Here is a 144,179-nt window from a genome sequence, read left to right as displayed (position 1 = left end):
TCATAGCGCAGCCCAGCTCAGTTTCCAACAATGGCGGCAGCTAGTTAGTTTTAATATTACTCTTATTATTCTTTCTGGGTCACAAAATAAACGTTTAACATATTTTCAGGTGAGAATGTAGCTGTGTAAACCTCAAATATCTGCTCAGTTTACCAGGACACCACATATTTTCAAAAGCGCTCCGACGTTTTCGGAAACGTCTGTTAACCACTAGCTCGTTAGCGAGCCGGGGGCTAGGCTCACTAGCGCCGTGAGAACACCGGACTCCCCGCAAATCGTTTTCAAACCCACCGCCGTCTTTCGCTACTCAGGTTAAATATATATGAGTCACTTAGATAACTTAAAATGTTATTGTTTGGCTTTTTTTTTTAGTATTTTATTTGTTCCTGAGTAAATCAGTTTGTCTGAGATTAAAGTGATAGTTTTTACACAGCTGAATAAACGTCAAGCAGACAGCTGATTATCAGAAGTGTGAGATGCTCCAGAATATACTCCAGTGTCCTGTTATATTTTAGATAGCAAGGAGTTTATTAAACTTCACCGAAACAATCTGCAAATTTCATTAAAATTTAATAAACTATCATCTTGTCTTTATTTTTAGTTAGCACAGACCTTACACACTTAAAGCTGTAAGCTAATGATAGTTATATAAAAGCAGATGCTGCTGGTGCAATAAGCTGTAGTTTTACGTCTAATGGATGATGATCTGATTAGTCGACTAATCGCAAAAATAATCGGTGACTAGTCGACTATCAAAATAATCGTTTGTGGCAGCCCTACTTGCTGAATACAGGACAGACTTGACTGGAGGAAAGAAGGGGAGAAATAAAGAGGGAATGAGAAACAGCTGAGTAGAGGGACGGGGGAGAAGGGCAAAAAACAAAAACCAACAGAATGGGCAGAAAAAAAAAGAGAAAAAAAAAAGCATATATTGATCACCTGGATCACCTGCTGAGAAAGAAAAAAGAAAACAAGCAGAAGAGAACAAGAGTAATAGAATAAACAACATCACAATGATATATGGGAATATGACAATAAATACTAAATATTAAACATTATTGTGCAGCACATAAGATCAACAGAACACAGCGTGCTTTGAGGTAGGAGCCAAAAAGGGTGTAGTTTGTGGGTGTGATCACCCGTGTGTACACCTGTGAGCATGGACGCGCTTGTTTTTTTGTTTTTTTTAAAGGTTCCTTCATGTAATGATCTGCTAGAGGGTGTGGTGGGGCCACAGCCCCGTCCTCCAGGGCATGAAGCAGGTATGGAGGAGATCAAAACTCCAGACATCCAGAGGCCCCCAGAACACAAGAGACCAAGGAAGACTAACAGAGGGGCAGCCGCGCCACTGTCCCAGAAAGAGCTGAGGAGAGTCCCAGATGAGGGTTCACTCAGCAGCCGCGGAGCAGAAGCCAGGGGGGGGGTTGCAGTGACGCGCCCGTGAGCTCCGCCGACAGCCAGCTGTGCCTGAGTGACCGAGCCCCAGGCCGAGAGGCCGGGGGCACCCCACCTCCGAAGTGGCCCGAGCGAGCCCCAGGCTCCAGGCCCCGATAAGCGGCCGCCAAGGAGTGAGCCCGGTGTGTACCTGGACGCCCATCCCCAGACACAAAGAACCACCAACGCACCGATGTCTGAGGGAGTCCGCCACTGGCAGGGGAAGTGGTGGTGGGGGGAGATAGATCTCCAAACCCTGGAGGGCCTGAGATGTCCCCAGAGAGGTGGCGTCTGATACCCAACCTGACATATAGACACAGACATACAGGCACACACAGATACAAACATCCATTCCCACCCTCATGCTCTCATATGCACTTACTCCACACTCAACCAACGTGGAGACAGACATGAAGAGACGCTGTACACACGATCACACTCCCCAAGCGTACTCTACGAACCGGGTCTAGGTACCCTTGCCCCTGGAGGGGGGAACTGCACCCAGACCCAGGTGGTGTTACCCTTTTCCCTGCGGTGGGGAGAGGCAGACCGCCTCGACTCCGCAGCAGCAGGGAGGCCCCACACCCCAGTCGGACGGCCAACTCCTCCTCCTAGCCCCCCCGTTCCAGCAGGTCGCAGAGAATGGGGGTGAGAGAAGACTCCAAACCTCCCTCCACCCGCTCATTGTAGTGTTGATGCATGTGTGTTCTAAGGTGCATTTAAAACCCAGAAGGGCATGGATCTACCTGCCAGAGAGCAGCAGGTAAGCGCATAGTCCTTCCTGCTAGCCCTCAATGTCTACGTGTATTTAAAATTGAGGGATGGGCAACGACGCCAGGGGTGAGGTGTACACCCTGATGGTCTTTTGGAGTCCGTGTAGCTGTAGCGTGCCCACCCACAGAAGGGGACAGGGGGGGGGGGGGGGGTAGCCTCCTCTGCACCCTGGTGACACACCCCTACTCCAAAGCCCTGCATGTGTGGGTGGTTGTGGTGGAGCGGGAAGAGGGAGGCAGCTGGAGATGGGGAGGGAAGGAAGGGAGGGGCAAGTGACCCCGCTGACCCCAGTAGGCACCCCCATACTCCGCGACCCGCCAGGGAAAGGGGGCCCAGGCCCATCCAGACCGGGCCCAGTGCAGCAGCGCCTCCCGGCCCCACAGAGCCCGGGACAGTCCACCCAACCCCACCACAGAGAAAACTGCACCCACCCCACCATCCACTCATCTTCCAGACTACATAAGACAATAGACACCCAGGCTGAGATCTTCCTCCACCTCTCCTGTATCTCCCTCTCCTGCAGAGAGAGTTCCTGAAGAGAGGAAAGCTCCTGCAAGATGTGACAATCTCCCCCACCAGTTGAAGAGCCCCCCAGGTGGCTCTACGCACCGGCGGCACCCTGCGCCAGGGATGGGCCCCCATGCACCCACCCGCCCACAACCCCGGCAACACACCAACCAGGACCCACGCCCCCGAGGCCCGGCCAGGGCCCCAGCCCAGAGACGGAGCGCCCCCAGAACCTCACGCCCATCCCAGACCCACCCAGGGGCAGCCAGGCTACCAGGTCAGTAACCCACGTCCGTCAGCACAGACCCTCCCCTAGCCCCGCTGCACGCAGCCACGAGGAAACAGTCACCTGAGAGCCAACAGAGCCCCTAACCGGACATGACCGCTACCCCGGGTTGAGCCCCCCAAGGAAGATGCCTCCGGGGAACCCCCCGACGCCCTAGGCCTGTCCCTACCCCCACACCAATCACAACAGTGAAGGTGGGACCAAACTAAGACCCCCCCACCCCCATTAGGTGATGGAGCTGATCAAAGGAGCCCAGAGCAATTGATCTGATGTGGTGGCAGAGGCTGTATCAAGACTAATGTAATCTAACAGATAATTTCTATATTGGTTAGAATTAAGATTATTTTTATTTTTCCAGTTCATGAGGACTGTATTCTTGGCTATGCATAGGGCAGTGAAAACCATATGGGCTATATTCTTTTCTGAAGTGACATTATCTAAGCTGCCCAACAAACACACTAAGGGGGAAGTTGGAATGTTACATTTCAGACACTTCGATAAGTCTTCACATATCTCGCGCCAAACCTTCTGAACTGGTGGACAGAACCAAAGAGCGTGGATATAATTGTCCGGTGAATTGGCTTGGCAGTGTGAGCAGTTGTTGGTAGACGTAAAGCCCATCTTGAACATCCGATGACCTGTATAGTGCACTCTATGTAATATTTTGTATTGAATTAATTGAAGACTGGGATTTCTAATTAGATGAAAGGTTTTTAAGCAAATCTGAGACCAGAAGTTTAGGTCTAAGTTAACTGATAAATCCGCTTCCCATTTTGCAATAGGAAGTGATATTGATTCATCTGTTTTAGAAAGCATTCTGTATATTTTGGATAGTAATTTGGGGGTTTTAAGAGTAAGAAATTGACTTGGTGGTGTTTGCAGTTCAACTTGACCCGGTTTAAATTTCTTTTTTACTATGGATTTAATTTGTTGATATTCTAAAAATCTTTTCTTGTTGATCCCATATTGTGTAACTAGTCCGTCAAATGAAATAAATTCTGTTCCTTCTAGTATATGTTCTAAATATTTGATTCCTTTACCACTCCAATCTGAAAAGTTTATCATATTATTGTTTTGTAATATGTCAGGGTTGTTCCAGATAGGTGTACGTTTGCATGGGATTAATGAAGACGCCGTCAATTTTAGAAACTCCCACCATGCTGTCAGAGAAGAGCTGATGTTGATGATTTTAAAGCATTCATGTCGTTGGATGTTTGAGCTGATAAATGGTAGGTCTGAGATCTCTAGATTATTGCAGAGTGCTTGTTCTACATCTAGCCAAGGTTCATCTAAGAGGGTATGTTTTAGCCATCCTGAGATAAACTGAAGCCTGTTGGCTAAGAAGTAGTGCTGAAAGTTAGGTAGTTCTAATCCTCCTCTATCCTTGGTCTTTTGTAGTGTTTTTAAGCTTATACGTGGGGGTTTATTTTTCCAAAGGAATTTGGACATACATGAATCTAAAGATCTGAACCAATGTTGTGGCGGTTTAGTTGGGATCATTGAGAATAAATAATTTATTTTTGGTAAGACCATCATTTTTATTGCGGCAACCCTTCCCATGAGTGATATGGGTAGACATTTCCACCTAGCCAGATCATCTTCTACCTTCTTTAAAAGTGGGATATGGTTTAATTTAGTTAGATCTGCAAGCTTGGGAGAAACATTAATACCTAAATATTTTATATTTCCCGATTGCAGTGGTGTAGAAGAGGAATTATGGAGGGAGCAATTAATCGGTAGGACTGTAGATTTTGACCAGTTAATTGAGTAATCTGATATTCTTGCAAAAGAGTTTATCAATTCAATCACCCCAGAGATATTCGTTTGTGAATTCTGTATATTGTAATAACGTGATATTATATTGTTCAAACGTGAAAAGTATATTGTTAGAACAATATACTTTTCACTTTTCTATTTTTCTTTTGCCTGGGTGGCAGCTCTACGCTTCCGTATTACGCTTCCATATCCAAGGCTTTTCAATGTGGCCTCACAAAATTATCATGACTACAACAACCATGAAAAGAGTTGGATGGACATTGCTGCTCAATCACAGCTGCCTGGTCAATGTTTTCCATTAGTAATTTAGCAAAGTTGATGGTGGTGGTGTGTGTGCCTGTGTGAGTGAGTGAAAGACAGAGAGAGGGAGAGCGAGAGACAGATTTTGTATGATAAGCTTCATGTTATGAATGCACAGTTTGAGCACTCAGGTCGCATCAGAGCATCAGGCCGTATTGTGTGAGACCCTGCACCGTGGCCTATGAACTTCTAACCCCTGAGATTCACTTGTACAGTTTGAGCAGGAGCTGAATAACGCGACTGAAAAAAATCGCAGTGTTTGCCCAGCTTAATGCAGACTGTTTAAACTAAACAAGCTGCTGTTTCACATAACAAACCCTGTCAGCCGCAGTATTGCCTTGTGTTTTAACAGTTAAAGCAGTAGAGACCAGTGGCATGTCTAGAAAATTTTTGTTGGGGGGGCCAGGTAGGGGCACAGATTTGGAGAAGGGTGGCAGGTGTAATTGGCAGATAATGTTTAAAAAAAATTCTACCAACCGTTAATTCAATAATCCTGTAAACCTAATAACTGAATGCGCTTTTAACTCTTATTAGAATGAGATTTTAACCACTACAGTGCAAAGTTTTTAGATACTGCGTTGATAAAGTACAAACGATACAATCAGTGCTTTGTCAGTGTTTACTCAGCATTCAAGGACAGCAATATTTGCATAGTATTTTTACTGACATATAGTGCACATATGTTTTGGGCAAAAACATTTTTGAATATTAAAATACGAACATTTATAACAAACAATTGACAAATTAGCCAATTCCAATGTAAAACTTTGTCTGCCTATTAAAAAAAGAAGATAATCTTCTCACAAACTGGTGTTTGATTTTGAAAAAGGAAAAAAGTGTGGAAACAAATGAAAAAACTAGCATTTGAATAAAACCTGAAAGCAAGTAAATACTTTCTATGCTGCCTTATGGTAAACTTTGGTAATATTGATAAAGAACAACACTGGCTGATGATGAAATACAGTCAGCTGGCATGGTGACACTGCCAGTATTCACCTGCAGGGCCGGACTGGGACAGAAAATCTGGCATTTTGACTAGAGACCGGCCCACCAGGTATTAAAGCCATAAAGACTTTGAATGAAAACAAATGCTGTTGTGACAGTCCCATATGGAAAAGGAATAGTAAAAACTTATATGACTTAACTCATGAAAGTGGCCACTTTCTCATTACTTTCATATATTGTTTTAGTAAGTATCCAAAACATACAAGATTCATTATATAATCTTTCAAGGGATCTTATATCTGTTTTTACTATTGTATGCTTTTCATACAAGTTTCACACAAGACAGATACAAACTTTATAAAATTTATATATATCTTTTCCATATGTACACTGTCTTGTTGGTATATGTATGATTTCTATACATTTTACATCAGATAAAAACTTTGGTTGTAAGATTTAGATAATTATTTAATCAAAGCTAGATATTTTAAATGAGAATAAGAAAGAAAAGTATTTCTTTGTGCCCCACCTTTCCCTGTTAATGCCCTACCTGCCCCCTGGCAAAACTTTCCTAGACCCGCCCCTGCACAGTTACCAGCTGTCAGCTACATAGAAAAGGATCCTGGTGTTATTTGTCTCTCAGAAACAGTTCATAACTTCCCTTCAACTCATTCATGTGACCTGAAAGGTAAACCTGTTTCTCCATCAACTGTTCAGCTCTGATGATTCAGTAAGGACATCTCCTGGTTTCATCTTCATGTTTCCCTCTCACCAGATATACAAACCGACATCATGACCAGCAGCTTTACAGCTGTGGCTCCAGCAAACATCAGCTGATACTAGAAATTAATATTAAATACATTCTAACAACAGCTGATCAAGCTTAAACGTGCTGCTGTTGTTTAGCGCGACATCTGCTGGTTTCCTCTTTCTGGCGCAAAGTGGGCGATAAATAAGCAAGAGAGAAAAGCCGATCAGCTGATCATTGATGAGTTTCATGATTGAAGTAGCAACAGGAGAGGGAGGGGGGGAGAATGAGAGGAGAAGAGGCAGCTGTGCAGCGTAAACACAGAATAACTCCAGCTTTGTGTCTTTTTCCATTCTAACTAAAATCCAGGACAAACTGCGTCTCTTCTCAGCTCAATACGAAACGTGTAATATTTTCTCTGAATGAGGGACCATTCCATTTTTTTAAGGAGCCGTTGGCAACTCTACTAGCTAAACATATGAATAAAATAAAGTTCACTATCAGTAACATCATAGCACCCACCCAACTGTATAAAAACTCCTTCAAGCTGGCTAGAACGCAGTACGAGTTATTGCAACTGACGGTAAAAAGTCAGCATAACGAAAATAAACTCCACCTAAACTTGGTTTATATCTGACCCAGATAGACTGCAGGTCATAACTTCTTACCTGAAGTTCAGTTCACCTGACACTCGGACCGGCGGCTGCCTCGGGGCTCTCCTCCTGCCTCCTCTTCCCTCATCCACCTGCTGGCCTCTGTGGAAGCCCCGCCATAGCCACCACCAAACAACTGAGTTATTTTTACACATCGACCTGCATCTGGCCAACTCACCACCTCTCATTGTTCATGCCCTTACAAAAAAAAATAAAAAATAAGTCACCGGGCATATGCCCGGTATGCCCGATGGCCAGTCCAGCTATGTTAACCTGCAACCAAATCTGCAGCTCCATACAGCAATGTTACGACTTAGATTATATCTTATAACGCATAACTCTTATGTTAGCTCCCCTCAGTAGCATACTGTCTGAAATATTCGACGGCTGCAATAATTCTTTAAGTGTTATTTTTTCCTTGGTATTCTAATTTCACCGAAGTTTACTAAACTCAACAAACTTAATATTACTTACCGGGACATTTATTCTGTCCTCATTTTCTTTCACCGAAAAATTGTTTCCTGCAGTGCCGTCTTTCGTGCTTGGCTCTCCTACCTTTGCTAACGTGATGCGCATAGCGCAGAAGCTGATGCTACATTCACTTACACTCGGATATCTGAGCTTCACCGTGAAAACATAATCGGACATTTGATATTTGATTGAATTTTATTGTTTTGCCTTTGGGGTGGCACCTGGGGTGGCCAGTCTGGTTGGTGGGGTGGCCTGTGGGGTGTGGGGTGGCCACCCTGCTGGACACGCCACTGGTAGAGACGAGCTGTTTACATGTGCGTGGAACTCTAGCATCATTAACCATGCTAGCTGTTAGCTTATAGCTCACGCTAGCTAACCAGCGAGCAGTTAAAAAGACAGCCGAAGCTGCACAAAACACGCACAAACTTATCTCACTACTAGAGCAGGGCGATATGGCCAAAAATATTTATCACGATATATATTTGAAAATTTGCGATAACGATATAACCGACGATATAATTGATGCGAGACAAAATACAACTCCACAACATTACTAGTGCAAAAAGACAACCTTCCATTTATTTTCACTTAAACAAGAAGCTGGTTTTTATGTACATTAAAGCTTTATAAAAATGTAACAGTGCAAATGCAAATTCCTTGCTGAAAGTTTAACCAAAAGGCATTTCCAGTAGAAATGGGCTGACATATCCTGAGCATAACATGTATAATATCCACTGAAGTTAAAAAGAGGTGCTTTGCAACATTAAACTGCAGTGTGCAGTACGTATTTTTCGGACCATAAGGTGCACAGGATTATAAGGCACATTAAGCGAAACAAAGCAGTCAGATAAATCAAACTTTATTAAACTCATTCTTCTTGCTTCCTCCACTTCTGTACCATTGATTCATTAATGTTGAATTCTCTGGCAGCTGCTCTATTCCCATGTTGTTGCAGTATATTAATAACTAACCTCGTATTGTGGATGGATTATCTCAGTTGTTCTCCTGACTGAAGTTTGGTCCATTTACAGCATCCTGCCATGCGATTGCATTTGTCTCTAACCATGAAGAACCTTCACATTAACTTTTATAAGTGGAAAAGTGTTAGTGTTCGTCCTCCAGCTTCACTGCTTATGTTATGCTAACATAGCTGTGTCGCTAGCGATCACGTAGCACATCATTATATACCAGCTAGCCCAACTTCAGTAACCCTACAAATGTCACTGCTGTTTAGTTTCCTGTCTTCATTTATGCTGGAAGTGATAGCAGAGCTGTACGTTTGATTTTTTTTCAGAAATCTCTCAGTCAGAACATGCAATATCATGCTTAGGTAACTAGCGAAACTAGCGAGCTAACTTCCGCTAGCTTCCTGCTAACTTCTAACTCCGTTAAATGTAATAACTTTTGTTTTCATGGATGCCTGGAAGTTAAACTTTATAGTTACACCTGGTAAAGCAGCAATGCTGATCGTTTTATTAAAGATGAAAGAATTTAGACAGTTTTTAACTCTAAGTGATGCTGCAGTGTTGTTTGACCTGAAGTTAACGGAGTTTAGGACCCAGATTACTCCCAGATTTAAGAGCATCTTAGTCCGACAAATACGACAATAACGATGGCCGCTTGCATGTTCTGCAAAAAAAAATGTGCTTTGTTGTGTATCTGACGGACAAACACCGAACCAGTTCCACATCGCTGAAGTTGCACCATTTTTACAAACCAATTCTGGTTCATCTGTTTCACTCAACGACCGGCCATGTGCGTATGAAAACAAAGGCACTGCGCATGCGCGTTTTACTCCCATTCTATCGCGATATTTCATTTTCCTATCGTTGCCTAACATTATACCGGTATTATCGTGAACGGTATAATATGGCCCAGCCCTACTCACTACAACGTAGCACCGAAAATATGACTCGCAGCTCGAGCTCGACACCGCTGCTGTAACATAAGACTGACATCCAGCTAACCACAGCTAAAAAGATATTTAGAGAAAAATTACCGTTTCCTCAGGTTACACGAGCTGAGTTTTTTCACGCTGAAAATTTGTTGTTTTGGCTCTCACTGAAGACACCGACGCTGAAGACATAGCTGTTCTTTTGTACTGCTTTCAAGCAAAACATTCTTTGTATGTATTGTTATATTCAAAAAAGGCAAACAAACAAAGGTATTCAATCAGAGGTGAGAAATTAATTGGGAATATCAATTATAGGTGAACTATTCTTTACCTACTAGCAATCAAGCTTCTTTAACCAAGAAGCTTGAAATATTTTAATGTAAAACAAAATAAATAAATAAATAAATAAATAATAAAAATAACATGATGTAATTAAAATGCACAACTTACATTAAGGAAATCTGCATTTGTATCCACAGGCTAAAAGTAAAACAGTAAATGTGTTAGTAATAGCACAGGTATTTATAAAAAAAAAAAAAAAGAGGCAGTAACTGTGACTCTTCTAGTGGGATGCTAAATGCAGAGATTTATATTTACAGTATAATACTGCATGTACAGGTAGCTGCTTGTGAACTGTAACTGAATATTAGAGAATCTCAGAGAAATTAAATGTATTTATTTTTTGAATTTATCAATCATAAAACCATCTGTTTTGAAGGCCTGTTACGATAACGACTTTTTGTTGGTCAGTATATTGCCCCATAAACAATTGCGACAAGTTATGTCATTGTAATTTTAAGACCATTTTATGTCTTTGAATGTATAATCATAATATAACACCATAATAATGCAAGATCTACACACTTTCAATTGACAAACCAACATCTAATTCTTAAAGTATTTAGATCATTGAAATTAGGAATCAAAATATTAGATACCTTAAAATCCTGAATAAATAGTCTGCTGCCCTCAGGTGAATGTATGGCTATTCACCCTATGCAGCGGGCTTAACATAAGAGGAGATGGTTCCAGGAACGACAGGACACGTCGCTTTGTCTTTGTGTTTTTAACTGAAGACTGGTTTTTTTCCTCTTTTAATTTGTAAGACTGTGAACATACAGTAAAATAATACGTAAGCATCAGTATCAACATATTTTGTAAACAAAACAGAAGTTAGCAACATAGCTTTCCTTATGCTTTACATTCATCATTAACATCTTTCCTTATACGTTCAAATAACCTTTTAAGTAACATGAAAGTAACAAATCTTACAGAAAATGAAGTTAGACATTGCTTACTTACAGATTATGGCTCAACAAACTCCCCAACGATGTAAACTGGGCTTAAAGTTGTGCAGCTTGTTTTCTGCTCCATGCATTTTCTCACACTGCCTGCGTGAACTTTGCCTGCTGCTTACAACACATCACCAAAGGGGGCAGTGTAGTGCACACCAAATAACCAAAGAAGAAGCCACAAACTGAAGGGATAATACTGCCCACTATTGGGAAACCTGAGAAATGCGCCAGCCAAAGAAACCCAACAAAGTAACAACCGAGGGGCAGAATACTCCCCGCCTGACATCCATGGAATGTCACCCTCAACTAACATGTAAAAGGCAAGTGACATACAATGAAACAAAGTTTCTGCTTCTAAGTACAATCCTTAGACACCAATAGCACAACCTCACTTATAGGCCTTATGTAGCACTTGTTTTCACCCTTGCGGAAAATCCTCACCTCTATCTTCCTTACAAGCCCATCCTCACTGGGAAAGGTTTTGGTGATAAGTCCAAGTGGTCAGTTGTTCCTATGTTCGAGTGTCTCTCTTAAAAGAACAACATCTCCTGTTTGTAGGTTAGGCTTTACTATTTTCCATTTGCGGCGGTCCTGAAGTCCTGAGATGTATTCTTTTTTCCATCGTCTCCAGAAGACATCAGCGAGGTATTGTACGCACCTCCATTGATCTTTGAACAGATCACTGTTTCCAAACTGACCTGGTGGGATTGGTGGGGTCGTAATCTCTTGCGTGAGCACCATGGCTGGGGTAAGGATGACTGGGTTATCTGGATCTGCAGAAACTGCTGTTAACGGACGAGCATTCACTATTGCAGTGACTTCAGCCATTAAGGTCACTAGTATTTCATGGGTAAGCTTTGCATTCATGTGTTCTAGGAGCATTGCATCAAGGATTTTGCGCGTGACCCCAATCATTCGCTCCCAGGAGCCAGCCATATGCGACGCATGTGGGGGGTTGAATAGCCATTTGCAGCCAGAGTCTTCAAGAAAGCTGTTTAGTTTGCTGTTGTAGCAGCCCTGTTTGTCTATTTGCAGCTCTTTGCAGGCACCCACAAAATTTGTCCCACAATCGGACCTAAGAAGTTTGACTGCACCTCTGATGGCAAAAAAACGACGCAGGGCATTGATGAATGATGACGTGTCCATTGATTCTATAACTTCAATGTGAATGGCCCGTGTACTCATGCACGTAAATATGAGTGCCCATCGCTTTGCATCCGCTTGCCCACCACGCGTTTTTCTGACAGTGACAGACCAGGGCCCGAACACATCAAGCCCTACATGTGTGAACGGAGGGTCAGTGGACAGCCTATCCTCTGCTAGCTCAGCCATAATCTGTTCCTGCTGTCTGCCTCTTAGTTTTCGACATGTCACGCAGCTGAATATCATTTTGCTTATTGCTCTTTTTCCTCCCACAATCCAAAAGCCTGCAGCTCTGACTGCTCCTTCAGTAAAATGTCTGCCCTGATGGCATACTTTCACATGGAAGTGTCTTATAATGAGCTGGGCAAGGTGGTGTTTGGCAGGGATGAGGATAGGATTTGTTACATCCGAAGTCAACTGTACTCGTCTTAGTCTCCCACCCACTCTGAAGATTCCATTTGTGTCAAGAAATGGGTTCAGTTTGCATAGTGGGCTTGAACTTTTGAGGGGCATACTCTTTTCAAGCTGTCTTATGTCTTCTGCATAGATTTCTCTTTGGACAGTGCGAATGATAATGATCTTAGCTTGATCGAGCTGCTTTTTGGTTAAATGCTCGCTACAGCTGTGCCAGCCCTGACAGGTGCCTTCTATGTTCTGCTTAAAGGACTTAACAATGTGTCGGAGTCTAGATATAGCCTTCAGTAGCACATTCCAACTAGAAAACCTTTCGAATCTGGCACTACTGAGAACATCCTTTGCAAGAGTGGTAACACAAGTAGTTACCTCATGACGCAGTTCGTTGTCAGTCTCTGGGTCTACAAGATCAAACGACTCTGCCTGAGATTGACCTATTTCTGACTTGGTAAGAAAAGCAGGTCCACTGAGCCATGTGGAGGTAGAAAGCTGCTCAGCAGGTAATGCGCGCGTGGCATGATCAGCAGGATTTAAGTGAGTGGGCACATAATGCCACTGGTGAGCTTGTGTGGATCGCCTGATGCGTTCCACTCTGTTGTGCACATAGATGTAAAAACGCCTCTTTGTGTTGAAGATGTACTTTGGTGTCTGAATAGAAGCTCACCTGATCAACTGAGATGTCCAGCTCGTCCACAACTAACTCTGCCACCTCGACAGCCAGGACCGCTGCACAGAGCTCAAGTCTGGGTATGGTGATGTCTGGTCTTGGGGCAAGCCGTGCCTTGCCGAGAAGGAAGCCCACTTCATTATGACCATCTCTGTCTGTGAGTTTAAGGTAGGCAACAGCGGCCACTGCCTTGGTAGAGGCATCGCAGAAAACATGGATTTCCTTAGTTGCTGCTGCAGAGAGTGGTATTGAGGTGAACATTCTGGGAATCTCAAGTTGTTGTAGATGTTTGAGGGAGTGTTTCCACTGTTGCCACTGTTGTAATTTGTCTTTAGGGAGTTCTGTGTCCCATTCACAAATGTCAGTGGAAATGTCTCTGAGTATGACCCTGCCCTCTACAATGACAGGGACAGCAAAGCCGAGTGGGTCATACACACTATTAACGACTGACAATACTCCACGCTTGGTAAAGGGCTTCTCATTCACGGTTATTTGGAACCTGAACAAGTCTGTAGACAGGTCCCAGCCCAAGCCCAAGCTTCTCTGCATGGGTGTCTGCCGAAGGTCAAGGCCCTGCATGTCAGCTGCAAGGTCCTCACTTGGAAAAGCGTTTGTGATGGTAGGACAGTTGGATGAGATTTTATGCAGGCATATGTTACATTTAGCCAGCATCTTCTGAGCCCCTCAGAGAATGTTGATGGCCTCATCAGTGGAAGGAAATGATTTCAAGCTGTCTTATGTCTTCTGCATAGATTTCTCTTTGGACAGTGCGAATGATAATGATCTTAGCTTGATCGAGCTGCTTTTTGGTTAAATGCTCGCTACAGCTGTGCCAGCCCTGACAGGTGCCTTCTATGTTCTGCTTAAAGGACTTAACAATGTGTCGGAGTCTAGATATAGCCTTCAGTAGCACATTCCAACTAGAAAACCTTTCGAATCTGGCACTACTGAGAACATCCTTTGCAAGAGTGGTAACACAAGTAGTTACCTCATGACGCAGTTCGTTGTCAGTCTCTGGGTCTACAAGATCAAACGACTCTGCCTGAGATTGACCTATTTCTGACTTGGTAAGAAAAGCAGGTCCACTGAGCCATGTGGAGGTAGAAAGCTGCTCAGCAGGTAATGCGCGCGTGGCATGATCAGCAGGATTTAAGTGAGTGGGCACATAATGCCACTGGTGAGCTTGTGTGGATCGCCTGATGCGTTCCACTCTGTTGTGCACATAGATGTAAAAACGCCTCTTTGTGTTGAAGATGTACTTTGGTGTCTGAATAGAAGCTCACCTGATCAACTGAGATGTCCAGCTCGTCCACAACTAACTCTGCCACCTCGACAGCCAGGACCGCTGCACAGAGCTCAAGTCTGGGTATGGTGATGTCTGGTCTTGGGGCAAGCCGTGCCTTGCCGAGAAGGAAGCCCACTTCATTATGACCATCTCTGTCTGTGAGTTTAAGGTAGGCAACAGCGGCCACTGCCTTGGTAGAGGCATCGCAGAAAACATGGATTTCCTTAGTTGCTGCTGCAGAGAGTGGTATTGAGGTGAACATTCTGGGAATCTCAAGTTGTTGTAGATGTTTGAGGGAGTGTTTCCACTGTTGCCACTGTTGTAATTTGTCTTTAGGGAGTTCTGTGTCCCATTCACAAATGTCAGTGGAAATGTCTCTGAGTATGACCCTGCCCTCTACAATGACAGGGACAGCAAAGCCGAGTGGGTCATACACACTATTAACGACTGACAATACTCCACGCTTGGTAAAGGGCTTCTCATTCACGGTTATTTGGAACCTGAACAAGTCTGTAGACAGGTCCCAGCCCAAGCCCAAGCTTCTCTGCATGGGTGTCTGCCGAAGGTCAAGGCCCTGCATGTCAGCTGCAAGGTCCTCACTTGGAAAAGCGTTTGTGATGGTAGGACAGTTGGATGAGATTTTATGCAGGCATATGTTACATTTAGCCAGCATCTTCTGAGCCCCTCAGAGAATGTTGATGGCCTCATCAGTGGAAGGAAATGATTTTAGTCCATCATCCACATAAAAGTGGCGTTCAATGAACTCTCTTACATCATTGCCGTGTTCTTTTTCTCCCTCCATCGCTGTTCGTTTCAGTCCATAAATGGCCACTGATGGGGAGGGGCAGTTCCCGAACACGTGGACTCTCATCCTGAATTCCTGTACTTCTCCATCCAGATCATGGTTTTTGAACCACAAGAAGCGAAGGTAGTTGCGGTGGTCTTCTCTGACAACAAAATTGTAAAACATTTGCTCCACGTCGGCCATGACTGCTTATGGGTCGGACCTGAGATGCATCAGAACTCCCACAAGAGTATTATTGAGATCTGGCCCTTTTAGTAGCACATCATTGAGAGAAACATTGTTGTATTGCGCACTTGAATCAAAAACCACCCTAATTTTTCCTGGCTTCTGAGGGTGATAAATGCCAAAACTAGGGAGATACCAGCATTCTTGTTCTGGAGCTAAAGCTGGAGCTGGTTCAGCGTGGCCCTTACTGAAAGTTTTGTCTAAAAACTCAACGTAATGTTCTTTCATTTCAGGTTTCTTTTTCAGTGTTTTGCGGAGCGTCATTAAGCGACTGAGGGCTTGGTCCCTATTGTTGGGTAAACGCTGTCTGGGGGAGCGGAATGGGAGTGGAGCTACCCAATTGTTCGCCTCATCTTTAATAAAGTCTCTGTGCATAATTTCCAGGAATAATGCATCTTCTACTGAAAGAGCCATTTTGTCATCATCTGCTGTTTGCTGGAAAATGTGTCTGCCTACTTCTGCTTGTGTCTTCTCGAATTTAGGACAGCTTTCTGTGTATTTGTCTTTTATATAGATTTTGCTTGCACAGGGGCTAAGGAAGGTAGGGCGCCCGTTATTCAGAATGTCTGTCTTGAAAGAGTTTACCGTGGGTTTGTGGGCACCTGAGAGGCAGACATCGCCTACAACCACCCATCCCAGATCGAGGCGTTGGGCAAAAGGTGCACTGTTTGGACCATTTACCTGACTGCGAACCTTGTGAGCTTGGATGATGTCCCGGCCCAAGAGGAGGAGAATGTCCAGAGGGTCCAGAGGAGGGATCTGTGAAGCGAGTGCGTGTAGATGAGGGTGAGCCGACACAGCCTCCTTGGTGGGTATCTCATCTCTATTATCTGGAATGTGATCACATTCTGTTAGTGTGGGCAGGACCGTGGACACTTCCCCATTTATATCCTGAATAACGAAATTAGTTGCTCTGCGTCCTCCAGCCTCTGACAAACCTGCACATGTTTTCATGGTGTATGGGAGCATAGCGCCTTTTACATTAAACATGTCGAAGAAAGCAGACCTGTGTTGTTGTTGTGGTCCGTATGAAAAATGGCGGAACGAATAAAGCGCTGTGAATGAGAGTACGACGTCGTGTCTTTTGAGTTAACATTGGTAGCAGAGGATGGTTTCCAATTACAAAGTACCACCAAAGCTTGATGAAGCCAGGCCATACGAATGCTGGAAGAATGAAGTCAATATCTGGAGACGAGTTACGGAGCTGGATAAAAAGAAACAGGCACTCGCGGTGGCGCTGGGGCTCGAGGGAAGAGCCAGAGAAACAGCCATGGAGATACCCGCGGAAGATTTGGACAAAGATGACGGTATGGAAATACTACTTGCAAAACTTGACGCGGTGTTTCAGAGAGAAGAGAAAGACCGCGCTTATGAAGCCTACTCGTGTTTTGACTCCATTACAAAGAACCACAGCGTGTCCATGGCAGACTACATTATAGACTTTGAACAGCGTTATAACCGGATGAAAAAGTACAACATGACGCTGCCTGACGCTGTGCTAGCATTTAAGCTTCTAGATACAGCTTGTCTTGATGAGAAAAGTCGACAGCTTGCACTGACAGCGTGCACGGACTTAACGTTTGCGTCTATGAAGTCTGCACTGAAACGGATTTTCGGAGGGAAAGTAACCGGAGTTTTCAGCGGAATTCAACTGAACCAAGAAGCAGTTTTCCTTACGGAACAAAAAGGTCCCAAATACAAACGAAACAACGGTACTTCGTCGCGGAGTGGACAGCGACAACCACTACAAGGTACCAACCCACTTAACAAGTTTGGCAAGCGAACAAGATGTGCTATTTATCAGAGCACTTACCACTGGGCGAAAGACTGTCCTCGTCGTAATGGTGACCAAGTAAAGCTAACTGAAGATGGGAAAGTGGAGGAGTGTAACATTACTTTGTACACTAAAGCCTCAATGACAGACTCTGAAATCTTCCTGACTGAGGCACTGGGGTCAGCCATTATTGATACTGCATGTACACGTACAGTTTGTGGTCAGAAGTGGCTAGATAGTTACATGCGTGACCTCAGCCAAGGCCAAGTAAACAAGCTGTTGCAATCAGAAACCCCCAGCTCCAGACCATTTCGCTTTGGGGATGGTATTGTAGTGTATTCCAGCAGAAAAGTGAAACTTCCAGCCAAAATTGGACAAACAAAATGTGACATTGAAAGTGAAGTAGTTCCTGTTGACATTCCACTACTACTGAGCAAAACGTCTCTCAAGAAAGCAGGGCCTGTTCTAGACATGGAGAATGACAGTGTTGTCATGTTCAAGCAGCCTGTTCCCCTAGAGCTCACTAGTTTGGGACACTATTGTGTGGACATTAGAGATGAAAATACTACAGAAAACTGCAATGAAAATGAAGTTCTCATGGTAACTGCTGAAATGTCTACAAAAGAGAAACAGAAAGTCCTTGTGAAACTTCATAAGCAGTTTGGTCATGCATCTGCAGAGAGGATATTGAGGCTCATCCAAAGCTCTGGCAATACAGATAAACAATGCGCAGTTATTCTACAAGAGATAGTTCGTGACTGTGACATTTGTCAGAAATATTGCAAAACCAAGCCGAGACCTGCTGTTGGTCTACCCCTGGCTTCTGAGTATAATGAGACAGTAGCAATGGATCTACATGAGCTGGAGCCCAATGTATGGTACCTTCACATCATCGACCACTTCACACGCTTCAGTGCCGGCAGCATCGTAAAGACAAAGAAAGCTGCAGAGATCGTCAACTCCTTCATTCACACCTGGATAAGCATTCACGGTGCCCCCAGACGGCTCTACACAGACAACGGCGGAGAGTTCAACAACACAGACATTCGGGACATGGCTGAAAACTTCAACATTGAGGTAAAAACAACGGCGGGGTATAGTCCCTGGAGCAACGGACTACTGGAGAGACATAACATGACACTTACAGAAATCCACCTGAAGGTAAAAAAGGAACAAGGATGTGACTGGCACACTGCGCTAGACTGGGCCCTTATGGCCAAAAACAGTACGCTTAATGTACATGGTTATAGTCCACATCAACTTGTGTTTGGCCAAAACCCCAACCTTCCTTCTGTGTTGATGGATAAGCCACCTGCCTTAGAGGGCACAACTGTAAGTGCAAGAGTAGCTGAACATATCTCAGCATTACATGCTTCCAGGAAAGCATTTACTGAGGCAGAGTGTTCAGAAAGGATCAGGAGAGCACTATGCAAACAACTTAGGCCTACAGATGACAAATATGAGGCAGGAGATAAAGTATACTACAAACGAGTCAACTGTACAGAGTGGAAGGGTCCTGGTGTAGTTATTGGGCAGGATGGAACTGTTGTATTTGTAAGACATGGGGGGACTCTTGTAAGAGTACACCAGTCAAGATTGACTAAAGTGGATTCACAGACTGGAGATAAACAAATACCACACAGTACTACTGATGATGACAACAAAGACGCAGTTGAAAATGATGACACTGACACACCCGATGGTGAACAGAGTATTAGTGAGGAAGAAGACATCACTATTGACAGAGAAACTAACACTACAGAACACATGTCTGTCACACACACTACAGAAAACATGTCTGTCACACAAACTGCAAATGAGCCCTCTACACCCACTGATCATGTCTCTGCAAATGTAAAGTTAAGATCAGGACAGCTGATTGCTTTTACCAACAGAGACAACGGTGTTCAACACACAGCCAGAGTGCTAGGCAGAGCGGGAAAAGCAAAAGGGCAATACAAAAACTGGTACAATGTGCAATATCTTGAGCATGATGGTAGTGAAGGTGAAAAGAAAGCTGTAGACATGTCACTTGTTGATGGTCTTTGCACTGAAGCTGAAAACAGAGATGCAGATGTACTCATAACAAAAGATATTTCCTTTGATTCTGCTAAGCAGCAGGAGATTGAGAGCTGGCAAAGTAATGGTGTGTTTGATGAAGTGAAAGACCTGGGTCAAAAATGTGTGTCTACTAGATGGGCCTGTACACTCAAAGAAACTACTAATGGTGTTGTCCCAAAGGCTCGACTTGTGGCACGGGGGTTTGAAGAGGTAAATACTAAAGAACTACAGAAAGACTCTCCAACATGTGCGTCTGAGTCCCTCAGACTGGTGCTAGCTGTGATATGTCAAAACAAGTGGAGAGTAAATTCAATGGACATTAAATCTGCCTTCTTGCAGGGAGTGGAACTGTCAAGAGACATCTATCTTCGTCCCCCACCTGAAGCTGGCAAGGACAATGTTCTATGGAAACTGAAAAAGTGTGTTTATGGACTTGCAGATGCTTCACTTTATTGGTACAATAAGGTCAAAGACATTATGCTCAAAACTGGTGGTAAAATATCACAGGTTGATCCTGCAGTGTTCTAGTGGCAGAATGAACAATCTGAGGTTACAGGAGTGCTTGCATGTCACGTTGATGATTTCCTTTGGGCTGGTTCAAGTCACTTTGCAACTCATATCATTCCTGTACTGAAATCTACCTTCCTTGTGGGCCATGAAGAACATGACAACTTTTCTTATGTTGGTATGGACATTTGTACAGTTAATGATGTAATAGAGGTGCATCAACAACTTTACATTGACAACCTACAACCGGTTCAGTTACAAGCAGCACGGGCTGTACAGAGGGAGGCTTCCTTAAGTGAAACAGAACGTGAGCAACTCAGGTCAAAAATAGGACAGATTTTGTGGGTTGCCAAACAAACAAGGCCTGATGTTATGTTTGACACATGTAGCCTTGGATCTAATATCAAAGATGCAACTGTACAGTCTATTCATGAAGTGAACAAAATTATCCGTAAACTTAAAGCAGAGAAAGTGACTCTTAAGTTTCAGCACTTGGGTAACAGTGAGGATCTGGCATTGGTTGTTTTCAGTGATGCTTCATTTGGCAACCTTCCTGATGGCAGTACTCAAGGAGGGGCATTAATCGTCCTTATGGGTAAAGGTGGAAAGTTTTGTCCTCTCTTCTGGCAGTCTAAAAAAATCAGGCGCGTGGTCAGAAGTACACTGGCAGGAGAAACTCTTGCCATGTCAGATGGAATAGACAGTGCTGTCTTCCTGGCAACACTTTTTTCTGAGCTTACAACTGGTAACACTGGTCTAAACGCTCTTCCTTTGATCTGTGTAACTGATAATCATTCCTTGTTTGATGCACTCAAGTCTACTAAGCAGGTTACAGAGAAGAGACTGAGGCTAGAAATGAGCAGCATTAAAGAGCTCATACAAGCCAAGAAAATCAGACAGGTTTGTTGGTCAGATTCAAAATCTCAACTTGCTGATTGTCTGACAAAAAAGGGAGTTTCACCCTTAACCCTTCTAAAGGCGCTAGATGAAGGACTCTGGATACTGTAATCCTTTGTCTACAAAGTTGTCTTTGCATTCAAATGTACCATTGTTTATTGTGTGCAATGATAGTATGCTTTAAGTAAAGCAAAGCACTTTTGAAATGTTTTTCACCATTGTATATTGTGTGCAATGATAGTATGCTTTAAGTAAAGCAAAGCACTTTTGAAATGTTTTTTTGTTTATATAAATATATATATACACAAATGTTTACAGAGGTGTGTTTATACTTTTATTTTATTTTTCAAGAAAGAGGGAGATTGTTAACTTGTTATTTTCTGTTTTATCGCGAGAGTACTGTTGCCCGCGAAGTGTTGTTGTTGTGGTCCGTATGAAAAATGGCGGAACAAATAAAGCGCTGTGAATGAGAGTACGACGTTGTGTCTTTTGAGTTAACAACACGTCGACTAAACAAATCTTAGAGCAGGATTTGCCTTTTAGAGCTGGGCCACACACCTCTGTGCAAGCAGTTGTGGTTACAGGGCTTGAAGGATCAGACTCCCCGCCGTGGCTTTGAGGCAGGAGGTTAGAGTCCTTGGTTGCCCACAGAGGTGGACCAGCATGCATGGCAGACACATGAGCGTCACTATTACATTCCGAGCATTGGATAATGGCTTTGCAATCGTTAGCTCGGTGACCTGTGGAAGAACAACACTTATAACAAATAGCATGTTCTTTGAGGATGCTTTACCTTTCATCTAGCGTTTTTGACCTAAAACCCCTGCATTTGGCAAGTGAATGGGGCTTGTGGTGAATAGGACATTGTCTGTCTGGGTTGAGAACTGACGTTCGAGCTGTGACATTTGTTTGACTAATATCTGTTCTGTTCACTGCAACCGCACCTCTGTATTTAGTTGGTTTCAACAATGGCTTATCAGGTTTTGGAGCTACTATGTTTGAACTTTGTAACATAAAGCTAAGATCTGTTTTCATTTCTGCATAATCATTTATAAACTGAACAAAATATGAGAAAGGTGGGTAAACTGCACCGTTGTCCCTTTTGTATTTTGTCCCCTGTTTCACCCAGGACTCCTGGAGTCCGTAGGGGAGCTTTTCCACTATCGGGTTGATCCCCCTTGGGGTGTCCAGAAAGCTAAGGCCGGGTAGATAATTTTCACTTTGTGCATACTCTAACTCCAACAGGTGATCTGCAAGCTCCTGCAATAAGTGAGTGTCCTTATTAGATATTTTTGGAAAAGACTGTAAGCATTGGAAAAGTGACGCTTCGACTACCTCTGGAGAACCAAAACTTTTGTCAAGACGTTGCCACAAACGTTGAAGACCTGCGTGTGGGTTGTTCACATGGACCGCCCTGATCCTCAGCGCATGTTGTAGTGACTCTCCGCTGGGCCACTTGGTGAGGAGGTCAAGCTCTTTGCTGAACTTGAGGTTGAGGCCTTCTATGGCGTTGCGGAAAATGGACTTCCAGGACAAGTAAGACTCAGGACGGTTGTCAAAAACCTTGAATCCCGCTGTCAGCAGATCACGGCATGCTAGATAGGCTGTGAAATCTGAGAGTTCAGTCTGTGGAGGCAATGAAGGTTTAGGCTGGGTTGAAATGTCAGTTTTTCTGTTTATAGGAGGGGACTTTGGTTGCTTCTGATTTACAAAATCAGTGAGATGTTCACCTGGAGAGGAGGCAACTGGTGGTTGACTCTGTCGTAGATGCTGAGCGTCGTTATTACCAACCAGTTGTCCTGTATCAGGCTTTCCGTCTTCATTAACTACCAAGCTGCGGTTAGTGAAGTGAGCGTTCACATAAACTTGAGCGCATCTGATGGAAGGAGGTGTCTTAGAGGAGACTCCTTGTTCTGTGAGGTCAACGGCGTCATGCTCCTCATCGGCTGCCGCTTCCAGGACATGAGCTGCGGCGAGCGCTGCTTCAGCCTCACCCTCCTTCTTTAGAGCGTTTAGTGTTGCCTCGATGCGTGCCTTCTCAACCTCCATGTCGATCTGGCGTTTGGCATACTGTGCTCTGGTGCGGGCGGCTTCTGCTTCTGCTCTGGCTCGGGCTGCAGCTTGACTGGTGGATGAACGACGTGAAGAGCGTGAAGAGCGTGAGTGGCACTCTGACCGGACCACAATCTGGGAGAGAGGCGGTGACGCTTCACGCTGAGACATCTTGGGTGCTTGATAGGTAGATAATCTTCTTACTCTGCTGCCCTCAGGTGAATGTATGGCTATTCACCCTATGCAGCGAGCTTAACATAAGAGGAGATGGTTCCAGGAACGACAGGACACGTCGCTTTGTCTTTGTGTTTTTAACTGAAGACTGGTTTTTTTCCTCTTTTAATTTGTAAGACTGTGAACATACAGTAAAATAATACGTAAGCATCAGTATCAACATATTTTGTAAACAAAACAGAAGTTAGCAACATAGCTTTCCTTATGCTTTACATTCATCATTAACATCTTTCCTTATACGTTCAAATAACCTTTTAAGTAACATGAAAGTAACAAATCTTACAGAAAATGAAGTTAGACATTGCTTACTTACAGATTATGGCTCAACAAACTCCCCAACGATGTAAACTGGGCTTAAAGTTGTGCAGCTTGTTTTCTGCTCCATGCATTTTCTCACACTGCCTGCGTGAACTTTGCCTGCTGCTTACAACACATCACCAAAGGGGGCAGTGTAGTGCACACCAAATAACCAAAGAAGAAGCCACAAACTGAAGGGATAATACTGCCCACTATTGGGAAACCTGAGAAATGCGCCAGCCAAAGAAACCCAACAAAGTAACAACCGAGGGGCAGAATAAATAGTAAATTTTCTAACAAATAGAAAACAATGTTATTTAATGTTATTGTTTTGTTATCATTATATTTTATTTTTGTAAATATAATGGCAGATAAATTACATCATCAACAATTATTGAGGTCATGTACATGTATTGTGTGTTAAGTCGATATATCGATTATTGTGATAGGCCTACTGTTTTGGTATCATAACGAGCTTGTCAAACATGCATGACCACTAAGCAATGTCTAAGCAGTAGTATTGGTCTGAATGACAACAAACATAACTAGTGTTTTGGAAAATCTGTTAGAAAACAGTTATTTCAATAATTATGATTAGCATGTGACACAGACACTGCAACAACAAATACTTACTTTAGGAGGATGGGGGAGGGCAGCATGAGGTTGAGACTTTGACATCTGTAAGAAACAAATTCATGTATTACAAACAAGACACTTAAAAATACATTAATGTGGCAGACTGTTCCCTGTTCAGATGCAGTGTATAAGTACAATCAGGGCTGTCACAACAATGGGGTGGGGCCAAGTGGCTGCAACCCTAGGTACAATGTGCAGGTATATACAGGGAGTGCAGAATTATTAGGCAAATCAGTATTTTGTCCACATCATCCTCTTCATGCATGTTGTCTTACTCCAAGCTGTATAGGCTCGAAAGCCTACTACCAATTAAGCATATTAGGTGATGTGCATCTCTGTAATGAGAAGGGGTGTGATCTAATGACATCAACACCCTATATCAGGTGTGCATAATTATTAGGCAACGTCCTTTCCTTTGGCAAAATGGGTCAAAAGAAGGACTTGACAGGCTCAGAAAAGTCAAAAATAGTGAGATATCTTGCAGAGGGATGCAGCAGTCTCAAAATTGCAAAGCTTCTGAAGCGTGATCATCGAACAATCAAGCGTTTCATTCAAAATAGTCAACAGGGTCGCAAGAAGCGTGTGGAAAAACCAAGGCGCAAAATAACTGCCCATGAACTGAGAAAAGTCAAGCGTGCAGCTGCCAAGATGCCACTTGCCACCAGTTTGGCCATATTTCAGAGCTGCAACATCACTGGAGTGCTCAAAAGCACAAGGTGTGCAATACTCAGAGACATGGCCAAGGTAAGAAAGGCTGAAAGACGACCACCACTGAACAAGACACACAAGCTGAAACGTCAAGACTGGGCCAAGAAATATCTCAAGACTGGTTTTTCTAAGGTTTTATGGACTGATGAAATGAGAGTGAGTCTTGATGGGCCAGATGGATGGGCCCGTGGCTGGATTGGTAAAGGGCAGAGAGCTCCAGTCCGACTCAGACGCCAGCAAGGTACAGGAAGAAGTCTGCATCCTTCAAGGAAAAACATGATTTTCATGCAGGACAATGCTCCATCACACGCGTCCAAGTACTCCACAGCGTGGCTGGCAAGAAAGGGTATAAAAGAAGAAAAACTAATGACATGGCCACCTTGTTCACCTGATCTGAACCCCATTGAGAACCTGTGGTCCATCATCAAATGTGAGATTTACAAGGAGGGAAAACAGTACACCTCTCTGAACAGTGTCTGGGAGGCTGTGGTTGCTGCTGCAAGCAATGTTGATGGTGAACAGATCAAAGCACTGACAGAATCCATGGATGGCAGGCTTTTGAGTGTCCTTGCAAAGAAAGGTGGCTATATTGGTCGCTGATATGTTTTTGTTTTGTTTTTGAATGTCAGAAATGTATATTTGTGAATGTGGAGATGTTATATTGGTTTCACTGGTAAAAATAAATAATTGAAATGGGTATATATTTGTTTTTGTTAAGTTGCCTAATAATTATGCACAGTAATAGTCACCTGCACACACAGATATCCCCCTAAAATAGCTAAAACTAAAAACAAACTAAAAACTACTTCCAAAAACATTCAGCTTTGATATTAATGAGTTTTTTGGGTTCATTGAGAACATGGTTGTTGTTCAATAATACAATTATTCCTCAAAAATACAACTTGCCTAATAATTCTGCACTCCCTGTATATACAGTGTTGGCAAGGTTACTCTGCTGTTGGACACATGAACAATAACCATATGACTGTTCCCGCCACTAACACATGACCCTACGCTGTGTTCACTGCATCATTCCATGTTTGGCACTGATCACCACCTGCACTCATGTATATATCTTTCTACGTAGCACTCTTAATTCTTATTCTCATGTATATATCTCATGTATATCTCATGCATATATCTTTCTACGTAGCACTTTTAATTCTTATTCTTACTTTTATTTTTTTATGTCTATTTAAGCGCAATTTATGACAGCATGTTTGCACTGAAGCACCGCAGCAATTTCCTAATGTTGTAAACCTGCTCAACATTTGGCAATAAACCCCTTTCTGATTCTGATTCTGATTCTAAAATGTATTCCATTACAGATTACAGAATATATGCCCCATATTCTGTTCTGTAACGTATTCCGTTACATTACTCAATGACAGTAACGTATTCTGAATACTTTGGATTGATTAATATATTATCATGGTTTTTAGAACTACGTGAATGTACTATTGCTGTGTGATTTATTACTATTACTGAAGGTCTGCAGCTCCGAACCGTAGTAAAGGGACCTCTGACTAATACGGCGGGTTCCGTGTCAGTGTTGGTTTTGTTTTTGCTCCCAGGCAGAGAGTGCTTTCGTTTTTACCGTTTCTTCCCGCAGTAAATATAAACAACGATAGTATTCAGGAAGAAAATCAAACATTGCATATATTTTTATCATGACTCTGGTTTTACGTGGCCTATCGAAAACAAAATCAAAACTGGTATAAAGTCCACACACGTCAATTGTTCCGTCTGTTATGTTCACGTCTCCAATGGTTGTACACCAGTGGCGGAGCGGGGGGGTGGCTTACTGGGCTTAAGCCCGGGTTGTTTTTTCAGAAGCCCGGGGTCTTTTGGAGTGTAATTTTTTCATAGTTAGATGCCTGGCTGACAACTGTATAAAACAAAAACTACACACAATATATACGCACCTAAACGCGTAGTGAGGGTGTGCTGGGAACGTCTAGCAGAGGCCCCAGTCCGCAAGATCTTCAACGCACACCTCCGGCAGAGCTTCAACAGCATTCCGAGGGAGACTGGGGACATTGAGTCCGAATGGACCATGTTCAGCGTCTCCATTGCCGAAGCTGCTGCATTGAGCTGCGGCCGCAAGGTGGTTGGTGCCTGCCGTGGTGGTAATCCCCGAACCAAATGGTGGACACCAGAGGTGAAGGGAGCCACCAGGCTGAAGAAGGAGTCCTATCGGGCTTGGTTAGCCTGTGGGACTCCGGAGGCAGCCGACAGGTATCGACAGGCCAAGCGGAATGCGGCTCAGACAGTGGCTGAAGCAAAAACTTGGGTGTGGGAGGAGTTCTGAGAGGCCATGGAAAAAGACTTTCGGACTGCCTCGAAGAGATTCTGGTAAACCGTCAGGCGGCTCAGGAGGGGAAAGCGGTGCTCTACCTGCACTGTGTATAGTGCTGGCGGAGTGCTGCTGACGTCGACTGAGAAAATTGTCAGGCGGTGGAAGGAATACTTCAAGGACCTCCTTAATCCCACTGACACGTATTCCGAGGAGGAAGCAGAGTATGGGGATGAGGGGAATGACCCGCCAATTTCCGGGGGCGAGGTCACTGAGGCAGTTAAACAACTCCTTGGTGGCAGAGCCCCTGGTGTTGATGAGGTCCGCCCCGAGTTCCTGAAGGCTCTGGACGTTGTAGGGCTGTCCTGGTTGATACGCCTCTGCAATGTTGCGTGGAGATCAGGGGCATAACACGTGGACTGGCAGACCGGGGTGGTGGTCCCCATCTTTAAGAAGGGGGACCGGCGGGTGTGTTCCAACTACAGGGGGATCACACTCCTCAGCCTCCCTGGGAAAGTCTATGCCAGGGTGCTGGAAAGGAGAGTTCGTCCGCTAGTCGAACCTCGGATACAGGAGGAACAATGCGGTTTTTGTCCTGGTCGCGGAACACTGGACCAGCTCTTTATCCTCTCCAGGATACTTGAGGGTGCATGGGAGTTTTCCCAACCAGTCTACATGTGTTTTGTGGACTTGGAGAAGGCATTCGACCGTGTCCCTCAGGGTGTCCTGTGGGAGGTGTTGTGGGAGTATGGGGTGTCTGGCCCATTGCTACGGGCCATTCTATCCCTATATAACCGTTGCAAGAGCTTGGTTCGCATTGCCAGCAATAAGTCGGACTCGTTCCCGGTGGGTGATGGGCTCCGCCAGGGCTGCCCTTTGTCTCCGGTTCTGTTCATAATTTTTATGGACAGCATTTCTAGGCGCAGCCAACAGGGCTCTAGACTAACTTTTTGCCATGGGCGTACCGGTACGCCTAACTTTTTAAAGTTAGGCGTACTGGCACAAATGTTAGGCGTACACAAATTTTATAATAATTTATATAATATAATGTGTTTTTCTGGATACACTGTGCTTTTTCAGCATTCAAAGATTGATGACACCGTGTCAGAGCACTGGCTATGAATTTCAGAAGGATCAGGCCTTAACTTAACAGAAAAGTTGTAAGTTTTAATCTGAGAATCTGGCATTTCTGGCAAAACACAGTTATATTTAAAAGTCGATTCAGGATTTAATGAATTGATATCGCTTTATTCAAGCTACTCACCTCCCACTTCCACCTGCACTTTCAACTGGACCACGGCCAATCAGAGAGGTCCCGCCCCTGACTATCTCTGATTGGTTTAGTCCACGATAGGGGCAAAATGTGTGTCTGTTGTTGAGCACAGGGAAGGTTGCAGATTCTTTTTTTTTTTTTTTTTTGCTACCCGAACAGTTGGTCGCACAGGTGCAACCAAATATTTTTTTTTAGTCGCACCACTGAAAAATTTGGTCGCATTTGCGACCAAATTGGCCACACTCTAGAGCCCTGGCCAAGTGGCAGAGGGCTTTCGCTTTGGTGGCCTTGGTGGAATCTCATATCTGATTTTTACGGATGATGTGGTTCTGTTGGTTCTAGTATCTCGGGGTCTTGTTCGCGAGTGATGGGAGAAGGGAGCCGGAGATCGACAGACGGATTGGGGCTGCAGCTGCAGTAATGCAGACGCTGCACCGGTTTGTCGTGGTGAAGAGGGAGCTGAGTGTAAAAGCGAAGCTCTCAATTTAAATGGACTGACGGACTGATTCTTATATAGCACTTTTCTACTCTCCCGGAGTACTCAAAGCGCTCAATTTACCGGTCGATATACGTCCCTACGCTCAGCTATGGCCACGAGCTGTGGGTAGTGACCGAAAGAACGAGATCGCGGATACAAGTGGCAGAAATGAGCTTCCTCCGAAGGGTGACTGGCCTCTCCCTTAGAGATAGGGTGAGAAGTTCGGCCATCCGGGAGGGGCTCAGAGTAGAGCAGCTGCTGCTCCACATCGAAAGGAGCCAGCTGGGGTGGTTCGGGCATCTGACAAGGATGCCCCCTGGGCGCCTCCTGGGTGAGGTGTTCCAGGCATGTCCCACCGGGAGGAGGCCCCGGGGCAGACCCAGGACACGCTGGAGAGATTATATCTCTCGGCTGGCCTGGGAACGCCTTGGTGTTCCCCCGGATAAGCTGGAGGAGGTGGCTGGGGAGAGGGAGGTCTGGGCCTCTTTGCTTAGGCTGCTGCCCCCGCGAACCGGCCTCGGATAAAGCGGATGAAGATGGATGGATGGAAGGATGGATGGATGGACACACAATATTCGAAGCACATAGTGCACACTGGGAATTTACGACTGTGCGTAAATCCCCCCTAATATTGGTATGATCCGAGCTCAGACGCTAAGTGACTGAGCGAGGGGAGCTGCTGCCTGTGAGTTTGCTGTTGGAGAAGTGGAGGCAGGCAGACAGAGGAGAACTGAAGTTTGACCAGGTACCAAAGCAAATCATTCATACTGTACAAATAATGTAAATATGACGGTGTATCATGAAAGATTGATATCAAACTGATTACCCATATTACGTTACTTGTTCTTCAAGTTAATCAACAAATGGCGAAATGAAAAGCCGAACAACAATGCTGTTTCTTTAGAGAGTCTTAGCTTACATGTCTGTTTATTTCATATTTTCAGTTGTTACCCTCCACAGCTAAATAAATCGGTTTCAGTAATGTACTGATATACAAGAATGACATAAGGGGCTTCTTTCAAAGAAAACACTCAGGTAGATGTTATTTTATACATTATGCTTTGTATGTTGTTCACTATATTTCTATGCAAAACGAGGAATTTCAATACACAGCAGTATATTTACAGTTTAAACCAGATATTTATATACACTTTATGGAAAACACAAGAGCATTTTTTTTACTGTACAACATCAATTTAGAGTAAACTTGTTTTGTTTTGGATAAATAAATATTGAAATATCTTTTGAATTAGTTAAATGTCAGAATAAAGAGAGACAGCTGTCTATTTTTTATCACTTTCATCAAATTTAGGAGTACATATACATATACTAAGTTTATTGTTAATTAATAAGAACACTCCAGACGATTCCTTTCCGTCAAGAGATTTATTCTAAAAGACACTTCTTCAGCTGAGTCTAAGAGTGAAGACACACACACGCTGCAGATTTTACTTGCAAGGGCGGTCACAGAGCGCTCACACGTGAGTGGGGGCCCTGTAATCAGCGCTCTGTTCTTGCACTTGTCTTTATTTATACACAAGAAAAGTAATACAATAATGAATACATTTGTACAGTGGAATGTTGGTACGTGCGCATGTGATTTTTGTGTGTGTGTGTGTGTGTGTGTGTGTGTGGTGGAATGTGGGCAGCAGCTCTTTTTCCTGGTAAGAGGTCAGAACTGCTTGTTCAGCTTCTTACTATCACTGTGGGAAGATTCAGATAAAAATATCAGAACAAGTTTTATAAAGAACAATCAGTTCTAAGTAATAAAGAGGTCATCATGCAGTATTCTATCACATGTAAACTTATATCATTAAAAGCTTATACTGACTACTAAGTACAATTTTCCATTGACACGTTCTGAGCTGAAGAAGCTTCTGATAGGTTAGTAGAGTCCATGTGAGTAAATTGGTGGCACACCTGTGGATGCATATAAGGCAAAACACTGAGCCTGTTTCTTTGACATGGGAAAATCAAGAGATATTAACCAAAACACCAGGAAAAGAATTGTGGAGCTCCATAAGTGTGGCTAAATTTTGAATACAATTTGGTGCCATGTACAATTAATAAATTGTAATGGAGACCAGGGGTTCCATTACCTGGTTGGTATTGTTAATAATAAATTGTTGGATTGGGAATTTAAAATGCGGTAATAAAGAAAACACATTAGTTTTTATGGAGTCTTTTATTAGGTTATTTGACATATGATAGGTTTGTAGCTTGAACCCATCTGCTGGAACGTTGAAGACAATATAATTACACTGCTAAGCAAGACACAAATAGGCAAAGTTCTTCATGTTACTCGTGCACGGGAGAGAACCGGACAACCGCTTGACTCCAGTTGGTCTCGTCCGTCCTCCCGTAACACTGTCCTTTTATTGAGGTTACATGAATATGCATAGGTTCATTAACATACGACGTCTACATACAAACAAAGAGTACCTTGCCTGTGTGTGTGTGTGTGTGTGTGTGTGTGTGTGTGTGTGTGTGTTGCTGATCAAAGGGTCAAACATCCTTGGTCAGGAAGAGGGTACACTAGACCCCCCCCGGTGAGGAAGTCCAGCAGTTCATCTAAACAGAAAAGCACTTAGACTAGAACAGACGTAGCTACGTTAATCCTACCATAAAACAATTAAAACAAGATGCGACCTCTTCCCGTGCTCCCAGGATGTAGGTGTGCATTCTAGTGTGGAATGCACACCAAGCCTCTGTAGCCTGTTAAAGATCACACAACTTATCACTACACAATTGATTATACACCTCTAAGCATCTATGGTTAAATATTTCTAAGCATAAATGACAAACAATACAAACTCTAACATTCCCCCGTTTTTGACCTTTATGCTAGAAAGTTCCCAGTTATGCATACCTCATGTCTGACAGTTTCAATGTAAACATTTTTTTTACTCAGCATATGTCAAATCACCCTAAATTACTGTAAAAGGTACACAGTTTAATAAATGTATTAGCAGTTACCCCATTCATTGAGCTCATCTCATGGCAAACTGCATCTTACGAGCAACCAAAGAAATTGTTAATTTAATAGTGAAACTAAGAAAGTAACATTTTCAAAAACATCTCAGCTTGGTGGTGCTTCCTCCGGGTGTGCAAATCACATGTCTCTCTGCAGAGTGGTTTGAGTTCTGCAGGGCGTCATGAATGTCTCTTCTAGTTGTTTCGTTGTCCATAGGACCAGAGTCCAAATGTATGTAGAATAAACATTCAAACATACCAGTTAGTTTTGTTGTTTGTCAACATGGGTCTCAGCTATTTCCAAAGCTGCAGACCTCTCAGCACTCTAGTTTTATGGCCTCTTACCAGCCCCCATCACCTGACTTCAGACCTTCGTCTTGTGAGGGGGATATTTATGACTCCTTAATTGTCCACGCTCTGCAGAGAAACACCTCTGTGGAAAGGATGCTGGGTTCAGTTGTCTTACTGCTGTTATGATCCCAGCAGCCTTCAGAGTGTCATCGTATGCACAGTATAGTGGCACAGCATTAGGTGATGTTCATAGGAAACTGCTGTCATCACCACCATAGCTTCTGGTTCCTGTGCTTTCACAGAATCATGATGTCATCCTCGAACTCCTTCTGCGCTGTCGATGGAGCTTGGCACGCTCCCCTCATCCCATGAGTTTTCATGTTCCAACGCTGCTGAAGGTTTAAGGCAGAGCACGTCGTACACCTTAGTTGTCTTCCTCAGCGTCAATATTGAATCTTTCATTTTATTTAAAATCTCCTGGAAGCTCAGTAGCACAGCTCTCTGTGTGATGTCTGCTGTGCTGAAGATGATCTCTGATCCTCCTGAAGCCTCTCTCCTGGCCTCAGCTCCCATCTTGTGGACGATCCTCTCCTCTATTTTGCAGGCAGTTTCATGGTCCTTGCTGTGGCTCCAAGGTCTGATCTCATGATGGGCCCCAACCAGCTTGACCTTTGACCTCAACCACTGCCTGGCTGTCGGCTATGCCTGGAATGGTTCACGCTTCTCACTGGGCCTCTGAAGATTTCTCAGGAGATTACTGCTGCACCTGTATTTCCTTGCTAAGAAGAAAAACTTCTATTTGGAGAGCATGTCAACAATCATCAAACCACATTCTTTAGTTCAGTGAACTTCACTTATAGGCCATCAAAGCCTCATCTGAACATGGGTGCACCACTTGCATAGGTTTAATACTTGTAAATAAACGGCTAATCACACAAATCACTGCAACAATAATAGTAAACATTGTTTAATGTTAATCCTTGCACTCCACCTCTTGACGCATGGACATTCCCATGCGTCAACTCACCAAACCTGGATCCCTGTCTTAAAGAAAAAGATTAGCTAGATCATGTCCCAGGCAACATCAGGGCATCTCCTCTGGAGTAGCTCCGTAACCCTGCAATAAAAGATGTTAGCGTGTGTTGCATATTAAGTTTGCTTAACACCTGGCTCTCCCAGGAGCCTGCATACACACCATCATGGCCTGGAAAGCAAAATCTGGAAGTGAAATCAAACTTCATACCTGTAAACAATTGTATCATAAGAGTAATAAGCATTCAACATCAGCAAGACAAGTGTCATGTGCAGGTTTTCTCAAATCAGTAACTACAACTATTACCCTAATTCACCTCAGACATGGATTATCCCATGTACTCTGTTAACATTAATGTAATCAGTGACTTCTCTTAAGCAAAGTCACTCCACTCATATATTATTATTATGGGTTCAAAAGTGGCCAGCAAATGAGCCCATAATAAACTATTCCATAATTACCGCAATCTCTTATTTGTTTTACTCATGTCACTTGTCCGCTTCAGCTGATTCTTCTAAATGCAGTCTCAGAAAAACAAACATTAGCAATACACATTGACCATCCTGGTGGGCAGGCGTCGGCCATCCACATTCCAGAGGTGCCATAAAACACCATAAAGTTAACACTCGCTGTGGAAAAAGTAACACTGGTCTCATCACAGTATGTCTCAAACTATATTAATTTCTCCATCAACATATAGCCTGTAACTACAGTTTTCTTCACACATAAACCCAGAAATCTTGTAGTAGAGAAACATTAGCCAGTATTCCTATAAATCACATGATCAAACACATGAAGAACCGTAATGCTATAAAAACGAAAATGCAAATGTTAGCGCTTGCGCAGGCGTATGCATACTTTGTCATAGTTATCTCTGTGAACACACAAGCTAGTGAATGACACACACATAGTAAATTCACAGACACAGAAAATGGCATTTAAAATGTTAAATCATCACGCAACCTCGAGTGTTGCTGTCATCTTTCTGCTCCTGTAAAGGGAAGCACACACAGACTCATCTGCACCCCTGCCAGGCGGGGGTCAACTTCACACAGTCGTGTTACATCAGTAAAGTCTTGTCAACTTTTGTCAGCTTTTACCAGTCAGTCAGTTTGTTTTCCTTTCACTCACTCATTCATGCATTCATTCTTTCTTTCTTTGCTGATAGTGGAACCTATCGTCGCATTTAGTTTCCACTCTCAGCAAAATGACGTCATTTCAAAAAGAAAAAGAAGAACTTTAGTTTGGATTACATCGCTGAATCCTTTTGGACTGGGACTGTCATTTAATAATTGTCCCAAATAAGTGGCTTTCTCCAGAGTCCATTTAAATGTGGAGAACTCACTTGGCACAATTTTCTCGACGACGTGTAGCGCTTTTAATTCCCGACTTGCAGATCTGCTTAAAGAACAGAGATTATCAAACAAAACTTTCAGTGCACTGTGAAAGTATCAAAATAAAAAGGCCTTGTTAAGTCATGACACAAACTCCTCATCTCAGGTAAATCATACCATTAGCATGGTTTATCATACCATCATACTAATCGGCAGGCTCGACTTCACAACAGAAGAAGAAAAATCATCAGCTAGATTCACTCCAAATCAACCATCAGCTGCACAACACACAACATAATCCTAATGTCTTATTAGCTATGAGTTTAATTACCAGGTCTGTGCTCTTCACTCATTTAGGCCACAGATCTATTTTATTCAATTTACCTTTTTCCTTCATCATAAAACATGTGACATGCTGTCATGCACTTCACAAAAAACGTTCGTTCTGATGTATTCAGAGTTGTGTATCTAAATACAGGAATCACTCGCACATCAAAGCAGGAAACTCAGTGTTTTAGAGTCTCCACTCAACACACAACAACTCCAACACATCTCATTCACTCATACTAAAATTCAGTCACCTTTCATTAATCTAAAACCAATCAACTAATTTGCATATCAGCTATTAACCCACTAAGTTGACAGGACGACAGAAAAGCATGTTCAAAATAGTATCACAAAAGACAATTTCCCTCATACAGTAAATTACTTATGCTGCCTCAATCAAGCAGGAAGCTTCTCCCAATTTACCATTTTAACACTAAATTTATTGTCTGATCACTGATTTATCAAACCAGGATTTTTTTTTTTTTCCCCACAAAAGTTAAATTGTTGTCCTGCAACTTGGAGAGTCAATTTTTTTTCTTTAGGATAAATTCAGCATTTGATAACAAGTGTCTGCTAAATTGACACTATTGTAACACTGATGAAAGATAACAAGCTAATTTTCATTACATGTGTTTGTGTTATTAGGCAGGTCTAATGCATGTCTGTGGAGCTGCATCTCCAGCAGAGCATGTTCTTAAAGCTGCCTTTCCTACACACTTCTCTGCTATTATTTAATCATTTCTTAACTAATGTGCTATGAGTCTTCATGAGTCATTTTGTGTTTGGAATTGTTAGTAGGGTTAATGCATGTTCTGCTTGTGTGTGTGTGATTTTGTATATGTTTCTATTTTCGCAATGTTTCAGACTCCGTCTCAATTTTCCAACTTAAGCAGTCAGTTTTCTTTTCCCCAGGTTTGCTAACCCAAATTTTGATTTCCCACATTAAATAATTCCTATGTGTTCTCACCTAGTCTTCTCACTCTGTTGTCCTCTCACTCTTTTGTCCTCTCCCACTTCAACAGTCCCGGCAGTTCTCCTTCAGCTTTGTCCTGTCTAGTAGCTGAAGTGCTGCTGCTGCCTTCTTGGGCGACTTCTTAGCAGCTGCTGCCGGTTTCTTGGCTTTGGCCGCAGCGGGCTTCTTGGCTTTGCTCTCAGTAGCCTTGTTCATCTTGAAGGATCCGGAGGCCCCGGTGCCCTTGGTCTGCACCAGAGTGCCCTTCGCCACCAGACTCTTGATGGCGGTCTTGACACGGGCCTTGTTCTTGTCCACATCGTAGCCTCCGGTAGCCAGAGCCTTCTTGAGAGCGGCCACGGCTTTCACAATCAGCTCACCCACGCTGAGGCCGACCTTCTTGGGCTTGGAAGTCATCGTCTTCTTCTTCTTGGCCTGAACCTCGGCGCAGGGCGCAGGGCGTGTTTATGATGGAGCCTTTCCCACCACAGCACTGGCACGTTGAACGCATCATGAAGGGTCCATTTCTTTCATGTCGCTAGCCAGCATGCTAGCTGCATGTGGCTTGCCCGAGTCACTCAGTCCTTTTTGAGCATTTCAACATGCTGCCACCGCCATCTTGCTCGCCCCTCCGTGGAATTCATCCAATCAGACAGGAAGATGGGTTTGCTTTCTTCTGCTGCTGTTTGTCCACATTGCTGCTGCTTTGCTGGGACTTTTTGTGCTCAGGACTTGCTGCTGTCTCTTTATCATGTTATTGCTTTGGAGCTGCATTCCTTATCTTCAGGGAGGAGTGAGCTCGCTTGTGAGGTTGAGAAACACATGGCACTGTAAATAAGTCAGCCAGAAACTTGGCCTGCATGTTTCCAATGATGTTAAACTATAACTTTCTTCCGACCGCTGCATGTGGGAAATTGATTCAGGTCTGCTTTTCACCTGAAAGTGACAAACTAAGACATTTCATTATTATCATCACTGCTTAATCAACACACATCTCTCTCTCTCTCTCTCTCTCTGTGTTTGTGTGAACAATCCTTTCTTAAAAGCAGAAAATGACATTGTAGTTGTTTTTCGGCTGATCAACACAAAACCTTTTTCCTATGATTATTTCTCTTCGTCTACAATGTAATTTGTCTCTTTTTCACTCTTTTTTTTTTTTCTTCACAATAGCTGGTGGTCTGCAAAATCACCGCTCTCACTCACAATCAGAGGCAATCACTTTTGCACAGTGCACAAAAACACTGTGATGTCAGACACATTCACACTCACTTTTTCATCTGCATAAATAAACCATATGGCTGGAGATATGTGCCATGGTGATCCATAAGCATGATCACCAGTTTATTTAATTATTTTTAATCCAACAAAACAAATAAACAAAAACATGATGCTGATGCTATGAACACTCCACACACAAGAGTCAAGATTCAGGAAAACTGCTCATGGAAACGCTGCACACTCCAGTTATCACAGTTAACATAGTGCTGTTTCCCTCTCTTAGAGTAGTTCTCAGACAGCTCTCGATCTGATAATGTGTAGCCTGCTCATCAGCTCAGAAGAAAAAAAAAAAAAAACTGCAACGCAACATCACACAGTAGTTGCTCTGCCCACAGTGGCAAAGTCTTACACTTTCATATTCAACTCAGCTTCTCCATCATGTACTTTTAGATGTTTCATACAGGGTTCAGCATATTAGTTGTTTTCACAGATGTGCTCTATATCTCAACAATGGCTCATAATAAGACGACAGTCTTCCACACAGGTCAAGTGCCTCTATACACTTCATTAGTTTAAATATTTATCTATATCACTTCACCTCACATGTCATCGTACTGAATTTAAGCAACCACAAGCGTAATGTAGATGACTTTTAACAACTATCCACCTCAATTACGTCTATGGTCTGGCACACAGGCTGAAGAGTTAACGTTTTGTGTCAGCAAGGGGTGGGGGGACAGCCACCCACCAGAGCATAGCTGCTGATGTGGGCTGGCCTTCTCCACACGCTCTTCAAGGCTGGTGTGTTTCCTGAAAACTTCTAACATTTTAATCTCTTCCATTTTTAAGCCTGCGATTAACCGCACGGCTCAGGTCCGCGCGAAACCCGCGTGACCGCGCTCGCGTGAACCCGCGCAGCTGTGGAGCCATCGCTCCCTCTCTTTTTTACATAAATACTTTGTGCTGCCAGGAGCAAAGTCCAGCACAAACGTCTGTCTCCCTCCGACTCACTCTTGGTTGCTTAGAAACCCATGATAACAACAACAGTCGGTGTCACAGACCACATGTTCTGCTCCGCACACACCCACACAACAACAACAACGACGACGACGACAATGACAACAACACAAAATAGGCCTACCGTCCAGCACAATCTGGACCCCGCGGAACTTCTCAACGCCCCACAAAGTGGCGGAGAACTCACCTCTAGCCACACAAAGTAGCGAGGAACCTCTTGCTCCACAAAGTAGCAAGGAACCCGGGTATCGCTCCACAAAGTAGCGAACTTCTCAACGCCTCACACAGTGGCGGAGACTGCACAACGACACAGTTATAGAGTCGGCCTCTTCTCAACGCCTCACACAGTGGCGGAGACTGCACAACGACACGGTTATAGAGTCGGCCTCTTCTCAACGCCTCACACAGTGGCGGAGACTGCACAACGACACGGTTATAGAGTCGGCCTCTTCTCAACGCCTCACACAGTGGCGGAGACTGCACAACGACACGGTTATAGAGTCGGCCTCTTTAAACTTACTTGGCGTTGCTTAGAGTGTAATATCAGCCCGAATCCCGCCGACCGTCATTCATCGAGGAGAAAAGACAGACCGCGAATCCACAGGAACTTCCTGGCTGACGTCAGTCTTTCAGCGTGCCTCTCCTCCCCTCGGTGAATGCGATTCCAGGGCTCCGGCATCGAAGGACCAATTAATGATAGGTTTGTAGCTTGAACCCATCTGCTGGAACGTTGAAGACAATATAATTACACTGCTAAGCAAGACACAAATAGGCAAAGTTCTTCATGTTACTCGTGCACGGGAGAGAACCGGACAACCGCTTGACTCCAGTTGGTCTCGTCCGTCCTCCCGTAACACTGTCCTTTTATTGAGGTTACATGAATATGCATAGGTTCATTAACATACGACGTCTACATACAAACAAAGAGTACCTTGCCTGTGTGTGTGTGTGTGTGTGTGTGTGTGTGTGTGTGTGTGTGTGTGTGTGTGTTGCTGATCAAAGGGTCAAACATCCTTGGTCAGGAAGAGGGTAGACTAGACCCCCCCCCCCCCCCGGTGAGGAAGTCCAGCAGTTCATCTAAACAGAAAAGCACTTAGACTAGAACAGACGTAGCTACGTTAATCCTACCATAAAACAATTAAAACAAGATGCGACCTCTTCCCGTGCTCCCAGGATGTAGGTGTGCATTCTAGTGTGGAATGCACACCAAGCCTCTGTAGCCTGTTAAAGATCACACAACTTATCACTACACAATTGATTATACACCTCTAAGCATCTATGGTTAAATATTTCTAAGCATAAATGACAATCAACAATACAAACTCTAACAACATACGATTAAATTGACAGCTTGTAACAGAAAAGAGACAGTGGGACTGGCCGTCCTACCTGTGTCGAAGAAGAGCCAAAGTTAGAGCTGCTTGCAGTTAATCATTTATCAATAACCTAAACATATGTGAAATGAGAACTTGTAAAGGTACTCACCTGTCCTGGTTGCTTCTTGCAGGATGTGGAGCAAAAGAGTGAAAGCGGCTCAATCACCTGTTTAAGAGCTCTTAGAGCAGACCAGTGTGCCAGGTTAGGGAGTGTGGTTAAAGAGGGTTTTAATTTAGATAGAAATGAGTGAAGCTTATGTTATTGGTTTGTTTATAGTATGTGTTGGAAATATGTATATGTTTGTGATGTGCTTTAATGTTATGGTATGTTTGTTTGGGTGGAGGGTTATGTTTCATGTTGATTAGTTAACCCCCATACTTGGGCTATTCCGGATACTCACCTGAAAAGGTAGAGTATAAAAGGAAGCCATTTTGTTTAGTTGTGGTTAGTGTTTTGTGCTGTTATCATGCTCCTTCTTTAATAAAGTGCCAATCCATGGATGTCTTTTACTCCAGTCTCGCGTCATATTATTGGACAGAACCTATGACCGCCGGCCAAAACTGACATAAATATAGATAGTTTCTCTCTTTACTCTTAAAGTTAACAAATATGTTTTTTTATATTTATCAACCTAAAAAAATAAATAAACATTTAGTCTGATTTGATGTTACAATTAAAAAGTGTTTGTGTATCTGGTTTCAACTGTATATTTGATGATGTTGTTGTTTGGCTAGATTGTCAGCACTAAGAGGGAGAGAGACGAACAGAGAGGGAGAGAGAGGAGAATGAGGACAGAACAGAGAGGGAACAAAAGCAGGTGACACACACGTTAGTCAAATGGTCGTTTACCAAAAGTATCACCGTATCATAGGTATTCATGTATCTCGTACCTAGTGTTTCTTTTTAGGTTTGTTATTTTTCAAATTCTATATTTATTAAGTTATGCAGGCTTGTTTGCACAACAAGGCTAAATAATTATATAAACTTTTCTCAATCTAAATAGTGTACTTTGGTAGAATTAAAAAATAAGTGTAGTGCAGGTCTATGATGATTTTTAGTGCTACTGTCATCTAGTTCTGATTCTGGTTCTGTTTTGGTTAAGTCCTGAGTAGTCCTGATTTTGAACTGTTGTAGTTCTGTTTTAACTCCGGATCAGTTCTGGGTCTGGTTGAATTGGGGTTTAGTCCTTGTGTCTTGATACAGCCCCGACTTTGTTCTGCCTTGCTGCTTAATTAAAAAACTAGTTTAAGTTGTCCTGCATACTTGATATATATTTTTCCCTACATGAAGTCATTCTTTTTTGAACAAAACTCAAAACAGAGCCTATTACTCTTTCAGTCATTTCTACCCCCATCCCACATGCATACTATCCTTTAGGGCTAAGCCCCGGGTGTAACAAATGTCTGCCTCCGCCTCTGCTAATGCTCTTAACTTATAAGGAATCTTAAATCCAAGTAAACCTGCAGCAAACTGTTTGTGCTCTACAGATGCTGAAACTATTGATTGCTAAATAGCAGGTAAAAACACTGAAAGTACCATGAAGAAATAACTTTTGTTATTTGTAAATTGTGTCATCAAACATAAAAAAGTTCTTATTTTGTGGTAGAATATTTTCTCCACTAAAACATCTTGAAACGCCACACATTGCTTATTTAGTTTGAGTTACAGTAAGAATATTGCTGTATACAGTTAACTGATACAGAAAATTCTCTTGGAGATTTAACATAATACCTGTCAGTTTAATTTATACTACTGGAGTTAGTAGATTTTTCACTCTTGAGTTCCTGTAATTCAAAATATAAAGCATAACACATTTATGTTCATGATCAAAAAACAGGTTAAAAAAAAGGTTTAAATTCTGCAGATTAAATTTATAACAATGATGCAAAAAATGGAGAATAAATCAAGTTCCGGACTTTAATATTTAATAAAACTATTTTTAAAATAGCTTAAGAATCTTAACAATTTAGAATCAATGCATCAAATTTTTGGGGATGGAGAAAACAACCTGTTGGGTCTGTGTTTCCACAAGTCCCACTAATTCTAGAGACCCGCTAATGACCCCAAATCTGACCTCCTCTTGCTGCCTTTTATTAAGAGGCAGTTCACATAAAACACATCACAGCAAAGCCACGCCCACATGGTTCTAAGACAAGGCATTGTATGTATATGTATGAACTTCCTTTCGGTAGAGAAACCGTCCTTACCCTCCTATTCGGTGGAGAAACTGACTTAACCCTCCTTAAAAAAATCAAAAAGAATAAAACAAAAACACTGGCGGAGAAACCAGGCAGCTTGCGTCTACACGCACAGCTTGCGCACTCACGTACCTGCTTTAACGCATGGGCACGTAGCCGCTCTCTAAGGCCTTCTGATCCCGTCAATCGCCATCCACCCCGAGGGGAGTTCAGGCGCAAACTTTCCGGCCTGGTAACAAAGCAAAGTACCAGGGCTTTGGTCAATCGTCCCAGACGATGGCTGCTAGCAGACTGCGGTGGCGTACTCTCCCTCTCCTCGGTGGATGCTGTCGAGATGAAATATTATTTTACTTTCATAATCTATGTTACATCCATAATCCTTATTATTACTGTTGCATCATTTATGATTTATCATTATTATCATTTCATTGACACATTTATTGAAACTGATGATGTTATATTAAAGTCTGTATTTCAGGTGTTAGCATAAGCACATAATAATCTTTTATTACAGGTGCAAATGTAATCATGTTATACGCATATTGCATAATTAAAGGGTTGAAGCTCGGTTAAGTTAATTAATGGTTTGAAGCTACGGGCAGCGCGATGTCTGGCCAATCAATGGAGCAAAGTTCAGCTATTGAAAGGTTGCCTACATGTTTACAGTATAAATTTACTACATGTTGCCTGTGTGCATTCAGCAGGCTGCTATGGATGTTTGCCTGGTAACAGATGATGTAGAGGGGGGTCATGCACTTAGATTAACGACACAGACACATAGCCTGTCTGGGTAAACTGATGGCAAGGGTTGTCTAAGTCTAGAAAAGTGTAATAACAGGATGCATCTGGGAGGCGGTGGAGGAACTGAAAGAGGAACTGTTCTGTTTTAGTGACGTGAGTTACTGGTCATCATAAGAATAAATATTACACCCACCTATTGTAAGGGGGGAGATGGAGCTTGATGTTTTGCAGAGCCTATCTTCGCCACATATATGTGTTTTAATAAAATAACTTGTGTTGACCCACTATGGACTTTCAGTCGTATGTCTCTTCCTCAAAATTCGAACCGCGACAGTTCAATGTGTTAGGCTCCGGCTCGGAGGACCAAATAAATGTTGGGTCTGTGTTTCCACAAGCCCCGCTAATTCTAGAGACTTATTCATCATGAAGAAAACAAGACAGTCGATCGATCCATTATTTGCGCAAGGGAGGCCTCGTCTGTGTCCACCACGGAAATGACCCCAAATCTGACCTCCTCTTGCTGCCTTTTATTGAGAGACAGTTCACACAAAACACATCACAGCAAAGCCACGCCCACTTGGTTCTAAGACAAGGCATTGTATGTATATGTGTGAACTTCTGTAAGAATGTGTATGTGCGTGTTATGTGAGAATGTGTATGTGTGTGTGTGTAAGAATGTGTGTGTGTGTTACCTCCTGCTGACCAAAGGGTCATAAAAGCAGGAGCAACATCACAAGAAACAGATCTTCCAGATAGAATGTATCTGCAATAAAACATTACAGCCCCCATCCAGAACCTCAAGAATTTGGGGAGAAGGACAGTGGAATTCCTTTCATCAGAGTTGGCAAGCATAAAATGACAACATTTAACAATTCACTCTAACACAACCTTTTCAGGTGTTTAAAAAATTATTCATTTTAAGCCCATATACAAATGGATTAAACAAAGGATGATACAAAGCTAGTTGTAATGTCATTATTAAGCGTGCAGTTTTTGGAAAATCTGATTCCACTCGGGCTATAACGACATCATAGCAACTTAAACAGGAAAAGCTAATTAAAACTGTAAGGTGGGGTAAAGAGGTCTCTGCAGCTTTCTTCCTAATTTCTTTACAACTTCGATAAGACATGAAGAACATTTTTGTGTATGTGTAAAGTATGAATACTTCAGTAGATTAAAAAGTAGGCATGCTGTTTAATGGGCTGATGGTCACCAACATGTATGTCATGCTTGAGAACTGTGGATTTGTCACCAAAAAGCAAGCACGACTAGCTTATCTAAATAGGATAAATGAGTCTCGGGGTCTTACAATATGTATATATATATATATATATATATATATATATATATATATATATATATATATATATATATATATATATATATATATATATATATATGTCATACTCACACAGACACCACTGTCACATGGAGCCTGAGTCACAGGTGTATTGATTTGACTCTTTCCATAATCAACATATTTCTTCAACATTGATATGCCAATCACATTCTAAATTTTCTTCCTATTAGCTGTTTTATTCAGGTAATAGGTGTCACTGAATTGGCTCTTTACCTCGTTAAGAATCACACAAACAACGACTGAAACCAACCATGGGGAGGAGAACTAGTACACATTCTCCTGCCTGAAAAACTTATAAGTTTCCTTCATTTTAGACTGTGCATCAGAGAGGAAACTATGTGCTAGCTCACATGCAGTGTACAGCCTTTCCCTAAATTAATTTATACAGTCTAACACATTATGTTCTACAAGCAACGCTCCAGCAGCATCTTCAGTAGCCCACACACAGTGTGTCCAAAACCAACCTCAGCTGGGCTAAAACCCAACAATGACAGACCCTTATCTCACTCTGCTTTAGACTCGACACTATATTTGCGATGTATAGATTTCAAAGTCTTGTGGAATCTCTTTATCACATCCTAACCTTGTGGGTGATACGCACTGAACACTCACTGCTTAATAGCCAGCTCTGACATGACTTGTGTAAATTAAAAATAGTAGAGCACTCTCTCATAAGTTTACCTAATTCCTAAATAGCCAGGCAGATGGTGATCACAGGCAAAACCTGAAGACGGTAATCTTTTAGCACCACCACCTGAGTGTCCACATCACACTCTATTCCAGATTCTGAGGAATCTTTTCTTTGTATTTCAGTAAAATTCCATCACCGAATATGTATGACACGGCTGGGTCACATGGATTTTTTTCTGGACAGCAGACAAACAGGTAATCATAGTTGCATTGGAGAGCTTTAATAAGCTGCACTCTATAGCCAAACACAAACGATTGGTATCAGTGGCACTATTTTATTTCCCACACCAACAAATCTGAACCATAGGAAATCTGGTCAGAAAAGGCACTGCACCACATTGTGTCATAGGTATCTCTTAAAATAGTGATGGGAACTTGGTCCACCACAGTGCCAGTCAGTGAGATAATACCTTCAGAAAGTGAAAGACTTGAATACTTTAAAAAAAAAAAAAAAAAAAAAAGCACTCTCATGAGTCAGGACAGCAGCTTTTGCGAAAGACTCAACCTCAAACCATAACACACTCAAGTTGTTTTTGCTGGCCTTTCTTTAAAAGTCATCACATGCCACTGCTATACACTGTTACGGCCACTTGGTAGTGTATCTCAGTCAGTGGTGATACATTTTCTCATTTTGAGAAAGAAATCAAGCTAAAAAGTATGTAAAGAAATCAGACCCTACTGCTTGATAAATGGTTATTCAGATGTACTGTCTCTTGCCTGCAGATATCATTTTTCAAGCATTTAGATGAGAATGTATAAACCTCTTAATATATTTTTCTTCACTACTTATTTAGTCTCCATTCACAACACACATGCAAAACAAACCTATAAACTGCAACCAAGTTAACTCCTTTCTGCATTTCCCTGTTCTACAAGTGTAGTACTGGTGTATTGTAAACACTGTCATAGCATCAAGGTTCTGATTTCAAACATGCTTGTGGCCTCTGTTGACTGTCAGTCAAAAATAATACAAGTTTATCTAAATTAACTGTTGATCCTAACTGTCTGAAGTGTTGGGTGTGAGTGTTAAATGCCAAATTTGTAACTTGTACAATTTGTAGTCAAATAAAAAATGCTTTTCCTCATTTTGCCTACTTAGGGTTATAAGTCTAAAATGAATCTGGAAAGCCTTTTTTTCACGAGAACGGAGAGCTGAAAACTCCAAACATTTTACTCATTTACTTTGAATTATATATAACAATTAACAATATATACGATTAACTAATGAAGAAAATTTTCTTGAACATCTAACATAGTACCTGCCAGCATGGATATAATTTTTAGTAAAGTTTCCACTCTAGCGTTTATGTAAGTATATAAAAAAAAATTATAAAAAAATAAGTAGTATGATCGTAAAACAGACTATGGCATATTTACAATAAACATGCACCCAGAAAAATGTTATCAGCTATTAACAGGTTTAAATTCTACAAATTAAATTGATAACAGTGGTGGACAAAACAAGCTTTTTAGATGTTTAGAAATTTCCTTCATTTTAAGCCCATATATGAATGGATTAAATAAAGGTTGATACAAAGCTAGTTGTAATGTCATTATTAAGCGTGCAGTTTTTGGAAAATCTGTTTCCATTCGAGCCATGATTACATCATAGATACCTAAACAGGAAAAAGTAATTAAAACTAACATGTGGGGTAAACAGGTCTCTGCAGCTTTTTTCTTAATTTCTTTACAGCTGCGATAAGTGACTATAAATATTTTTGTATATGTGAAAACTATAAAAAGTATAGGAAATACTACGAGATCTAAATAACTAACAATTCCAAATACAGTAACTAACCTTGATTTTACACACTGAAGAGTGTAAATTGTATTGTTACAAAATATTGATTTTAAATGAAAGGAACACAGTTTACTTTTAGCCATTCCTATTGCTTGGACGGCAATATTAGAAGCAGGTACAAGCCAAGCTATGACCAGGAAAATACTCACAGTGCTTTTTCTCATGATGGTTGGATATTGTAGAGGTTTACATATAGCCACATATCTGTCATAGGCCATGGCTGCCAAGAGAAAAAACTCAGAACAACCTAGAGAATAAATTATGAAAAACTGAAAGACACATGCTGAATATGATATGATTTGTTTTTCAGATAAAAAGTCAATCAGGAGTTTTGGGTAAACAGTTGTGCTGTAAATAACAACATTCAGTAGCAATGCTGCAATAAAAGTGTACATAGGTTTGTGGAGATTTTTGTGGATCAAAATGAGGTATATAATAATAGAGTTACTGCAAGTTATTAGAATATATAATGTGAACATAATAAAAAAATAAACATATCTGTATTTGTTAATTTCCACATGTCCATCAAAAGTTATATAGGTAACATTTAATTCTTCATCCATTGATGTTTTTTTAAAACTACAAAATGTTTCATTAAACAAATTGCACAAGGTGGATAAATGGAAAATACTGAAAAATGCACCATCACGCAAACAGTGAGCAGTTACAGTGTGTGGAAGGTTTTTATCAGACAAATTAAGCCTCCAAGGAGCTGAACATTGGAGGTTCATCTCACCCTTTTCACTCTCTTTTGCTTAGCACTGCAGGACTTCAACACAAATTCTTTTTAGCTGAGATCTTAAATCTTACACAGTGGAGTAGAATAAACTAGTTCAACTTGAGAAATGTGGAATTTAGGATGGAGGCAAAGAGTGGCAGTTAACATTAAAAGGTGTAAAAAAAAAAAAAAAGGTACAAGATATTGAAAATAAGCAGACCTCAGTGCAACAAAGTGTATTTCCAACACTGAAAGGCACAGAGGCCAACTTTAACATTGCAAGGTGTAAAAACAAGTACAAGACTTTTTACTTTTACTTGAGTACATTTGTGAAGAACTGTACTTTTACTCCGCTATATTTGCAAAATTTGACTCATTACTTTTAAAAAAAAATAATTAGTTTAACACATTAGATAGCATGCCGCCAGTGGAGTTTCCCGTAACTTTTTTACCAATCAGATGAGGCCATGCAGTCACATGACCAGTTTGAAACTGTGGCGGGCAGAGCGGCCCAAGCGTTTCAAAGTAGCGGACACACGGAAAGATGACTCATTGTCACGGTTTGCTTGAGGACTCACATGCAGGACTCAGAGGCACAGTCAGTATTTATTACAGTTCCACCAGGTGTATATACAAACAGTGCAGGGGATAGTGCTATATACAAAGCGGTGACAGGGAAAGGGCTCCGGGGAAATCCAGGTAGGGAAAAGACACTTGCTCCTCTTCTGGCTCTCTTTCCAAACACTCACACAAAAGGGAATCCACTCGGGGAATGCAGGGTCGGGTCCAGGGGATGCGAGTCACACACAACGATCCAGCGATGAGTAGAAGCCACACCCTGGCTTAAATGCTGGCTGCGCTGATGAGGCCCAGGTGTTTCCTCTTCAGAGGGGCGTGGGCCAAGGACGTGAACCCACCATGAGTTCCGCCCTGGCGAGAGAGAGAACACTACTAGTCAGCGGCCTGCTGATCCTCTGGCCGTGACACCCATGAAATAACTCCAAATAACTTTTTGTGAAAGAAATAGACAGAAAATATTGTGAAAATTGGTTTATTTTATATCTCCTAGTTTTAACTGAAGAGATAAAAACATGTATGAAATATCACAAACTGCAGTATTGCATAAATGCTTACATCCTGCTGATACAATGGAGACATCTTCTAGTGACAGTGTACATCCGTGTGTGTGTGAGGAGGTTCCTAAACTCACTGACACAGAAATGGATGTCCACAACTCCCTCTGTGCAGGTGGGGTCAGGACCCTCCTCATGTTGGGTGAAGAGGGGTGGTGCTGGGGCCGGTCAGATATAAAGTGCTGAGAGTGGATCTTTGGTCCTCTGTGCAGCTCTGTCCACTCTCAGCTGTTCCAGGATTGCTAAAGACACTGCCCTGCAAAGCAATAACACAAGAAAGTTGTCATTTTAACACAAAACAGATTTTCATTGTTGGTTGTTGCAACAATTTAAATGTTGTTAAATGGTAAATGGCCTGCATTTATATAGCGCCTTACTAGTCCCTAAGGACCCCAAAGCGCTTTACATATCCAGTCATCCACCCATTCACGCACACATTCACACACTGGTGATGGCAAGCTACATTGTAGCCACAGCCACCCTGGGGCGCACTGACAGAGGCGAGGCTGCCGGACACTGGCGCCACCGGGCCCTCTGACCAGTTAAACACAATTTAAATCCAACATACACACATGAAAACTAAATAAACTTAAACCTACAGTGCTGCTGACATCAAACCATGATTTATACCAACTACTGGAAGAATTTAGTCTTCCAAGACTAAATGTATGATAACTTACATAGTTGGAAAACAGCACCACTCTCCGGTTTGTCCTTTGGTCATCCATCTTTCTCATCAGGTCATGGTAAGGCTGTCGTCTGGGTGGGGTGTTGAGTGTCTGAAGTGCTGAATGCTGGGAGATGAAAAGTGTAAAGCAGCTTTATTGAATTTAAAGACAAAAAATAAAAATATGAATTCACAGATCACTGATTTGTTAAATTTACTTTTCTTCTCATGTGTTTTTATCTTACCTCTGATCCCTTAGCCACAGGCTATACCTTATGTAAAAAGAGACTACTGTCAGTTCACTACATCATTTTTAAACCTTTTCTACTTATTTGTGTTGACATTAAGTATGGGCTGTCATGGCTAACCGATGGACACACCTGCAGCCGGAGTTCTGGCAAGCAAAAGGTGACAGTTTATTTACAAAACGGGAATCCACACACGCGCTCTCCTCTTCAGCACAATAACCGCCGCTACTCATGCTGCCACACTCAGGGATCACAGGGAAGGGTACTTCACCAGCTCCGGGGAAATGTGTACACAGAGAGCACGATTAGATCCAACAGGCAAAATACACAGAGAGAGTTTGCTCAAGCTGTGATTCAATGTTCCAGCGAAGACTGCTTCGTGCCGAACACTCATACGGAGCTCCAGCAGATCAGCAACAGATGGAGGCAATCACCGCAGGTGCATGGGTCAAGAGGGAGAGCCCACAATGAGCTGCGCCCAGGCAAGCAGGAGAGATTGATTTTCAAAAACACATTTATTCACTTAATAGTGAATCATACAAAAATTCTGCTCAAACCAACACATTGCTAAATAAAAGTTCAGAGTTATTTAAAGTAAAGAGACTACCTTTATAGTCCTCTTGCTTTTTAATCTAATGACTGCACTGACTTCTTTTTCATTAAATGCTTTTCTTTGTAATCTGATGTATGTCATGCATGTATTATTTTAAGACAGGTGGGGATTATGTGTCCTCACTCTGTCTTCACCATTAATGACCTATTTACTTGGGTGTGACTTAACCAATGAACCAGTACAAACCTGTTATATGTCAGCTGGTTTATCCATGAAGATGTGATTGGTTAATTGGAATTTTTTTCTGTTTACTGTTTTTAATTTAAGCACACTTCTACTATGTAGCACAGATTAACTAATTTGTCTGGACCTGTGGCTGCAGAATGTGTGAGGTGGTGAGAAGACCCAAACACAGGAGAAAAGGAACTACTTAGCAAAAAGCGAGCTGTTTATTTAGGCTGAACATTAAGGTACAAAGAAAATCCCCCAACCAACCAAACAAACAAATAAACTAAACTGGGAAAATACTAGGGACATGGACCCCGAGAGACACAAAAACTGATGAGAAGAGAATCGGACAAGGGTCAAGAGGCTACTGAGAAAATTTATACACAAGGGGAAGAATAGACGAGTGGAGACAGCTGGGAAACACAGCAGAAACAAATAAGATATAATGAGAGACAAGGAGTATCGAAAACATATGAACGTCACACTAGGACAGGGATTAGGGAACACTGCAACATGACAGACTAGAGAGACAAGGACGAATCACAAAAAGAGAGGAACATGGGAACAGGTAAGAGAGACAAAACACAGAGATATGAGTAAGACCTAGAGCGAGAGAAATAGAGAGAGACCGCTAGAGAGGGAGAGCGATAGACAGAGAGAGAGAGAGAGAGAGAGAGAAAGAGAGAGAGAGAGGGTCACACAGAGAGGCAAAGTGAGCAAGACAGAGCGAGAGAGCGAGAGAGTGACACAAGGAGGTACACTAAAATGGAGACAAGACACTGAGGACAAGACAGAATGAGAAAAGCTAAAGTAAACTAAATACCCTAAAATAAACCTGAATCAACAGGGATAAACTGCATAATCAGAAGAATATAAGAACAAGAAAGATTAAAGATTAAATTACCAATAATCATCCCACAGATGTAATATTATCTACAGCTACTCTTAGTACCATTGATGTTAGGTTAGACTCTTTTTCTCCAATTGATCTTTCTGAGTTAAGTCATAATTACTTCCTCCAAACCATCAACGTGTCTTTTAGACCCCATTCCTACAAAACTGCTCAAAGAAGTCCTGTCATTAATTAATTCTTTGATCTTAAATATGATCAACCTATCTCTAATAATCAGCTATGTACCACAGGCCTTCAAGCTGGCTGTAGTTAAACCTTTACTTAAAAAGCATCTCTAGACCCAGCAGTCTTAGCTAATTATAGGCCAATCTCCAACCTTTCTTTCATATCAAAAATCATTGCAAGAGTAGTTGTCAAACAGCTAACAGATCATCTGCAGAGGAATGGTTTATTTGAAGAGTTTCAGTCAGGTTTCAGAGTTCATCACAGCACAGAAACAGCTTTAGTGAAGGTTACAATCTTCTTTTGGCCTCTGACAGTGGACTCATCTCTGTGCTTGTCCTGCTAGACCTTAGTGCAGCATTCGATACTGTTGACCATAATATCCTATTAGAGCGATTAGAACATGCTGTAGGTATTACAGGTACTACACTGCAGTGGTTTGTATCATATCTATCTAATAGACTCCAATTTGTACATGTAAATGGAGAGTCCTCTTCACACACTGAGGTTAATCATGGAGTTCCACAGGGTTCAGTGCTAGGACCAATTCTGTTTACACTATACATGCTTCCCCTAGGCAGCATCATTAGAAGACATGGCATAAATTTTCACTGCTATGCAGATGACACCCAGCTCTATCTGTCCATGTAGCCAGATAACACACACCAATTAGTTAAACTGCAGGAATGTCTTAAAGACATAAAGACCTGGATGGCCGCTAACTTTCTGCTTCTTAATTCAGATAAAACTGAGGTTATTGTACTCGGCCCTGAAAATCTTAGAAATATGGTATCTAACCAGATTCTTACTCTGGATGGCATTACCTTGGCCTAACGCTGTGAGGAACCTTGGAGTCATTTTTGACCAGGACATGTCCTTCAACGCACATATTAAACAAATATGTAAGACTGCTTTCTTCCATTTGCGCAACATCTCTAAAGTTAGAAATATCCTGTCTCAGAGTGACGCTGAAAAACTAGTTCATGCATTTATTACTTCCAGGCTGGACTACTGCAATTGATTATTATCAGGATGTCCAAAAAACTCCCTGAAAAGCCTTCAGCTAATCCAAAATGCTGCAGAAAGAGTCCTGACAGGGACTAGAAAGAGAGAGCATATTCCTCCTGTTTTGGCTTCCCTTCATTGACTTCCTGTTAAATCCAGAATTGAATTCAAAATCCTGCTCCTCACATACAAGGTCTTAAATAATCAGGCCCCATCTTATCTTAATGACCTTGTAGTACCATATCACCCTATTAGAGAACTTCGCTCTCGCTCTGCAGACCTACTTGTTGTTCCTAGAGTATTTAAAAGTAGAATGGGAGGGAGAGCCTTCAGTTTTCAGGCCCCTCTTCTGTGGAACCAGCTTCCAGTTTGAATTCAGGAGACAGACACTATCTCTACTTTTAAGATTAGGCTTAAAACTTTCCTTTTTGCTAAAGCATATAGTTAGGGCTGGACCAGGTGACCCTGAATCCTCCCTTAGTTATGCTGCAATAGATGTAGGCTGCCGGGGATTCCCATGATGCATTGAGTTTTTCCTTTCCAGTCACCTTTCTCACTCACTATGAGTTAATAGACCTCTCTGCATTGAATCATATCTGTTATTAACCTCTGTCTCTCTTCCACAGCATGTCTTTATGCTGTTTTCCTTCTCCCACCCCAACCGGTCGCAGCAGATGGCCGACCCTCCCTGAGCCTGGTTCTGCCGGAGGTTTCTTCCTGTTAAAAGGGAGTTTTTCCTTCCCACTGTCGCCAAAACGCTTGCTCATAGGGGGTCATATGACTGTTGGGTTTTTCTCTGTATTTATGAAGCGCCTTGAGGCGACTTTTCTTGTGATTTGGCACTATATAAATAAAATTGAATTGAATTGAAGCAGCTAAACTAAGAAACTGTTGAGGGAGAGAGAAGACAATATGCTCCAATTTTAAGTTTTCAAAATTTATCATCGAAATATTTAGAATTTTTAATTGTTTTACATGGCGCCATGGATCTCCTTTCTCTCGCTCAGAAACAAAGGTACTGTGCCAGGGCGGTATACACTTTTATGAATCAAAGAAACTGAATGTTAACATGATTGGTCAAATGAGTTGAGAGTGGCCTTAGGTCTCATACCAGCACATGTTTCTTCTTCTGCAGCTCTCTGGGCATCTCGTTATATGGAGACGCCCTTTTGCAGGCAACACCCTCGTTACCATGACAACCACCTCTTACGCTCTGGTCAGGCCTGTAGAGTTAAAGAAGGGGTGTAGAGTGCATGCCATAACAACAGATTTATGATCAATGCCACATTCCTGTGAGGGTTTGTGAGGAAGTGCTGTATCTGATAGCATCAGAGTAACACTCTACTTCCAAAACCTACCTACAATACACTCTATACAGTATGGAAAAAAACAGAAATTTGCAATGCCAATCATGAGGTATTAGCCCTAAAGCAAACAAACATTTGATATGTTTCTCATGTTCTATTGTGAGTAAAATATGGGTTTATGAGAATGGCAAATTATTAAATTCTGTTTTGTTTTTTTGTTTTTTACATTTTACACAGTGTCCCCAGTTTTTGTAACTGGGATTGTACTTTTCAAGATTGTTTTTCTACATACATCTGTTTGGTTTATAACCCACAGAGAACAATAATATGTGACAAGAGATGAAGATGCAGGGCCTTAAGCAACAGTTATAAAGTGTTACTACCTATTCCATCTATGTTGCACTTGTAGCATATTGCAAATAAGAATCAGTAATAAAGTAAAAATGAAAAAATATAAAAAAGTTGAAAAACATTTATCTGAAAATGGATCAGAACTGATACATTTATTAAAGATAATTCCATGTTGATTGATGAAAATATATAATTAACACCTCCATTTTTGAGAGCATTCTTTATTTACAGCATTTTTTTCTCACCTGCCTGAAACTTTTGCACAGTACTGTATGTGTATATTTATATATATATATATATATAAGCAGCTGGATAGCGTAGTGGTTAGACTACACGCCTTTGGAACAGAGGATCGCAAGTTCGATTCCTGCCTGGGGCGTCTGTATCCAGTAAGGGTCCTAAGGCTAGACCCCCTATGCTAAGCAAGCCTACCGCAGACATGAGCGAGACAGATAAATATGAAGGCATGCCGGCTCGGACGTCGCCCGGATCAACAAGGTCCGCGTCAGGTGTTGAGGAACCAGGGCACCCTGACGAAAAGTGGGCTACTGGAACTGGAACAAGAAGGCATCGGTGGGCAAGAGACGAAAACAGGGCGTTGTTGGAATGCTACTACGCAAGTAACCCCGGCGGAAGGGGCTACATGAATAGGATGAGGGACCTATGGATTCTTCGATACCCAACATCCACAATGATGGCGAAACAACTAGTAGCTCAGTGTTCCAACATTCGAAAGAAGGGACTGCTCTCACAGCTAGAGATTGACGGGGTACAACACAAATGCTACGGCAAGGAGGAGTCAGGACGCCAGGTCAGGGGGGCGATATCATCACCCCCACCCGAGATTGGGTACATAGCCCCAAGTGCAATAGGAGAAGGATCGTTGAGTGCGAGAGGAACTGACCTGAAAAATAGGATCATGGCCAAGCTTGAAACCTGGATCCCCCGTAGCCGGTTACCAAGATTACGTGAAGTACCCTCAGAAGGTCTGCTAGATGATGTTAATGCAGCACTACGGGCAATACCTACAACCACGATTACCGACACTAACAAGCTGATCTACAATACGGCAGCAGTGATCAGATGTGATGCTTGGCTACAAGTTGAACAGCGACAAGGGGCAGTACCCTCCATGGAGAAGGAGGCTAGAGGGCAAGATCAAAGTAGCACGGAGGGAGGTTAGCCAACTAACGGAGTTGCAGAAAGGTGCGACAAATAAGGTGCCTAAGAAATACAGCAAGCTGTCCATACCTGAGGCCTTGGAAACTGCCAAGCAAAGACTCACAGCCTTGGCCAGCCGCTTGAGGAGGTACACCAGAGAGATAGAAGGTTCTATCTCTCTGGTGTACCTCCTCAAGCAGGAGAATAAACCAGCTGTTCTCCACAGAACCAGCAAAGGTGTACTCTCAGTGGCAAGGGAACAATAAGAGAACAGCACCACCAAGGCTGGAGATGGAGCAATACTGGAAGAGCATATGGGAGAAGGATGCAACCCATAACGGCAATGCTCAGTGGCTAGAGGATCTGAGGGCAGACCACAGCGACCTCCCTGAACAGGGTCCAGTAACCATCACAGTGGCAGATATCCAAGAAAGGGTCTCTAGTATGAAGAGTTGGACAGCACCAGGGCCCGACATGGTTCACGCCTACTGGCTGAAGAAGCTGACTGCACTCCACGAGCGTCTGGCAGCACAAATGAACCAGCTGCTAGTTAACGAGAGACACCCGGAATGGCTAACTGAAGGCCGGACGGTCCTGATCCCCAAGGACCCCAAGAAGGGACCGGTCCCCTCCAACTACCGACCAATAACCTGCCTCAGTACTACATGGAAGCTCCTGTCAGGCATCATATCGGCTAAGATGAACAGGCACATGGTTCAATACATGAGCGGGACACAGAAAGGAATTGGCAAGAATACCAGAGGCGCAAAACACCAGCTACTGGTAGACAGAACAATCAGCCGAGACTGCAAGACCAGACTGACCACCCTGTGCACTGCCTGGATTGATTACAAGAAGGCCTATGACTCAATGCCCCACAGCTGGATACTGGAATGCCTAGAATTGTACAAGATCAACGGGACCCTAAGAGCCTTCATCAGGAACTCAATGGGGATGTGGCGTACAACACTAGAGGCCAACTCCAAGCCCATAGCACAAGTCACCATCAAGTGCGGGATCTACCAAGGAGATGCTCTGTCCCCACTGCTGTTCTGCATAGGCCTGAACCCCCTCAGTGAGATCATTAACAAGACTGGCTACGGATACCGACTACGGAACGGAGCAGTTGTCAGCCACCTCCTGTACATGGATGACATCAAGCTGTATGCCAAGAGTGAACGAGACATCGATTCACTGATCCACACTACCAGGCTATACAGCAATGACATTGGAATGTCGTTCGGACTGGAGAAATGTAGCCGGATGGTAACAAAGAGAGGGAAGGTAGTCAGAACTGAGGGGATTGAACTACCAGAAGGCAACATTGCAGACATAGAGGACAGTTACAAGTACTTGGGGATCCCGCAGGCGAATGGGAACCATGAAGAGGCCGCTAGAAAAGCTGCAACCACCAAGTACCTGCAGAGGGTCAGGCAAGTCCTGAGGAGTCAGCTGAATGGTAAGAACAAGATCCGGGCCATCAACACGTACGCCCTACCCGTGATCAGGTACCCTGCTGGGGTAATAGGCTGGCCAAAGGAGGAGATAGAAGCCACTGACATAAAGACAAGAAAGCTCCTTACCATGCATGGAGGGTTTCACCCCAAGTCCAGCACCCTGAGGCTGTACGCTAAGCGGAAGGAAGGGGGCCGGGGACTGGTGAGTGTCAGCACCACAGTCCAGGATGAGACAACGAACATCTCAGAATACATTGGGAAGATGGCCCCAACTGACCGAGTGCTCAGTGAATACCTCAGGCAGCAGAAACCCAAGAAAGAGGAGGGAGACGAGGAACCATCATGGAAGGACAGGCCCCTGCACGGTATGTACCACCGGCAGATAGAGGAGGTGGCTGATATCCAGAAATCCTACCAGTGGCTGGACAAAGCTGGACTGAAAGACAGCACAGAGGCACTAATCATGGCAGCACAAGAACAAGCTCTGAGCACAAGATCCATAGAGGCTGGGGTCTATCACACCAGGCAAGACCCCAGGTGCAGGCTGTGTAAAGATGCCCCAGAGACAATCCAGCACATAACAGCAGGGTGCAAGATGCTAGCAGGCAAGGCATACATGGAACGCCATAACCAAGTGGCCGGCATAGTGTACAGCAACATCTGTGCCGAGTATAACCTGGAAGTCCCGAGGTCAAAATGGGAGATGCCCCCAAGGGTGGTGGAGAATGACCGAGCTAAGATCCTGTGGGACTTCCAGATACAGACGGACAAAATGGTGGTGGCTAACCAACCGGACATAGTGGTGGTAGACAAACAGAAGAAGACGGCCGTAGTGATCGATGTAGCGGTTCCGAATGACAGCAATATCAGGAAGAAGGAACACGAGAAACACGAGAAGCTGGAGAAATACCAAGGGCTCAGAGAAGAGCTCGAGAGGATGTGGAGGGTGAAGGTAACGGTGGTCCCCGTGGTAATCGGAGCACTAGGTGCGGTGACTCCCAAGCTAGGCGAGTGGCTCCAGCAGATCCCGGGAACAACATCGGAGATCTCTGTCCAGAAGAGCGCAGTCCTGGGAACAGCTAAGATACTGCGCAGGACCCTCAAGCTCCCAGGCCTCTGGTAGAGGACCCGAGCTTGAAGGATAAACCGCCCGCAGGGGCGTGCTGGGTGTTTTTATATATATATATATATATATATATATATATATATATATATATATATATATACATACAGTGGGGCAAAAAAGTATTTAGTCAGCCACCGATTGTGCAAGTTCCCCCACTTAAAATGATGACAGAGGTCAGTAATTTGCACCAGAGGTACACTTCAACTGTGAGAGACAGAATGTGAAAAAAAAATCCATGAATTCACATGGTAGGATTTGTAAAGAATTTATTCGTAAATCAGGGTGGAAAATAAGTATTTGGTCACCTCAAACAAGGAAAATCTCTGGCTCTCACAGACCTGTAACGTCTTCTGTAAGAAGCTTTTCTGTCCCCCACTCGTTACCTGTATGAATGGCACCTGTTTGAACTCATCATCTGTATAAAAGACACCTGTCCACAGCCTCAAACAGTCAGACTCCAAACTCCGCCATGGCAAGATCTCATCCCGTGGGGTCAAAATGATCATGAGAACGGTGAGCAAAGATCCCAGAACCACACGGGGGGACCTGGTGAATGACCTGCAGAGAGCTGGGACCAAAGTAACAAAGGTCACCATCAGTAACACACTACAACGGCAGGGAATCAAATCCCGCAGTGCCAGACGTGTTCCGCTGCTGAAGCCAGTGCATGTCCAGGCCCGTCTGAAGTTTGCCAGAGAGCACATGGATGATACAGCAGAGGATTGGGAGAATGTCATGTGGTCAGATGAAACCAAAGTAGAACTTTTTGGTATAAACTCAACTCGTCGTGTTTGAAGGAAGAAGAATACTGAGTTGCATCCCAAGAACACCATACCTACTGTGAAGCATGGGGGTGGAAACATCATGCTATGGGGCTGTTTTTCTGCCAAGGGGACAGGACGACTGATCCGTGTTAAGGACAGAATGAATGGGGCCATGTATCGTGAGATTTTGAGCCAAAACCTCCTTCCATCAGTGAGAACTTTGAAGATGAAACGAGGCTGGGTCTTCCAACATGACAATGATCCAAAACACACCGCCCGGGCAACAAAGGAGTGGCTCCGTAAGAAGCATTTGAAAGTCCTGGAGTGGCCTAGCCAGTCTCCAGACCTCAACCCCATAGAAAATCTGTGGCGGGAGTTGAAAGTCCGTGTTGCTCGGCGACAGCCCCAAAACATCACTGCTCTCGAGAAGATCTGCATGGAGGAATGGGCCAAAATACCAGCTACTGTGTGTGCAAACCTGGTAAAGACCTATAGTAAATGTTTGACCTCTGTTATTGCCAACAAAGGTTATGTTACAAAGTATTGAGTTGTGTTTTTGTTATTGACCAAATACTTATTTTCCACCCTGATTTACGAATAAATTCTTTACAAATCCTACCATGTGGATTCATGGATTTTTTTTTTCACATTCTGTCTCTCACAGTTGAAGTGTACCTCTGGTGCAACTTACTGACCTCTGTCATCATTTTAGGTGGGGGAACTTGCACAATCGGTGGCTGACTAAATACTTTTTTGCCCCACTGTATATATATATATATATATATATATATAGAGAGAGAGAGAGAGAGAGAGAGAGAGAGAGGTAGCAATTGATTAACTAAATTAACTAAATTATTTTTTGCGCTTACAACCCACAATAGTAAAAGATAACCTGTGACAAAAAAGGAGGAAAAATGTGAAACGCAGGCATATGAACTGCTTAGACTTCAAACATTACCAGCAACAGTTTAACAAATTGTTTATCTTTGTTTTATGACCATTATGTTTTTCGTCTTGTTGTCAGTAGAAGGACAGAGATCAACGTTTATATAAATGTTGATCTCTGTCCTTCTATCTTGCATGTCAAATCAGAGATAAGAAACTCTTTTATCTAACTCACATTACAATGAAATCCCATACATTTGATAATGGTGCAGTAATACCAGTGTTGTTAAACCTGACACAACAACATCTTGATGTGTTTAAAAATTTCATTCACTTTGAGTCCATATATGATTGGATTTAAAAGAGGATGGAATAAAATTGACTGAAACGTCAATGTCAAGCGTACAGTGTTTGATAGATCAGATTCCAGTCTAACTATAATTATATCAAAGAAAAAAAAACAGGAAAAGTTGATTAACACCAGCAAGTGGGGTAAACATGTCTTTAGAGCTTTTCTCCTTGTTTCTCTGCAACAACTGTAAGATATTCTTAGAATTCTGATATATGAAAAAAGTATGAAAAGCATTGGTAGAAAGGCAACATTTATCAGCATGACCACACCATATACAGATATTACAACCGAGGGCACACACTGAAGCCTGTAAAATGAATTGTTACAAAAAATTCCTGTTAGAGTAAAACTACAGAGTTTTACATTCGAATACAGCACAAATGACACTGCAATCTCAAAAGCAGGTATAAGCCAAGCTAAAATCACACATACATAAATAGTTATTCTATTCATAATAACTGGATATTGCAGGGGTTTGCATATAGACACATACCTGTCATATGCCATTGCTGCCAACAGTAAAAACTCTGACCCAGCTGAGGTGTAATATGAGAATCCTTGGAAGAGACAGAGTGGATACGATATAGTCTGTTTTTCAAACAAAACATCAGATAAGAGCTTTGGATAGATAATCATGCTGTAAAGAACAGAGTTGATTAACAAAGCTGCAATAAAAATATACATTGGCTCATGAAGGTTTTTGCAAGTCCAAATAAGGTACACTATAGTGGAATTAAAGCAGAGTATCAGAATATATAATGTGAATATAATCACAAAATAAAGATATCTGTATTTGTGCAATTCTGCAAACCCACCAAGAGTTAACAATGTTACATTTAATTCAACATCCATTAAATAAACAATGCTTTAAAGTACTGTAGTAATATATTTCCTGCACTGAACTAAGAAGGTAAGTAATTGTCTCTGTTTTGTGGCTTTGTTTTATCAGAAAACCTCCCATCCTCTATGGGACTCATTAAGTTCTCTACTAACATGTAAACAACTTCAGGGAATCAGACGAATTGATGTTTATAGCCCTATGCACTTCATTGTGTTTGCCCATCAATTTTTTTTAAACCCCTGGAACTAGTATAGGCTTAGTATAAAAGCAAAAAAGCCACGGAAACCACGGAAACCACTACTGCCTTCACACTACATTTTCTCAAGTCTCAAGGTTATCACGTTCATTCATCCTCATGTTGTTAACACTTGATATAGCTATATCTATCACTACAGTCATCTCCCTCTGCTTGTCCACCACTATTGCGTCTGGTTGGATAGATATCACCAGTTTGTCTGTCTATATCAGGAAGCCCCAGACTTAGCTTGGTCATTTTCAGCTACCTTGGGTGATGACCTCTGGACTTCAAGGACATATGCTGCACAAATGTTAATTGATATACTTCTGGCCACCTGGTTATGGTGTTCTACTGTATGTGTGTTCTGCTTGCTAGCATCTTGCACTGTACTCTTATGTGCTAGAGTGTTTCAGAGGCATCTTTGCACAGTCTGCACCAGGGGTTTTACCCGTTGTGGTAGAACTAAGTGTTTATGGATCTTATGCTTAGAGCTTGTTCCTGTGCTGCCATGATTCATACCTCAGTGTTTTGTCTTTCAGCCCAGCCACTGATAGGAGTTCTGGACGTCAGCCATGTCTTCTATCTGCCGGTGGTACATACTGTGCAGGGATCTGTCCTCCCATGATTGTTCGTCTCCTTGCTCCTCTTCTCTCTCAGGTTTCTGCAGGTGTTGATTGCCCAGGTATTGTTCTTCTCATTCAGCTCCTTACAACTTGCCTTAATCTTTGCAAATATTTGGTTGTTGCAGATTTCCTCATGGCCTCTTTAACCCTCTCAGGCTCAAATTAAGTTTTAGTTACAGGAAAAATCTGATATTTGGAGAAAATTATCATATGGGGTAGTACAATAGAATCCTGACTTTTTTTTAAGTGAGACCTTCACATGCAAGGAGTTCTGGGATGTTGCGGATTTACAACATTGGCCCGGTGTGGTAAATTGACACTGAAGACTGAATATGATATGAACATTAACTTTATTTGTATACAACTTTTCAAAACAATGTAACAAAGTGCTTTTCAGTAACAGAACAACAACAAAAACAATATGGGATCCAAATCCAAAATCTCAAATCCTCATTGAGTAGGCCATGTTGGCATGTCACTTTGTGGTGTGGTACTCCAAGAAACAGTTTTTGTCTTTCGTAAAGCATAGAAGTACTTTGCACTTCAGGCAGGCCATTTGCATGTAGCCATTCTTGCACAGTCTGCAACGTCCACGTTTCTCAGCATGAATGGGAAAATGATTGCATCGGTCGAGTCTGACGTCAACCGTTGGTGCAACGATCCGCTGAAGTGGAGGTGGAGGTGGGGCAGCTTGATGAGATGTTGGATCATCTTCCAATGACGGTCGTCCTCTTTTCCTGCTGTTCAAGTCACAAACATGTCTGCTAAGTCTACTCCTCCCATGTTGTGGTTGTACACCTTGACAATGTGGGGTATTCCTTGTTCTCTTTCGACCACCTTCTGCATCTCTCAACAGCTTCAGGGCCAATGAAGGATGATGCCAGTAAAACTGCCTTGTTATCATACCACTTCACAATGGACATCCCACTTGTCTTTTCATATTCCACTTCATACGCACCACGCCCATCCTTTGAGAGTTCCTTGTCACTTTTGGGGTACATCCACAGAGACGGTTACGATTGATGGTAGCAACTGTTAGAATTACCATTTTCTTCAGTTCCACAATGAGTTCAGGGGACGTGAACCAGTTGTCGAAGAAGCACTTGTAGTTTAGACCTTTTGGAACTTCTGACACGAGACGAAGCACAACTTCTCCGGCAACACCAAGTCCACGCTCATTGGTCACAGTGCCTTTTCCAGTGTATACTTCAACGTCATAGACTAGTCCAGTGACACCTGCACGAGTGAAGACCTTGATTCCCCATTTTTGCGGCTTGTTCTTGATATAGTGTTTCATTCCAATCTTTCCTTTGAAGGGGATCATCTGCTCATCAATGGAGTGGTTCTCTTCTGGTTCAACCTTGAAATAGTTGGCACGGACTTTCTCGAGTACTGGTCGTACCCAGTGTTGGGGAGTAACGGAATACATGTACCGCCGTTACACATTTAAAATACAAAATATGAGTAACTGTATTCCGTTACAGTTACCGTTTAAAAGTGGTATTTAGAATACGGTTACTGTGTTGAAATAAATGGATTACACAGCGGTATTTTCCTGCTTCATATTGTCACGGGTCAGGACTGTTTGGGTTTTGTTTGACAGCTATGTTCTGTTTTTCCAGGCGGCAGCGTTACGGTTGCCGTGGTTACAGGGTGACGCGCGCTCTCTCTGCGACTGTGTGTTTCCTGGGTGAGAGAGCGCTTTTTTGTTGTTGTTGTTGTGCTAAGCTAAAAGGTAGAGTGTTACAGGCATAGCCCTAAAGAATGTAGCCTCATGGGCAGTGTAGTCCGTGCTGCAGGGAGAATGGACTGCCATACCCGTTATGTGTCTGTGAGCGCGAGGAGGGAGAAAAAGGAGAGTGGAAAAGTACGAGTTGTCTTTGAGCAGAAACGGGAGCTGGAAGCATGTAAATATAATAATAACCACTGCAGCCAAGAAGAGTGCCTGACGAGCCCAGTTGTAAGTAAGCTATTAAGACTCGACTGTACACTGTGTTCGTGTTTTCCTACAAAACAATAAGTTCCGTTGGAGCAGCCTTTCAACGCCTCTCTCTGTCTCTCGCCAGCAAACTTGACCCAGACAACAAAGTAAATCTATTTTTCGGCTACGAGCCCGACACGGAACCCGAAGTATTAGCCAGAAGTCCCTTTACTATGGTTCGGAGCCGCGGACCTTCAGTAATAGTAATAAATCACATTCATGTAGTTGTAAAAAGCATGATAATATATTAATCCTTTACAGCCGATCAGAGCGGGCACGCTCTGTTTTGCGTAACTATTTTTAAATCCCAGTAGCACTGCAACCACGTAAGCTAGCGCAAAAAATTTTTTTGCATATGAAACCAGAGGAGTTGTACTTACATCTTATGCCATCAGCTTGTCCTAGGTCACACGGTTTCCTTCCACATAAAGCTTTGCAAAAACTGCATAAAAAGCGCTTGCAGGAACAAAAACATAATATTCCAGAAACACGCCGATCAGCTGTTCATAACACTTCCTACATTGGAATAGACATCAGCGCGAACTTTTGCATTTCTGCCATTACCTGGCAGAAATAAAAATAAAACTATGAAGACACTCAAAATAAATTTCCTGTGGTGGGAAACTATTTTGTGCAACTTTTTTGTATTTACAGTTTTGAGGGATAAGCCTCTTAAATTTCTCTACCTACAAATATATGTTAAAAAAGCAAAAACGATTTTCAATTTTTTTGTAGTTTATTGCACTTTTTGCAATTTATGTAATTACTATGCACTTAATGAATACATATTATTAAAATCTGGGCTATAATGGTTGTATTGATGTATAGCAACTTGAAATGCTCCCAAAAATGGCTCCACAGCAGGTAAAAATATAATATAAGCTCTGGTGGACTTGGTTCTATGGTAGGTCTTAAAGGGTTAAGTAATCCAAAGTATTCAGAATACGTTACTCTCATTGAGTAACGTAACGGAATACATTACAAAATACATTTTGGGGCATGTATTCTGTAGTGGAATACATTTTTTTTCCTCAGATATTTTTATTAAATTTTCTGCATCCATTTTTACAAAAGACAAATTGAACAATATGCGTTTTCTTTTTGAAGAACATAAAACAATATGAAACATACACTCCCACCTCATAATTATAGGAGTACCAGTAGGTGTACAAAAAGAAAAAAGAAAGGATCCAATCTAATAATACGAATAGTAAACCCTGGAGTACAAGATAGCAGTTCCTGAGTGTACAAGAGAGATGTGGAGAGTTTCAGAACCCACACCCCACACAGACACAGAAAAAACAAACAAACCAAAAAACAAAAAACAAAAAAAAACATAATGAGTGGTCAGCTTAATTGTAGAGATAAGTCAAATCTGTAAGAGAAAAGAAATATGTATAAAGTAGGTAAATAAATGCCATCATAAAGCGCAGGCACAATAGAGTCCGTATAGTTAAACGTAAGATAAAATAAAATAGAATAAAGCCTGAGCTGGCTAATTGGGAGCGTTGTGGGACCGCAAAGTCTGAACATGGTCAAAAAAGGGTTGCCAGATCTTAAGAAATTTGGCCATAGACCCACGCAGGGTGAATTTAATCTTTTCGAATTTGCTAAAATGCAAAGCATCTCTGATCCAGATTTCCCAGGATGGGGGAGAAGGGGACTTCCAACATAACAATATTCTGCGTCTTGCCAATAAGGTGAGAAATGCTACCAGATCCGCTTGGGGTGTCGGCAAAACAACTGAATCAGGAAGAACCCCAAACAAAGCAGTTAAGGGCACAGGTTGGAGGGTTAGCTGGATGATCTTTGATAAAGTCAGAAAAATATTAATCAAGTATTGTTTGAGGGATGGGCATGACCAAAACATATGTATTAGAGAGGCAGGTGTTTGATGACAACGGTCGCAATCAGGGCTAAGGTTGAGGTATATTTGAGCTAGTCTGGCTTTAGTCCAGTGTATGCGGTGCAAAATCTTACATTGAATCAATCCGTGTTTGGCACATAATGAGGAGCCATGGACCCGGTAAAGAATTTTATCCCAAAAGTCATTCTGAATCACACATCCCAAATCCTGCTCCCATGCCATTTTAATAGCCAAGGTTGAGGAGTTGCCAAAGGAACATATTCTCCCATACAGACAAGAGATCAGGCCCTGTGATGAAGGGGGAGGTGATAGAAGGTTATCAAAGTCATGACAAGGAAGTCTAAATGGGAACTGGGAAGATTTCTCCTTAACAAAACTCCGGATTTGTAAGTAGCGAAAAAAGTGACTTTTTGGAAGGCCAAATTTCAATGAGAGCTGTTCAAAGGAGGCAAATGTATTCTGAATATACAGATCAGAAAAAGACCTGATACCCAAGGAGGCCCACAAATAAAAAGCACCATCAACTAACGAAGGCTGAAAAGAGGGATTTTTCAAAATGAGTGACTCAAGGGAAAAAAAGGTAAACTTAAAATAACGACAAACTTGATACCATATTTTCAAGGTAACTTTGACAATAGAGTTATTATAAAAACCTGCACTCGAAGGCTGCTTTTGGGCATAAATCAGGGCCGGTAAAGAAGATAAGGCACAAGAAGAAATCTCCAAGCTCAGCCACGCCGGGGCATTATTCATGTCCCCCTCACCCCTGAAGCCAGTACCTGAGAATACGAATATTACATGCCCAATAATAGAACATAAGGTTTGGTAAAGGCATTCCCCCCATCTTTTTCGGTCTTTGAAGATATGTCTTGCGTATTCTAGGGGGTTTTTTTGTTCCAAATGAACCCAGAGAGAATCTTGTCTAATTTAACAAAAAAGGAAATTGGGATAAATACAGGGACACACTGAAAAATAAAATAAAATCTTGGGAGGATGTTCATTTTAATTGTATTTATGCATCCTGCTACAGACAGATGGAGTAGAGACCATCTGTCCAAATCCTGCCTAACTTTCTCCACAAGTGGAGAAAATTAAGGTTGTGTTTTTACAAGAAACACACCGAAATTAAGCTTGAAAAGAGTATGAAATTGACTTGTAATTTTAACCCCTAAATATGTAAAGTTGTCCGATACAACTCGAAAAGGCAGTGCTGTACACTGATATTTCTGTGCAGCAGCATTCAGAGGGAACAGTTCTTGGCGAGATTCAGCTTATAGCCAGAAATAAGGCTAAACTGTTCAAGTATTGAGAGCACCAAAGGAAATGAGGATGCTGGTTTTGAGATATAAAGAAGCAAATCATCTGCGTATAAGGAGACTCTTTGTTCCATAACATTTCTCGTAACCCCGGTGATACCTGGGTTTGATCTCAGCGATATGGCCAGGGGCTCAATTGCAATTGCAAAGAGCAACGGCGACATGGGACAGCCCTGCCTAGTCCCCCTAAACAGAGGAAAAAAGTCAGAACATGTGCCATTTGTTTTGACGGCGCCAAGTGGGGAAGTATAAAGAAGTTTCCAGAGGTGTGGACTCGAGTCACATGACTTGGACTCGAGTCAGACTCGAGTCATTAATTTTATGACTTTAGACTTGACTTGAAAAAATGTTCTAAGACTTGTGACTTGACTTGGACTTTTACACCAATGACCTGGGACTTGAATTGGACTTGAACCGGTTCACTTGAAAAGACTTGATATTTCACCCCAAATATAAAATTTAACATGCATATTATATAGAGATTGAACCGCAAAGGATTCTGGGAACTCGTGGCAAGAGGTACTGGCGCACGCAGGCTTTCAATTGAAATCAGTTATACAGCGATAAAAAGAAACACAAAAATGGCAAGAAGCTGTTGTATTATTAAATGCAATAGCCGGTCGCATGACAGCCACGGGAAGCCGACGGGTAAAGAGATCGGTTGTTATCGGATTACGTCGTTGAAGAGAAATTGTTCGAGCCATGTTTCCGAAGTAACAAAGAGGCGACGGGTGGCCTGGATTGCAGCCATTCAAAGATCAAATATAACGTCCCAGAACACTCCAGCTCACAGGTTAGTCTGCTCCAAGCATTTCCACAAAGGTCAGTCTGCTGTAGTAGTTAATACGTCATTTTCATAATATAATTGGTGATATAGGTTACAAGCAAGTCTGGCGCTGAACAGAAATTGTCGCGCTATGCTCCTTTGTTTATTGTGCATAAATAGTAAATTGTCCTGACACAATATTGTGTTTCGCTTCTGTTATTATGGTACATTGACAAAAACATATACTTTTATTCACAGGGTAAAACAGTTGTTTTGTATCACTAATTGCCCAGTACGATTACAGCATACAATATTATTGTCACTGCTACATTTCTGTGATGGGTACCAGAAATTATTTCCACTGCTAATTAATTACCCTTGAGCTCAAAGGTCCTATTAATAAACGGTTAACGAATGTGTATTTATGAAGACAATTTGTGAGACTGGTAAACTTATGATAGGTACGATGGTCTTTCGTTCTACACGGTGCATTTCAAGGTCCTGCACCCATCCGGCGGTAAACTGTACCTGGGCTTGTTGCAGTGGCCTGAAGTTACTAAACTTCACGAGTGTGTGCACTCACTCCAAGAACCGTATAATTATAAATATGCATATAAATATGCTACGATGAGATAGCTGACTTCATCTAACTAGCAAATGTTGTCCAGGCTACGTTGGTGATGCAGTTTTTTTTTTAATGTGTATGATATTTTTGTCATGCGATTTTAAAGCCGGTCCTACAAGCGCATCCAAGAATAACATGCAGCTTATCTCAGAACTGTCGGTGAAAATTATTCTTGGAGCTAGGTTTAATTGAGCTGCATTTTAAAGAGGTGCAATTTCACAATTTGTGTATATTTTCTAAGTTCACTATTTTGTCATGTGTTGAGAAAAACACAGATTTAAAAATTACATGGTCTAATATTTACATTTAGCATATAACTGCAACATGCTTTTTTTTCGTTTTTTTTTTAATGACTCGAAAGGACTTGAAATTCAAAATTTCAGACTTGTGACTTTACTTGGACCTTTACACCAGTGACTTGAGACTCGACTCTGACTTGCCTGACATTACTTGAGACTTGACTTGAGACTTGAGGATAAAGACTTGAGACTTACTTGAGACTTGCAAAACAATGACTTGGTCCCACCTCTGGAAGTTTCAACCAGGAGATGATTATTTTACCAAAGCCAAATTTCTCCAAAACATAAAAAAGGTATCCCCACTCGACCCTGTCAAAAGCCTTCTCAGCATCTAAACTGATCACAAACTCAGGGCTGTTGGAGTCTGAGGGATTGTAAAGAACATTAAACAAACGTCTAAGGTTAGAGAAGGCATATCTCCCTTTAATAAATCCTGTTTGATCCGGGTTAATTACAGATGGCAAGACTGCTTCCACATGCATCGCTAAAAGTTTAGCATGGATTTTATAGTCCACATTTAACAAAGAAATGGGACGGTATGAGCCACATTGTAATGGATCCTTATCCTTTTTTAAGATCAAGGATATAGATGCCTGCAGTAGAGAGGGTGGGAGGGATCCAATTTCCAGTGAATGCTTATACATATTTATCATGAGCGGGGCCAGTTTAGGCATAAATTTACGATAGAACGCAGGAAACCCATCCTGTCCGGGAGACTTAGAACACTGCAATTTGCTGATAGCTTGCAGGATCTCTTCTACAGTTATTGGTCCCTCCAGCCGAAGACTGTGTGTTTGATCAATTGATGGGAGCTTAAGATGATTGAAAAAGGAGTCCAAAGCCTCAGTGCTAAATGCACACTCAGACGCATAAAGAGATGAATAAAAGTCCAGAAATTGGTCATTAATTATTTTAGGATCCGTAGAAACACTGCTTGATGTCTGAATCCGAGGAATGGAATACAAAGCTGATGGGAAAGCAGTTTACTGGCCTTATCCCCATACTCATACTGGGAGTACTGACACTTCAGCAGCATCTCTTCAGCCCGAGCAGAGGACAGATGATCAAACTCAGACTGCAAAGACAGCCTGTCATAATAGACCTCTGGTGCCGGGCAGACAGCATACAACTCATCTAATTGTGATATGCGTGTTATGAGCTCGGGCAACTTTGCTTTCCTTTGATTTGCCTCAAAACCAGCATAAGATATAATATGTCCCCTGATAAAAGCCTTAAACGTTTCCCACAAAATGGAGGGTGATATTCCTGGTGTAATGTTTGTCTCTATAAATAAGTCTATCTTGGAAGTCACAAATGTGATAAACTTATCGTGTGACAGCAAGCGTGTGTTCAAACGCCATGGAGCTGGTGGAGAACTTTGGCCCACTGCCAAATCTAGAGTCAACGGAGCATGATCTGAAATGACAATGGCACTATGAGAGCAAGAGCGAATCTGTGAAGTAAGTCGACTGTCCAATAGAAAGTAATCAATACGAGTGTACGTATGATGAACAGGGGAGAAAAAGGTGTACTCTTTACGCGTGGGGTTGAGAAAACGCCAGGCATTAATAACAGAAAATTCTTCAAGGAACATATTAATAATTTTGGAAGAGTTGGATTGCCTACCAGGCCTATTTGAGGATCAATCCAGCGGCCCGAGCCAACAATTAAAATCGCCACTAAGAACTAAATAGTGGGAAGACAAGTCAGGAATTTTAGTGAAAAAAGTGCAAAAAAAATTTTGATCGTCCCAATTGGGAGCATAGACGTTGGCAAAAATGAATTTAGTGTTCAAAATACGACAAATATGATTTGTGTATTAAAATAGCAGCTCCACGAGCTTTGGATTTAAATGTAGAGTAGAGCTGGGCGATATAAGATTTTTTCATATCACGATGTTTTTTTAATTTCAGGCGATAACGATATCTATCACGATATAAGCCAAATAACTATATTTGTAAGATTTAAATGTGCCGTTGCTCACAAGTAAAATGTGAAATAATCAGCAGCTTGTTTTTATTTAAATATTTATTTCCCATAATAAGTTCATCCATTAAGCATTTACAAATGGATGGAATGGATGAATGATGCGAATGGATGGATGAAGTTCAACAGGGTAGATGTACTTAAGGAACATGAGACTTTTTCAGATAAATAAAGGCAAATATTGCAAACTACACAAAAGGCAGCCGCTAAAGCGTTTAAGTTTCAAAATAGAACAAACGAAACAGACTACTAAATTGTCAATTCCACTTAGAAACAAAATATTAATTCTAAAAATAAATCTTAGTTTGTTTTACAGAAGAACAGACAAAACTAACTTTTGTCAATATCAAATAAACTGAGAACTAAAAGGAAATTCTCAATCTCTCCTTGTTGTATAGCTTAGCTTTTCAAACAGTTTTAACAGTTACTTTAGTCTGACAAAAGCCGAATGACGAATTAGCGCTTCCAGTCAGAGACTGAGGCTACGTCCACACGTACACGGGTATTTTTGAAAACGGAGATTTTCCGTTTTCGTTTTAAAAAATAATCCCGTCCACACATAAAGGCAGAAATGAAGGAAAACGCTGCTATGAACATGCCAAAGCAGCAGGTGGCGCTAGATTCCTAACCGTGCAGAAATGTTGGCCAATCAGAAGTCTAGAAGCCTCGGTGGGAAAAAGTAAACAAAGCTGGGGCATAGAAGCAGAACCGAGTCGTATGTGTGGAGGGACAGTAACTGTGTGTAAGCATTTAAACACTGCAGAGAGGAGAATTAACAGTAACAGTATTGTAGAAATTCATTTCACCGAAACAATAACATGGCGCACAGTGTGACGCATGCACCAGTTTATTGTATTTCCAGACTTGCTTTCGGCACAATTTACAGTGCACGCTACTCTGTTTTTTGTCAGACTTGAAATAGCCGAAATACCTTCACACTACGGAACTTCTCTGGCTCTTCCGCTCGACAATCTCTCCGGCATTGGAACCATCATCTGATTTCTCTTCGGTAACCTTCGGTCACGCTCGGTTGATTTTTCTAGTCGGCACACTCATTTCCTCCATTACCCGGGCGGTACGGTGGCTGGCTGCTTCCCAAACAAATACACATGTGCGCCTTGGCACTTGTGCTGTACGTAACAAGTCACGCGACGTGACGCTGCGGCTGTGATTGGTTCGGCTCTGCGCTACTTAATTTGGATTGGCTGACCTTTTTTTTTTTTTTTTTTTTTTTTTAAGAGGACAAGAGCGGCGAGGTCTATCGCGATAGTTTAATTTCTCTATCGAGTAAAAGTTATATCGCGATACATATCGTTATCATTCTATCGCCCAGCTCTAATGTAGAGTGATAGAGTTGGCCCACCCACCCCTTACGAAGTCTAAAATGATCTGAAAGTTTTAGGTGTGTTTCTTGTAAAAACACAACCTGGGCGCCCAAGAATTGCGAATGATGGAGGACCTTACTCCTTTTAATAGGTTGGTTCAGACCTTTATAATTCCAGCTACAGAACTTAAACGAGTGACCTGCTTGTTGATTATTAATATTTAATTGCGATACCATATTAGAACATAGATTGAAAAAAACAAAAGCTGACCAATGAAAAACACAGGAAAAACAAAGTCAGCGTACAGAACAGTACAACATAAAAAACAAAGAACACCCAAACTTCCCCCTAAATGCTGAAGCATCTTCCCAAACAAGATGCACACACCCCCCCACCAAACACACCCCTGAGCACTTCCTCCCAACTATTCGAAGTCCCAGTTGAGTTCAAGCTCCATGCAATACAAGACAGAGACAAATCAACGATTGAATTAAAACATATTAGAACAAGACACATCCTATAAATCAAGCTCACCTCAAATAAGCATAAGTATGTTACTTAAAAAAACTACAATAAGATACAATAAAAAATAAAAAACAGTGAAGAAAGAGAAAAACAAATAGAATAAAATATTTCACAGAAATGAACCAAGATGGACATATCAGCCCAATGGGCTAAGACACTTATGTGCCCTGAGAGGCAGGACCCCCAGGATCTTATTGGCAAAGTCCGTGGCAGATGCAGGATCAGTAAACTTACGTACAATCTGGAATCTGGAAATGTCACCCTCAGTTCCGCAGGATAGAACAGGCCGAACTTGATCCCAGGACAAGAGTGCAGAAGGCGCTTGACACCAGTAAACTGTGAACCTTTTTTAGCCACTGCAGGTGTGAAGTCTGGAAAGATGGAGATCCTTCTGCCCTGGTAAAGTGGAGGAGAGTTTGCCCCTGCAAGACGTAGCAGCTGTTCCTTGACATGGAAGTAGTGGACTCTAATGAGCAGTGGGCGAGGAGGCGCTCCCTCTCCGGGCTTTGGTCCAAGGGATCTGTGAACCCGATCCAACAGAGGTGCTTCATTCAGTTTCAGAAGATCTTGCAGGAGATGGGAAATAAACTCCCTAGGGTTAGAAGTCTCCAAACCTTCGGGGATGCCAATAAGGTGAATATTATTGCGCCTTGACCTTCCTTCTAGATCCTCACATTTATCTTGCAGTTGTCTGACCTCCTCCGTTAGGACACTTACAGCAGATTGAAGAGAAGTCAGGTCGTCACTGCAGGTTGTAGCTGAAAGCTCCAAATCTTTAATGGTGGTCCCTTGAGCATTAACGGTGGCCTGTAGGGTGGTTATTGCAGCTTTAAACTCAGCCTTCACAGATGATATTTCTGACCACAGTGTATGGGTAACTGTATCAATCTTGCAGTCAAGCTTGTTGCAGATGTCCCGTTTCAGAACCTCCAATGCTCTGGTAAATGTGACTTCGCCGAGCGGTGCGCCTGCACCCTGCTCGTAGATGCGCTCCGTGATAGCCGCGTCACGTTGAGAGTCATGACCCAGCTCCAGGCTCTGTGAACCACCCGCACCGGCCTGGCCCCGTTTTCGACGTTGCTCCCTCTTATCTGCCATCATGCAAGAAAAGAAGAAAGGGCAAATGGTGGGACTTTTAGTGAAAGAACTTGATTGTCCGGACGCAACCGCTAAGGTCACCACAGCCAACCAGGAAGGAAACTCCGAGGCCTCAGATGCGGCCTTTCTCAGAAGTTGTCAAAAGCAGGTTTCCCGACCTCAAAGAGTGAAAAAGTGTTTCCCAACCATAGCTGGTGCACCATCAGTTGTCACAGCAAAAATCTTTGTAATGTTAATGCCTCGCTCATCAAAACACTCCTTAAAAACTTTGGCAATATCCTCACCTCGCGTTGTTTCAGGCATTGGGGTTAAATAGAAGAGTTCCTCTTGTACTGCCACATCACAGTATCTTACCATAACAGCCAAATGTGGACCGTCATTGATATCAACGCTTTCGTCCAAAGCTATACTAAACACCTGGGCTTCTTTCAAACCAGCTGTTTGTTGGGCTCTGACATTGTCACCCATTTCCTGGATGCGTCGTTCCACAGTTCTGGCTGATGCAGGTATGTCTTGTATCCTTGCTTTAATTGCATCTTTCTTTGGAAGCCCATTAAATAACACTTCTGAGCTTGAGAGAAAAGCCTCCTTAACAAATTTTCTGTCTGTAAACGGCTTTCCATGTTTAGCAATACAGTGTGCAATACGATAACTTGCTTCAGTTCCATGATGTTTTGCAGCTGCAAAAAAAAAAAAAAAGAGTACTTGCTTGCTTCTCATATCTTGACACAGATGTGTAATTGATTCAACTTTCTCTGCCTCATCCTTGAAGGTTTTTTGATGTTTCGTCTCAAAATGTCGTTTAACACTGGAAGTCGGGCAAACAACACTCTCAAGGCAAAGGGCACATACAGCACGATCTTTCTGTTGCACAAAACCCCAGTCTTCTGTCCAAATTGGCATAAAAGACCGGGGATCATCTTTTTTTGCTCGCTTCGAGGCCATAATTCACAGGACTGGCTAGCTAGCTACATCCCTCTTGTCTGTGTAATTTTTAGCCAGTTACAAGTAAAACAAGGAGGTGAGGCTATTAGCTAAGATACTGTCATTAAGGCGCGCTGTCATTAGCTGTATTGTCATTAGCTCTGTGTGAGATAATTTGTGATGTGTATTGGTGGCCCAGCCGTAGATATTAATTTTAAATACACCTTTTCAGATTATTTCACTACATGCCGCGCCATCACTTAACCCTTCGCGTGCCAGCTGTGGCACGCGTGCCCAGGGTTGCTGGCCCCTGGTGTAGCTGAAGGAAGTCATCTAGCAATTGGTCATGTGGTCAGCTGTAGACTAGTACATGTAAACAAGCCACAATGTGAGTGTGTGTTACTGATCCACTACAAATACTACAACCACATTTCATGCTGAGAGACAGCAAATGGGTGGATAAATGAAAGGCTTTGAAATGCGCTTTACAATTCCACTATTCATTCATTCACACACTGGTGGAGGCAAGCTACAGTTGTAGCCACAGCTGCCCTGGGGCAGACTGACAGAAGCAAGGCTGCCATATCGCGCCATCGGCCCCTCTGGCCAACAGGTGAAGTCTTGCCCAAGGACACAACAACCAAGACAGACAGAGCTGGGGATTGAACCGGCAACCTTCCAGTTACAAAATGAGCTTCCCAACCCCCTGAACCATGGTCGCCCATAACTCACCCAAGTGACAAGAAGTCACTTGGATGAGTGTCAAAACGTTTCTCCCACTGAAAACGCTACCTCGAGATTAATGGAATCAACTTTTGGAGATGTACTTACCTGAATGATTGAGAATGCAACAAGATGCTTTCCATTTGACGTGTATTCAGCTGTAATCTCAGCCAAACCAATTTACTCACGAGCAAATAAAACACTGAAACAAGCCAAAGAATAACATTTTTAAGTTATGTAAGTGACATATATCATGTATAACCTGACCAGTGAAAGACCGCGGGGGGTTTGAAAACGATGTGCCAGGAGTTCGCTATTCTCGCCCCGACTAACTATCGAGCTGGTGGGTAACAGAGGTCTCAGAAAACTTCAGAGCACTTTTCAAGCATGTGATGTCATGATAAACCGAGCAGATATTTGAAGTTTACACACCTACATTCTCACCTGAAAATATCTTAAAAGTTTATTTTGTGACCCACAAAGATTAATAAGAGTAATATTAAAGTAGCTGCTGACATTGTTGGAAACTGGAATTGGCTGGGCCACGCTATGAATTCTGAGATATGGTGGTCCACGAAGGATACACCTGACCCATCCTTCAGATCCCAGGAAAAGGAAACGCATTTATTGGCTGCATTTGGAGAAGTCTACAATTTTGGACAGCCTTTGGTGCGTCGCTGTGATGTAATCGGCCTTCAAATGTGGCGTCGGGAGAATGCAGCCTATGAATTTAGACACCCCATTGTAAGGTTTGCAGAAGCCTACAACAATAAAGAGAAACGCGAACAATCAAATGATACCCTTTGAGCAAGCGTTTGGCGATGCTCCCTGAAAGAAATCTCCGTCCCGGGTTTCTCCGTGGATCGGGTTTCCTCCGAGGCGTGGGCACCTATAAGCAGAGTTTTGTCTTTACCCTATAAGATTCAAAATCATTCAAAGTAACACTCAGGTATGCCGTTCAGCAGGTTAGTTACAGCGCCGGGAGTAGCTTGGGAGAACAAGGAAACACAGACTGCTTCAGGTTGCTTTCCCAAAATCAACTCCAAGGTTTATTCATCAGACAACAGTTTATATAGAGGAAAAAGGTTCGTGTGTCAACAGATTCTCAGTTCAAACCGGTACAGACCAAATAAGGAAGCGTCTTCCTGCCCTCTGAGCAGTTTATGATTATCCCAGCAAAATACACTCCTAGACATAGAATACAGAGTTCTTTCATTAGTGAATTCTGAAACAAACCACCTGGCCTTTAACAAGCTCTTTTCTAGGAGATAAAGAAGGGAGGATGGGAATAAGGAAGTGATCTCTGTGGTATTTTCGACCTTGGTACCAGCCTGTGATTCTTACACATTAATTCTTGGGTCACAGAGAAAGAGAAAAACAACTAGTAAATGGGCCTTATTGAGTAACAGTTTTCCTGTATAATATCACTATAAAACAATATCCTGTAAATGCTACCATGGTATCAAAATATCACAACACTCCCTTTTATCAGGAAGAAACCTCTGGCAGAACTAGGTTCTGCTGTGACTGGTTGTGGGTGAATTTTGGATTGAAAATCAAGCAAAAAGTTGAAATTGTTGAGTATATGTTTTACTTCATAAACTGTATTTAAAACACCATTCAAATAAAAAATCTATTTATTTTCTAGTGGGGTTTTTTTGTATTTACCTTTCTATAAAAATCCCCACTCGCCCCTGCAGAACCCTCTTCAAGCTCGAGTCCTCTACCAGAGGCCTGGGAGCTTGAAAGTCCTGTGCAGTATCTTAGCTGTCCATAGGACTGTGCTCTTCTGGACAGAGATCTCGGATGTTGTTCCTGGGATCTGCTGGAGCCACACGCCCTACTTAGGGGTCACTGCACCTAGTGCTCCAAATACCATTGGGACCACTGTTACCTTCACCCTCCACATCTTCTCCAGCTTATCTCTGAGCCCTTGGTGCTTCTTGTGTTCCTTCTTCCTGATGTTGCTGTCATTTGGTATCGCTACGTCTATCACAATGGCCATCTTCTTCTACTTGTCTACCACTACTATGTCCAGCTGGTTAGCCACCATCATTTTGTCCATCTGTTTCTGGAAGTCCCACAGGATCTTAGTTTGCTCATTCACTACCACCCTAGGGGGCGTTTCCCATTTTGAACTTGGCACTTCCAGGTTGTAATTGGCACAGATGTACACAGCAAAATCTCCAGTGTTAAATTAACACTAGAGAGTGTCTATATGGGTCCACACCTCTGAGTGTTAAATACAACACTGTTGAGTGTTAAATTAACACTTTTGACAGTGTTATATGTTTAAAAGTAACCTAGTCAGTTTTGAAGATTAACCCTTTAAGACCTACCATAGGACAAGTTCGCCAGACCTTATGTTTACATTTTTACATACTGTAGGCCCATTTTTTGAGTATTTTAACTTACTATATATACATCAATACAACCCTTAAAGCCCACATTTTAATAATACGTGTGTAACAAATCCATACTAACTATAGAAATTGCTAAAAAAGTGCAATAAACCACAAAAAAATTGCAAAACGTTTTTTGTTTTTCACATATTTTTGTTGATACAAATATATCAAAGCTATATAGCTCAAAATTGTAAATGAAAAAAAGTTGCACAAAGTCCTTTCAAACTACACAAAATTTATTTGGAGTTTTTTCATCAATTCATTTTTGAGATATAATCATTTTTATAAACAGTAGTAAAAAACGAAAATCAATAAAATGCGTATTGGGCACAATTTAACAACATGACAATAAAAATACAACATCAAAATGAACTATTTATAATAGTACAATACAATAATAGTACTTATAAGTGTCACAGGAATTTATATACAGAAAGGCACAGTCAAATATTGCTGTTCAGTAGTCCCGGTGGAGCATAACCAAAACATAAATTAATTAATATTTTGCACAATTTGGCAACATGACAATAATTTAAAAAAAAGTTTACAATAGTGCAGTAAAAGTTCTAAGTGTCACATTACTTTTAGAGAGAGAAAAAAGTCAAATATCATTCTTCAGCAGCAGTAGTGGAGGTGTGATAGGCCCTGTGACAGTTCCTGTCCACAATGACGCACAGAGCCACTTTGCATGCCTCACACTTGAAGGGTGTGCACTTCCCACACAGCCTGCACTTCCGGCGCCCCTTTGTGGCTTTGTTTTGACCAGATGCCCCTTCAACAATGGCAACTGGGATGTGTTGGTAGCTCTTCGCTCCTGATTGTGAGGACACCCCACAGAGTTCAGCGATCAACTGCTCCTGGAAATCCTGGTGCGTCATTGGCCGCTGCTCCAGTCTGCCACAGAGCTCCTTGCTGACCAAGTAGCTGTTTGTGACAGCAATGTCTATAAAGTGGTGCAGCACTGTCACATACCACTTCCTGCTCTTTCTCCATGAAGAATAGGAGCCAATCAGCTGGTCTGACAGATCAACTCCTCCCATAAAGCGGTTGTAGTCCTTTACAGCTGATGGCACTGGCACCTCAATTGCTCTGTGTTGTCCTTCAGCCTTGCACATCCTTTTCACGGTGTCTCCTGAGAAGGCACTGTGCAGAGTTGAGCACACACTCACCTCCCTTGTGTCCATCCACTGAATAAAAATGAGAGGGCCCTCTCTGATCCACCTGATTGTCCCTCGTGGAGATTTTTTTGTCAGGGCGTTAAGTTTGGTTTTTGGGACTCCAACTCTACTGTCCCGAAATGTCCCACATGCTCCAAACCCCAGATCATGAAGGTGGTGAAAAAGTGCTGGGCTTGTATAAAAGTTATCACAATAAATGTGATATCCTGTTCCCAGGTAGTTTTTGTTTATAAGTGCCATCACAGCATCAAATGACAGCCCCTTCCCAGTTACCAGAGTTGACCTCCCTGTATAAATGTTAAAATCCACTGTGTAGCCTGTGTTGTCAGATAGCACAAAAAGTTTTATCCCCCACTTTGTTGGCTTGCTTTTTATGTATTGCTTCAGGGCAACTCTGGCTTTAGTGGAAACCATGCGCTCATCCACAGAGAGGTTTTGCTGTGGGTGGTATACAGCTTTGCAGGATACACGTAAACTGTCATACAGGGGACGTAGTCTGTGCAGGCAGTCATAATCTGTAGTTCCTTTTTTTCTGTCATTGAGAGTGTCTTCCGCAGGGTCACTCATATGAATATTCCAAGTGATGGTGAGGAACCGGTCTCTGGTCATGACCTCAGAGGGATATTGCACATGAAAAATCGAATTCACGCACCAAAAATCTCTCATTTTAGGCAGCTTTAGAACACCCATGTAGAGTGTTATGCCAATGTAATACCATACCATACCATACCAACTTTATTTCTAAAGCACTTTAACATAAAACCAGAGTTTCACAAAGTGCTGTACATGTTAATAGCATACGTAAAGAAAATTAAAATGAGATACGATAAAATAAATAGATACAATAAATTGAAACATGTTAAAACAAATTGAGTCAACCCCTCTAATCAATGCCAAAGGCTTCAGCGAATAAATATGTTTTAAGAAGACTTTTAAATTCAGAGAGAGAAGAGGCCTGCCTAACATGCAAGGGCAGATCATTCCACAACTTTGGAGCAGCTACAGCAAAAGCACGATCACCTTTAAATTTATACTTAGTTTTCGGTACCTTAAGGAGCGGCTGATTGGCGGACCTAAGGGAACGGGCAGGTGTATATGGTTGTAGTAGCTCCGAGAGGTAGGGGGGGGCCAGGCCATTAAGAGATTTAAAAGCAAATAAGAGAATTTTAAAAACAATCCTAAAATGTACAGGTAGCCAGTGGAGTGAAATTAAAATAGGGGTAATGTGCTCAAACTTTTTTGTTCCAGTTAAAAGACGTGCTGCAGCATTTTGCACAACCTGCAGGCGCCTAATGGACGCATCACTAACCCCAAAATAAAGTGCGTTACAATAATCCAGCCTAGAAGTAACAAAGGCATGGATTACTGTCTGAAAATGCTGTTTCGATAAGATAGGCTTTATTTTGGCTAATTCCCTCAAATGAAAAAAGCTAGATCTTACAACAGCTCTGACCTGGCTTTCAAGTTTAAGATTTGCCTCTATTTTAACTCCCAGATTAGTGATGACTGGTTTAACATACTGTGCCAGTAATGGTACAGTTCAGCCTCTGTGAGATCAGTCCATGTGAATTTTTTGCCTGCAGCAATATTTTTAGCTGCATTTTTGTTTGTGTTGACACACAGTGTTCTTATAGCAGCATGGTCAAAGTATATCTTGAATAGTTCAGATTGTCATGGTCCTGGGTCGGTGACCCAGCGCTTTTAGTTTGTTATCATTTTCTAGATGATGATTGTTTAAGTTCTGTGTTATTTTCGATCTGCCTCTAAGTCTGCGTCTGTACCTGTCTGTCTATGGTGTCTCCCCATCTGTTTGTGAATCTGTCTGTTTAGTTCAATGTCTTGTCTGGTTCCATGTATCTGAGTTTCCTGTTTTATTGTGAAGGTCCGTGTCATATGTGAGTGTGATCAGTTTACGTTTCCCCTGTCCCGTCAGCCCAGATTCCTCCCAGCTGTGTTGCCCTCCTGTCTCTCATCCCCTGATTACTGGTGTGTGTATTTAAGCCCTGTGCGTTCTCCTGCCTGTTGCCGGTTCGTCTGTATTACTCAGTGTCAGTCTGTGTATCCACCGTGTCTTCCCCCTGCTGTTCATCGTCATCCTCCTCTGCTCGTTTTCATTCAGGTTTGTGCTCTGTAGTTTAGTTGTTTCCCAGTTTAGTTTAGTTCGAGCCCCGTTTGCTGTTTGTCCACATTCTTTTGTGTTCAATAAATCACCTTCACTCCTCTACGACTGCCTGCGCTTGGATCCTGTGATATTATTCTGTTATTATATGTTACCTTATAGATGTAATCAAAATAGTTGAATTATGATATTGTTGTAGATCATATTATACCCTTTAAAATAGAGTGTGTGATCTGTATGTAGTTTAGTTCTCATTATACTTTTGAGTTAACAGAACATATTCACATATTAGTTCATTAGATAAAGGTGCATCCTTGATCTGCTGGGAATGTGTTACACTGTTTTCTTGACATGCTTAATTGTTGAATCATGAAGAGAAGGTTGTAAGCAGGAGACTCTGTGTCTAAAGACAGGGGAGATAGATAGACCACATTCCACACCCCCACCTTACAGAAAGCAGAGAAACAACTGCCGAGGTCATAACTTAGGCGCTGTAACAGAGAAAAAATGTGATGTTTTGGCTTTTACGACTAGCTGGGGGCCACTAGAGACTATAAAAAGCTGAGCAACCCGTCACCATTTTGAGACATGTGCCTGACCCTCTGGTAGCATCTCTCCCGTCCGGACGTTGTAATGCTCTGACTGTTGAATTGTATGGAAATAAATGATTGTTGATTGAGCATTTATACACCGAGTATTGTCCTTCCTTCAGCCCAAAGATTCAAAGAACTGCGTGTTTTCAACAACTTGGTGCCGTGTGACCCGGATCTTTGGTGTGCTGAGGAGGTGTAGATTTGGCCTTTGGTGAGATCGTGGGGCAAAGTGAACAGAAGGCCGGCCTAAAACAGAAAGGTAAGCACAGCCTGTTGTATTATAAATACCAAATGTGCATATTGGGCTTTCCAAATTAATCTGTTCGCTGAGTCACATGTATTTTCACAGTAAATTTGTCGGTGTCTGGTTTTTGGCGCAAGATACTAACAACATAAGTTGAGGCTGAATTCCAGTGTGTTAAATAAACTGCTTCTACCGAGATACTAATAACATACTACGTTGGTCTAGATTGCAGTAATCTGCTTCTACCGAGATACTAATAACATACTACGTTGGACTAGATGCAGCCACTTTACCTTCCACATTTAATTTTGTCTAATACTGGCTTCTGTAGCAATAATACATTAGAATTTATTCTGAAGACGCGGCCATTAGTTCAGTACATTGAAGTCGAGGTTTGAAGTTTGTTTATGGTGTCGGTTACGTCCTGGCTCTTGCCGGCTATGAAATAGAAGTTGATTTAAGGAAAAGCAGATGCTGGCTTCACGGTGCGGTTGAACACTGGCAACGCGAGAGCGAAACACGTCCGTAGGTTTGGTTTATGATACGGCCGTGTTCCGGTGGTGCGGCCGTGAAGTGCAGTAGTGGTTGGTGCTAATTTTAGTACATTGAACAGAGGTTTGACGGTGGTTTGTGGCGTCAGTCGAGTTTTTTTTTAAGGGCTGCGGTCATAAAACAAAGTAAAATTTTACTTGCCAAGAAGTACATAGAGCAAAACCTGGTTTATGATGTCTGGTATAACTTCGGGGATGCAAGCATCACTTTTATGATGCGACTTTGCCCCATGGTGGCGGTCATAAGCGCAGAGAAAAGGGTATTTTGGTCTATGGTGCAGTGTGCTTTAAGAAGATCTAATAGTTGAGCTCAGAGGTTTCTGTGTAAAATTCCCGCTGAGGAAAAGTGTTGTGTGTGAGTGTGAAAGCGCGCTCTGGGTGAGAGAGTGTGTGTGAAGCTGCGAGGCGCGCTCTGGGTGCTGTCTTGTGGGTAAAGCGCGCACTGAGTGAGAGTGTGAGTGAGGCGCGCTCTGAGTGTGTTTTTTGTGTGGAGTGTGAAGCGTGAACACAGTGACAGTGACGGTTGATGTGTTTGATTAGGAGGACATTAGAGCAAATACACATTTTAGGATCAAAGGTTGATGCCTAGTGTACCTGTGGAACATTTGCCTATGGAGTAGCGACCCTCCTGTCCGTGGACGCGTGGCCAGGACCGGCGTTGTCCGGGTGCTGAGGTGGTGACTTGGGGAGGTGAGGGCCCCCGCATAGCCACGGAAATAACACTGGAACGGCCGTGTAATCACGGGTTCACATTTATTTCCGGACTAGAACAAGACACATTTTGCGAACAAACGTTGAGTCTAGATTAGTAAAGAAATAAAAAGGTTGAATTCCTCGTTTCAGTGGTTGAAATTGTTGTGTGCCTGTCCCCTGACGAGTGTGAAATTAAAATAAAGAGGGAATTTGGAGCCACATAGAGATAGACGGGCATAATTGGGTGTATTACTCTGTGGTGTAATAAAAATAAAAAGGAGAGATAGTAAGAGGTGTGCAGTGGAGAATTATGGAGGAGTAGAGAGAGGAATGTGTTGGGAGACTGGCGTACAGTTTACGCTGTCAAGGTAGGCGTGTTGCCTGCTTATCTGTTTAACAGTGATGAAAATGAAATTAAAATAAATCTCTTAGTGTGTTAATACAGGAAGCTGCGGACCTGGACCAACTGCCCCCACAAGCACAGCGGCCGAAGCAAAATTATAGGTAATGGGAACCACACCCAGCACGAATCAGCAGCTGTGAAAAAGACAGCAGCGAGGAGAGAATTAGAGGAGAAATTAAGAGAAGTTTTAACACATAAAATTGGGGCCAACGGACTTGTGGAGGTTGGGAAGGCGTCCGGAGCATCACAACAAAAAGGTGAAACAAAAACACACACAAGCAGAGAAATCTGAGAGAAAGGCTCCTTTTAAGGTAACGCCTAGTTTGAGAAAAGATAAAATTAACCTGCTTTTATACAAATGCACATACACGCAATGAAGAAACAGCTTACACTCATGAACACGTGAAGATTTTCTAGCAAGGTTAAAGAAAAATTAACATACTTAAATGATGAAGTCTATACATTACTGACAAAGAAACCCTCTGGGTTGCAGGACAACAATTTAACTAAAAAAAAAAGGAACACTGGTCTAACCAACCAGGCAAGACACAACAAATTTAGTGGTTAAAAGATTCAAATTGTGACATGTTTTCTGTTGATTGATTAATAAAAGTGATTACTGAATGAAAGAAAGTTCCTTTTTTGGGCTTTTAAACATGATCTTAAGAATTTCAATATGTACTTGTGTTGTCCTGTCAGCTTGGTGGGTTAGGAGTTGATTATATCGGGAGACAAAAAACAAAAAAAAAGGGGGAGAGAAGGCTGACATAGGGCCTGGCCCCATTGTCTCCCCTCTGAATAACACAGCCAACACAACAACATTTTCCTGTTCGTTTGTTTTTGTTTTTGTTTTTTGTTTGTTTTTGTTTTGTTTTGTTTTTGTTTTTTCTATACATATTTAATTACAGGCTGCTTTGCCGGCCCTGAAAGCCGAGGCTGACTGGACTCCTGCTCTCCCCCATATGTGACACTGACCAAATGCTGCAACAGCTGGACCCACAACAACGACCTGAGAATGTCAACAGACCTGCAGGAATGTGATCTCATGCAGCAGAGACGGAGAGCACTAAACCTAAGGCCCGTTTCACTACACGGGGGAAAATTCCCAGACTGCGTCAGCTGACAGAGCTGTGACGAGACGCCCGCCAAGCCCGAATGAAAAGTAAGGCCGAGCGAAAGAATGCTGACCTTGATAACTTTGCATTCACACTGTGCAGGACAGTGATGGACCAACACGGATGATCGGGTGGCGAAAAAGGGCGTGACCGAGACAGGAGGAGTAACTGAGGTCAGAAGGCACCTCAGAATGGACAAAAACACCGAAGAAGATGCAGGTTTCACCTGCGGTGAACATCGACACTGGAGAAAGGACTGCCCCAATTGGGGTCAGAACCAGGACGGACTGAATTTTGAGCAGCAGCAGCAGCAGCAGCAATGGTCGCAAACAAACTGAAAAAGGAGGGGGGCAGGACCCCAGGGCACGCTTCAGGCCGTGGTTTACCCAGAACACCAGAACAGGAAAGTGATGAACACAAACACACACACACACACACACACACACACACACACACACACACACGGGAATGTTGATTCACTGAGAAGTGATGCACACATACACATGCACACGCTTGTGCAATGAAGAGTGATCCACACGCACACACACATACACGCTGATGCAATGAAGAATGCTTTGCTTATGCTGATATGCAAAATGCTGCACACAAACATCCCAATGCATAATTTTTATGAGGAGCCATTGATTTCCATTGATTACCATTGATTACTTAGAATGTGTTATATGTCACCTAGAAGGCATTTATGTAGAGTTAATAAGGTCTAAAAAAGTTTGGTTATGAAAACAATGTCTGTGCGTGATGTCTGTTTATGGCTCAAGGCCTTGACTGAATTCTTTGCTGTGCTTCACACAGCCCTGATGAGGAACAGTGGCACAGAGTGAAATTGATGAATTAATAGTGTAAGTTTTAGGTCGGAGTACGGCATTTTCTGTGATTGAGTTTTAATTCAAGGAGGAACAAAAGGTGTTACGGCACCTGAGGTTCTCATTCCCACACAATATTGTCCCGGCAGGAAGCAAAATGTTCCTGTGAATTTCTGGTTGATTGTTTGGTTTTGTTTAGCGCTAGCTTGATTTTATCAGTGAGCTTTGGCTTGTGTTCTTTCTCGTAAGCGAGAGAGGGATAGTTTTATGCTTGGACATGTCTGCAACGGGCCCTAGTTTGTGTTATTTTAGTAGTATTTTGTTGGTTATGTCTGTTTTCGTTTTTGTTACAGTGCACTGGAGAAAAAACATCTGAGAGGTGTGATCCACCGGTGGTGATATGTTGATATTTTGTGAGTTCATGATTTAACAATCAGCTCTTTAAACAAGGCCTGAAAGATTGAAATTTAAAGCGCTATAAAATATTATTACTGTAAACAGTTGCAAAGTGTGCTTCTCCATGATTGTAATTGGCTTGGGAGAAATTCACTTATAGGGAACACTGAGAAGTTCTGAGTCTAAAAGGATTGCACCGAGTCAATCCGGCCCAAAAAACAACAAGGAATTGTTTTCCTTTAAAATGATGACGTCATCTTGCTGGTGATGGAGGCTCGAATAGGTTGCGCGGGAGACTCCATTATCAGCAACATCTGGTATGAATGTGTATGGAGGTATGCATGCGAGTGGACTGTGATGGACTGACAACTAAAAGTTTTGACTGACTTGATACTGAGACAATGACTGCACCCACTGTAGGATTAGTAAATGCCAATAAACAAGTCACCCAGCCGACAAGAGAAGGGTGGATGCTTCGCTTTGTTTTGTTTTGTTTTTTCAGGAGCAGGAGGATAAGAGAGACTGGAGGAGGAGACTCTAGCTTCACATAAGTATGAACTGCAGACTTAACACTGTGGTTGCTGATTTTGAGTTACTGATGTTTGCATCAAGAAAACTGTGCTATATTAACTGTGTTTTGATTAAGGTATCATGTTATATTATTGGGAATGCCAAATGCTACAGTGGAGAAGACTTTTGATATCACTCATGACTGGAATATGTTACTATTAACCACAGCAGGCCACTGTAAAAAAGTCAATTAAATTTTATAGAGGAAAATCGCCAAAATTGAACAATACCTATGAATGACTGGCCACATTCAGAATAGAGATATGCAATAATAAACATTGGTCCACGTGATTTAGGTTCTCACTTGAAATAGTAAGTTATTAAATGTAGAATATAATCGACAGGGACATTTGATAGGATGTGGTACTGAAAAAGAACAAGAGCAAAGTAAATAAAGAAAATATTGTGTTTAGTTTGGATAAATTCAAATTAAAATGTACCATTACACTCAGAGGATCAATATGAAATAAAACATATGCAAAATTTGTAGGAAGTACATGACTGATAACTGTTCTGTCCTGAGCGTTTGTTTCCAGAGCACCCACTTGACCACACCAACAGTTTCTCGCCACCGAGGAGGGGTACTTGCAAAAAGAATAAAATAAAAATCTGAGTTTAACAAAACATTTCAAATGTAAATATCAAGCTTACCTTTCTTTTTCCATGAAATGTGCTTGTGGGCACGCCAGCCATTTTGAAAAGGTGGGCAAAACAATTGGCAAGGCCACACCCCCACACATGTGATATAATTTTAAAGGTACTGTTGCCCTCTCTAAGAAACATCAGGAATTAGAGGAGTGGCAAGTAGAGTATGCGAGCTACAAGCAAAAACTAAAATGTGTACTACAGTGTGCAAAAATGAAATACTGGGTCATCAGGGGGTCATGAGGGACATTTATAAAACTAAAAGTCCCACTAACCTTATAGTGCACTTGAAAAGCCCACACAAGAAGGTTAACCTAGCTTACCTAGAAGGCCTCATCAGGGGGAGCACACTCCCCCTCCTTGAAGAGCTCACCCACTCAACCCGCATCCCCAGAAAACAGCTAACCCCAGATAAGGCAGCGTGATGGATCCCGAGATAACAGGACTGGGACATCTAAATAAAGGTGTGAAACAATCGCCTTCAAAAGGTTATCAATTCACTTGAACCAAAATTAGGACCACACGGTGCGGCAAGAGTTAATAGTTATTAGTCTCAACACCCAAGGATAACCAGAAGAGCATGACTGATATGATGGAACTGGGATTTTGTTACACTTAATTTTTGCAAAACACAAATAAAACTAAATTGAAACTAAGGATTTTCAGAAAATAAAAACTACACTAAACTAGCAAAGAATTGGTAAAAACTAATAAAAACTGATGAAAATTGCAAAACTATTACAGCCCTGGTGCAGAGATTGGCAAATCTGACCAGGAAACGTTATAAAATGGATTGTCAGGATAGTCAGCGTTAAAGCCACTTTTGACAGTCCATACTAGGATGGCATTGGACATCTTCGGGGCAGAAAAGGGTTGGTGTGACCAAGGTGTGGTTTGGTTTGTTGTATGTACATTTCAAAATGTTACAGCTCTGGATGGACCAGTTACCAGGGCATGGAAGGATGACAGACTTTATTACATGAGGAGAAGGGACATTTTCGGGATCGAAGATCCTCAGGGATGACAAGGCTGGAGCAACGGTACTCGAGAGAAGAATTTCTGATACTTTCTGAGATATGAGGTCACCAACCTTCTCTTTTAATTGTCTAGCTCCAATGAATTGACACATGGGAGTGTGTCAAAAAGGGGGAGTTGAGTTTGAACATCAAACAATGGTGATATGAAAATTTCTATGAGTTTATTTTTGTGTTTAATAAATTAGCTATGGTAAAACTTAAGCTTATAATGTGTTAGACTTAGAAAGGGTTCACTAATTTTTGATTTCTTTTACACACACATAGATTATGATTAGAATTAGAATAAGTCCTGAACATAATATTTTAAACCAAATTTGAATTATTAGAAGAACAATGGATAACAATATTAGATTATCAAGGCTAGGGAGAGAGGTGTTTTGGTTTTCTGTCTCTTGCAGAGAAAGGAACAGACACCAGACGGGGACCCGGAGATGTGAGGACCCTTCACAGCAGGGACAGATGTAGGCACTGCCGAGACAGCAACTGGGGTCAAGTGTCATGACGTTTGGGCTCCTGGAGAAGATGGATCCCACAAACACAGCAATAACCATGAAGGGGTTGGCGAAAACCAGGAACACCAGACCAACGAGGTTCGAGAGGCTCTTGGCAAAAAGGGGGACACGCCGGTGAACCCAAAACACACAGATCCTTGTTTGAAATCGGGGCAGAATAATCCCCAGAACTGTGCAATGACTAAAGGGTGGTCTAACCCCGGAGGTCGAAGAAAGAAGCTGAGAATCACCCAACTGGAAGACACTGGTAGCTGCAGCAATAAAAATAAAGGTTAAAAGCTCCTTAGACAGAGGTTCTAGTCTAAGTACATTTGAAAGCTATTAGGTGGCATCAAAGGGGGTGGAAAACTGGAGCACCAAAATAAAGCTGTGGGAAAATGGGGAGTGATGGGAGTGTCATCTGTAACTGCTGTTATGGTTGTAAAGCTAACTTTGCTTGCATCTGAACTGCGTGAACACAGAGGTCATCCCCCATATGGTCCACCCGTTAAAGGGGGACAGAGGGCCTCAGGATCAAGAAAACTTGGACCTTGCAACGCTGAAGTGCATGTTATTAGTGATCTCTTTAATGAGAGATCAAAAGAGGGTATTGTGATATTATTCTGTTATTATATGTTACCTTATAGATGTAATCAAAATAGTTGAATTATGATATTGTTGTAGATCATATTATACCCTTTAAAATAGAGTGTGTGATCTGTATGTAGTTTAGTTCTCATTATACTTTTGAGTTAACAGAACATATTCACATATTAGTTCATTAGATAAAGGTGCATCCTTGATCTGCTGGGAATGTGTTACACTGTTTTCTTGACATGCTTAATTGTTGAATCATGAAGAGAAGGTTGTAAGCAGGAGACTCTGTGTCTAAAGACAGGGGAGATAGATAGACCACATTCCACACCCCCACCTTACAGAAAGCAGAGAAACAACTGCCGAGGTCATAACTTAGGCGCTGTAACAGAGAAAAAATGTGATGTTTTGGCTTTTACGACTAGCTGGGGGCCACTAGAGACTATAAAAAGCTGAGCAACCCGTCACCATTTTGAGACATGTGCCTGACCCTCTGGTAGCATCTCTCCCGTCCGGACGTTGTAATGCTCTGACTGTTGAATTGTATGGAAATAAATGATTGTTGATTGAGCATTTATACACCGAGTATTGTCCTTCCTTCAGCCCAAAGATTCAAAGAACTGCGTGTTTTCAACAATCCTCATTTATTCCACACGGCTCGCCTCGGCAGCCGTGACAGTACGAACCGGCCACTATGGACCCAGCAGCAGTCAACCCGCCCGAGGAGCTCCGGGAGGACATTATTTACTCGGTGGACAGATTAATTAACTTATGGCTCGAGCATGAGGGGAGAGAATTCCGCCAAGGCATAGCTGTTCGGCTACAGCGCTTAGTTTCTGGTCTCCCCTGGTTGCTCAGCTCACTTCACCCGCTCACACAGAATTTCGTTCTGAACGAGCTTCATCTTCTCCCCCCTGCTACCACCCACTCTGCAACTCATGCTTCACTCCCTGACCCGACGGAGAGTGTCCTGCCCGGCCCGTCGGTCCAGCCTTCAAATGGGAAACGGCACTCACGCCGTCGACGCCCCTCGCCACAGTCGGACCCCAGGATATCAGAGCGGCCGACTGTGGTGAGTAAAAAGGATAACGGCTCCAATCTGAACTGTAAGACTTTTTCTTCTGGGGTTGTTCGGGGTGTGTCAGTGGGAGCTAATTCACAAAGCTTACCTACCTTCGTGATAACTGATCTCTCCCAGGTTGGCATTTTTAAGACTTCAGCGAAAGCAAAGGGCTGTTGTTCTTCTGAACCTGTTAAACCCATGTCAGCTAACCCAGGGTCTGCTAAAACTGTGGCATATATCCCAGAGACAATTAACACCAGCTCTGATAATACCAGGACTGTTTATTCTTTTGAACTGCAACCGGATGCTCAGTTAGCCGCCCGGCCTCAAGCTCAGTTAGCCGCCCGGCCTCAAGCTCAGTTAGCCGCCCGGCCTCAAGCTCAGTTAGCCGCCCGGCCTCAAGCTCAGTCTCCAATTCCACCACCGCTGTCATCCCAACCATTGTTTCAGTCACCCTCAGTTCAGCCTCCTGTTCAGTAGCCACTAGCCCTGCACCCTGTGTCACTTGCTACTCCGGTACAACAAGCCCAGTCAAATCAATCTAAAAGGAACTGGGTTTCATCCGTTTGTTCTAAGCAGAGCGTCAAACCTAATGATAATGTCAACATTCCTCAAAGGCTGGCCAGTTCTGAGACTGAGATGCACTCCAGGGCCTCCCCAGAGGCTGGGTTTCAGCCCCCATCAGACTCTGGACCCCTGGAGTTTAAGAAGCCAGCTGAGGACTGCACCCGGCTGTCGCTGCCTGAGCAGGGTCAATGCTCTGCGCAGCTGCAGGCCGCTATGTGTTTGCCAGAGGCCCGTGTGCCTGCTGGTCCTTTTGCGTTCCTGCCAGAGGCCCGTGTGCCTGCTGGTTCTGTTGCGTTCCTGCCAGAGGCCCGTGTGCCTGCTGGTTCTGTTGCGTTCCTGCCAGAGGTCTCCACACCTGCTGGTTCTGTTCTGTGTGTGCCAGGGGCTCCAGTGCCCACTGGTTCTGTGAATGTTTTTGCTGGGGGGCCGGAGGAGCCCGTCCAGCCTTCTGCCTCGTCAGCTGGGGGGCCCGAGGAGCCCGTCCAGCGTCCTGCCTCGTCAGCCGGGGGGCCCGAGGAGCCCGTCCAGCGTCGTGCCTCGTCAGCCGGAGGGCCCGAGGAGCCCGTCCGGCCTTCTGCCTCGTCAGCCGGAGGGCCCGAGGAGCCCGTCCAGCGCCCTGCCTCGTCAGCCGGAGGGCCCGAGGAGCCCGTCCAGCCATCAGCTGCAGTCTCATCACCAGCTGCAGTCTCATCACCAGCTGCAGTGTCATCACCGCCTGCAGTCTCATCACCGCCTGCAGTCTCATCACCGCCTGCTGTCTCATCACCGCCTGCAGTCTCATCACCGCTGTCTGGTCCGGCTCCAGCATCCTCGTCTTCATCCGCCTCGTCTGGTCCGGCTCCAGCATCCTCGTCTTCATCCGCCTCGTCTGGTCCGGCTCCAGCATCCTCGTCTTCATCCTCCTCGTCTGGTCCGGCTCCAGCATCACCTGCAGTGGCCTCCTCTTCAGCCTCAGCTTCCACCTCGCCTGGGGCTGCAGGGGCCACGCAGCCTTCAGGTCCCCTACTACCACCTCCACATCGTCGGTCATCTGCCAGGCCGCTTGTTGGGCATCTCCGCCACCGTGGACGCCCTCCTGGACGCCGCCACTGCCTTCCGCACGGCCGGCCTCCGGACTTGTTTCCACGCCGCCGTTGCCGCCCGCACGGTCGGCCCCCGGACTTGTTTCCACGCCGCCGTTGCCGTCCGCACGGTCGGCTCCCGGACTTGTTTCCACGCCGCCGTTGCCGTCCGCACGGTCGGCCCCCAGAACTGTTTCCACGCCGCCGTTGCCGTCCGCACGGTCGGCCCCCAGAACTGTTTCCACGCCGCCGTTGCCGTCCGCACGGTTGGCCCCCAGAACTGTTTCCACGCCACTGCCTACTGCGCGGCCGGCATCCGGACCTGCCCCGTTGCCATTTGCATGGTCGGCCTCCTGAACTTGACCATCTGGGCCTTTTTTGGACTCTGTCCCTCCGTCCTGGGCCCCCTCCGCCCGCCCTGGTCGGGTTGTTTTCTGTTTTGTTTTGGTCCGTTTTTTCGTTTCTGCTGGGCTGTCTGGTGCCAGCCCTTGAGGGGGGGGTACTGTCATGGTCCTGGGTCGGTGACCCAGCGCTTTTAGTTTGTTATCATTTTCTAGATGATGATGATTGTTTAAGTTCTGTGTTATTTTCGATCTGCCTCTAAGTCTGCGTCTGTACCTGTCTGTCTATGGTGTCTCCCCATCTGTTTGTGAATCTGTCTGTTTAGTTCAATGTCTTGTCTGGTTCCATGTATCTGAGTTTCCTGTTTTATTGTGAAGGTCCGTGTCGTATGTGAGTGTGATCAGTTTACGTTTCCCCTGTCCCGTCAGCCCAGATTCCTCCCAGCTGTGTTGCCCTCCTGTCTCTCATCCCCTGATTACTGGTGTGTGTATTTAAGCCCTGTGTGTTCTCCTGCCTGTTGCCGGTTCGTCTGTATTACTCAGTGTCAGTCTGTGTATCCACCGTGTCTTCCCCCTGCTGTTCATCGTCATCCTCCTCTGCTCGTTTTCATTCAGGTTTGTGCTCTGTAGTTTAGTTGTTTCCCAGTTTAGTTTAGTTCGAGCCCCGTTTGCTGTTTGTCCACATTCTTTTGTGTTCAATAAATCACCTTCACTCCTCTACGACTGCCTGCGCTTGGATCCTCATTTATTCCACACGGCTCGCCTCGGCAGCCGTGACACAGATGGCGATGGACGGTCCACACATTCTGAAAATGGCAGCTGCACACCTGGCTTTCTTTTTGGACAGAAATTCGGTAGAGAATGAGGCAAGCTGTCAGGGTCCTTTTCACTCATCCAGGCAGCTGCATCACCGGAAAGTGACCTGGAGCGCTTGCCTCTTTTTGCCGGAGGACAAGTCATCCGACTCCTTCCCCTCCCTCTGCTTCCCTCCAGAGTAGGGGCTGCTTCAGTTGAGACTTCAGTTCCCTCCTCTTCAACATTATCAACACTATACACAAAAGAAATTATACCATCTGTTCAATTTGTATAGCACAAGAGTTATATAATGGTCCGTAATTTGGGCAAAATTGTGTCGCGGTGCGAAATTCCTCTTTTGCACTGCAAACGTAATTTTTCCTACGTTTCTCTTCCATAAAAAAAATTATTTTATTTCAAACAATATACATACTTGTCTTGGCAAGGGTCAATCCCTTCAACGAAGTCGGCCTCATCCTCTTCTGTTCAAACAAGCCTTTTGTTGATCTACATATTTTATTTTATTTTTTTTACATTATTTACATTTGATCTTTTACATTGTATATAATGTCTATTGATTTTATTGTTTATTTTAATATTTTAATATTTGTGTACAGCGCTTTGTGATTGCCTGTCTGCGAAAAGCGCTTAATAAATAAAGTTTACTTACTTACTTACTTACTTACTTACTGTCGGCAGAATCAGGATCCGACAAATGGCCAGAAGCTCCGTATTCAGGAGGGGCGGTAATCAGATCCAAAGCTTCGCGCAATGTGAAGTATTTGGTGTGTCTGGATTGTTGCTGCATAATAATGTAATGGGTGGATGTGTTTGAGTGTGTAAAAAGTGTGTGTTCTGTGTTTTGTACAAGTGTATGTTTCTAGAAAAAGCGACAATATACACGAGCGAGAGAAAAAACTAAATTTCCCGGGGAAAATGACGTCACTTCCTGTTGTTGTTGTACAGGTCCACGTGATAGGTCACGGTGACAACGTGACGAGACATAATCAAAGTAGGAAGTGATGTGAACAGCTGATCAGATCGATAAAGAGTCTGGCTGAGGATTATGTTTTTTTTTATTTGTTCGCTTTTTACATGATTTATGCAAACATATTAGAGGAAGGAAACATCTCTCTGGGAAAATCTGCATGTGTGATATGTAAGTACAACTTCTCCAGTTTCATATGCAAAAAAAATTATTGCGCTAGCTTACGTGGTTGCAGTTCTACTGGGATTTAAAAATAGTTAGGCAAATCGGAGCGGGGCCGCTCTGCTCGGTTCTAAAGGGTTAACAATGGCTAACACTGAGCAGTGCTGATTTTCTAACACTGGAATATTTCTAACATTTTGAGTTATTTTCCAGTGTTAGAAAATCAGCACTGCTCAGTGTTAGCCATTGTTAATCTTCAAAACTGACTAGGTTACTTTTAAATATATAACACTGTCAAAAGTGTTAATTTAACACTCAACAGTGTTGTATTTAACACTCAGAGGTGTGGACCCATATAGACACTCTCTAGTGTTAATTTAACACTGGAGATTTTGCTGTGTAGCTGTATACTATGCTGGCCACTTGGTTATTGCGCTCCATGTATGCCCTGCCTGCCAGCCTCTTACACCCTGCTGTTATGTGCTGGATTGTTTCAGGGCATCTTTACACAGCCTGCACATGGGGTCTTGCCTGGTGTGATAGACCCAAGCCTCTATCAATCTTGTGCACAGAGCTTGTTCCTGTGATGCCATGATTCATGCCTCTTTGCTGTCTCTCATTCTAGCTTTGTCCAGCCACTGGTAGGATTTTTGGATGTCACCCACTTCCTCTATCTGCCGGTGGTACATACTGTAGAGGGGCCTATCCTTCCATGATGGTTCTTCTTCCTCCTCTTTCTTGGGTTTCTGCCACCTGAAGTATTCCCTGAGAAGGTGATTTGTCATGGCCATCTTTCTGATGTATTTGTGGATGTTTGTTGTCTCATCCTGGACTGTGGTACTGAAACTCACTAGTCTCTGCCTCCTTCCTTCCGCTTAGCATACAGCCTCAGGGTGCTGGACTTGGGGTGAAACCCTCCATGCATGGTAAGGAGCTTCCTCGTCTTGATGTTAGTGGCTTCTATCGTCTCCTTTGGCCAGCTTCTTATCTCAGCAGGGTACCTGATCACGGTGTAGGTGTTGATAGATCTTGTTCTTAACTGTCAGATGACTCCTCAGAACTTGCCTGACCCTCTGTAGATACTTGTTGGCTGCAGCTTTCCTAGCGGGCTCTTCATGGTTCGCATTTGCCTGTGGGATTTGGCAGTTACTTTTAGCTCTCCTCAATGTTTGCAATGTTGCCTTCTGATAGTGCGATTCCCTTGCTTCTGGCTACCTTCCCTCCCTTTGTTAGAATAGAATAGAATAGAATAGAATTCAACTTTATTGTCATTGCACATGCACAGGTACAGGGCAACGAAATGCAGTTTGCATCCATCCAGAAGTGCTTTAGTGATATAGATATATTACAATATATATTAGCAATAATATAGATATGTGAGTATATTACAGAAATGGGTCTATTATGGTATGTTATAATGTACACGGTATGAAGTATGTTGTGAATATTCTATAACTATAAGTATGTACAGGCTGTAGTGAGTACAAGCTATGTACAGGCTATGAACAGGATATAAATATGAAAAACTATACAGAATATGAAATAAATAACTTTACAGAATCTGAGATATACAGAAATGGGAACTATGCAAGTTGTAAAAAGTTGTAGGATTAAAGATTATCGAATGTACAGAATGATTATTTACACAGAGCTATACAGTAGTGCAGTTAAGATAAGTGAGTGTCATGGTCGGCTGTGTGGCAGGCAGGCAGGAGTGGTGGACCCAAAATGCAGGATTCTCAGGACACGAGGTTTAGACAGAAAATGCAGCTTTATTGCTGGAGCAGAACATCAAGATAAAATAAAACTCACAAAAGCAAACAAAACTCTAAACAGAGATGCAGGAGGACTGGAAATCCTAAACACGCAGCAAGTGAGGGTGAACAGACGTTAACGATGCGACACCGAGTAGGGGAAGACACAGACACTAAATACAAGAGGTGAACGGAGCAAAGAGGAAACAGCTGGGAGACACGGCTGACGTTGATTACACTGACAAGACAGGGAGAGCACAAAGCTGAACGCACTGACAAAGGACACAGACCTACAAAATAAGACAGGAAGCACACGCCAGACAGAGACAGACTCGTAAACAGGCATAATGACGTCATGGACAAACAGAGGGACATACGGGCAGAGAAGACCAAGCACAGGCAACCTAAACCAAACATAAGGGCAAGATAACAAAACCTAAACCAGACATAATCATCATCGTCATCAACATCATCATCAGATAACTAAAGAATCAGAATATAATTGTAATCAAAACAGTATCACCAGAGAATAACCAATCCATAATGCAAAAATAAACCAAAACATAAGAAACTCAAAATGCTGGGTCGACCCGACCCAGGACCGTGACAGTACCCCCCCCTCAAGGGCGGGCTCCAGACCGCCCAACAGAAGCACAAAAAACAGCCAAAAACAGAAAACAACCCAACCAGGGTGGGCGGCGGGGGACCAGGAAGGAGGGACAGAGCCCAGAAAGACCCAGAAGGTCAAGTTCAGGGGGCCGACCCGGAGGCCGACAGCGCAGGAGGCCAAAACAGTTCAGTTCCGGGGGCCGACCGTGTGGACGGCAACTGCGGCGACGGGCAAACAGTTCCGGGGGCCGGCCACGCGGAAGGCAGTGGCGGCGTTCAGGAGGGTGTTCAGGAGGGCGTCCACGGTGGCGGAGATGCCCAACAAGCGGCCTGGCAGATGACCGACGATGTGGAGGCGGTAGTAGGGGACCTGAAGGCTGCGTGGCCCCTGCAGCCCCAGGCGAAGCGGAGGCTGGACCAGACGAGGCGGAAGCGGAGGCTGGACCAGACGGGGATGATGAGGATGCGGAGGCTGGACCAGACGAGGATGATGAGGATGCGGAGGTGGACCAGACGAGGATGATGAGGATGCAGAGGCTGGACCAGACGAGGATGATGAGGATGCAGAGGCTGGACCAGACGAGGATGATGAGGATGCAGAGGCTGGACCGGATGAAGCCAAAGCAGACGCTGGACCAGGCGACGAGGATGAAGCCAAAGCAGACGCTGAAACCGGACCAGGCGAGGCCGAAGACTCTGAGGCCGCAGCAGGCGAGGGTGATGAGACTGCAGCTGGTGATGAGACTGCAGCTGATGGCTGGACGGGCTCCTCGGGCCCCCCAGCTGACGAGGCAGAAGGCTGGACGGGCTCCTCGGGCCCCCCAGCAAAAACAGTCTCAGACCCAGTGGGCACTGGAGCCCCTGGCACACACAGAACAGAACCAGCAGGCACACGGGCCTCTGGCAGGAACGCAACAGAACCAGCAGGCACACGGGCCTCTGGCAGGGACAGAACAGGACCAGCAGGCACACGGGCCTCTGGCAGGGACAGAACAGGACCAGCAGGCACACGGGCCTCTGGCAGCGTTGATGCTGACTGGGGCTGAGCAACACATAGGTTAGGCTCAGGAGGCAACAGTTGGGTGCAGTCATCGGCTGACTCCTTAGCCCCCAGGGGTCCAGAGTCAACTGCGGGTTGAAACTCGGACTCTGGGGAGGCCCTGGAGGTAGTAAATGTCTCTAATCGGGCCAGCTTTCGAGGAACGAAAACAGTCCTGTTGAGCATGTTTTCCTGCTTAATACGAGTGAGAAAAGATGGCTGCTCAGCAGGAGACTGGGTTGAGAAAGACTGAAGTGACCGTTGTGGGGAGAATGAAACTAGTGAAGGAGCAGATGATTGAGCTGCGGGTAACGGAGTGGCTAACTGGGCAGCTGACTGAGCTGAGGGCAGCTGAACAGCTAGCTGGGCTGCTGAACGGGCTAACGGTTGAGGAGGTGTTTGTAGTGAGCGTGATGCAGGGGGTGGTATAGGCTCCCCTGAGCCTCTAGGGCTCGGTTTAACTAGCTGAACGAGTTCAGAAGAAACAGTTCTGCTTAGGCTTCTCTGCTCTAAGAGAACAGGGCAGAAACAGCCCGTTAAGTCCCCCTCCCCATTCTTGGGTTGCGAACCCACAGCGCCATTCATAGATTCAGCAGTAAATGTCAAAACTGAATTCAAACTGTCCGGGGTTAACTCTGTATCGACAGAAAAGTTCTTAGCAGGCTCCAACAGAGGGTGCACAATCAGAGTTTTGCCCATACATTCTGATTCTTCAGCGGAAAAAGCATCAACATAATGAGTCAGGGAGTCTTTTCTTTCTACTGGGCCGGGGTGAACGTCCATGGAACAAACCGCCTTCACCTCACTACTCTTAGCCGTGAGAAGAAAACAGTTCCCATTACTATTTGCAGGTGAAGCAATAGGGGTACAGTCAACATCACTCACCATTGCCTGCTGTTCTGACGAGTGATTGGGCTCCGGTTGTAGTGAGGAATGACGGCGGTGGCGCCGCTTCCTCCTGGCGGCAGGGGCTGAGTCGACAGGAGAAACTGGTGACGATGGAGAAAAGACGTCCTCGTCCTCGTCCTGCGACCACATCGCCGCCAAGCAGGAGGCAGGTGAATTAAGCCCTGAGCGGCAAGAAGTGGAGCTCTGTGGCCGCGGTGCGGAAACGCCTTTCCCCTGTTGCAATTGCTGCTGTACGGCGGCCGACTCCGCGGAGAGCTCCTTGTGTTGCGGCTGCTGCCGATGCGACGGCTTCGGCGAAGAATACTGGGCGCGGACCAAGGCTGCAAGCTCCCGAGCCTGTAGCACCTCCTGGGCTTCATGCAGCTGGTCTATGAAGCCCATAAATCCCTTTAGTGTGCGCAAATGAGGATTCCCCTCTAGGATCGCTTCTATAGCGTTAATCCCAACTGCCATAGTCTTAGCGTCCTTAGTGTGGGAGACCCGCTCGATCAGGCGGTGGATGCGGGAGAGGTCATGTTCCCGGGATGAATCCGCTGGGTCCAGGAAATGGTCGCATCGTTCTGTCATCGTCGGCTGTGTGGCAGGCAGGCAGGAGTGGTGGACCCAAAATGCAGGATTCTCAGGACACGAGGTTTAGACAGAAAATGCAGCTTTATTGCTGGAGCAGAACATCAAGATAAAATAAAACTCACAAAAGCAAACAAAACTCTAAACAGAGATGCAGGAGGACTGGAAATCCTAAACACGCAGCAAGTGAGGGTGAACAGACGTTAACGATGCGACACCGAGTAGGGGAAGACACAGACACTAAATACAAGAGGTGAACGGAGCAAAGAGGAAACAGCTGGGAGACACGGCTGACGTTGATTACACTGACGAGACAGGGAGAGCACAAAGCTGAACGCACTGACAAAGGACACAGACCTACAAAATAAGACAGGAAGCACACGCCAGACAGAGACAGACTCGTAAACAGGCATAATGACGTCATGGACAAACAGAGGGACATACGGGCAGAGAAGACCAAGCACAGGCAACCTAAACCAAACATAAGGGCAAGATAACAAAACCTAAACCAGACATAATCATCATCGTCATCAACATCATCATCAGATAACTAAAGAATCAGAATATAATTGTAATCAAAACAGTATCACCAGAGAATAACCAATCCATAATGCAAAAATAAACCAAAACATAAGAAACTCAAAATGCTGGGTCGACCCGACCCAGGACCGTGACAGTGAGGGTGTAGATAGTTTCTACAGAGGCTATATAAAGTGCTAGTGGTTGTGAGTGGTGGTTCAGTCCATGTTATTATTGTGTGTTTGAGGGTACAGTTGTCCATTGTGGGTGTGTGTATGTTCAGTCCATGAGTTTAACGTGGGTCAGATGTCAGGAAGCAGAGTTCAGGAGTCTGACAGCTGTGGAGAAGAAGCTGTTCCGGTACCTGGTGGTCTTAGTCCGGAGGCTCCTGTGGCGCCTCCCAGAGGGCAGGAGGGTGAAGAGTCCATGTGATGGGTGACTGGGGTCTTTGATGATTTTCCCAGCCCTTTTCAGACACCGCTTCCTGTAGATGTCTTTTATGGCAGGAAGTGGTGCTCCGGCGATGCGCTGGGCAGTTTTCACGACCCTCTGCAACGCCTTCCGGTCCGAGGCAGAGCAGTTCCCATACCAGACTGTTATACAATTGGTCAGGATGCTCTCGATGGTGCAACGATAGAAGTTCACCAGGATGTCTGAGGACAGGTGGTTCTTCCTCAGAGTCCTCAAGAAGAAGAGGCGCTGGTGAGCCTTCTTGACCAGCTTGGAGCAGTTGGTCGTCCAGGTGAGATCCTCGGAGATGTGGACTCCCAGGAACTTGAAGCTGCTCACACGCTCCACAGCCGTCCCCTTAATGTGGATGGTGGATGTGGGTCAGCATTCCTCCTGTAGTCCACGATGAGCTCCTTGGTCTTCTCGGTGTTAAGCAGCAGGTTGTTTGTGTCGCACCACTCAGCCAGACGATCCACCTCCTCCCTGTAGGCGGCCTCATCGTTGTCACTGATGAGGCCAATCACCGTGGTGTCATCTGCAAACTTAATGATGGTGTTGGAACCATCAGCAGGTCTGCAGTCGTGGGTGAAGAGGGAGTAGAGGAAAGGGCTCATCACACAGCCTTGTGGTACACCAGTGTTCATCGTGATTGTAGATGAGCATCGGTTATCCAGCCGGACATGTTGGGGGCGGTTGGTCAGGAAGTCCAGTAACCATTTGCAGATGAGGGAACTGATGCCCAGGTCTGTCAGTTTCCTGATGAGTTGTGAGGGGTGGATTGTATTGAATGCTGAACTGAAGTCTATAAACAGCATTCTGGCGTAGGTGTTGTTGTTGTCCAGGTGTGAGAGGAGAGAGTGCAGTGCGATGGAGACTGCATCCTCTGTGCTCCTGTTCTGGCGGTATGCGAATTGGTGGGGGTCCAGGGTGGGGGGGAGACAGGATTTGAAGTGTGCTAGGACCAGCTGCTCTAAGCACTTAGTGATGATGGGGGTGAGTGCTACTGGGCGGTAATCATTGAGGCAAGATGGGTTGGAGTTTTTGGGTATCGGGACGATGGAGGTGGATTTGAAGCAGGGCGGTACCACAGCGTGGGCCAAGGACAGATTGAATATGTCTGTGAGCACTCCTGCAAGCTCCCCAGAACACGCTCTGAGAACACGCCCGGGGATGCCATCAGGGCCTGCAGCCTTGTGGATATTGATCCTGCTCAGCACCGCTCCTACATCAGTGGGGGAGAGAGTCAGAGGTTGGTGGTCTGGCGTCATGTCTGCTTTGGTTGCGGTTGTGTGGTTCCCTCGCTCAAAACGAGCATAAAAGTTGTTGAGCTCGTTGAGGAAGGAGACATCAGAGGATGCGGGGGAGGGTTTGGTGGTCCTGTAGTCTGTGATGGTCTGGAGTCCTTGCCACATGCGTCGGGGGTTGGAGTTGGAGAAGTGTTCTTCTACCTTCTTTTTGTAATGGTGTTTGGCTTTTTTGATGCCCTTCTTTAGATTAGCCCTGGCTGTGCTGTAGGCGTGTGCATCTCCTGACCTAAAGGCGGTGTTGCGGGCCTTCAGGAGGAGATGAACATCCTGGTTCATCCAAGGCTTCTGGTTGGGGTACATGGTAATCCGTTTCTGGGTGGTGACACTGTCTGTGGTTTTGGAGATGTAATCCAGATGAGGCGTACTGGTCCAGGTCTGTGTGGGTGAACATATTCCAGTCTGTGTTTTTAAATCTGTCCTGGAGCACTGCGTCTGTCCCCTCTGGCCACACTTTAATTGTCCTCACAGCAGGTTTCACACGTTGGATGAGTGGTGAATACCTAGGTGTGAGGAACAGGGAGAGATGGTCCGATTGTCCAATGTGGGGGAGGGGTGTGGCTTTGTAGGCTCCAGCCAGGTTGGAATACACATGGTCTAAAGTCTTGTCTCCTCTGGTGTGGCAGGAGACATGTTGGTGGAATCTGGGGAGGACTGTCTTTAAGTTGGTGTGGTTGAAGTCGCCAGCAACAATAAAAGCAGCCTCGGGGTGTTTATTCTGGTGTTTGTTAATGGCTGCAGAAAGTTCTTTCATGGCCAACCTAGCATTAGCGTCGGGGGGTATATACACGGCAGTGAGTATGATCGAAGTGAGTTCTCTGGGGAGATAATAAGGTCTGCATTTGACCATTAAAAACTCCGCATTAGGTGAGCAGTGACTCTCAGTAGTAGTGGAGTTCATGCACCAAGCATTGTTAATATAAATGCACAAACCTCCACCTCTGGTCTTGCCGGAGTCATCTGCTAGCCTGTCGGCTCGGTGTGTGTGGCGTCCTGCTAACTTGATAGCATTGTCCGGGCAGCTGTTGTTCAACCATGTTTTGGTGAAAAACATGACATTTGAGTCCATAATCCGTCTGTTGTTCGTGATGGAGAGCCGTATCTCATCCATTTTGTTTGCCAGAGAACGGACATTAGCAAGAAAAATACTGGGTAAACCATCCGACTACACTTCTCTAGTCTGAACAACATTCCAATGTATATCCTGATGGTGTGGATTAGTGAATCAATGACTCTTGGAATACAAGGGGTGGCTGTGGTTCAGATGGTAGAGCAGATCAGCTACTGATTGGAAGGTTGGTGGTTCGATCCTTGGCTTCCCCAGTCTGCATGTCAAATATCCTTGGGCAAGATACTAACCCCAAGTTGCCCTCTGATGCGTTTATTGGGAGTGTGAATGTAGGTTAGTTTGCACTTGTGTTTAGAAGAGCTTGTACGAGTGGGTGTGAATGAGGCATGTTGTATACGGTGCTTTGAGTACTCCGAGGGAGTAGAAAAGTGCTATATAGGAATCAGTCCATTTACAGCTTTATGTCATCTTGTAGAGGAGATGGCTGATTATTGCTTGAAGTTGGCCTCAAGTGTTGTACGCCACATCCCCATTGAGTTTGAGTTCTTGATGAAGGCTCTTAGCATCCAGTTGATCTGCATATGGGCATCGAGTCATGGGCCTTCTTGTATTAATCCAAGCGGTGCACAGATTAACCAATCTGGCCTTGCAGTCTGGGGTGACTACACGGTCTACCAGGAGATAGTGTTTTGTGCTTCTGGTATTCTTGCCAATTCTTTTCTGTGCCCCGCGCATGTGCCTGTTCATCTTTGCGGATATGATGCTTGATATTAAGTGGTTATTACTTCGGTAATTGCATAGAAAGTGCTACCATAATTTGAATTTGAAAAAAAAAGAATTTTTTTCTCCCTTTCATTGACATTGATATGTCAGTGACAATACTAAAGAGGGCGTTCTGCATCACTGAGAGACTGGTAGAATTTGATTTATTTTAATAAACTGTTTTTGAGCATTTACAACCAACAATAGTAAATAATAATCTCTAACCAAAAAAAAAGGAAAATGTGAAATGCAGGCAAATAAGCTGTTTAGACATCAAATTTTACCAGCAACAGTTTAAGAAAATGTTTATCTTTGCTTTATGACCATCACTTATGTCATCGCTAGAATAGCAGGCATTAACATTTATATAAATGCCATGGCATAATTATCCATTATCTAACTTGCATTACAATTGCCGATGAAATCTCATACATTTGATAATAGGGCAGCAATACCAGTGTTATTTAACATGACAAAACAATATCTTGAGGTTTTTAAAAATTTCATTCATTTTGAGTCCATATATAATTGGATTTAAAAGAGGATGGAATAAAATTGACTGAAAAGTCAGTATTAAGCGAAGAGTTTTTGATAGATCAGATTCCAGTCGAACTATAATTACATCAAAAACAATAAAACAGGAAAAGTTGATTAACACCAGCAAGTGGGGTAAACATGTCTTTACAGCTTTTTTCCTCACTTCTCTGCAACTTTGGTAAGATACTCTAACAATCCTGATGTATGTAAAAAGTATGAAAAGCAAAGGTAGAAGGGCAATATTTATCAACATGACCACACCATATACAGATATTGCCACTGAGGTCACACACTGAAGCTTGTATCCTGAATTGTTACAAAAAATTCCTGTCAGAGTAAAGCTACAGAGTTTTACTTCAGAATACAACACAACTGACACTGCTGTCTCAAAAGCAGGTATAAGCCAAGCTAAAACTAGAGAGACATATATAGTTATTCTATTCATTATAACTGGATATTGCAGGGGTTTGCATATAGACACATACCTGTCATATGCCATTGCTGCCAACAGTAAAAACTCTGACCCAGCTGAGGTGTAATATAAAAATCCTTGGAAAAGACAAAGCGTATACGATATAATCTGTTTTTCAGACAAAACATCAGATAAAAGCTTCGGATAGATAATCATGCTGTAAAGAACAGAGTTGATTAACAAAGCTGCAATAAAAATGTACATTGGCTCGTGAAGGTTTTTGCAAGTCCAAATAAGGCACACTATAGTCGAATTAAAGCAGAGTATCAGAATATAAAGTGTGAATATAACCACAAAATAGAGATACCTGTATTTGTGCAATTCTGCAAACCCACCAAGAGTTAACAATGTTACATTTAATTCAACATCCATTGAATGAACAAAAATGTTATTGACCATGGAACTAGATTACATAAACTGTATTCATGAATAACAAATGAAAAGACAAGTGTTGGAGTAATATATTTCTAACATTAAACTAAGAAGGTAAGTGACTATGTGGCTTTGTTTTATCAGAAAACCTTCCATCCTCTGTGGGACTCATTAAGTTCTCCACTAACATGTAAACGACTTCAGGAAATCTAACCAGTTGTCATGATTGGTTGTGTGGCAGGCAGGCAAGCAGGAGTGGTGGACCCAAAATGCAGGACTCAGACACGGAAGTGAAAATTAAAGCGCAGCTTTATTGCTAGGAAAAACCTTGTACTAACTAAACTCACCAAAAGACCAACAAAAGTCTGAACAGAGGAACTGAGGACGGAAACACTGGAAAAGAAATACTAAACTGGAGCAGATGACTAAAAACTAGAAACACTAGAAACACGGAAGCAGAACACACAGCTAGTTGAGGGTACGATGCGACAGGGAACACAGGAAAACACAGGGCTTATATACACAGGGGAGTAATCAGGGAATGGAAAACAGGAGGGAGACACAGCTGGGAGGGTTCGTGCTAATAATACATGGGGAGCAAAGCTAGACACACTGAGATGAGGCAAAACCTTTCACAATAAAATGGGAAACAAGAAATGTCTGTGAAGGTTCTCAGTCATCCAGGTCATCGTAGTCAAAGGAGCTTGCAAAGAAAAGTGTCTTGACTTCTTTAAGTTACTTGAAGACGTTTCACCTCTCATCCGAGAAGCTTCTTCAGTTCTAAGGTCACCTTCACATGATAAGGTGGGGCCAGGTTTCACAATGAACTCACCCGAAACTCTGACTGATTGGGACCCACACCCAGTTTCACACCTTGGCTCAGGCGATTAGAGGATCATCAGGGGGTCCTTTTGTCCCTCTGTAGGGGGATACTCCCACTAGGTTTATATCTGGGACTCCCCACCATTTGACCTTAGAACTGAAGAAGCTTCTTGGATGAGAGAAACAAAACAAAACACAAGGAGCCCAAGAACAGAGATACAGGAATAACTCAAAACAAATCCCACTGGGTCAATCATGAGTCCACTAATCAAAAAGTTCAGGAAGCCGACCCGGAGGCCGACAGCACAAAAGTCAAACACAGGGTACTCAGGGGGCCGGCCACGTGAAAGGCAGTGGCAGCGGCGACGCAGACGATGGAGGTCCGGAGGCCGGCCGCGCAGAAGGCAGCGGCGGCGACGACAGAGCTGGTCCGGAGGCCGGCCGTGCAGAAGGCAGTGGCGGCGACAACAGAGCTGGACCGGAGGCCGCCCACGACGGCGACGACACCCAGCCAGTGGCCTGGAAGGTGGCCGGCGATGTTGAGGGGCTGGACGTACATTGGATGGTGGCGTAGCAACCGCAGGCCCAGGCGAGGCAGGACCAGGCAAGGCAGGGCCAGGCGAGGAGGGACCAGGCGAAGCTGAAGCTGAAGCTGGACCAGGCGAAGCTGAAGCTGGACCAGGTCCTGGTCAAAATGACCCAGGACCATGACACCAGTTGACAGTTATAGTCCTATGTCCTTCATTGTGTTTTCTCACACATTTTTTTTCAATCTGTGGGACTAGTAAAGGCTTAGTAGCATAGGCAAAAGGTCGGCATTATGACAAAAAGGCTAAAGAAACACCTTGAATAAGAAGGTCTTTTTTTTTCTTGTTTCGATATGTGAATGAGGATGATCAAAGTCTTATAGCTGCGGGTTGGACCTCTAACTGCGAGTCCCCTCAAGCTGAGACCTGGGAACTTAAGGGTACCATGCAGTATTTCTGATCATCACAGAAACAACTGTGGCTTTCAACCGCTACATCTTCTCAAGTTACTTTCTCAGTTTTTTACTCTCAAGCTTATCATGTTTCTTCTTCCTGATATTGTTATCACTTTGTATAGAGAAATCTATCACTACAGCTGTTCATGTATATTATGTCTGCCATCTGGTTATGGCATTCCATGTATGCCCTGCCTGCTAGCATCTTGCACCAAGCTGTTATGTGCTGAATTGTCTCAGGGGCATCTTTGCACAGTCTGCACATGGGGTCTCTCCTGGGTTGGTAGACCCAAGCCTCTATGAATTTTGTGCTCAGAGCTTGTTCCTGTGATGCCATGATTCATGACTCAGTGCTGTCTCTCAGTCCAGCTTTGTCCAGCTACTGGTTGGATTGTTTTGAATGTTAGCCAAGTCTATCTGCTACTGGTACATACCATGCAGGGGCCTATCCTTCCATGATGGTTCTTCTCCTTGCTCCTCTTCTTTCTTGGGTTTCTGCTGCCTGAAATACTCACTAAGGAATTAACAACCCTAGTCTGTAACAAAGTCAGCAAAGAAGGACGTAAAGCTATAAAACTCCACTGTATTATTCACCAACAAGCACTCTGTGCTAAACATTTAAAATATGGCCATGTTATGTAACCGGTGATAAAGGCTATTAATTATATTCTCTCCAAAGCCCTGTGCCACCGCCAGTTTGAACAGCTTCTACTCAACATCCAGAATACGGAGATGTTGTGTAATACAATGATGTAAGATGGCTCAGTTGGAGGTCTGCACTGCAGCGGTTCTACTCTCTTATGCAGGAAATCAGACAATTATTTTTTTGAATTTCACCTGTCGTATCCCCTGATGTAAAATGTTCTGTTCTTATTTAAACAGCTGGCTTTGAATTAAGTATAATATTAAAAAATAGTTAAATTCAGGAGGAAACATTTTCATAATCTAACAGGTGAAATTCAAAATATACTGACAGCTCTCCAAGTAAGACTTCAGTATTAAATAAAACGGTCTAGTTATGAAGTTTTACTCAGGAACAAATCAAACACTGAAATAAACCAAACATTGACATTTAGAAGTTATCTAAGTGACTTATATATCATGTTTAACCCGAGTAGCAAAAGACTGCAAAGGGGTTGGGGGGGGGGGGGTCAAAAACGATGTGCCTTGAGTCTGCACCTTGACCACCTGGTCAGCTGGAGTGGGAGAAAAAAGTCAGTCTGGGCATTTTGACTAGAGACAAGCCCACCAGGTATTATAGGAGAAACCATAAAGCCTTTGGATGATAACAAACGGTGTTGTGACAGTGATGTACACTGTCTTGTTGGTATATATGCATAAGTTCTAAACAGTTTACATCATATGACCACTTAAGGACATCTCTTGATTTCACCTTCGTGTTTCCCTCTCACCAGATATCCAAACCGACATCATGACAAACAGCTTTTACGGCTGTGGCTCCAGTAAACATCAGCTGATACTAGAAAGTAATATTAAATTAATTCTAACAACAGCTTGTCAAGTAGTACGGTCCCTGGTGGTGGAGATGAAGAGTGCTTGAATGGAAAAGTGGGAGTGATAAAAACTAGATTTAGCTGGCAGCACCTGGGAATGCACAGATATGAATATTCACCTATATCTTGTCGTGGAATTTAAAAAAAAAAAATACAAACACTTGATGAGTGTTTTTGAAGTGAGTTTTATTTATGCTGCAGTCAGGCACACAGACACACAACTCTCATAACTTGTAGCACAACTTCTCATTTCCATATAAGGTGTTGGTGGTTTATACCTCAGTTCTTCCCTGGAACACACACAGCCTCTACTCCCTGAAAGCAGTAAAGCAGTAACAGTTATAGCTAAAGAGGGATATGTTTTGCAGATTATCATGTCTTATTAGTGCTATATATTTCTTCCTGTGCAACAAATAAACCCAAGGATGTTTGTATCTTGCTGAAGAGGAAATTTGACTTGGCCATCAGGTATAGCACAAATGATGAAAATGGCTGGCTGGCACTTATCACTGGCAGTATTTTAAATCACAAACTAGCATTTGTATCTGAATACTTTCCAAATGAGCCAGACAGAGACTTTTTTATCTATATTGCTAAGACACTATTAGACATAGCTGGACTGGCCATCGGGCATACCGGGCATTTGCCCCGTGGGCCGATACTGATTTCTCTTTTTTTTATGGGTGGAGGCCAATTTCTTTTTTTCTTTTTTTTTTGGGGGGGGGGGGGGGGGGGTGTAATGGTATGAACGATGAAAGGTGGTGGCCAGATGCTGGCCAATGTGTACAAATAACTCAGTTGTTTGATGGTGGCTATGGCAGAGCTTCCATAAAGGCCAGCAGGTGGATGAGGGAAAGGGGAGACAGGAGAAGGAGAGACCAGAGGCGGTCGCTGGTCCGAGTGTCAGGTGAACTTCAGGTAAGAAGGAAGGATTCAGGCCTGTTGAGGCCTGAAGTTTGAAGGCGCTCGTGCATCGAAAAGTTTTGGAAGCTTGGTTTTGCCTTTGCTGGATACTGATCTGAAACTCTTTTCTTGCTGCGTCACGACTGACTTTTTAGCTAACGTAAGCTAACGTGGCAGTTTCTATTTTTGTTTTTGACGCTGTCGCCGGTACGAGATTCCGGAATGGCACCACTTACCTCAACATCCAGCTGTGAAAGCTGCATCAACCTGAGCCAAAAAGTGATCGAGCTGGAACAAAGGATATCCACGCTATACCAAATCCAGGGGGCTGAATGCGAACTTGACACGATCCTCCTTGGCAAAGCTCTAACCACCGCTACTAGCGCTGACACAGTGCACCATCCAGCTGCTGTGTCCCAAGATCCCGCCAACAGTCAACACATGCTCTCAACTTGCGTCGCTGGTGCTTCTGCCAAGGACGAGAACTCCTGGTTTCAGCTAGGGGCCAGACACAAGGCTCTGGTCAGCTCCACTCCACTCCAACCAGCGCCATGGACCGTGGTTGAGACGCGTGGTGGCTGCAGAGGGGGCAGGAGGATCCGTCTCTCGCACCCTCACCCCTCTGGAGAATAAATTCAATGTCCTGGATCCTGTGGACTTTCCTCCTCTGACCGCTAGCCCTCGCCATCCCGCTGTGTCGCTGAGGTCTGCGCCATCTCCACCACTACGCCCCCGGAGCCGCGGCGGGCAACCCGACGCTGTGGTGCAAACTCACCGTGGAGAGCTGTGCTTTACCCCGGCTCCTCGGAGAAGAGGACCCACGGCGCGGCTACCTGGGAGTCACTCACGCAGTCCGGCTGGCGCATCTCCATCTGAACACCCCCGGTGTCGCGGCGCAGGCGTCTCAGATGGCCAACAGCCCCCGGTGGCACCTCCTCTCTCCACGCTGGTCCTCGGGGATTCCATCGTCAGGAACGTGCGGATGAGGGGGGCGCTCACGCTGTCGTTCCCGGGAGCCACTGTTGTTGACATAGTGGACAGAATTCCCAACATTCTGACATCCCACCCACAGGTTAACCGGCTCATCATCCACATCTGCACCAATGACATCCCCAAACAGCAATCTGAGCTGCTGAAGAGTTGGACTTCCTCCAACTCTTCAGCCTCCTTGGTCAGTTGCAGGTGAGTGCTTTTATCTCTGGGCCCACCCCCACCTGTGGCAGAGGGATAGGCCGTTTCAGCTGGCTGCTCAGCCTTAACACCTGGCTTTCCTCCGCCTGTGTCTCCCACGGCTTGGGTTTTATTAACAACTTTGATGCCTTCTGGGAGAGGAGGCATCTTTTTGGGGCAGACGGGCTCCACCTCAACGCCTGGGGACGCCGTTTGCTGTCCGCCAATTTGGCATTTGGCGTACAGCACTCCCGCACATCGCCCTGTCACTACCCCAAACTGACATTACCTGCTGATCCGTCTGCCACTGACTGATGTTCCCATGGTCCCAGCTCCTATATTCTACTTTTAACAGTAATACACAAAACTCTGGACTAGGACCTCTCTCTCCCACAGTCAACACAATACCCGTCATAATCACAAACAGAGAGCAACAGAATTATCATAAATCCAGTATCTCCAAAAACATTAATAACCTCCGGCCTCTTCAAAAATATCAACATCCATTCAACTCTATTGTCAAAAATCCACCAGTCTCAATCAGTATGGCACTTTTAAATGTACGCTCTCTGTCGAACAAGTCTTTTATTATTAATGATTTAATTTTAGATAATAAACTTGACTGTTTATTTTTAACTGAAACATGGCTGGGTTCGGATGCACCAGTTGTTCTCACTGAGGCCTCCCCACCAAATTTTAATTTCTCTTTTTCTATTACCGTATTTTCACGACCATAAGGCGCACTGTGCTAAAAGGCGCAGTCTCAGTTATGTGTGCCCTTACTGTATTTAACACACACATAAGGCGCACTGGACCATAGGGCGCATACAAGTACCGTATGCGTATTTAAAAATAAAGCGGGAGCAAACCTGAGTTCGGTACCTTACTCACATTTTTATTACCAGTAATCGTCATCATCAACAACACACAAGCATACAAGTGTGCATATTTAACAATAAAGCAGGAGCAAAACAAAGTTTGGTACTCACATTTTTATCATCAATCAAACCCATCGAAGTCCTCATCCTCTGTGTCTGAATTGAACAGCTGCGCTAAATCTCCATCAAACATGCCAGGTTCACTTTCTTCACTGTCAGAGTCACTTTCCGTGCTGTGCGGCTCCTCGGAAATGATGCCGGCTTTTGCGAAAGCTCGAACAACAGTGCCAGCAGACATGTTAGCCAAAGCATCTACAATCCATTCGCAAATTGTGGCGTAACTCGCCCGGCGCTGCCTTCCACTCTTAGTGAAACTGTGGTCTCCATCGGTCATCCATCGCTCCCAGGCCGCTCGCAGCCTTACTTTGAACGGGCGGTTCACACCGATGTCCAGCGGTTGGAGTTCCTTTGTCAGGCCTCCCGGAATGACAGCAAGCTCACAGTTCCTTTGTTTCATTAGTTTTTTCACATCGGCTGTGAGATGGGCACGCATAGAGTCACAGATTAAGAGCGATGGTGATGCGTGGAAAAAACCACCTGGTCTCCTTACATACACCTCCCTCAGCCACTCTTTCATCATTTCCTCATCCATCCAGCCCTTTTCATTTGCCTTAATGATGATTCCTGCTGGAAACTTCTCTTTAGGCAAAGTCTTTCTCTTAAAAATCACCATAGGCGGCAGTTTCTGTCCATTAGCATGGCAGTCAAGCACAACAGTAAAAGAAGACTTTTCGTGCCCCGTTGTGCGTATCGCTACCGTGCTGGTCCCCTTCTTCTCCACAGTGTGACTCACCGGGATGTCAAAAGTGAGCGGGACCTCGTCCATGTTAGTGATGTGGCTGGGCTGGATGTTTTTGTCGCCGATGTGTTTGCTGCAGTAGGAGCGGAAGATGGCCAGCTTTTCCTTATAATCCGCTGGAAGTTGCTGCGCTACCGTAGTCCTGGTCCGGATGGGAAAATGGCACCGTTTCATAAAAAGTGAAAGTGAAACTGCTTTTAGCCGAATGGTGACCGTCGAAACGCTTCTCCCGCTCGTTCTTTGCTCGATGATCCACCGCTTGAGTCTTTCCTCCAACTCGGGCCACCTCGCCTTATGTCCGCGGAAACTCAGCTGCGTTTTCTTGACCTGCCGGAGCTTGTTTTCCAGCTTCCTCCATTTGCGAACCATCGATTCGTTAATCTTAAATTCTCTCGCCGCTGCTCGATTTCCATGTTCCTCCGCGTAGCTGATGGCCTTCAGTTTAAACTGTGCTTCATGAGCGTGTCTCGTTGCCATTTTCAGGGTTGCGCCCACACTTCACCCTTTAGCGTTCTCATGGTGTTCTCTACTACGTCCTCCTTACAACACACAGGGCGCACTGCGCTATAGGGCGCGCCGTACTTTTTGAAGAAAATCTAAGACTTTTAAGTGCGCCTTATGGTCGTGAAAATACGGTAGAAGTGGTAAGAGAGGTGGTGGGACTGAATCTTTAGCCAACACAATCACCACCAAACAAATTTTATTTGATCATTTTACCACTTTTGAATTCCATGCTATTGTTTTCGGCAGCCCTCCAGTTTTATCTGTCACAATTTATAGACCACCTAAAGACAGCGCTGCTTTTATCAAGGAATTCTCAGAATTTTTAACAAACATACATTCAAACTATAATATGATAATTTTAACCGGTGATTTTAACCTGCACATAGATAATCCTTCTGATCCTGCAGCAAAAGAATTCTTAAACATTCTTCACTGTTTGGATTTTATCCAGCACGTCACGCAGCTGACTCACAACAGAGGACACATTCTGGACCTGGTCATCACCCATGGGCTGTCCACCAGCGTGTCCTCTGTTGTTGACTGGGCTGTCTCTGACCACTACTGTGTGTTTTTTAACATCACCGGTTTTATTCAGCGGGAGACCTCGGTGCGAACTGTGAGGAGGCGCTATCTAACCTCTGAAGTGGCTGCAAATTTTACCAGGGTTTTAGACGAATGCCCCCCTGTGATTTTACCTGCACCCTGCGATTTGATTTTTAATCATTTCAACAGCAAACTGAAGAAAAGCCTGGACTCCGTTGCTCCACTCACCACCAAAAAGATTAACGTAAAACATGCATCACCCTGGAGAAACGAAGAAGTCAAAAAACTCAAAAGAAATTGCAGGGCAGCAGAAAGGAGATGGAGGAAAAATAAAAATACTATCAACCATCAAATATTTAGCGAGCAACTTAAAATGTACAATAATACATTAAGGAACTCAAGAAATTCATACTTCGCCAAAATAATCAGTAATAACAAAAATAATCCCAAGGTCCTCTTTTCCACCATAGATCATTTATTTAACCCTGATTTTAACAGCTCCCAAAGAACCCCCACAGACTCACTCTGTGAGCAGTTTGCAGACCACTTCAGGGGAAAAATCAGCGCCACCAGATCTGATATTTTATCTAATCGCGATATGTTTGTAAACACATCTGAGGGCTCGATTGTACCTGAGGAGACACTGGACAGCTTTGTCCTGGTTAATGCTGAGAACCTTCAGAAAGTTTTCTCCACAGTGAGACCCACCACGTCTTTTAGATCCAATCCCTTCTTCACTCTTTAAAACACTTTATGGATTTTTTGAGGCTGAGCTTTTATACATAATTAATTGCTCTCTTCAGTTGGATGTCTTCCCTGCTGCCTTTAAAACGGCGGTGGTGAGGCCCCTTCTGAAGAAGAGCAATTTGGATTGTAATGATTTTAATAACTACAGACCTGTATCCAACTTACCATTTTTAAGTAAAATCTTAGAAAAACTTGTTTTTACTCAGATTACTGATTTTCTCAATGATAGACAGATCCTGGAGATATTCCAGTCTGGATTTAGGGTGAACCACAGCACAGAGACGGCTCTCCTAAAGGTTCTAAATGATCTTAGATGTAACTGGGACTCCCAAAAGCTCTCAGTCCTGGTGCTACTGGATCTAAGCGCAGCCTTTGATACAGTAGACCACGCTATTCTTTTAAACAGACTGAAACACATGGTGGGCCTCTCTGGTGCTGTACATAACTGGTTCACTTCCTATCTCTCTGACAGAACTTTTATGGTGAGTATGGATACATGCTCCTCTAAGATCCATAAAATGACATGTGGTGTGCCTCAAGGGTCGGTTCTAGGCCCTGTACTTTTTAATTTGTATATGCTCCCTCTCGGCAGTATCATCAGGAGGCATGGAGTGAACTTCCACAGTTACGCTGATGACACGCAGCTGTACATCTCCGTGTCTCCTGATGACACCAGACCAATGGATGCCCTTTTTAACTGTATCTTAGATATACGATCTTGGATGGCAGAAAACTTTTTACAGCTTAACCAGGACAAGACTGAAGTTTTAATCTTCGGTCCTGAGGCTCAGAGAGAGAAACTCTTGTCTAAATTAGAGGCATTTACACTATGTCCTTCGCTACAAGTGAAAAACCTGGGTGTTATTTTTGACTCTGAGCTTGGTTTTATCCCACATGTTAAACATGTAACCAAAATTGGATTTTATCATCTAAAAAATATAGCCAGAGTTCGCCCTATTCTCTCTCGGGCCAACACAGAGATGCTGATGCATGCTTTTATTAACAGTCGCATTGATTACTGTAATGCCCTGCTCTCTGGTCTTCCTAAGAAGAATATTTCAACTTTACAACTTTTGCAAAACTCGGCAGCTCGTGTGCTGACGAAGACCAGAGGGCGGGCCCACATTACACCGGTTTTAGAATCGCTGCACTGGCTCCCCGTGTGTTTCAGGATCTTTTATTGGTTTTTAAATGTCTTAATGGTCTTGGGCCTTCTTATCTCTCAGATCTGCTTTTACCATACGAACCCTCGCGGACCCTGAGGTCCTCTGGTACTGGCCTTTTGAATTTCCCTAAAGTCAGGACACATACTCACGGAGAGGCAGCTTTTCAGTGGTATGGTCCTCATCTGTGGAACAGCCTGCCGGAGGAGCTCAGGGCCGCAGAGAACGTACATGTTTTTAAGAACAGGCTCAAGACCCACCTTTTTAATTTAGCTTTCACCTAACGTTTATTTATTTTATGCTTATTTATTCTATCCTGTTATTCTATTATTAATTTAGACTTTACCTAATATTTATTGATTTTATTCTTATTCATTTTTTAATCTTCTTACTCTATTTATATTTATATTTATATTTATATTGTATCCCGTTCTTATTTATTTTATCATTTTACCCTGTATATATCCTATTGTGTCATATCTCCAGTGTTTCCTCAGAGGGCGCTCTCTGCACCGGGGCTGTGATCGACTGTGGCTGCTGGGTTTCTGGGGGTCCTCTCAGCCTGGCTGGGGGGCTCCTTGGCCTCCCTCCTCCTGCTCCTGCCCAGCCTGGAGGCTGCGGTCTGTGACCGGCTCCCGGTGCAGACGGCTCCCTGTTATAGTGTTTCCTCACTTGGCTCATGCGAGCCCAGCCCAATTTTTACTCTTTAAGTGTGCGCATGTGCGTATGTGTGTGTGTGTATTCACATCATTTATGTTAATGAGAGTGTGGGGAGTGATTTGGAGGGTGGGGTGGGCTGCTTTTAACTATGTAAAGCACTTTGTGCTACATTTTTTTTGTATGAAAATTGCTTTATAAATAAAGATTGATTGATTGATTGATTGAAGAAGTTATGACCTGCAGTCTATCAGGGGCAGGTATAAACCAAGTTTAGGTGTAGTTTATTTTCATTGTGGTGAATTTTTACCGTCAGTTACTATAACTCAAACCTCACAAAATTTCAACAACCACCAAACAGTTAAGACAGTAAATGAGAGCAGAAACACAGATTCTGCACAAAGACGTAAACACACAGCGCAGAATCAGTGAGATGTCGCCTTTCTCACCCGACGGCACGGACACGGTCGGGGCTGAAAGCCGACAGCTCGCTGATTCTGATCTGTCGGTGGGTCCGCACTTTGTGTTCACACCCCTTTTGCGCTGATTCTAAAGCTGTTAGTTTCATCTCTCTCCAAACAATATTGACCGAACCAGCAGCAAAAGAAGATCCAAACTGCGCTTCAAATTAACATTGTCATGAATTTCCTCTGACTTTTCCTGTTTTGCTTCCACCTCGATAAAAATCACACTTCATACACAGCTCTCTCTCTCTCTCTCTCTCTCTCTCTCTGTACTTCAAGAACAGTTTCCCGTCTAAAAATCTGTTTTCTGCATTATTCGCTTGCTTGTTACGCACAAGTCTACCGTTGTTTACAGCCTGTCGGACGCTGTTTGTTTCCTTTCACTTACTTCCGAAAAGAAAGCCTCATTTCTGCTGTTCAATACTGAACAAATTTAAACTTTTTAAAATTATGCAAAATGCAAAACGCTTAGCCGTGTCTCTAATAAAACCTCTGTAACTTCAGAGGTGATTTTCATATGTTGATTAATGGTTTTCTTTCGTTTTTGATGTACTGCAGAATATTTTTATAAAATCCCCGGCCAGGAAAAATCACCTTCATGTTTTTCTGTGTTTTAGTTTCAGCTACTTTGACACAAAGGCATCTCCTGTGATGCTCACACCTTTGATAAAGTCTTGCGTGTGTCAGCTTCCTTTTTATAGATACAAAAATTTGTAAATGTACTGATCTGAATTATAATATTTCTGACCGTCAAAATTTCCCAGATTCAAATCGAATCGAATCGAATCGTGGATCGAATCGATTCGGGACCATGGGAATCGGAATTGAATCGATTCTAGAAATCAGTGACGATACCCAGCCCTAGTTTCAGGCAGGCCTGGTGGGTGTGTCCCGTCTAGAGGCTGGCCACACCTGAGGAAATGATCACACCTGCAGCTGATCAAGCCTAGTCAGAGGAGCTACTTAGGAGTATGGTGGAGCTCTCTCTGAAGCTGGATCATTGCATAAGACTTCCCATCATTTCTCCAGCTTGTCAGTTTGTGAGTGTGAGCTTACCAGTGAAATTAATGGTACTAACGGCTGCCTCTGTTTTCCCAGGAGGGCTGCAGGAATGAGAGAGCGGCCAGCACGGAGTACACAGGCATGAGGGAGCGGTTTGCCAGCGCGAACTGTGATAGGCATGTCCCACTAGGAGGAGGAGGCCCTGTGGTAGACCCAGGACATGCTGGAGTGATTTTGTCTCTTGGCTGTCCAGGGAACGCCTTGTGGTTTCTCTGGACAAGCTGGAGGACGTGGCCGGGTAGAAGGAGCTCTGGGCTTCTTTGCTTAGGCTGCTTTCCCCATGACCCAGCTAATTGGAAGAAGATGAATGAATGAATGGATGGATTGAAAAGCAAACTGTATCAGCATATAACATAACTTTTTACCTAAGTGTTCCTTTAAGATGTAAATATACCAATAAATAACTGGAAATAGTGACGCACATTTTTCAGAAAGCTTCTTTGTTTTAACATCAAGGTTTTAGCATTGTAGTAATGCAGGCTAGAAAATTACTTTACATTTATGTTCAGTGTTGAGAAGGTTACTTTTAAAATGTATTCCACTACGTATTACAGAATACATGCCCCAAAATGTAGTTTGTAACTGTTACGATCCGGCTCAAGGCCGCAACATAAAAAAGGAGACGAATACCAGAGTGTAAATAGTAAGAGGTTTTAATCTTACAATGGCATCACAGGCCGGCCAAAATGGCTGGTGCCACCCAGGCAAAGACAAGTTAGCTTCTTGGAAGCTTGCTTTCAGGTCCTTTTATCCACACCTGACTAGGTGTGGCCAATTAGCACCAGCTGAACACATTGAGATGATTAGGGGCTGCAGAGGGACGTAACACCTCCTCCCTCAAAAGGGTTCCTCTAGGACCCCTAAATTTATTAAAAGCCTCTCTGAAACCTTCAGGTCCTTGACCCACAAACCTGAAAAAAAAAGTAAAAGCCAACAGAAGCACGGTGTTCACATTATAGTTGGCATCTTTAAGCATGGATGCCCCTACATGAGGATTTTGAAGTTGCCACACTGAACACACAAAAAGTAACATGTGACCAACACTGTACAACAGTACAACTCAAAATGATTACTTGACCTGCTACAACACAAAACCAAAAATAGTAGCAAATAACCACAACCAAGTGATCTGTTGTCTCCACCACACAAATGGTCACATACAAGTGGCCTCATACCACAACAAGTTACTTTAAACTCCAAAGTTCAGTAAAGCAAGCATGCTAGTGACCAACCACAAACGGAGAGCTATGGCCACACAATGATCACAACAAGGGTGGCTCATCACTAGGGATGGGTATCGTTAGGTTTTATCCAATACCCGTGCCAAACCGGTACTTTTGAAACGGTGCCGGTGCTTAAACGGTGCTCAAACCGGTGCTTAAAGAATGGAGAACACCAACTTTGTCCAAAAACCTCTCATGTTCAGCTGGTTTCTTTGTAAAAAGATAACAATGTTAGCCTTTTCTGCAGCTATGGGGCATATATGGTATCACTCTTGGCTGGAAGCAGTGCTTAAACAATGGAAAAAACACAAACTTTGTCCAAGGGAGTATCTGCCATCAAACAAGAAGACAGCCGCATGTAACTACGACGGTGTTTGCTAGTTCACCTTACATGCATTAGTGTAATAGTGTGGTTAGCCTACTCAACGTAAATTACACACGAATAACATTAAGCTACTCACACAGAGAAGAACGGCTGCTGCTGCCATCATCAGCCGTCATCATTTCTGCTAAACTGGCAGGGCTAGGGGCCAGGACTCTCCTCTTCAGGTTTTTGGGGGATGTTGCTAACTCCGGGTCCAATAACAGGCACCATACCCGCAGTAGATGTGCACGGTGTGAGGTGTTGCAGCATCAAATACGGCGCATTTCTCAGCTTTTAAAAAAACGCTATGCGTCGCCAGGTGTTTCATCGGATTTGAGGTGTTACCTCCTTTGCACAGTATCACAGTATCAGCTTAAAGCACTTGTTGCAGGCTGCTGAGTTTGCATCTTTTGCTGTGAAGTACAGCCAGACTTTTGACCGCTTCGCCTTGGGCATTTTTAATCTGTAGCTCTGCTCTAAAAGAACGTATGTACCTGGACCCGCCTACTATCCTCGGAAATGTAAAATGATTGGCTAGAATCTAAAGTGTATCACAGCACAGGAAAAAAAAGCACCGAAATAAAGCACCGAAATGTGCGTTGCTTTTCGGTCTGGTTACTACCGTTTATGTCAGAACCGGTGCCACCGGTACCCATCCCTACTCATCACCTCACAGTGTTATTGCCATCACCTGGCCAACAACACTCACAAGTGATCCAACAAAAGTAGCCATATTCCCCACAACACTAAAGGTCACAGCACAAAACACTCACCAGACAATGATCTCAAGGCAACTTTAAACGCAATCTCAAGGGTAGGCAGCAGACCAGGGATATAATCTCCTACCAAACTCTGAAGCGTACCCCCACCCAGGATAACCACCAAACACAATAAACTAAAACAATAAAGCAAAACAACAACCAAGTGCTTCGATGGAAGGGCAGCACAGCCACCCAGCTGAAACACACTTACTAAAGGGACGTTGCTCAATCACAGTGAACACCTTCACTCACCCACTTAAAAGTAAAACAAACTAATATTCAGTTTCCACTAAAATGTCCAAAGATCCTGGACTATAGTGATGTGACGTTCTGTATCGAGGCTTCGAAGCTTGTGTCGAGTAATTGGGGGGCGTTTCCGCGATGCGCGTATCGAGGCTTGCTTCATTTATGGGAGGAGCTGAAAATGATGACGTCCGAAGCCTCGCTGCCCGGCTCTGCCACGTGACTGGTTCATGAAGTGGTTCGAAGTTTGCCGCGAGCTATGACAGCAATATAAACCCCTCAGACTTCATTCAAAAATGTGGGTGTTTGATGGAGAGTTGCAGTTAGTGAGAGTTTGGAGACAGTTTGGAGACAGTTTGGAGGTTTATGAGAGTGAGGAGAGAAAGTCAGGAGAGAATGGAGCCAGCTAAGAAGAGGAGGATGTCCTCCCCTGTGTGTGAACATTTTGATTTTATTCCTCCCAACAAGGTATGTAAATTTCTACAGAAGATGTATTTTCATAATACTGATGATGCAATACAATTTATGTTAAGCTGTCTTTACTTTTGTACAAGGCGAAGTGTTTGCTATGTGCCAGGGAGCTGGGATATAACAACAACACCTCATCCATGCTTAGGCACTACAGAGCTTTGCATGAGAATAGGGGGAACACCGATTGTGGAGCAAGACCAGGTGAGCCATCAAATGCCATGATAATATAGCATGCAGTAATGTTACTATATGATATAACAATATTATACAGCTGTTATAAGTTACGTGTGTGATATTTATATTTGTGCTTTGTTTTTGTTGTCTTTCCTCAGGAGAATAATCTCAAATAGATGAAGACCTGGTTAGCATGGTGATTGAGGACTCCCAGCCATTTAGCATTGTGGAGGACAAAGGATTTAAAAGATTTGTTAAATCATTAAATCCTAGCTATGTTCTCCCCACTACAAAGGTCATAAAAGCAGTCAAAATTTAATTTTTACAGAATACAATGTGGGCAGGACTGAGGCTCAAAGCCTCAGTGTGTAGCTGTCCATACCTCAACGTTAGTCATCAGAAAACTTCTGAAGATGGCAGGTCTCTGTGCAGTGGCTGAAGTCTGTGGTGTAGAGGGTGAAGAGGAAGGGGGAGAGGACAGTCCTCTGTGGTGCCCCTGTGTTGCTGATTACTTTGTCAGACACACACTGTCGGAGACGTACATATTGTGGTCTTCCTGTCAGGTAATTAACAATCCAGGACACCAGAGAAGCATCCACCTGCATCGCTGCTAACTTATCACCCAGGAGGGTCGGCCTGATGGTATTGAAAGCACTAGAAAAGTCAAAAAACATGACCCTCACAGTGCTCGCCGGCTGGTCCAGATGGGTGTAGACACGATTGAGCAGGTAGATGATGGCGTCCTCAGTTCCGAGACGAGGCTGATAAGTGAACTGAAGGGGATCCAGATGTGGTCTTACTATGGGTCGCAGCTGGTCCAGGATGAGCCTTTCCAGGGTCTTCATGATGTGGGAGGTCAGTGCCACGGGCCTGTAATCCTGGGGGCCACTGGGACGTGGCATCTTTGGTACAGGGACGAAGCATGATGTCTTCCACATCACTGGTACCCTCTGCAGACTCAGACTCAGCATAAACAGTTTATGAAAGACTCCACACAGCTGGGGGGCACAGGTCTTGAGGATGAGGGGACTCGCTCCGTCTGGTCCAGCAGACTTGCTTGAGTGAAGTCTCCTCATTTGCATCTCAATCTGGTATTGAGTGAAGGTGATGGGTGGGGGAGGGGTGTCAGGAAAAATACAGGAGGCAACAGCGCCATGTGAAGAGAGAGGCTGGCACAGTGGTGTGGCTCTGGATTCCAGGCTGACTACAGGTGAGGTTGTGGGGGTGGGAGCAGACACTGTAGTGTCGAATCTATTGAAAAACAGATTCAACTCGTTAGCTCTATCCTCACCTCCCTCAGCTCCACTGCTGTTGGTTGGCCTGAATCCAGTGATGGTCTTCATGCCCCTCCACACCTCTCATGTGTGGAGGGGTGTTCTGCTGGAGTTTCCACTCCAGCTTCCTCCTGTAATTGTCCTTAGCCTCTCTGATTTTGTCATTTAGTAACACCTGGACCTTCCTCACCTCCTCTTCATTGCCCCCTCTGAAAGCCCTCTTCTTGTTGTTGAGGAGGGCTTTGATGTCCTTTGATGTTCTTCCTCTACACCCCCCCCCCCCAATTTTTGCACATGTCGAGGAGCGTGTCAGGCTACATTTCACTGTGTGTTATACTTGTATAACTATGCATGTGACAAATAATAAAGAACCTTGAAAGAACCTAGAACCTTGAACCTTGAACCTTGATGACCCATGGCTTGCTATTTGGGTAACAATGAACAGTCTGAGCTGGAACAATGGAGTCGGTGCAGAAAGTTATGTAGTCTGTGATACACTCAGTAAGCCCATTGATGTCCTCGGCGTGAGGCTCACGGAGTGTTTCTCAGTTGGTCACCTCAAAAAAGCCCTGTAGTTCCGCTAAGGCCTCCTCTGACCACCTCCTAATGCTCCTCGTGGTCACAGGTTCCCTCCTCACAATTGGCACATAGCGGGGGGTGAGGTGAATCAGGTTATGATCTGACCTACCAAGTGGGGGGAGGGAGGAGGAGCTGTATGCATCCTTGACATTAGCATACAGTAGGTCTAGAATTTTTTCTCTCCTGGTCGGACAGTCCACATATTGTCTGAATGTTGGTAGCGTATTGTCCAGTGATACATGGTTGAAGTCACCCGAAATTACAATAAAGGCACTCGGGTGCTGAGTCTCTAACCGGGCTATGACAGAGTGGATAGTGTCACATGCAGCTGTGGGGTTAGCAGAAGGAGGAACATAAACAGCCACCATGATGACATGAGAGAATTCCCTGGGTAAATAATACGGCCTGAGTCCAACAGCACACAGTTCAATGTCGCAGGAGCGACTGTAACAGGCTGCACGCTGGTTGGCGCATGCGCACTGAAGCTTCATCTGCCCAGCTTCATCTGCCCATCACTACTGGACGAGCCCCCACTTATGTTACAACCAGGCTCAAAAGCCACAACATAAAATAAAAGATGAATACCAGAGTGTTAGTGAGAAGAGGTTTTGTCTTAAAATGGAATACCAGGTTGGCTAAAATGGCTGGTGCCACCAAGGCAAAGACAAGTGAGCTCCCCGGGAAGCTCGCCTCAGGTATGCTTTTATCCACACCTGACTAGGTGTGGCCAATTAGCACCAGCTGAAAACATTGAGATGATTAGGGGCTGCAGAGGGACGTAACAGTAGCGTATTCCATTAACCCTTTAAGACCTACCATAGAACCAAGTCCGCCAGAGCTTATATTATATTTTTACATGCTGTGGAGCCATTTTTGGGAGCATTTCAAGTTGCTATACATCAATACAACCATTATAGCCCAGATTTTAATAATATGTATTCATTAAGTGCATAGTAATTACATAAATTGCAAAAAAGTGCAATAAACTACAAAAAAATTGAAAATCGTTTTTGATTTTTTAACATATATTTGTAGTTAGAGAAATTTAAGAGGCTTATCCCTCATAACTGTAAATACAAAAAAGTTGCACAAAATAGTTTCCCACCACAGGAAATTTATTTTGAGTGTCTTCATAGTTTTATTTTTGAAATACACCAATTTTTATACACTGCAGGAAAAACGAAAATAAATATTATACTGCAAATTTGCAAAAAAGCAGCATATGCATCAAAATAAACTATTTCCAGCAGTGCAATATGAGTCCTAAGCATCCCAGAAACGACACAGAAAGTCATAAAGTCAAAGATAACTTTTAAAAAGAGCAGTATAGGCCCTGAGGCCCTGATCGCAAAAAAAGACTACATTTCCGCGAAAATGACGTCACTTCCGGTTTCGGCCAGGTAATGGCGGAAATGCAAAAGTTCGCGCTGACGTCTATTCCAACGTAGGAAGTGTTTTGAACAGCTGATCGGACCGGCAAAGCGTGTTTCTGGAATATTATGTTTTTGTTCCTGCAAGAGCTTTTTATGCAGCTTTTGCAAAGCTTTATGTGGAAGGAAACCGTGACCTAGGACAAGCTGATGGCACAATATGTAAGTACAACTCCTCCGGCTAGCTTACGTGGTTGCAGTGCTACCGGGATTTAAAAATAGTTACGCATAACAGAGCGTTCCCGCTCCGATCGGCTCTAAAGGGTTAAGTTACACAATGTGTGTGCATTCTGAATACTTTGGATTACTTAATATATTGTCATGCTTTTTACAACTACATACTATTGTTGTGTGATTTATTACTATTACTGAAGACTGCTCACCACTGAGCTAACATTGTTAGCTGGTGTTAGCTGAGGTTAGTCCTTACAGAACTGCAAATAATTATTTGCAGCTAGCAGGTTGTTCATGCTATAACAACTAAAACAAAGTAACTGTAGTAGGCTAACTTTAGTTTTTAAAAATGAACTTACTTCCTGATATTTCTTTAGGTTGGAGGTGGAGTCTTTTGATGCTGAGAGCAGCTTGGTTGCTGGCAAACAGAGTTTGTGTTAAACAATCAGATTTCGCCCATCCCTTTCTTCTTTAAATATCAAGAGGTGTCTGAATTTCTAAGTAAGAAATGAATTCCTGCCCGTGCACTGCTGGCTCTGTTATGTTGGCTATGGGTCCATCGTGTAACTGACGCCATGAACATTAACAGTACACTTACATCTACACCAGAGACTGCACCCCCTGACATCCCTGCAACATCACCATCAAATTTGCAGATTATACCACTCTGATGGGGCTCATCACCGACGATGACGACACTGCCTACAGAGATGAGGTCCACTGTCTGAAAGAATGGTGTAACTACAATACCCTTCTTCAAAAACACAACAGTGATATGTTTTAAACTTTACATTTTCTTGCATTTCTTGTTCATACATAAAATATATAAACATGATAGTTTGGATGATTTCATGTTGTCATATGAAAAGTGTTTTAAGTAACTGCAGCCAAAAAATAACAGCAATGTTGTACTAGGCATTTACTTTTAATACAAGGATTGATTGTGGCCTGGAAAAGAACCTTTTCAGGTGTTTTGAAATTTTTTTCATTTTGAGTCCATAGATGAATGGATTAAAAATAGGATGATACAGAACTACTTGTAATGTCATTACTATCCGTACAGTTTTTGGAAAATTTGTTTCCACCCGAGCTATGCTTACATCATACACAAAAAACACAGAAGCACTGATTAAAACTAAAAGATGGGGTAAACAAGTCTCTGCAGCTTTCTTCTGAATTTCTTTACATCTTTGATAAGAGACTATAAATATTTTTGTATAAGTGAAAACTATAAAGAGCATAGGAAGTACTGCAAGATCTAGTAAAGCAACCACACCAAAGATGGTAATTAATCTTGATCTTTCACACAGAAGAGTGTAAACTGCATTGTTACAAAATATTCCCTTTATATTAAAGTCACACAGTTTAATGTTAGCACTCCCTATTGCTTGGACTGCAATATGACAAGCAGGTACAAGCCAAGCTATGATCAGAAAAATACTCACAGTGGTTTTTCTCATGATAATATGATATTGCAGAGGTTTACATATTGCCACATATCTGTCATAGGCCATGGCAGCCAAGAGAAAGAACTCTGAACCACCTAGAGTGTAAAACATAAAAAACTGAAAGAGACAGGCTGAATATGTTGTGACTTGTTTTTCAGATAAAAAGTCAATCAGGAGTTTTGGGTAAATAGTTGTACTGTAAAGAACAGAGTTCAGTAATAAAGCTGCAATGAAAATGTACATAGGCTCATGAAGGTTTTTATGAATGCAGATTATGTACATAATAGTAGAATTAGTGCAGATTATTAGACTATATAATGCAAACATAATAAAAAAGAAAACATATCTGTACTTGTTAATGTCCACATACCAGTCCAGAGTTACATATGTAAAATTTAACTCTTGATCCATTATTGTCTTCAAAAACTATTTAATAAAAAAAATAAACTGAATAACCAGACTACATAAAACAATTTAAAAAACCAAACCAAACTAAACAAAATTACAGTAACATAAACCCTGTGTTGTGTGTCCTGTTCATAAAGATATCTGAACTTGAATTATATCTTTATCATTCATGAACCACATATACATAATGAATCATGTGAGTCTTGAGAAGGTTTTTATCAGGTTGATTCATTCTCCAGAGAGGAGGAGGTCTAAAATGGCATTGCTCAGCCTCTTATAGTTGACTGTACACGGTGTGTACAATTAATGTGTCCAGCCAATGAGTTCACTGTGGGCATTTAGGATTATCTGCTCTACCTTGTGTTTTATTTCAGTGCTGTACTGACCACACATACCTTGGAAATGCATCAGCTACTTTTATGTTTTTTGTCACAGTGAAGAGTTCCATACTCAGCACTTTTGCTTGTACTGGCTGCATCTGACTCTGGTCCACAAATGTCCAATGTGTGTTGCTTTTACACAGGTAAACCCACATTTTGTTAAGTTAATGGCCAGTCAGTCTACAAAGAGATGTTCAATAAAAGAATGATTGTGCAAGTACATTGTCCACCTAAACAGCATGACGTTCCAGATGACTAACTACAATTTTCAAAATCTTTTACAAAGTTTTGAATTCACTGTGGAGGACTATTCTCTTGCGTGCCTAAGTTACTGATCAATGCAATTAGTCCACTATTAGTCTTGTACATTGCCAAGCATTCCAGTATCCAGTATGTTTGGGAAATTGAGCCATAGGCTTTTTTGTAGCCTGTCTCTGCTTTGCTGGAGTTTCTCTTCACCCTAGCAGAACGAGCTGTGAACCATTATTTGGTGGTTTCAAGAGACTCAGTTATGAACATCTTGTTGTACCTCTTTTTGATCCCGGATCTGTCTCTCATGACCTGCTTTCTGCACCTGAGTTAACTAGTGAACATCCATCTAGGATTCCCTGATTTTAGCTTACAGCCTTCTTCTCCATGGGGGGCTTACTCTACGTGCATGCTTGACCCGAGTGCTTCTAGGATTACTGTGAAAGTGACGAATATGAGCTCATTGGTTTAGTGACACTGGCAGTAGAGATGATACATAGAGCACTTTTCACATCTGCAAAGGTGGGAAAATAGCATCTTGGTTTATCGTTATCTTGAGTCTAGGCACAGTCTTCATCCTCAGCTCAGAAAGTGCACTTGCTATTATAGGTCACTAGGCGTAATCTAGTTCAGTTTCACTGCTCTTTTCTGCCAGGGTTGGCTCATTGTTTAAAATGCTGCTTACTACTGTTCCCATTGCACTCTAGCCTGTGGAGCTCCAGCTTTTATAATAGCTGCTTTCACTCTCCCTATCTTTTCCAGCTCTGCCTTTAGTATTTCTCAAGCTTTAGTCTTCCTTTTTCCTGATGTTGATATCACTTGGTATAGCTACATCTGTCACTAAAGGCTTTTTACTTTGCCTTTCCACCCTCCGGTCATGTTCACCTCCTGCCCCTTACTTTAGTGTTCCCGGTCAAAATCGACTGGTCCGTTTTAGCTGCTCTTAAATTAACACAAAAAACATTTTTAACCACCAAATTCAGTTCAGTGGGTCGCTCACTGGGTTGTTCAGTGGGTTCCTTAGTAGTCGTTCAGTGGTTGTTTAGTGGGTAATTCAGTGGGTTGTTCAGTGGGTTGTTCAGTGGGTCTTTCATTTGGTTGTTCAGTGGGTCACTCAGTGGGTCGTTCAGTCAGTGAGTGAGTGAATGCATGCATTCCCATTCATATTCTATGGTGGTCACGTTTGACTGGGAACACCACAGGTGTAACAAGGTTGAATAAAACACTCAAAATTCAGTGAAAGAGCTATTCATCACTTTTATATGTTCAAGTGCATAGTGTGGAGGATATCATAAAGCTTTGAGACAATAAGGCCTTGAGACAATATTTATGAGTGTGTTAAGTCTTAAATCGGTCAGGTTTGACCCGAACACGACGAGAAGATTACTATGTCTGTTGGTTAAAAGCCAATAGTTTGTCTGTTTCTATTTGCAGTTCCTTCAGGATCTTAGCTTGGACATTCTCAATAACCTCTGGGGATGTACAGCGTGGGCCATTTATATGGATACACCGTAATAACATGGGTTATATGGTTGGTGATATTAAAGTTCTGTTTGTGGCACATTAGTATATGTGAGGGGGCAAACTCCTCAAGATGGATGGTGACGATGGTGGCCGTTTAGAAGCCGGCCATCTTGAATACAACTTTTGTTTTTTTTCAATAGGAAGAGGGCCATGTGACACATCAAACTTATTGGTAATGTCACAAGAAAAACAACGGTGTGCTTGGTTTCAACGTAACTTTATTCTTTCATGAGTTATTTACAAGTTTCTGACCACTTATAAAATGTGTTCAATGTGCTGCCTATTGTGTTGGATTGTCAATGCAAACCTCTTCTCCCACTCTTCACATACTTATAGCAACACCGCAGGAGAAATGCCAGCACAGGCATCCAGTATCCGTAGTTTCAGGTGCTGCACATTTCGTATCTTCACACCATAGACAATTGCCTTCAGATGACCCCAAAGACAAAAGTCTAAGGGGGTCAGATCGGGAGACCTTGGGGGCCATTCAACTGGCCTATGACGACCAATCTACTTTCCAGGAAACTGTTCATCTAGGAATGCTCGGACCTGGCACCCATAATGTGGTGGTGCGCCATCTTGCTGGAAAAACTCAGGGAACGTGCCAGCTTCAGTGCATAAAGAGGGAAACACATCATCATGTAGCAATTTCAAATATCCAGTGGCCTTGAGGTTACCATTGATGAAGAATGGACCCACTATCGTTGTATTCCATATACCACACCAAACCATCTCTTTTGTTGGTCCAACAGTCTTGGAGGGATCCATCCAATGTGGGTTAGTGTCAGACCAATAGCGGTGGTTTTGTTTGTTAACTTCACCATTCACATAAAAGTTTGCCTCATCACTGAACAAACTCTTCTGCGTGAACTGAGGTTCCTGTTCCAATTTTTGCTTTGCCCATTCTGCAAATTCTGTGCGCCGATCTGGGTCATCCTCGTTGAGATGCTGCAGTAGCTGGAGTTTGTAAGGGTGCCATTTGTGAGTAGCTAATATCCACCGAAGGGATGTTCGACAATGCCACTCTCCAGTGACATGCGGCGAGTGCTACGCTGTGGGCTCTTGCTAAATGAAGCTAGGACAGCCACTGATGAAATGGCCACCATGGTCACCACCCACCTTGCCGAGTTTCCCCCCTCACATATACTAATGTGCCACAAACAGGACTTTAATATCACCAACCATTCCCATGTTATTATGGTGTATCCATATAAATGGCCCACCCTGTACAATGCCAATTCCAATGAAGTTGGGATGTTGTGTAAAACTTAAATAAAAACAGAATATAATGATTTGCAAATCCTTTTCAACCTCGAGTATATTCAGATGAATACACTACAAAGACTAATTATCTGATGTTCAACCTGATACACTTTATTGTTGTTTTGAAAATCTTCACTCATTTTGAATTTGATGCCTTCAACACATTCCAAAAAAGCTGTGACAGGGGCATGTTTACCACTGTATTATGTTACCTTTCCTTTTAACAACACCAATAAGCGTTTGGGAACAGAGGACACTAATTGTTGAAGCTGCATAGGTGGAATTTTTTCCCATTCTTGCTTGATGTACAATTTCAGTTGCTCAACAGTCCGGGGTCTCAGTTATCGTATTGTAACACATGCAGAATGTCCTTCTGAAGTAAGCAAGGACGTCCCTGAAATAGACCTTACTTGGATGGGAGCATATGTTGGGGAATTAGGGGTTGGGCAGAGTGGCAACCAGTGGCAACCATAGATAATCCTTCTGACCCTGCAACAAAATAATTCTTAAACATTCTTCACTGTTTGGATTTTATCCAGCACGTCACGCAGCCGACTCACAACAGAGGACACACTCTGGACCTGGTCATCACCCATGGGCTGTCCACCAGCGTGTCCTCTGTTGTTGACTTGGCTGTCTCTGACCACTACTGTGTGTTTTTTAACATCACCGGTTTTATTCAGCGGAAGACCTCGGTGCGAACTGTGAGGAGGCGCTATCTAACCTCTGTAGTGGCTGCAAATTTTACCAGGGTTTTAGACGAATGCCCCCCTGTGATTTTACCTGCACCCTGCGATTTGATTTTTAGTTATTTTAACAGCAAACTGAAGAAAAGCCTTGACTCCGTTGCTCCACTCACCACCAAAAAGATTAATGTAAAACATGCATCACCCTGGAGAAACGAAGAAGTCAAAAAACTCAAAAGAAATTGCAGGGCAGCAGAAAGGAGATGGAGGAAAAATAAAAATAATATCAACCATCAAATATTTTCCGAGCAACTTAAAATGTACAATAATACATTAAGGAAGTCAAGAAATTCATACTTCGCCAAAATAATCAGTATTAACAAAAATAATCCCAAGGTCCTCTTTTCCACCATAGATCATTTATTTAACCCTGATTTAAAAAGCTCCAAAAGAACCCCCACAGACTCGCTCTGTGAGCAGTTTGCAGACCACTTCAGGGGAAAGATCAGCGCCATCAGATCTGATATTTTATCTAATCGCGATATGATTGTAAACACATCTGAGGGCTCGATTGTACCTGAGGAGACACTGGACAGCTTTGTCCTGGTTAATGCTGAGAACTTTCAGAAGGTTTTCTCCACAGTGAGACCCACCACATGTCTTTTAGATCCAATCCCTTCTTCACTCTTTAAAACACTTTATGGATTTTTTGAGGCTGAGCTTTTATACATGATGAATTGCTCTCTTCAGTTGGGTGTCTTCCCTGCTGCCTTTAAAACGGCGGTGGTGAGGCCCCTTCTGAAGAAGAGCAATTTGGATTGTAATGATTTTAATAACTACAGACCTGTATCCAACTTACCATTTTTAAGTAAAGTCTTAGAAAAACTTGTTTTTACTCAGATTACTGATTTTCTCAATGATAGACAGATCCTGGAGATATTCCAGTCTGGATTTAGGGTGAACCACAGCACAGAGACTGCTCTCCTAAAGGTTCTAAATGATCTTAGATGTAACTGGGACTCCCAAAAGCTCTCAGTCCTGGTGCTACTGGATCTAAGCGCAGCCTTTGATACAGTAGACCACGCTATTCTTTTAAACAGACTGAAACACATGGTGGGCCTCTCTGGTGCTGTACATAACTGGTTCACTTCCTATCTCTCTGACAGAACTTTTATGGTGAGTATGGATACATGCTCCTCTAAGATCCATAAAATGACATGTGGTGTGCCTCAAGGGTCGGTTCTAGGCCCTGTACTTTTTAATTTGTATATGTTGCCTCTCGGCAGTGTCATCAGGAGGCATGGAGTGAACTTCCACAGTTACGCTGATGACACGCAGCTGTACATCTCCGTGTCTCCTGATGACACCAGACCAATGGATGCCCTTTTTAACTGTATCTTGGATATAAGATCTTGGATGGCAGAAAACTTTTTACAGCTTAACCAGGACAAAACTGAAGTTTTAATTGTCGGTCCTGAGGCTCAGAGAGAGAAACTCTTGTCTAAATTAGAGGCATTTTCACTATGTCCTTCGCTACAAGTGAAAAACCTGGGTGTTATTTTTGACTCTGAGCTTGGTTTTATCCCACATGTTAAACATGTAACCAAAATTGGATTTTATCATCTAAAAAATATAGCCAGAGTCCGCCCTATTCTCTCTCGGGCCAACACGGAGATGCTGATGCATGCTTTTATTACCAGTCGCATTGATTACTGTAATGCCCTGCTCTCTGGTCTTCCTAAGAAGAATATTTCAACTTTACAACTCTTGCAAAACTCGGCAGCTCGTGTGCTGACGAAGACCAGAGGGCGGGCCCACATTACACCGGTTTTAGAATCGCTGCACTGGCTCCCCGTGTGTTTCAGGATCGATTTTAAAGTTCTTTTTTTGGTTTTTAAATGTCTTAATGGTCTTGGGCCTTCTTATCTCTCAGATCTGCTTTTACCATACGAACCCTCGCGGACCCTGAGGTCCTCTGGTACTGGCCTTTTGATTGTCCCTAAAGTCAGGACACATACTCACGGAGAGGCAGCTTTTCAGTGGTATGGTCCTCGTCTGTGGAACAGCCTGCCGGAGGAGCTCAGGGCCACAGAGAACGTACATGTTTTTAAGAACAGGCTCAAGACCCACCTTTTTAATTTAGCTTTTACTTAGCGTTTATTTATTTTTTATGCTTATTTATTCTATCCTGTTATTCTATTATTAATTTAGGATTTACCTAATATTTCTTGATTTTATTCTTATTCATTTTTTAATCTTCTTACTCTATTTATGTCATGGTCCTGCGACCATGACTCAGTGACTTTATGTTTTCAACATCGCCTGGCCCGGCTTCATCCTCGCCTGATTCTGGTCCAGCTTCATCCTCGCCTGGCCCGGTTTCATCCTCGCCTGGCCCGGTTTCATCCACGCCTGGCCCGGTTTCATCCACGCCTGGTCCGGCTTCATCCACGCCTGGTCCGGCTTCATCCTTGGCTTCAGCCTCGCCTGATTCTGGTCCAGCTTCATCCTCACCTGGCCCGGCTCCAGCTTCAGCTCCAGCTTCAGCGTCAGCCACGCCTGGCCCAGTTTCATCCTCGCCTGATTCTGGTCCAGCTTCATCCTCACCTGGCCCAGCTTCAGCTACAGCGTCAGCTTCGCCTGGCCCAGCTTCAGCTGCAGCTTCTTCATCGCCTGGCCCGGTTTCATCCTCGCCTGGTCCAGCCTCCGTGTCTGCATCCTCGTCTGGTCCAGCCTTTGTGTCTGCATCATCATCTCCGCCTGCTGCGGTCCCGGCTTCCGTGCCCTCAGCCTCGCCTGGCCCAGCCTCGTTTGGGTCTGGAGCTAAACGGCCGTTTTCTGGACCGCTGGCTAGGCTACTGGCCGAGCGCCGTCGCCTGACTGGCCGCCGTTGCCTTCCGCACGGCCGGCCCCCGGACCGCCATCGCCTGAGTGGCCGCCGTTGCCTTCCGCACGGCCGGCCCCCGGACCGCCATCGCCTGTGTGGCCGCCGCTGCCTTCCGCACGGCCGGCCTCCTGAACTCTTTACGCGCCGCCGTTGCCTTCCGCACGGCCGGCCTCCTGAACTCTTTACGCGCCGCCGTTGCCTTCCGCACGGCCGGCCTCCTGAACTCTTTACGCGCCGCCGCTGCCTTCTTCGTGGACGGCCTTCTGAACTGCGCTTTGGACTCTGCTCCCCTGTGGGTTTTGTGTTCATCTTTGTTTTGGGACTCTGGGGCCTCCGTCCGTGGTCATGGTCCGGTCCCTCCGTCCTGGGCGCCCTGCCGCCCGCCCGGATCTGGTGGTGTGTTTCTGTGGCTGTCGGGGGCCAGCCCTTGAGGGGGGGGGGTACTGTCATGGTCCTGCGACCATGACTCAGTGACTTTATGTTTATGTTCTTATTGTTATTACTTTCATTATTATTCATGGCTGTTTTGGGATGGTTTGTGTTTGGGATTTTAGACACTGGGTTCTGGGTTTGTGCTCCCTCTGTTGGTCCCCGGTGTTAGTGTTCCCCTGTCTCGTCAGGTTAATCAGGTCCAGCTGTTTCCCCCATCTGTGTGTGATTTCCCAGTGTCTCTTTGTGTATTTATAGCGTGTGATTTCCTCTGCTCCTCGTCGCGTCGTCTGTGTTCCTACCTGGTGTAATCCTCTGCGTGTTCTCCCTGCTGTTCTCCCTTCATGTTCAGGTTTGCCACTCCTCTGTGTAGTTTATCCCAGTTTAGTTTCGTCCTTAGTTCTGTTTGCCATCTCCACTTTGTGTTTGTTATTAACAATAAATCACCCTCACATCTGAATAAGTGCTGCGTTTTGGGTCCTCCTTCCACTCTCCACACGGCCGCTGCCCCGGACCGTGACAATTTATATTTAAATTTATATTGTATCCTGTTCTTATTTATTTTATCATTTTACCCTGTATACATCGTATTGCGTCATATCTCCAGTGTTTCCTCGGAGGGCGCTCTCTGCACCGGGGCTGTTATTGACCGTGGCTGCTGGGTTTCTGGGGGTCCTCTCAGCCTGGTTGGGGGGCTCCTTTGCCTCCCTCCGGCTGTGTGCCCAGCCCGGAGGCTGCGGTCTGTGACTGGCTCCCGGTGCAGACGGCTCTCTGTTATGTTTCCTCACTTGGCTCATGCGAGCCCAGCCCAATTTTTACTCTTTAAGTGTGCGCGTGTGTGTATGTGTGTGTGGGTGGGGGGATATATGTGTATTGAGAGTGTGGGGAGTGAGTTGGAGGGTGGGGTGGGCTGCTTTTAACTATGTAAAGCACTTTGTGCTACATTTTTTCTGTATGAAAAGTGCTTTATAAATAAAGATTGATTGATTGATTGATTGATTGTGTATTGTGGTGTGATGTATATGCAAATGCCAGCCGAGAGCTGCAGCCGCGGAATGAATAAGGATGGCTCTGAATAACAACCTGTGGACCTGTCGTGTCTCAACCACACCACAGTGGTGCCAAAATCCCGGGACGCGGTACGATGGGGAACAAACCAGAGCCAGGAAAGGGGGGAGCTGGCCCAAATGGTGGCCGAAATGGCAGCCACCCAGCTGGAGCAGGTGACGGAGGCACGGCGCCAGCAGGAATAGTTGCGGGACCAGGCTGACCGCCATCTGGGGCAAATCGCAGAGCTGCAATGATGCTCCAGGCGTGGTCCACACTGCTGCCGCTAACCCCACAGGTGGAACCTGGTGGTGGGGAAGCGGTGGAGGAGCCGTGTGGAGCACTTCGGCAGCCAGAGGTGGTGGATGAGGCGCATGGGGGTGCACGCTAGCCAGAGGAGGGGGAACAGCCGGCTGAAGGGCTACTTCTGTCGGGAGCAGTGGAGTGGTGGAGGAGAAGCTCCAACCAGAAGTGAACGAGGGGCAAGAGGGCCCGTGCCTGTTGGAGGGGGATGAGCCGCCGTATGAAAGGCTGCTCCAGCCGGGAGCAGTGGAGGAACCGTGTGGGGAGACAGAGGTCCCTGTGCCAGGGGAGCCTGCTCGACCTGGGTCCAAGGTCAAGGCGCGAGCTGCTCCAGAGCGACGGATGACGGCCCCAGCCGGCCATGAGCAGGGTTGTGCCGGCTATATTATAAAGACTCTGGTGTTTCCATGTGCATTGTGTTTAGTTTCACGTCCCCTGTGGTGTTATTATGTTCATTTGTATCAGCTGTTTTCCACGTGTTTCCACTTCCCCTCATCTCCTCCTATGTGTATTTTGTCTGTGCGTTTTCATTCATTCCTTATCTGTTTTTCTGGTTTGTATCCATGTCTTGCCATATTTCCAGGTTTATAAATTCATGGCAGGTTTTCGTGTTTCAAGTTTCTCATGTCAGGTTTCTATGTTCACGTTCACATTGCAGGGGTTTTTTATGTTTAGACTTAGCTCTCCTAGTTTAGGTTATGGTTTAGTTTGGCATTTGCCTTTTTAAAACTGTTTTATCACCCTAGAATAATGTTTACTCTTTCTGTGTCAGCACTTGGGTCCTCCTTCTCACTTCTACACAGTCATCTTCTCCACTAACTGTGAAAGAAGATTTGCAAAACTACAATGAAGTTTATCAGTTTTAACATTAGATATCATGTCTTTGTAGTGTATTCAATCAAATCAGTGCACCTTAGTATTCAGTATTAGGTCATGAAATCATTTTGGCCTTACTACTGGAGGCCTTGGCCTTACTAAGGGAGATTACTCTTTAATTTCTGCATTCCCCTTATTCTACTAGTGTACTTCTAGTGCATTGTTAACACTGTCAAAGCATCAAGATTTTGGTTTCAAACCTACATGAGGCCTGTGTGGCCTGTAAGTCCAAAATACAGTACAAGTTAGGCTAAGTTAAAGGTTAATTCTTAATTGGCTGAAGATGAAGAGGTGGGAGTGAAATGCCAAACTTAGTTTGGCTTATTCACATGGGCCTCTATGGCTAATGCTCTTTACTCTTAAGGAATCTTAAATCAAAATTAACCTGCAACAAAATGTTTGTGCTCTACGGATGCTGAAACTATTGATTACTAAATAGCAGGTAAAAACACTGAAAGTATCATGAAGAAATAACTTTTGTTATTTGTAAATAAAACATAAATAAACATAAAACAGTTCTTATTTAGTGGTAGTATATTTCCTCCACAAAAACTTGAAACTCCACACAATGCTTATTTAGTTTGAGTTACAGTAAGAATATTGCTGTATACAGTTAACTGATAAAGAAAATTCTCTTGGAGGTTTAACACAATACCTGTCACTTTAATTTATACTACTGGAGTTAGTAGATTTTTTACTCTTGAGTTCTTGTAATTCAAAATATAAAGCATAACATATTTATGTTACAATAAACATGTACCAGAGAAATCGTGATCAAAAAACAGGGAAAAACAGGTTTAAATTCTGCAGATTAAATTTATAACAATGATGCAAAAAACGCAGAATAAATCAATTTCAAGACTTTAATATTTAACAAAACTATTTTTAAAATAGCTTAAGAATCTTAACAATTCAGAATTAATGCATCAAATTTTTTCTTTTTTTTGGCGGGTGGAGAAAGCAAGCTTTTCAGGTGTTTAAAAATTTCCTTCATTTTAAGCCCATATACAAATGGATTGAACAAAGGATGATACAAAGCTAGTTGTAATGTCATTATTAAGCGTACAGTTTTTGGAAAATCTGATTCCACTCGGGCTATAACGACATCATAGCAACCTAAACAGGAAAAGGTAATTAAAACTGTAAGGTGGGGTAAACAGGTCTCTGCAGCTTTCTTCCTAATTTCTTTACAACTTCGATAAGACATTAAGAATATTTTTGTGTATGTGTAAAGTATGAATAACAGAGGGAGTATTCCAAGATCTAGCAAACAAACCAAAGCAAAGGCAGCAAATAATTCTGATCTTACACACTGAAAAGTATAAATTCTGTTGTTACAAAATGTTTCATTTAAATAAAAGGAACACAATTTAGCTTTAGCACTCCCTATTGCTTGGATTGTCATATAAAAGCAGGCACAAGCAAAGCTATGAACAGGAAAATACTCACAGTCTTTTTTTCTCATGATGGTTGGATATTGAAGAGATTTGCATATAGCCACATATCTGTCATAGCCCATGGCTGCCAAGAGAAAAAACTCTGAGCAAGCTAGACTGTAAAACAGAAAATACTGAAAAAGACATGCCGAATAGGATATGACCTGTTTTTCAGATAAAAAGTCATTGAGATATTTAGGGTAAACAGCTGTAGAGTAAAGAGCACCTTTTTTTGCACCATTTGCGTCTGTTACGCAACCATTACAATCTCTGGAAAAATAGGCCTAAATTCCATCAGTTTATGACTTTCCCCATCAGGGGAAATAAAACATTGGATGACTGCTACAGCAACATCAGAAATCGCTTTTCAGCTGAACCAAAATCCCACTTTGGAAAGTCTGATCACAGTAATCCGGGTCAAACCAGTTTACAACAAAAGGCTAAAGACAAAGCCCTACCTGAACTGAAAGTGTGAAAGCTAGCCTGCAGGGACGCTTAGAGGCCACAGACTGGAGTACTTTCAAAGAGGCCCCACAGGCAAAAACTATGAATACACAGAGACTGTGAGTGACTACATTAGCTGGTGCATGTCCATAGACGCCCCTCCCAGGACAGTGCATATGTTCCGCAACCGAAAACCCAGGTTTAATTGTGACGTAAAACAGAAAAATCAGGAAGCGAGAAGACAGAATGAAACCCCAACTTTGAGGCAGCAAGCCAAAGGGAAACAAGGATACCGACCCCAGCCTGCTGCCTCTCACCCATGGCAACTGCAGCCTGTGACAGAGGTCCTCTTCAGGGGACTGGTTCCAGAGCACAAGCCATGCGTTGAGGTGACCCACACTATATCTAGCCAGTACCTCTCAAACTCATGCACTAAGTCAGGCTCTTTCCCCACCAGAGAGGTGACAGTCCATGTCCCAATTGCTAGTCTAGGTAGCCGGGAATCGGTCCGCAAGGCCCTCTGCTCCTGGCTGCCATCAGGCAGACATTGCACACAACCCCTACAGTGCCTCCTGCCAGTGGTGGGCCTACAGAAGGATGGGCCCATGTCCCTTTTTTGGGCTGTGCCCGGCCGGTCCCCATGGACTAAGGCCCAGCCACGAGATGCTTGCCCTCAGGCATGGGCCAGACATGGCTCCAGAGCAGGGCCCCGGTAACTCTGTCCCGGGCAGGATGAACTGTTGCCTTAATTTTCTACTCATAGGGGTCCTTTGAATTGCTAGTTGTCTGGTCCCTCATCCAGGACCGATTTGCCATGGGAGACCCTACCAGGGGCCAAAAGCCCCCCAACAACATAGCCCCTGGGATCCCTGGGACACACAAACCCCTCCACCAAGATAACGTCTGTAGCCAATTCACGGAAGGGTAGCCCCAGTGTTCAACAGCTAAATTCAGCTGGCTCCAAGTCTTAAAAAAAACCTGTTAAAATATTTAACTGCACTGTCTGAATTTAGTTTTTAGGAACACCATAAATAGGGCTAAAACAAACCAATTTATGTGCAGTGCATAGAGATGTGCTGAAAAATCTCACTTTGGTCATTTTACTGACAAGTTATAAAACATGATATAACTACAATGTTGAATATTGAGGAGACAAACAGGACAAAAAAAGAACAAGACTACAGAGAAGATTAATTTATTTAGTGAAACATGATTTCCTGTGACAACCCCACAGCTGCAATGTATCCAGTGTCACCCTGAAGTTATTGAGGTTAAAGCAGTACTTATGATACAGTTACAATGTCTCCAGTGTAACTCAGCTGTTAACCCATGAGGTCTATTTTAAAGCTTCTTATGCATGATATTATTCTAATATTAAATGTACAGAGTGTGTCTTTCACAAATCCAAACTGGAAGCTGGATCCATACAAGATGGGCCATAGAACTGAAGACTTGGCCTCCTATTCTACTTTTAAAGACTCCAGGAACCACATGTAAGCCTGCAGTCTGAAAGGGAAGTGCTCAGAGTTTGTATGTGAAGGAAATTATTTTAAATTAAATTCTGGATTTGACTGGGAGCCAGTTAAGAAGAACTAATAGCAGAGAAATATGGTCTGCGAACTGGACAGTACGCACTACCAGACTGGATGGTCCCGGATTGATATGTTCACACTATTAACAAAAGCTCTTATCTCTGCTAAATTCTACACACACAGGTTATTGAATTTATAGCATTTACTCACAAGGAATTTAATTGCTCCTGTAAAATTAAATTATTTGCTTGGATTAAGTTTTTTCTAGTGTGTGACTTATAATAGAAAAATAATTCCATAATCCTGTTCCTTCTAGTACAATGGAGCAGATACCAGTCCTGCTGGAGGTATTGAACTACATGTGCAACTAGTTTCCAGGTATTGTCTAATGCTACCAGTAGTGATACTGCCTGTAGGCAAAATCAAAACTAGTGAAAAAATCACCACCTTGTCGTGGTGGTGGTGTTTGTGTGTCCCAGAGATCCCAGGGGCTATGTTGTCTGGAGGCTTTTGTCCCCTGGTACGGTATCCCATGGCAAATTGGTCTTGGATGAGGGACCAGACATAGAGCAATTTAGAAAACCCCTATAACAAGACCATCAAGGGAACAGTTCACCCTGCCCAGGAAAGGGTTACCGGGGCCCCACCCTGGAGCCAGGCCAGGTGAGGGTGCCCGAGGGCGAGCATCTGGTGGCCGGGCCTTAGTCGGGCACCGTGGACTAAAAAAGGGACATGGGCCCATCTTCCTGCAGGCCCACCATCCGCAGGAGGCACCGTAGGGGTCGGGTTCAATGTGAGTCGGGCGGTGGCCAGTAGCGGAGGACCTGGTGGACCGATCCCCGGCTACCAAGACTGGCAATTGGGACATGGAATGTCACCTCTCTGGTGAGGAAGGAGCCTGAGTTAGTGGGTGAGGTTGAGCGGTACCAGCTAGATATAGTCGGGCTCATGTCAAAGCATGGCTTGGGCTCTGGAACAGCCTCCTGGAGAGGGGCTGGACTCTGTCTCAGTCTGGAGTTGCCCCCGGTGAGAGGCGGCAGACTGGGGTGGGTATCTTGGTATCCCCTCAGCTTGATGCTGGTATGTTGGGGTTTCTCCCAGTGGACGAGAGGGTTTGTTCCCTTCGCCTTCGGGTCAGGGAACGGGTTCTGACCGTTGTCTGCGCTGATGTGCCGAGCGGCAATTCAGAGTACCCAGCCTTCTTGGAGTCCCTGGGTGGGGTACTGGAGGGTGCTCATCCTGGGGACTCTGTTGTCCTACTGGGAGACTTCAGTGCTCACGTGGGCAATGACAGCAAGACCTGGAGGGGCGTGAATGGGAGGAACGGCCTCCCGGATCTGAACCCAAGTGGTGTTTTGTTATTGGACTTCTGTGCAAACCACAGTTTGGCCATAACAAACACCATGTTCAAACACAAGAGTGTCCATAAGTGCACGTGGCACCAGGACACTCTAGGCCACGGGTCGATGATCGATTTTGTAAACCCTGAGGCCATTTGTTTTAGACACTCGGGTAAAGATAGGGACTGAGCTGTCAACTGATCACCACCTGGTGGTGAGTTGGATCAGGTGGCGTGGGAGGCGCCTAAAAGTACAGTGAGGGTGTGCTGGGAATGCCTAGCAGAGGCCCCGGTCCGGAAATTCTTCAAATCACACCTCCGGCAGAGCTTCAACAGCATTCCGAGGGAGACTGGGAACATTGAGTCCCAATGGACCATGTTCAGCACCTCCATTGCCGAAGTCACTGCAGTGAGCTGCGGCCGCAAGCTAGTTGGTGCCTTTTGTGGTGGTAATCCCTGAACCAAATGGTGGACACCAGAGGTGAGGGGAGCCAACAAGCTGAAGGAGTCCTACTGGGCTTGTTTAGCCTGTGGGACTCCGGAGGCAGCTGATAGGTACCGACAGGCCAATGCGGAATGTGGCGCGGGTGGTGGCTGAAGCAAAAACTTGGGTGTTTGAGGAGTTCGGAGAGGCCATGGAAAAAAACTTTTGAACTGCCTCGAAGAGATTCTGGCAAACCGTCAGGCGGCTCAGGAGGGGAAAGCTGTGTTCTACCTGCACTGTGTATAGTGCGGGTGAAGTGCTGCTGACTTCGACTGAGAAAATTGTCGGGCGGTGAAAAGCATACTTCAATGACCTCCTCAATCCCACTGGCACGTCTTCTGTGGCGGAGGCAGAGTCTGGGGACGAAGGGGATGACCCGCCAATCTCTGGGGGCGAGGTCACTGAGGCAGTTCAACAACTCCTTGGTGATAGAGCCCCTGGGGTGGACGAGGTCCGCCCCGAGTTCCTGAAGGCTCTGGATGTTGTAGGGCTGTCTTGGTTGACATGTCTCTACAATGATGCGTGGAGATCAGGGCCAGTACCCCTGGACTGGCAGACCGGGGTGGTGGTCCCCATCTTTAAGAAAGAGGAATGGAGGGTGTGTTCCAACTACAGGGGAATCACACTCTTCAGCCTCCCTGGGAAAGTCTATGCCAGGGTACTGGAGAGGAGAGGCCATCCATTAGTTGAACCTCAGATACAGGAGGAACAATGCGGTTTTCGTCTGGTTGTGGAACACTGGATCAGCTCTTTATCCTCTCAAGGATACTTGTGGGGTGTATGGGTGTTTGCTCAATCAGTCTACAGTACATGTGTCTTGTGGTCTTGGAGAAAGCATTCAACCGTGTCCCTCAAGGGTCCAGTGGGGTGGGGGGTGCTCCGGGAGCATGGGGTATCTGGCTCATTGCTACGGGCGGCCATTCAGTCCATTAAACAACCGTTGCAAGAGCTTGGGCCGCATAGCCAGCAATAAGTCGGACTCGATCCTGGTAGGTGATGGGCTCCGCCAGTGCTGCCCTTTGTCACCGATTCTGTTCATAATTTTTATCGACAGAATTTCTAGGCATAGCCAAGTGGCGGAAGGCTTTCACTTGGGTGGTCCCAGGATCGCATTTATGCTTTTTGCTGATGATGTGATTCTGTTGGCTTCATCGGGTGATGGCCTCCAGCTCCCCTTGGAACGGTTTGTAGCCGAGTGTGAAGCCGTGGGAATGAGAATCAGCACCTCCAAATCAGAGGCCATGGTCCTCAGCCGGGAAAGGGTGGAGTGCCCACTCCGGGTCAGGGACGAGTTCCTGCCCCAAGTGGAGGAGTGTAGCGAGTGTAACGATAGCAACGGGTCTTGTTCACGAGTGACGGGAGAAGGGGACGGGAGATCGACAGACAGACGGTGCAGCTGCCGCAGTGATGCGGCCCCTGTGATGAAGCGAGAGCTAAGTGTAAAAGCAAAGCTCTCAATTTACCGGTCGATCTACGTCCCTACCTCACTTATGGTCACGAGCTGTGGGTAGTGACCAAAAGAATGAGATCGCAGACACAAGCGGCGGAAATGGGATTCCTCCAAAGGGTGGCTTGCCTCTCCCTTAGAGATAGGGTGAGAAGTTGGGCTATTCAGGAGGGGCTCAGAGTAGACAAGGTGACAAGGATGCCTCCTGGGTAAGGATTTCCGGGCATGTCTCACCGAGAGGAGGCTGCGGGGCAGACCCAGGACACACTGGAGAGATTATATCTCTTTCTGGCGTGGGAACACCTTGGTGTTCCCCCGGACAAGCTGAAGGAGGTGGCTGGTGAGAGGGATCTCTGCTTGGGTTGCTGCCCCCGTGAATTTCTGGCTCGTATATACATTGGCAAACCAGTCCTCTGCAGATTACAACGCTTCAGAAAATAAACATAGTAAATAGTTACATCCACCTACAACCACAATGCTTGACAGTAAGTCGTATATGGAATGAAATATGGGCTGAACACAAGGCTGCCTGTAGTAGGCCAAAAAAACGCATCTTAGCGATAGCAACGGGACTAGCTTCTTACGTAGCAAAATACACAGATAAAGTCAAACAAGCATCACTCTCATCTTACAATACTCACATGGTAAGTACGCACACAGTATTAACTCACACAGGAATGCAAGTAAATACGTTACTCCTCCGACACACCTCTCATCTGTGCAGAACTGCGCTGAACACGTTCCCAACCGGAAGTACGGATACCGAGGTGCATCATGGGTAACGTAGTATAAAACAGCTACAGTGAACAAGCGGACTTTTAACACCCTCCTTTATACTTGTCTGCAGGGAGACAGAAAGACATCACAGAAATAAAACATATATATCAGAGGAACCTTCAGTCAAAAAGTAGCACAGACCTTCTCTCTCTCTCTCTCTTTTATAAATGTAGAAGGCGCTCTTTGATTTATCTACAGGAAACTGATTAGATAAAATGTGCCTACTGTCTATGATCGTGTGTGCATGTGTGTGAATGTGAACAGCAATTTTATGCATGGGAGACAAGGAATAGGACAAAAGTAGAGAAGAAAGGAAACCTATTGCACACACACCACTCCTCATTTCTTTAAAGAGCTATAAACACACATCAGTCACTAAGCCTTGGGCCCAGAGGAAACAAAGAAGTAAAAGGAAAGAAAGATTAAAGGGAAAAGAAAGAAGGAAAGATAGAAAGAACAGTAACCCACTGACTGCTTAAGTGTGGCCAGCTTGATAGCAGTTTATTTTATTTTGTCTAACATCCATCCATCCATCCATCTTCATCCGCTTTATCCGAGGCCGGGTCGCGGGGGCAGCAGCCTAAGCAAAGAGGCCCAGACCTCCCTCTCCCCAGCCACCTCCTCCAGCTTATCCGGGGGAACACCAAGGCGTTCCCAGGCCAGCCGAGAGATATAATCTCTCCAGCGTGTCCTGGGTCTGCCCCGGGGCCTCCTCCCGGTGGGACATGCCTGGAACACCTCACCCAGGAGGTGCCCAGGGGGCATCCTTGTCAGATGCCCGAACCACCTCAGCTGGCTCCTTTCGATGTGGAGCAGCAGCGGCTCTACTCTGAGCCCCTCCTGGATGGCCGAACTTCTCACCCTATCTCTAAGGGAGAGGCCAGCCACCCTTCGGAGGAAGCTCGTTTCTGCCGCTTGTATCCGCGATCTCGTTCTTTCGGTCACTACCCACAGCTCGTGGCCATAGGTGAGGGTAGGGATTTTGCGCATTTTGTCTAACAGTGTATTCTTGTATTGTTACCATTTTGTGATACTCCCTTTTCAGAACAAAGGGGAGTTTTCTTTTTCTCCACCTTTAGACTTTCTCACAGTTCAGACCATATTGCTTCATAAAACAGTAATTCCAATGTAATCTCTCTAGTTTGTAAGATATTCAGATAAGAATTCATACAATAAGGTCTGATCTAACAGACCTCAAGAACAGTTACATATTCATCGATTTAGTCTTCATCACCTCTCGTACACATATTTGAGAAAAAAAGGAATATTTTTATGAAATGCAATCAGGTCGCCCTCTTCTTTTACACTCCCCTGCATTACTAGTGTACTACTGGTGTAATGTTATCACTGTCACAGCATCAAGGTTCTAGTTTCAAACAGGCCTCAGGCAGGCTTGTTTGATTTGTTTGATTTCTTCACAAAGCTATGTATGTTTAACAATAAAACGGTTTATTTTGTTATTTGCAAATTGTGTCATAGACCACACAACATTTGTCCCTACTCAGTATACAATTTCTAAAAATAAAAGCTCAGAGAGGAAAGATTTAATTTTGTTTTCACAGAAGTACAGCTGTAAATGTTATACATTTTGCAAATTTATTTAAAGAAAAGTAAAAATTAACACTGTATAAAATTAACGGATGAAGAAAACTCTCTGAACATAGTATATGTCAGCATTAGTTTAATTCATTTTGCTAGAATTTGTAAATGTTTTACTCTTGAGTTCTTGTGCTGTGCAGCAGTCTAAAAACCAGTATTTTAACTGTAACTATAACATTTAAACTATAACATTTATGTTACAATAGACATGCACCCTGAGCAATCATAAACAGTAAAAACATTTTAAATTCACTGATTAATTTATTCAAAAAAAGGTGTAAAATATGTGGACCAAATCAATTTCATGAGTTTATAATATTTAATAAGTACATTTTCTGAAATGAGGAATTTATTGACGCATCAAATAATTTTTGTTGGACAAAACAACCTTTTTAGATGTTTAGAAATTTCCTTCATTTTAAGCCCGTATATTAATGGATTAAATAAAGGTTGATACAAAGCTAGCTGTAATGACACTATAAAGCGTGCAGTTTTAGGGAAATCTGATTCCACTCGAGATATGGTTACATCATAGACACCTAAACAGGAAAAGCTCACTAAAACCAGTATGTGGGGTAAACAGGTCTCTGCAGCTTTTTTCTTGATTACTTTACGACTGTTTTAAGAGACCATAAAGATTTTTGTGTATGTGAAAACTATAAAAAGAAGAGGAAGTATCACAAAATCAAAATAACAAATTATACCAAATACAGTAACTAACCTTGATCTTACACACTGAAGAGTGTAAATTGCATTGTTACAAAATATTGATTTTAAATGAAAGGAACACAGTTTACTTTTAGCCATTCCTATTGCTTGGACTGCAATACTATCAGGGTCCTGGGTCTGAGCGACCCAGGATCCCTGAGCAGTTATGTATTATATTATTATTATTGTATGTATATTTGGTGTTGCTGTCTTTCTCCCTGTTTGCGTGTGTGTATATGTGTTTCGGCGGGCGCCTTCAGGCCTGGTGGGTGTGGCCCTGCTGACGGTCTGGCCACACCTGAAGCCACACACCTGCTGCTGATCAGGCCTCGTTGGGGGAGCTACTTAGGAGAGTCTTGGAGCTCCCACCGACGCGGGATCATTCCGTGAGACTTCATGTTAGTCATCCTGTTGAGCTAGGTTAGTGTGTGTATGCCCGC

At 43.7% G+C, this 144,179-nt stretch overlaps 5 protein-coding genes and 1 long non-coding RNA gene across 6 annotated transcripts; 1 reads left to right on the top strand and 5 right to left on the bottom strand.

The window, feature by feature from the left end:
• Window positions 1–45,780: 45,780 nt before the first annotated feature.
• On the bottom strand, window positions 45,781–46,710 carry LOC106675812 (olfactory receptor 13C2-like). Its single transcript, XM_014411171.3, has one exon. It carries the CDS (start codon window positions 46,708–46,710, stop codon window positions 45,781–45,783), a length of 930 nt encoding a protein of 309 aa, XP_014266657.1.
• A 12,401-nt stretch (window positions 46,711–59,111) lies between these two features.
• LOC105941457 (olfactory receptor 6N2-like) lies at window positions 59,112–60,029 on the bottom strand. The gene has a single exon (XM_012924949.1). The coding sequence runs from the start codon at window positions 60,027–60,029 to the stop codon at window positions 59,112–59,114; it is 918 nt and encodes a 305-aa protein (XP_012780403.1).
• A 23,321-nt stretch (window positions 60,030–83,350) lies between these two features.
• On the top strand, window positions 83,351–88,749 carry LOC143412935 (uncharacterized). Its single transcript, XR_013093447.1, has 2 exons — window positions 83,351–85,386; window positions 87,161–88,749. It is a non-coding gene; the product is annotated as an uncharacterized LOC143412935 (long non-coding RNA).
• Window positions 88,750–102,591: 13,842 nt separating this feature from the next.
• On the bottom strand, window positions 102,592–103,512 carry LOC101465838 (olfactory receptor 6N2-like). The gene has a single exon (XM_004572014.1). It carries the CDS (start codon window positions 103,510–103,512, stop codon window positions 102,592–102,594), a length of 921 nt encoding a protein of 306 aa, XP_004572071.1.
• A 19,872-nt stretch (window positions 103,513–123,384) lies between these two features.
• Window positions 123,385–124,332, bottom strand: LOC101465535 (olfactory receptor 13C2-like). Its single transcript, XM_024805566.2, has one exon. The coding sequence runs from the start codon at window positions 124,330–124,332 to the stop codon at window positions 123,385–123,387; it is 948 nt and encodes a 315-aa protein (XP_024661334.2).
• Window positions 124,333–132,848: 8,516 nt separating this feature from the next.
• On the bottom strand, window positions 132,849–136,174 carry LOC143412872 (olfactory receptor-like protein COR2). The gene is made up of 3 exons (XM_076874620.1): window positions 136,171–136,174; window positions 135,115–135,635; window positions 132,849–133,181 (listed from the first exon to the last, which is right to left on the bottom strand). The coding sequence occupies exons 1-3, from the start codon at window positions 136,172–136,174 to the stop codon at window positions 132,849–132,851; spliced, it is 858 nt and encodes a 285-aa protein (XP_076730735.1).
• Between the last annotated feature and the right edge of the window lie 8,005 nt (window positions 136,175–144,179).

Source organism: Maylandia zebra, linkage group LG16, assembly GCF_041146795.1.
Source record: "Maylandia zebra isolate NMK-2024a linkage group LG16, Mzebra_GT3a, whole genome shotgun sequence".
Classification (NCBI taxonomy): Eukaryota; Metazoa; Chordata; class Actinopteri; order Cichliformes; family Cichlidae; genus Maylandia; species Maylandia zebra.
Note: the sequence above shows the minus strand (reverse complement) of the source record. Positions and strands in the feature narration are given on the sequence as shown.

Bases quoted from the DNA above. Each gene is read 5' to 3' on its own strand.
- LOC143412872 (XM_076874620.1), bottom strand. The intron at 133,182-135,114 runs GTTTTAATTACC...TCCTCTGGCTAG, and splicing joins CCTGTTTACCCCACCTTACA to CGTGCACCCCCATGCGCCTC.
- LOC101465535 (XM_024805566.2), bottom strand. From the start codon at position 124,332: ATGGATCAAGAGTTAAATTTTACATATGTAACTCTGGACTGGTATGTG.
- LOC101465838 (XM_004572014.1), bottom strand. From the start codon at position 103,512: ATGGATGTTGAATTAAATGTAACATTGTTAACTCTTGGTGGGTTTGCA.
- LOC105941457 (XM_012924949.1), bottom strand. From the start codon at position 60,029: ATGGATGTTGAATTAAATGTAACATTGTTAACTCTTGGTGGGTTTGCA.
- LOC106675812 (XM_014411171.3), bottom strand. From the start codon at position 46,710: ATGGATGAAGAATTAAATGTTACCTATATAACTTTTGATGGACATGTG.